The 144,179-nt window shown below is 40.4% G+C and overlaps 2 protein-coding genes across 5 annotated transcripts; one reads left to right on the forward strand and one right to left on the reverse strand.

The window, feature by feature from the left end:
• The first annotated feature begins 790 nt into the window (after window positions 1-790).
• Window positions 791-44,713, forward strand: USP50 (ubiquitin specific peptidase 50). The gene is made up of 7 exons (XM_066344739.1): window positions 791-843; window positions 2,563-2,757; window positions 3,030-3,225; window positions 4,268-4,477; window positions 5,708-5,850; window positions 18,251-18,383; window positions 43,081-44,713. The coding sequence occupies exons 1-7, from the start codon at window positions 791-793 to the stop codon at window positions 43,270-43,272; spliced, it is 1,122 nt and encodes a 373-aa protein (XP_066200836.1). The 3' UTR covers window positions 43,273-44,713.
• On the reverse strand, window positions 44,288-112,335 carry USP8 (ubiquitin specific peptidase 8). Of its 4 annotated transcripts, XM_066344734.1 has the most exons (21): window positions 112,192-112,335; window positions 103,026-103,148; window positions 99,321-99,486; window positions 96,425-96,569; window positions 89,852-89,937; window positions 88,446-88,608; window positions 86,211-86,253; window positions 83,604-83,748; window positions 75,818-75,980; window positions 73,319-73,463; window positions 72,805-73,028; window positions 62,743-63,327; window positions 61,585-61,671; window positions 59,113-59,190; window positions 58,441-58,703; window positions 55,076-55,288; window positions 54,450-54,660; window positions 52,209-52,445; window positions 50,334-50,476; window positions 45,313-45,445; window positions 44,288-45,148 (listed from the first exon to the last, which is right to left on the reverse strand). In XM_066344734.1, the coding sequence occupies exons 3-21, from the start codon at window positions 99,422-99,424 to the stop codon at window positions 44,963-44,965; spliced, it is 3,354 nt and encodes a 1,117-aa protein (XP_066200831.1). In that variant the 5' UTR covers window positions 99,425-99,486; window positions 103,026-103,148; window positions 112,192-112,335; the 3' UTR covers window positions 44,288-44,962. The 4 variants fall into 4 exon arrangements, with proteins under 4 accessions (XP_066200831.1, XP_066200832.1, XP_066200835.1 ...); XM_066344735.1 differs by lacking the exon at window positions 103,026-103,148; XM_066344738.1 differs by lacking the exon at window positions 61,585-61,671.
• Window positions 112,336-144,179: the final 31,844 nt, after the last annotated feature.

A 144,179-nucleotide genomic window follows, 5' to 3' on the forward strand; every position in this document is an offset into this window, starting at 1 on the left:
GAAATTATGTGATAGAAGAGATGTTATATATTTAGTACATTCTTAGAAACCTAATCTGTTAAAAGTTTTTTGTGTGTTTTTTGTGTGTGTGTCTGTGTGTGTGTGACAGAGACAGAGAGAGGGACAGACAGACAGGAAGGGAGAGAGATGAGAAGCATCAATTCTTCATTGTGGCTTCTTAGTCTCCTTAGTTGTTCATTGATTGCTTTCTCATATGTGCCTTGACCAGGGGCTACAGCAGAGCGAGTGACCCCTTGCTCAAGCCAATGACCTTGGGCTTCAAGCCGGCAAACTTTGGGCTCAAGCAAGCAACCTTGGGGTCGTGTCTAAGATCCCATGCTTAAACCAGCGACACCACGCTCAAGCTGGTGAGCCCACACTCAAGCTGATGATCCCGCGCTCAAGCTGGTGAGCCCGCGCTCAAGCTGGTGAGCCCATGCTCAAGCTGGTGAGCCCGTGCTCAAGCTGGCAACATTGGGGTTTTAAACTTGTGTCCTCTGCATCCCAGTCTGACATAATATTTACTGTGCCACCGCCCAGCCAGGCTTCTAAAAGTTTTTAAGCAACCAAGTAACAGTATCTCATGGCAACATACTAGAATATTGAGAATGAATGGAAAAGATTATGATGCATAGAAAATCCAAGTTGGAATGTAGCTTAAGTACAGATAAAAATCAGTTTACAGCTACTGAAAGGGGGAGAGCCAAGTAACAGGCTCAGAGAAATGAAGTTAAAAGGATCAGATGTAGCTCCTGAAAAGAAGTGAAAAGTCCAACATCATTTCACTACAATGAATTCGCAGCGGCCTTGCCCCGCAGATGACTTCGATATCTACTATGACCTGTGAGCCTCTATCTACTACAGCTTTCTAGATCAGCTCAATTTGGAGGGTGAGGAGGTGTGGCAGGGTGGCCATGCTAAAGCAGTCAGGGGTACATGCCACATTTGGAAGGGTTCCCCCAGACTTGACCCATTGGCAGTCCCCAAAAGAAAGGGAAGATGTTATTTAATATGTAGGCAATAGATATTCCTAAGGAGGGACTATCCAGGACCTCCCATAACATTGGTAAGTGAAAGTGACTCTCCATGTAACTGTGAGCACTTTGCAAACTGGCAGAATTGTAAGAGGTACTGAGGTCAGGTAGCCATTCCATGGAGACCCAATTTTAAATACTATAGTATAGATGGACAGACAACTCACAAAGGACAATGATGCTGGGCTGCCTGGTGCAACAGCCGATTTCCACAGGGTGGCTGTGTGTGGAGAGAGGAGGACTCCTTGGGAGCCGTGTTCCCTCCTCCTGCTGGGCTGGCTGACTCACATGAATGCTCTAATTCCAGAGCTTACTGTCAAGGACATCCTAGATCAGTCACTTCTTTAAAAATATTTTAGGTTACCACTTATTAACTGTGTAATCTGTGCCACATGCCTGCATCCCTTAGTCTAATCCTCACAACAAACCTATAAGGCAAGTAGCAGTACTCCTGTTTTATAGATGAGAAACCAGCAAGAGAGCCCCAGGTCATACAACAAGTGTCAGGGTCAGGATTTATACCAAAATCTATTTATTTTTACAAAGTCTATGTTCTTTCCCTCTATGTATATGTGTGTTTATATGTATATATTACATATTTAGTATGCACATATGTATGTGCTCTTAATATATGTATATAACGTGTATATATATTATGGTCTCAGTGAGTTTATATGCCATATATAAGTATGTATATACACACACCCACTCAATATATGATATATAAATCCAAATAACTCTTGACAGATGTTAGGTAAGTAGGTATACCACTGCACATTCCTTAATATATATGTTGCCATGGGCAAATGACTAAAACTATTTAAACATGATATCTCATCTACAACACAAGATTTAAAAACAATTGTACCTACTCCATAGAATTGTTGAAAGAATTAAATAGAAAATACATGTTAACCTGACCAGGCAGTGGCGCAGTAGATAGAGCGTCAGCTTGGGATGGTGAGGACCCAGGCTCGAAACCCCAAAGTCACTGACTTGAGTGAGGGGTTGCTGGCTTGAGCATGGGATCATAGACATGACTCCATGGTCACTGGCTTGAGCTCAAAGGTCACTGGCTCAGCTGGAGCCCCCCAGTCAAGGCACATATGAGAGAGCAATCAATGAACAACTAAGGTGCTGTAACTGTGAGTTGATGCTTCTGATTTCTCATTTTTAGCTTTGCAATTCTACAATTCTAGGATTCTGAAAGGCAGATATTTTGCATTTTTAGCTAAGCAATTCTACAATTCTAGGATTCTGAAAGGCAGATATTTTCTGTCCTCTTGCTTTGGTTTTAGAAAGAAACTTTATCTCTGCTTATGTGGCTGCAGACACTGTTCAAAGAGTTCTGCACTAAGTAGGCAATACAGTTTAGACCACCAGTTCGAATACTTCTGTTCTTGTGAGGGTATTTGATAGAGGCCTCACTAAGAACCCTTTGTGTCATGAAGTTGAAAGAAAGGTATTGTCATTTGTACATATTTTGTCCCCTCAAAATGCTTTCCTTCTTTCCACGTAGCACCAACAGGGCACAGTGCACAGACCACTATGACACCTTCCCAGTTAACAAGGCTGACGAGAACCAGCACTATCTCCAGGGCGTGACGGGCCTGCGGAACTTGGGCAACACCTGCTACATGAATGCCGTTTTACAGAGTCTCTGCAGCATCTCACCGCTGGTGGAGTACTTCCTCTCTGGAAAGTACATTACTGCTCTTCAAAAGTAAGACCTTTCGTGTCTTCCACAGTCCAGCCCCTTCTCCCTGCTTCCCCAATGTGAGGTTAGAGAAGGAACCTTCCAGAATCCCTCTTAAGGGCTAAACAATTCAGTTGAGGCTGCAGTGCCCCAGAAACCATTTCTAGGGTGAGTAAAGCAGGAAGGTCAACCACAAAATGAATGAAGCTTTATTTTTGGTCTGATGCCCCACAGGCTTGAGTGTTTAGGTGCTTTCTTTCATTAAATCAGCCAGAAACATTCCCCTTCCTTCTTCCAAGGGATTGCAGTAAGGTTGCCACTGCTTTTGCCTATGTGATGACAGACATGTGGCTTGGAGACTCAGACTGTGTCTCACCAGAAATATTTCGGTCAGCTCTTGGCAGCCTCCACCCAGCATTTATGAAAAAGACACAGCAAGATGCACAGGAATTCTTAATTTATGTCCTGAATGAACTTCATCAATCTCTGAAAAAGGTAAGTAGAATGAATGGCCTTAAAATAGGCTAGGCCTTTAGCTCTATCAGCAACTTTCATTTTTCATTTGTTTGGTCATTATTGCCTACTCTGTCAAGCACAGGTGCTAGGGGGACATTCAAGTTAGTGTTTGCATAGGTCTGTATTTACCAAACTTAGCTGGTTGTCATATTCACCTAGGAAGGTTTTTTTTTGTTGTTGTTGTTTTTTTACAGGGACAGAGAGAGAGTCAGATAGAGGGATAGACAGGGACAGACAAACAGGAACGGAGAGAGATGAGAAGCATCAATTATCAGTTTTTCGTTGCGACACCATAGTTGTTCATTGATTGATTTCTCATATGTACCTTGACTGGGGGGCTACAGCAGACCAAGTGACCCCCTGCTCGAGCTAGTGACCTTGGGTCCAAGCTGGTGAGCTTTTTTGCTCAAGCCAGATGAGCCCATGCTCAAGCTGGCTATCCTGGGGTCTCGAACCTGGGTCCTTCCGCATCCTAGTCCAACGCTCTATCCACTGCGCCACCACCTGGTCAGGCCCTAGGAAGGTTTTTATAACACAGATCCTAAGGCCCTTGTACCAGGGTTATTGAGTTAGAATGTCTGGGGCCATCTTCCGGGAAAGTTCACTTGGTATTTCCAGTGGTCAGAAGGCATGGGAGACGCTGACCTAGTTCCCTTTGCAAATTAAATCTGCATAGACTATTTTTAAAAAGAGAACATCCCATTTTAAATAAAATATATTTCTCATGAAATATAAATGGAGAACTTCACAACTTCAGATAAATGTTCTTGGTCACTACAAACCCAATAAACTATTCTGGGTATCATCACTCCTCAGCTTCACGTAAGGAGGGAAATATTCGAATTATCAGCGGTCCCACATAATATATGCTTTTCAGAAGATCTTACTCTATCATCTGAATCTACAGCATGGTTTTTGGTAGGAATGTATCGTTCTGATAGAAAAAAAAAATCTAGTCGTTCTATTAAAAATGTTTTTATAACCAGTAGTTGATTTGGGTCAAATGTGTTCCTTAATTTAGTACCACCAAAGAAGATCATATGAGAACGGGTCTGTTCCTAGATGCTGCAGAAAGATGATTACCAGTGAGTTCTCCATCATCACCCGGCTGTTTGAAGGGCAGCTCAGTTACAGCAGCATGTGTTTGAAGTGTGAGAACTGCACCTACAGAAATGAAGTCTTCACAGTCCTCTCCCTCCCCATTCCATCAGAATACCAGTGCTCTCTTCAGGTAGGGACTCTTACTCCTAGATACCTTTTCGTCTAGGCTCTATCCCGGCCCTCGCTTTTCTTAGGGACCTTTTCTATACTTTCTAGTATGAAAGGAGCTGCTTTATAACTTTAAAAAAAGTGGGAAGTCCTAATGATTTTATAGAAAAGCGACATACAGACAAAAGCTACTGTGAATTCAGTTGTATTTTTAGGTACTCAATAAATCAGCCTTTATTGTAAAATTGAAAAGATAAATGGGGTTGATTTGATCTCGTCATGGCTTGGCGCACAGAAGAAATTTATACTTTCTTGCAGAACTTTTATGGCCGTTCCTTACCTCAGAGAGGCCTGTATGTCTATTTTGGGAAGTAGAAAAGGTTCTGGCTCTGCCTTGAGCTCTTATATTTCAGACAAAAGCTATGAAATGAGTTGGGAAAATAGAATGGATCTAGTGCCTTAGTTTTACCTCTTGAACTTTCTTCATCATGATATCAAAAGTTAATCTGTAGACAGGGATGGTGGCGGCAGAATGCAGGAGACAGTTTGGGGCAGGGAGCAATGTGTTTCCTTGCAGAGTGATACACATCTACCAGAAGTAAAGGATAGAATCCTACTACTTATTCAGAACCAGACTTGTTCTTAAATCAAACTGCTGAACAATTGCTAGAAACAAATTCCAAAGACTCAAAATGAGGAGCTGGCATGCCTACTGAAAAGAGTCGGTGCCCCTCTTCCCCTTCAGGGTAATGGTCGGCAGAGCTGGGGGTACCTGGCCACAGCGAGGATGTCTCCTGTGGTCTTGGGGTCTAATCCTCTCAGCTCTACTGGCTTTATTCTGGGCCACCTCAGAGCACTGAGATGTGGTCATTGCTCAATTACCAGTTCACTTTTGTAATGAGATGAATAATGTAAAACAGCTGCCCAACTTGTTAGTGGAAACGTCATGGTCAATATTATTCTAACGTAAACCAGAAACGCTGAAGTGCCGATTAAGAGACTAGAAGTGAGAAGGGCACTTGGACCCACTGCAGTAACTACAGTGAGAAGGCAGCACCTCCTTTGCCAGGTAGATGTCACGCCTCTCCAGGCTGCGGCTTGTCACATGGTCTTTCTGGGGCCTTTTGACACTGAGAAAAGCACCAAGGGTTACATTTATGGAGCTCTTACAGAATTCTAACATAAACAGAAATAAATAGAGTCGGGGTCACAGTTAATCCAGTTTGGTCACCAAAGCTTTTTACCTCAACAGGACTGTCTCCAGTGTTTCTTCCAACAAGACACACTGACCTGGAACAACCAGCTCCACTGCTCCTTCTGTGAAACAAATCAAGAAACAGCTGTGAGGGCCAGTATTTCCAAAGCACCAAAAATAATGATCTTTCACTTAAAAAGGTATGGGTTTTTGAAATTTTGTGAGATTTTTTTTTTAACAGCTCTGTTAAGAGATAACCTAATGCCGTGCAACACTCTTACTTAAAGTGTCTAATTCAATGGTGTCCAATATGATATATTAATTTTTAAAAATTTGTGGTAAAATTTATGTCACATAAAATTTGCAACTTTAACCATTTTAAGTGTGTACTTCATTGGCATCAATTACATTCACAATGTTGTGCAACAATCAACTATTTCCAAAACTTTTTCATCACTCCAAACAGAAACTCTGTACCCCTCAAGCAGTAACTCCCCATTCTTCATCCCCCTAACTCCAGGTAACCTCTACTCTACTTTTCTATATCTATAAATTTGCCTGTTTTAGGTACTTCAAATAAGTGGAATCATACAGCGTTTATCCTTTTTGCTGGCCTGTTTCACTTAGCATAATAGTTTCCAGGTTCACCCATGTGGACCAGAAGTCCAGTCCTTTCTATGGCTGAATAATATTCCACTGTGTGTATACCATATTTGTTGATGGACATTTGGTATTCACTTTGAGTGCTTTTCTTTTTAGAGACAGGAAGGGAGAGAAATGAGAAGCATGAACTTATAATGGCGTCATTTTAGTTTTTCAGTAGGTTGCTTCTCACACATGCCTTGACTGGGGTGGGGTGGGATGGTGCTCAAGCCAAGTCAGTGACCTTAGGATCATGTGATGACCTTGTGCTCAAGCTGGCGACCCCGTGCTCATGCCGGTGAGCCTATGCTCAAGTTGCTGATGTCGGGGTTTCAAACCTGGGTCCTGAGCATCTCAGGTAAGTGCTCTATCCACTGCACCACCACCAGTCAGGTCACTTTGAGTGCTTTTAAAAAATAAATTCCCTGACCCCACCATTGCAGATTCTGATTGCAGAAGTCTGAGGCAGAGTCTAAGCATCACTATTTGAATTTTTATGTCCCCCTGCCGCCAAGTTTTATTTTATTTTTCAAATTATAAGATAAAGATAATGATAAATGAAAGTCACAGAGGTAGAAGAAGTGAGCCATAGAAGAAATGGGCTCAGGAAACAAGTTACAGAAAAATAAGGGCCCTTGGAGATAGAGAGAGAGAGAGAGAAAGAGAGAGAGAGAGCATGTCAGTCAGCCCTGGGGAAAGAAGAGGGTGGGGAAAGGCATGGCTGAACTCCATAGAGAGAGCTGCCTAATTTTTATTTTAAAAAACTTTCAAATCTACAAAGAAATTGAAATCTATATAATGAACACCCATATACCCTAAAATCTTCATTAGCTGGTGACAGTTTGCCACATTTCCCTTCTCTCTTCTGTCTCTTTCTTCTCTCTCTCTCTCCTTCCCTTCCTTCCATTCTATTAACTGAACCATCTGAAGTAAGATGCAAACACCATGGCATACTTAGCTACTTCACTATGTATCACCTGAGAACAAGGACATTCTCCTCCATAATCACACTGTTATCGCGCCTAAGAAAATTGACAATAATTTTATATCACCACAGATACAGTCCATATCCAAATTTTCCCATCTCAAAAATGTCTTTCATAACTTTTTTCTAATCTAGAACAATCTTTTCCCCTTTTATATGTTTGACCATTTTCCCCCTCATACTGAGCCTTTGAAGAGTCCATTGTTTAGACCAGTGGTAGTCATCCTGGTCCCTACCACCCACTAGTGGGCATTCCAGCTTTCATGGTGGGCAGTAGTGGAGCAACCAAAGTATAAATAAAAAGATAGATTTAACAATAGTAAGTTGTTTTATAAAGATTTATTCTGCCAAACTTAGTGAAAATCCAACATAAAGTACTGGTAGGTAATTATTATTATATCCTTTAACTTGCTGTAACTCTGCTTTATAAATTTTATGAAGTAAAGTTACTTCCCTACTTTATAAATCACCATTACTGTGGAACTGGTGGGCGGTTAGAAAATTTTACTACTAACAGAGATACAAAAGTGGGCAGTAGGTATAAAAAGGTTGACTACCCCTGGTTTAGACTGTATTTCTGTTCTGGATTTATCTAATTGTTTCCCCATGGTTAGATTCAGGCTAAACTTTATTTATTTATTTATTTATTTGTTTGTTTGTTTGTTTATTTTAGCAGGAATCTGGCATAGGCACTGTTGTGTACTTGTGATCACATTACATTAGGAGGCACATCATGACAGTTTATCCCACTATTGTTGATATTAAGTTTGATCCATTAGGTAAGGTAATGACTGCAAGATTTTACCATTTAAAGGTGTAGTTTTCCTCTATAATTAGTATCACTCTGGACCTATGGACACTTAAACCTTGTGTGTTTAATATTCATTACTATCATCATTCTTCTCCACTTTCAAATTGTTTGAAATTAGCCAGCGAGAGCCGCTTTCAGCCAGCTCCTGTTACGTCATAGTTGGCATAGGTTTAATAGAGTATAATTACATGTACAGATATACAGTTCTATGAATTTTTTTAAATGCATACAGCCTGACCAGGTGGTGGCATAATGGCTAGAGCGCTGTACTGGGATGTGGAGGACCCAGGTTCTAGGCCCCAATGTTGCTAGCTTGAGCATGGGCTCATCTGGTTTGAGCAAGGCTCACCAGCTTGAGCCCAAGGTCACTGGCTCAAGCAAGGGGTAACTCAGTCTGCTGTAGCCCCTGGTCAGGACACATATGTGAAAGCATTCAATGAACAGTTAAGGTGTCACAACAAAGAATTGATGCTTCTCATCTCTCTTCCTTCCTGTCTGTCTGTTCCTATCTGTCCCTCTTTCTGACTCTCTCTGTCTCTGTCGCCAAAAAATAAATAACAATAATAAAAATAAGAGACAAGATGGCCACAGAGTAGGCAGACGTTCCAACTCCCACATCCCAGAACCAAAGTGGATTACAACTTAATTTTGAGTCATCTTGAAAGACCAACTTTGTACTAAACTAAGAGAATTCTACAGCCAAGGACCACCAAAGAACCCACACTAAGACTGGTAGGAAAGGCAGAGACATGGAAAGGGTTGCCCTGCTTCCAGGAGTGAGCGGCAGCCTGGAAGGACTTTCGCGGTAGGGAGGATTGCCTGGCGAGTTGTGGGTTGTGGGTCCTCAGCCCCAGAACTGGAGTCCCAGCCTAGAGCCCTGGAGCCTAGAAGGGGCAAATCGACTGTATTTGGCTGAGAAAGGAGCCTAGATACTGTTTGAGAGGAGACAGAACTCTCAGACCCAAGCTTCGTATTAAAGAGATCACATGGAGAACCTCTCTCACAGCCACCTGCCTGGGGCTCCAGGAGCGGGGAGCACTGAGAGGACTGGAGTTGCCAGGGGAGAGTGTGGTCTCAGAGGCACAGAGGGAAACACTTTGTGGGATGGACACCTTAACCCCTGGGCTGAGTCATGCCCTAAATCTAAAGTGAACATTTTTCCTCAGAGCAGCAACACCAGCAAAGGGAAGTAATTACCCCGCCCACCAGAGGCTCTCCTACTCCAGTCAAAACCAAGAGGCACCTAGAGGCAGGCAGCATGTTAGGGACACAGGTAGTGCTGGGGTCTGAGCTACTCCTGCCCACCACACTGCTGAATGCTCACTGGGGGCGGGGCCGGGCCGACGGTGGTGGGGCATGACTTCAGGAGCCAGGGCAGTCTGAGCAAGTACATGTGGCCCACCCATGAAGGTGGAAGCTACGGTGGCCACTGTGGAGGTCAGAGCAAGTGCTCAGGCCTGCCTGGGGAACGAGCCCAGGCGACTGCGGAGGTGGTCCAAACAGGCACGCGCGGGCCCGACCACGGAGGCAAGAGTGGAGTCAGGAGTCAGGGCTGCTGCTGTGAAGGTCTGAGCTCACATGCAATCCAGCCCACCCTTGGAGGTGGAGGGGGCTGGGATGACAGTGGAGGTGGTTTGAGTGGTGGCATGCGGGCCTGCCTGCAGAGGCAGAGGCTGTGGCAGCTGCTGCAGAAGTCCAAGCTCAAATGCAATCCAGCTGCTACAGAGTTCCAAGCTCACACACAATCCAGCCCATGGCGTAGGCCCACCATTGGCAGTGGCTGGGGCCTGGGCAACCATGGAGGCAGTCTGAGTGGGCGCACCAGGCTCACCAGGGGCGGTAGAAACTGCAGTGGCTGCAGAGGCAGGCTGGCACCAGCAGTGCCCTAGCCCGAATGCCTGAGTTGGCAACAGTAATGGCGGGGCCAGTGAACCAACCACACATCAAGAGCACTGAGGTTACACTCACTGGACCCCTGAGACCACACTCTTCTGAGTGCTGAAAAAGAAGAAAAAAACAAAATAAAATAAATAAAAGGTATGGTTAGAAAGACATCTGAGGCTAAGGGGCAAGCTATATCCAATACCATACCTAATCACTGAATTATAGTACTGAGCCCAAAAGATAGCCAGCAATAAGAGGCAGCAGAAAGTGGATCTCAGGGGAACTTGAATTTTTAAAGGAACTTTCCCTAGGCCAAGAGTAGAAAAAAGATAGCCTAGGAGTGCAGCTGATATTTACAACAGCACCTGGACCCAGCAGAGGAAGCCACAAGATCTGGATCATCTGTAGCTCCAAAAAGGTTGATAAGAGCCAGTCATAGGCAGTGACCCCATGGATCTGCGCTAGGCCCCGGCCAGGGAGGTCTAGGGCAGGCACATCCAGTGCCCAGATATGGAGAGCATCAGTTCAGGACCTAACAACCCTTGTTAGAGTGGTAGCTTAAGGAAGGGCTCCTCACACCTGACCCATCTAAGACATAGAAAACGGTGACACAAATAGCAAAAAGAATAGTAATAACAGAGAAGTACTCCACTGCAGATTACAAACAACAGCTGTTGCCAACCCAAGAAGACCTAGAAACAACACAACTGAAAATTGGAGGCAGACAATACCAAACCTAGACTCAGCTAGCTACACAAACAACACACCCAAAGGAAAAGTGTATACACAGACAAAATGGGTAGACAAAGAAATGCAATCCAAATGAATCAAAAAGATAAATTCCCAGAAAAAGAACTGAGTGAGATGGAAATAACCAAATTACCAGATGCAGAGTTTAAAATAATGATTATTAGGATGCTCAAAGATCTTAGAGCAACAATGGATGGACATAATGAACACCTAAATAAAGAGATAACAAACATCAAAAAGGACATTGAAATCATAAAAAAGATCAAGACAGAAATGACAAACACAATATCAGAAATGAAGACTACACTAGAAGGAATAAAGCAGGCTGGATGAAGCACAGGATCGAATCAGCGACTTAAGGACAAGATAAGTGAAAGCACAGAAGCAGAACAGCAAAAAGAAAGGATCAAAAAGCCTAAGGGAACTCTAAGAGAGTTCTGTGGCAACATGAAGAGAAACAATATCTACATAATAGGGGTTTCTGAAGGAGAAGAGAAAGAAGAAGGGACAGAGAAGCTGACTGAAGAAACTATAGCTAAAAATTTCCCTAAATTGATGCAGGAAAGAGTCACACAGGTTTAAGAAGCAAAAAGAACCCCATAAAGAAAGAATACTAAAAGCTGCAAGAGAAAAACAGTCAATCACCTATAAAGGAACCCCCACAAGGATGACATCTGACTTTTCAACAGAAAAACTTGAGGCCAGAAGGGAATAGCAAGAAATATTCAAAGTAATGCAGAACAAGAACCTATAATCAAGACTTCTTTATCCAGCAAGGCTATCATGTATGATTGAAGGAGAAATAAAAAGCTTTCCAGACCAAAAAGAAACTCAAGGAATTCATCACAACCAAACCAATGCTGCAAAAAATGTTAATAGGCCTGCTGTAGACAGAACAAAGGGGGGGGGGAATCTAGTAAAAGAAGAATGTAGATTTAAAGAAAAAAATGGCAATAAACAACTACATATCAATAATAACCTTAAATGTAAATGGATTAAGCGCTCTAATCAAAAGACATAGGGTAGCTGAATAGATAAGAAAACAGGACCCATACATATGCTGTCTACAAGAGACCCACCTCAAAACAAAAATATATATATAGACTGAAAGTGAAAGAATGGAAAAAATATTTAATGCAAATGGAAATTTTAAAAAGCTGGGGTAGCAATACTTACATCTGACAAAATAGACTTCAAAACAAAGATTAGGCCTGACCTGTGGTGGCGCAGTGGCTAAAGCATCAGCCTGGAAATGCTGAGGTCGCCGGTTCAAAACCCTGGGCTTGCCTGGTCAAGGCACATATGGGAGTTGATGCTTCCAGCTCCTCCCCCTTGTCTCTCTCTCCTCTCTGTCTCTCTCTATCTCTCTCCTCTAAAATGAATAAATAAAATAAAATAAAATTTAAAACAAAAAAACAACTACAAAAAAACAAAAAAACCCCAAAGATTATAGTAAGGGATAAAGAAGGTCACTACAGAATGATAAAGGGAGCAATCCAACAGGAAGAGATAACCATTATAAATATCTATTCACCCAATATAGGAGCACCTACATATATAAAACAGACTTTGATGGGCATAAAGGATGAGATAAACAGCAATACTATAATAGTAGGGGATTTCAATACCCCACTAACATCACTAGATAGATCCTCAAGAAAAAATTTTACAAAGAAACAGAAGAATTAAGAGATACACTAGATCAACTGAATTTAATAGATATCTTCATAACCTTTTACCCTAAAACAGCAGAATATACATTATTTTCAAGTGCTCATGGTACATACTCTAGGATAGATCACATATTAGGACATAAAACAAGTCTCAACAATTTTTTTTAATTACAGAGACAGAGAGTCAGAGAGAGGGATAGATAGGGACAGACAGACAGGAACAGAGAGAGATGAGAAGCATCAATCATCAGTTTTTCACTGTGACATCTTAGTTGTTCATTGATTGCTTTCTCATATGTGCCTTGACTGTGGGGCAACAGCAGACTGAGTAACCCCTTGCTTGAGCCAGCTACCTTGGCTCCAAGCTGGTGAGATTTACTCAAACCAGATGAGCCCAGGCTCAAGCTGGCAAACTCAGGGTCTTGAACCCAGGTCCTCTGCATCCCAGTCCAACACTCTGTCCACTGCGTCACCATCTGGTCAGGCTCAACAAATTTAAGAAGATTGAAATCAAGCATCTTCTCTGACCACAATGGCATGAAACTAGAAATCAACTACAATAGAAAAACTGAAAAACACTCAAACACTTGGGAACTATACAGCATGTTATTAAATAACAAATAGGTCAACAATGAGATCAAGGAAGAAATAAAAAATTTCCCTGAAACAAATGAAAATGAGCATACAACAACTCAAAATCTATGTGACACAGCAAAAGCAGTCCTGAGAGGGAAGTTCATAGCATTACAGGCATACCTTAAGACGCAAGAAAAAGCTCAAAGAAACAACTTAATCCTGCAACTAAAAGAATTAGAAAAAGAACAGCAAGTAAAGCCAGAGGAAGTAGAAGGCAGGAAATAATAAAGATCAGAGTGGAAATAAATGGCATAGAGACTAAAAAAACAATACAGAAGATCAATGAAACCAAGAGCTGCTTCTTTGAAAAGGAAAACAAGATTGATGAACCTTTAGCCAGACTCACCAAGAAAAAAAGAGAGAGGACTCAAATAAATAAAATTAGAAATGATAGTGGAGAAGTAACAAGTGACACAGCAGAAATACAAAGGACTGTAAGAAAATACTATGAACTGTATGCCAAAAATTTAGACAACCTAGGTGAAATGGACAAATTCCTTGAAAAACATAATCTTTCAAAAATCAATCTGGAAGAATCAGAAAACCTAAATAGACTGATTACAACAAATGAGATTGAAACAGTTATCAAAAAACTCAGACAAACAAAAGCTCTGGATCAGATGGCTTCACAGGCAAATTCTACGAAATATTCAAAGAAGAACTAACTCTTATTCTTCTCAAGCTACTTCCAAAAATTCAAGAGTAGGGAGAACTTCCAAGGTCCTTTTATGAGGCGAGCATAATTCTGACTCCAAAACCAGGCAGAGACAACACAAAGAAAGAAAACTATAGGCCAATATCCCTGATGAATTTAGATGCTAAAACTCTCAACAAAATATTAGCAAACCGGATACAGCAGTGCATGAAAAAAAAAAATCATACATCACGATCAAGTGGGATTTATTTTGGGGAGGCAAGGCTGGTACAATATTTTCAAATCAATTAATGTGATTCATCACATAAACAAAAGGAAGGAGAAAAACCACATGATAATATCAATAGATGCAAAAAAAGCATTTGATAAAATCCAGCACCCATTTATGATCAAAACACTCAGCAAAGTGGGAATACAGGGAACATACTTCAACATGATAAAAGCCATCTATGACAGACCCACAGGTAACATCATACCTAATGGGCAAAAATTAAAAGCAATCCCCTTAGCCCTGGCCAGTTGGCTCAGTGGTAGAGCATTGGCCTGGCGTGCAGGAGTCTTAGGTTCAATTCCTGGCCAGGGCACACAGGAGAAGCACCCAGCTTCTTCTCCACCCCTCCCCCTCTCTTTTCTCTCTGTCTCTGTCTTCCCCTTCTGCAGCCAAGGCTCCATTGGAGCAAAGTTGGCCCAGGCACTGAGGATGGCTCTGTGGCCTCTGCCTCAGGTGCTAGAATGGCTCTGGTTGCAACAGAGCAATGCTCCAGATGGGCAGAGCATCACCCCTGGTGGGCGTGCCGGGTGGATCCCGGTTGGGCGTATGCAGGAATCTGTCTGACTGCCTCCCCATTTCCATCTTCAGAAAAATACAAAAAAAAAAAAAAAGAAAAGAAAAAAGCAATCCCCTTAAGATCAGGAACAAGGCAGGGGTGCCTCCTTTCACCACTCTTATTCAACATAGTTCTGGAAGTCCTATCCACAGCAATCAGACAAGAAGAAGAAATAAAAGGTATCCAAATTAAAAAAGAAGTAAAACTGTCGTTATTTGCTGATGATATAATACTGTACATAGAAAACCCTAAAATTGCAGTAAAAAAAACTACTGTACCTGATAAATGAATTCAGCAAGGTGGCAGGATATAAAATTAATAGTCAGAAATTAGAGGCATTTTTATACACCAACAATGATCTGTCTGAAAGAGAAATTAAGAAAACAATCCCCTTCATTATTGCAACAACAAAAAAATAAAGTACCTAGGAATAAATTTGACCAAGGAGATTAAAGACTTGTACGTAGAGAATTATAAAACATTGATAAAAGAAATCAAGGAAGATACAAACAAGTGGAAGCATATACCATGTTCATGGTTAGGAAGACTAAACATCATTGAAATGTCCATATTACCCAAAGCAATTTATAAATTCAATGCAATTCCTATTAAAATACCAATGACATACTTCAAAGATATAGAACAAATATTCCAAAAATTTATATGGAACCAAAAAAGAACGCAAATAGCCTCAGCAATCTTGAAAAAGAAGAATAAAGTGGGTGGTATCACACTTCCTGATATCAAATTATACTACAAGGCCATTGTACTCAAAACAGCTTGGTACTGGCATAAGAACAGGCATTTAGATCAATGGAACAGAAAAGAGAACCCAGAAATAAATCCGTATCTTTATGAACAATTGATATTTGACAAGGGTGGTAATAGCATACAATGGAGTAAAGACAGTCTCTTTAACAAATGGTGTGGGAAAATTGGATTGGTACTTGCAAAAAAAAAAGGAAACTAGACCACCAACTTACACCATTCACAAAAATAAACTCAAAATGGATAAAAGACTTAAATGTAAGTCATGAAACCGTAAGCATCCTAGAGGAAAACATAGGCAGTAAGCTCTCTGACATCACTCTCAGCAATATATTTGCTGACTTATTTCCATGCAGAAGGGAAATAAAGTACAGGATAAACAAATGGGACTGTATCGAACTAAAAAGCTTTTGCACAGCTAAAGACACTATGAACAAAATAAAAAGGCAAACCACACAATGGGAGAACATTTTTGACAATATGTCTGAGAAGGGGTTAATAACCAAAATTTATAAAGAATTTGTAAAAATCAACACCAGGAAGATAAACAATCCCATAAAAAAAATGAGCAAAAAAAATGAATAAACACTTCTCTGAAGAGGACCTACAGATGGCATATGAAATAGGCATATGAAAAAATGCTCAACATCACTAATCATTAGAGAAATGCAAATTAAAATCACAATGAGATATCATCTCACACCAGTCAGAATGGCGGTTATCAACAATACAACACAGAATAAGTGCTGGTGAGGATGTGGAGAAAAGGGAACCCTCCTGCACTGCTGTTTGGGAATGCAGACTGATGCAGCCACAGTGGAAAACAGTATGGAGATTCCTCAAAAAATTAAAAATCGAACTGCCTTTTGACACAACCATCCCACTCTTAAGGATATATCCCAAGAACACCACATCGATTCAAAAGAAGAAATGCACCCCCATGTTTATGGCAGCATTGTTTACAATAGCCAAGATCTGGAAATAGCTCAAGTGTCCGTCAGTAGACGAGTGGATTGGGAAGCTGTGGTACATATACACAATGGAATACTATGAGGCCACGAAAAAGAAGGAAATCTTACTTTTTGCGACAACCTGGATGGACCTGGAAACTATTAGGTTAAGTGAAATAAGCCAGTCAGAGAAAGAAAAATACCATATGACCTCACTCATTCGAGGAATCCAATGAACAATGTGAACTGAGGAACAGAATGGAGATAGAGGCAGGATCAAAGGGACCAGAGGGAAAGCGGACAGAGGGAAAGGGGATGATAGGATGGGATGAGAGCAGAAGAGAAAAACGAGGGGGAGGGCGTTGCGGGGAGGAGGGCAAAGGGGATGTGGTGGGGAATACGGGGGAGGAGGGAGTTATTTGGGGGGATACTATAATCTATGTACACCCAATAAATTAAAATAAAATTTAAAAATAATAATAAAAATAAAAATGCATACATTCATGTAACCATCACAGCCAACAGAGAGGCTATTTCTGTCATCACCAAAACTTATCTCTTGCTCCTTTGTAATCAGTCACCCTTCTCCCATTCTCAGCCACTGCAAACTTCTGATCTGATTTTCATTCTTACAGTTTTGCCTTTTCCAGAATGTCCTATGGTACACCATATGTATGTAGCCTTTTGAGTTTGGCTTCTTTTACCCAGCATGTTTCTGAGATTAGCCTATGTTGTGGCATGTTGTAGTGGTTCCTTTCTTTTTATTGCTGTGAGTATTCATTTTTACGAATATACCACAGTATTGTATTTATCCATTCACCGGTCGATGAACATTCAGATTGTTTCCAGTTTGAGGCAGATGTGAACACAGCTACTATAAACTTTAGCATATAGATTTTTATGTGGATATAAGTTTTCATTTCTTTTCAGATGACACCTAGGCATAGAACTGCTGGGTCATATGGTGGACCATAAGTTTTTGCAAATAAGGTTTCTTGCTTTCTGACACAAGAAGATCTCAGACTCACCCAGGCAGTTCCCTGCCATGGACCGTCAACTGTTTTTCCAAAATGAACGTAATTTTTATTTTAAAATGCTCTAGGGCAGGGGTCTCAAACTTGCAGCCCGCGGGCCGCATGCGGCCCGCCGAACAATTTTGTGCAGCCCACAGACTAATCCACAAAGTTCAAAATATTTTGGATAAAATTAAGTAAACCTAGGGGCCTACTTGTATTTTTCATTTCTCTAGCATCCTAGCTAGATATTAGCTTAGTTAACAGCAGTTGTGATGCGAACTACAGTTTCTGGTCGTTTTGTGACACTGAGTAAACTGCATGTACAATTGTGCTTGTTGTACTGATTTTTTTTTTGTTTTCAACTGCAGTGAGAAAAGTGTTGCGTAACAGTTTTGTAGACCTAGTGCGGCCCGCCGAACGGCTGTGATCTTGCTCTGCAGCCCACATGCTGAGTTGAGTTTGAGACCCCTGCTCTAGGGTGATTTTGATACGGCCTCAGCTCTGGGAACTGCTAATCTATATAGCAAATAGAGAACATGATGAGAGTTTTACAAAATTTTATCTTATTAAAAATATATTAAAACCTCAGAGCTGGAAAACGGGACCCAGCCAAGACAACACGTGCTGAAATCAAGAGTCAACATGGTTAGAGTGAACGGTACCAGCTGAAGCGAGGTCTCCAGGAGGTGACCAATGTGATTGCCACTTGTTCGATGCCAGTCTGTCTCTAGCCCCTGCTCTCTCTCCCCCGGGACTCACTGCACTGTCTCACGCCCTGACTTGAGCTCCTGGCCCTTTCCAGTCTCAGTTTTGGCAAAGCCTGTGGATGTGGAGATTCTGAATATGTATTGATAAGAAAAAAGTTTGTGTGCAGCTCTGAACTAGATAATCTTTCCAAAAAATTACTTTACACTGTCCTTAGAATTTTTCAAGGTGTGTGGACTTCATTCATGAATGGTTCACAAGCTTACTTTATATTTCACACATTTTATTATCTCTCCAGATTTGACATTCTGGGTACAATGAAAAGGAAACTGAGAACAGATATTCATTACCCACTCAGTAATTTGGACCTTTCTCCTTATGTTTGTCCAATTTTTCGGAAACATCCTAAATATAACCTCTTTGCAGTCGTGGTGAGTAAAAATACTACAACTAGTTAAAATAACACAAATTTAAAGAAAATTGTAGAATTATCTGCTTAAATGTCTACTCCTATCTTTTCCTGACTCTCCTGTATGTTTCTTTTTAAAATAAAATATAGAGCCTGGAAACTGTCTGTTTTGATGTTGAACAGTAGAGCAGTGAAAGAATAAAATATCCTGGGCACTTCCTCCTGGCTTTCCCTCTGCTTAGTGACTATTTCAGATCTAGAGACATTTACAGATTGTACTCTGGGGGCAACAGAAGTTGATTCCAATAAATAGCTTTATGTTGAACAATCTATGGCCAAAGCCCAGAGGCAGATTAAGTTCGGTTGAGGCCCCGGGCACAGAAGAAAATATTGGACCCGTTACGTTAGAAAAAAGTGTAAAGTTGGGGTTTTGTGAGGCCCTTTAGATCAGGGCCCAGGGCACGCACCCGGTGCGCCTGCCGTTAAATCTGCCTCTGCCAAAAGCTGCCAAACACTAGGAACATAATAGTCGCAGACTCATTGCCTCTATACATCCAGTCCTATGTATACAACCCCCAGAGTTCATTTTGACTGTATGTCAACTGTCATCATGGAGGATTCCCAAAAGGAAAGAAAGCATGGGGTGTAATTTAGACCAAATCATCTACTATATAGATAGTAGTTCATAATTGGAATAGCTATCATGTATTAAGCATGGTATTATATTAAGCACTTAACATGTATTTTCCTATTTAATTATTTCATCAATTCTATGGAGTAGGTAAAATTATTTTTAAACCTGTGTTATAGATGAACTAACATGTGATTTAGTCATTTACCTATGGCAGTATATTAAGAGATGTGCAGTGGTATGTAGAGAAAAGATTTATCTACCTACCTACTTACCACCTGTCTGTCAAGAATTTTTGGACTTATATGTCATATATTAAGAGTGGGTATGTGTATATACATACATATAGTATATATGGCATATGTACACATTTATACCATAATATATACATATATTATATATATTAAGAGCACATATATATGTGCATGTTATATATGTACATATACATATAAAACACACACACTCATACATAAAGGGAAAGAAAAAGAGTAAGGGCACATAGGTCTCTTAAAAAGTAGATTTTAGTTTAAGTCCTGACTCTGCAGCCGCTTACTAGTTACATGACCTGGGACTCTTGTGCCTGTTTCTCATCTATAAAACAGGAGTATCGCTACTCGCTTTATAGGATTATAAAAAATCCTTTGTGAGGATTAGATAAATGATGCTGGCTTGTGGCACAAGTTACCCTCCCAAAAACTATGAAGATGTTTACCTATATTATCATGTAAAAGCTTTGTTTTACCTAAACACAGTTTTCAAAATTGTCCATTATTTACATTTTTAAATTTATTGGCGAATGTCAGCTTTTTTTTTCTCCAATTTTTACATCTCTTAATTTTTTTTCTTGTCTTACTGATCTGGCAAGGACTCCCAGTATATGCAGAATGATAGTTTTACCTCTTCTTTTGGATGTCTTTTATTGATATTTCTTCTTCTTGTCTGATTGCTGTGGCTAGGATTTCCAGAACTATGTTGAATATGAGTGGTGAAAGGGGGCACCCCTGCCTTGTTCCTGATCTTAAGGGGATTGCTTTTAACTTTTGTCCATTGAGTATGATGTTGGCTGTGAGCCTGTCATAGATGGCCTTTATCATGTTGAGGTATGTTCCCTGTATTCCCACTTTGCTGAGAGTTTTGATAATAAATGGTGCTAGATTTTATCAAATGCTTTTTCTGCATCTACTGATATAACCATGTGATTTTTCTCCTTCCTTTTGTTTATATGAGGAGTCACATTTATTGATTTGCAAATATTATACCAGCCTTGTCTCCCTGAAATAAATCCCACTTGATCATGATGTGTGATCTTTTTGATGTATTGCTGGATCTGGTTTGCTAATATTTTGTTGAGAATTTTAGCATCTGTGTTCATCAGGGATATTGGCCTAGGTTTTCTTTCTTTGTAGTGTCTACCTGGTTTTGGAATGAGGATAATGCTTGCCTCATAAAATAAGATTGGAAGTCTTCCCTCCTCTTGAATTTTTTGGAATAGCTTGAGAAGAATAGGTGTTAATTCTTCTTTGAATGTTTGGTAAAATTTACCTGTGAAGCCATCTGGTCCAGGACTTTTGTTTCCTGGGGGTTCTTTGATAACTGTTTCTATTTCATTTGTTGTAATCAGTCTATTTGGGTTTTCTGATCCTTCTCGATTGAGTTTCTAGGAAGTTTGTATGTTTCTAGGAATTTATCCATTTCGCCTAGGTTATCCAATTTTTTGGCATATAGATCTTTATAGTATTTTTTATAATCCTTTGTATTTCTGTAGTGTCAGTTGTTATTTCTCCACTTTCATTCCTAATTTTATTTGAGTTTTTTTTCTTTTTTTCTTGATGAGTCTGGGTAAAGGTTCATCAATCTTGTTTACTTTTTCAAAGAACCAGCTCTTCGTTTCATTGATCCTCTATATTGGTTTTTTTTTTTTTAGCCTCTATGTCATTTATTTCCACTCTGATCTTTATTATTTTCCTCCTCTACTTCTTCTGGGCTTTATATATTGTTGTTTTTTTCTAGTTCTTTTAGGTGAAAGGTCAAATTGTTTATTTGAGCTTTTTCTTGCTTCTTAAGGTATGCCTGTAATGCTATGAATTTCCCTCTCAAGACTGCTTTTGCTGTGTCCCATAGATTTTGAGTTGTATGTTTATTTTCATTTGTTTCAAGGAAATTTTTTTATTTCTTCCTTGATCTCATTGTTAACCCATTCGTTATTTAATAACATGCTGTTTAGCCTCCAGGTGTTTGAATGTTTTTCAGTTTTTTATTGTAGTTGATTTCTAGTTTTGTGCCATTGTGATCAGAGGAGATGCTTGGTATGATTTCAGTCTTCTTAAGTTTATTGAGACTTGTTAGGTGTCCTAACATGTGGTCTATCCTAGAGAATGTACCACGAGCACTTGAAAATAATGTATATTCTGCTGCTTTGGGGTGAAAGTTTCTGAAGATACCAATTAAATGTAGTTGATTGTGTCATTTAAGGCCACTGTTTCTTTGTTAATTTTCTGTCTGGAGGATCTATCCATTGATGTTAGTGGGGTATTAAAAATCCCCTACTATTATAGTATTGCTGTCAATATCACCTTTATGTCCATCAAAGTCTGCTTTATATATTTAGGTGCTCCTATATTAGGTGCATAAATATTTACAATGGTTATATTTTCCTGTTGTATTGCTCCCTTTATCATTATGTAGTGACCTTCTTTATCCCTTACTATAGCCTTTGTTTTAAGGCTATTTTGTCAGATATACCCCAGCTTTTTTTTTCATTTCCATTTGCATGAAATACTTTATTCCATCCTTACACTTCAGTCTATGTGTATCATTTGTTCTGGGTCTCTTGTAGACAGCATACATATAGATCCTGTTTTCTTATGTATGCAGCTATCCTATGTCTTTTGATTGGAGCATTTAATCTATTTACATTTAAAGTTATTATTGATATATAATTACTTATTGCCATTTTATTCTTTAAATCTACAATACTTTTTCTATTTCTTTTTTTCTTTGCTGTTTTTACAGCAGGCCCCTTAACATTTCTTGCAGTACTGGTTTGGCTGTAATGAATTATTGAGTCTTTTCTTGTCTGGGAAGCTTTTAATTTCCCCTTCAATTTTAAATGATAGCCTTGCTGGATAAAATAGTCTTGGTTGTAGGTTCTTGTTTTACATCACTTTGAATATTTCTTGCCAATCCCCTCTGGCCTCAAGTGTTTCTGTTGAGAAGTTAGATGTGATCCTTATGGGGGCTCCTCTGTAGGTAATTAACTGCTTTTCTCTTGTAGTTTTTAGTATTCTTTCTTTGTCTCTTAACTTTGGCATTTTAATTATGATGTGTCTTAGTGTAGGCCTCCTTGGGTTCCTCTTTAATGGGACTCTCTGTGCTTCTTGAACTTGTATGACTTTTTTCTTCATCAATTTAGGAAAATTTTCAGCTACAATTTATTCAAACAGGTTTTCTATCCCCTGTTCATTCTCTTCTGCAGGAACCTCTATCATATGGATATTGTTTCTCTTCATGTTTTCACTGAAGTCTCTTAGAGTTTCCTCAGTCTTTTTGAGCCTCTTTTCATTGTGCTGCTCTACTTCGGTTCTTTCATTTATGGTTTTTTGTCCTCTAAATCGCTAATTTGATCCTCTGCTTCATCCAGCTTGCTGTTGATTCCTTCTAGTGGTTTCATTTCTAATATTGTATTTGTCATATCTGACTGGTTCTTTTTTATAATCTCAATGTCCTTTTTGATGCTTACTATCTCTTTATTTTGGCACTCATTATGACCATCCATTGTTGCTCTAAGATCCTTGAGCATCCTAACAATCATTATTTTAAACCCTGCATCTGGTAGTTTGTTTACTTCCATTTCATTTAGTTCTTTTCTTTTTTTTAAAATTCATTTTAGAAAGGAGAGAGAGAGGGAGAGAGAGAGAAGGGGGGAGGAGCAGGAAGCATCAACTCCCATATGTGCCTTGACCAGGCAAGCCCAGGGTTTCAAACCGGCGACCTCAGCATTTCCAGATCGATGCTTTATCCACTGCGCCACCACAGGTCAGGCCTTCATTTAGTTCTTTTTCTGGAGATTTCTCTTGTTGATTCATTTGGGTCATATATCTTTGCCCATTTTGTCTGTGTATTAGGTAGTGCTATCTGACTTTGAAATTTTCTGTGGTGTCTTTATGAGGAAGATGGACTTGGTGGTACTGACTTCCAGGCCACCTGCTTTCCTTGTTCTAGGAAATGCTTCTTGAGGGTAGTATTTTCCTTCCTGTTGTGAGTATTGATGCAGTTGGTCATTTCGAGGGTGTGGTTATCCCTTCAGGATGGCTGGCTATAAGTGTCAACATTGATCATGTGTATTAGACACTGTTCAGTGTCTGTCCTGTTGGGTGTATTTATTCTCCACAGTGTGTAGTACTGCTGGACTCCTTTATGCATGCTGCTTGTGTAGTTAGCTGAGTCTAGGCTTGGTGCTGTCTGCCACCCACTACTGGTTATGTTGGGTCTAGGTTTTTTTGGGTTGGCATCAGCCATTGTTTGTAAACTGCCTTGGGCTACCTGTCTGGAGCTACTGCTCTGTTCGTGGTTTGTGTCTGAATTTCCTGTGCCTAGGTAGTGTGGGAAGGGGCCAACCTGTATATAAGGATCAGCTTCCTCCTGCTTAGAGATGACAACAGCTCTGTAAAAGCCCTGGGCTGCATAAGATTTGCCTCTACTTTTCAACTACTCCACCTCTTCTTGTAGCTGCCTGGTATTCCCACAGAGTTTTCTGTAGAAAGACTATAGTGTGGGCTCAGACTGTCCTTGCCCAACCAACCCCTGTACAGGTTGCAAGCTTGGTGGGTTAGGGCAGCTGAAGTTGGGAATACAATGTTAGTGGGACCCTCTACTTTAGGGGTCTCTTGGTCAGGAGCTCAGTATGGGGAGAGTGGCCCCTACTCCAAAGCCTAATCTCTCAGCCACTGCTGGATACTTAAATTTTATTTCTTTCCATCAAAGTGAGCAGCAGGTTCAGATAGAGTGGGGCTGACAGTCCCCTCTGCATTAGTTCTTACAGTTGGTGAGACCCTGGTCTCAGGGAGGAAGACTGAGAGAGTCCTCTCCTGGGGCTGACTGTGCCCCTCCTCAGAAAGTGGCTAAGCCCCTTGACTAGACTCACACTTTAATGTCCATGCTCCAAGCCTCTCTCCCTTTTTCCTCTGGAATCTAGCCCAGTGGGGCAGTATATCCAGCAGCCAGGCCAGCTGACTGTGAAGCTCCACCCTATCCTATCCAATGTACATGAGCCTCTGTACAGATGCTGATCACAGAAAGCGGATTTTGCCTCAGTTGGGCCAGGTGTGAGGAGCCCTTCCTTACGATACCCCCACTAACAAGTGTTATTATGTCCTGAACCAATGCTCTCCACAGCTGGCCACTGGATGTGCCATCCCTGGCCCTCCCTGGCTGGAACCCAGCACAGACCAATGGGAGACACTGTCCGTGACTGGCCCTAAGCAACCTTCTTGGAGCTACAAGCAATCCAGAGTTTGTGACTGTCTCTGCTGGTCCCAGGTGCACATGGAAATTTCAAGCTGCACACCTAGGTTGGCTTTTACCCAACTCGGCCTGGGGGAAGGTCTGCTTAAGAGGCCAAGGTTCCCTGAGTCCTTCCTCCTGCAGCCTCTGTCTGCTGGCTGCTTGTTGGGCTCAGCCACTGTAAAAACCTCTGGTAGAGTTTAGATCCTGAGGCAATTCAGAGATTAGAAAGGGTTTGGGGTGTGTTTCCTTCCCCTCAACCCCAGGTGTCAGCCTGTCCAGACTTTTTTTCACAGACCTCAGTAGGTTGTGGCTCCGGAGTTGGTGGATGTGGCCTCTGACACCCAGAGGTGTGGTCTGCCTGCAGGCTGGACAGTTTCTACTGAGTCTCCCGTGAGGCCGAAACACCAGTCACAAACTCTGGAGGATGTGGGGGAAAAGCTCTGGCCTCAATGCCGGAAAACTGAGTCACTGACGTGCCCCTGCTTCCTGGCTTCTCAGAAAGACCCAGTCTCCATGGGGTGGGGCTGGAGAGTTTCCCGAGGGTGGGGCAGTTGTTTTCTCCCAGGTTGCTGCCACACAGAGGGGACTGCTCCAACCAAAATATAGGGTGACTGCAATATTGGAGAAAGACTCAGCACAGGGGTTCCGGTGGCCATCCCCCACAATGTGTCTCCCTGGGCCACCAACTTCACATTCTTCTCATGCAACTCTAATCCTCTCAGCCCTCCCCAACTGGAGCCACCCGTAAATGGCTATGAACAAGATTTTCTGCACTGGCCCTTTAAGATGGAGCCTGCATCTCTGAGAACTCCATCTCTTTCTCACAGAGAGAAATCTCAGCTCTTTCCACAGCCAAATGTTGTGTGGGTGCCTTTTCTAGGCTCTGGTGTCCTAGGCTGGGGTGCAGGGCCTGAGGCTGAGGACGCTCCATTGTCAGGTTGACTGTCCCCGCATTGAGAGTCCCTCCAAACCCTCAGCCACCGCTCGCTCCTGGGATCAGGGCAGCCCTTTCCGCATCTCTGCCCTTCCTACCAGACTTGGTGTGGCTTCTTCTGTGATCCTTGGTTATAGACTTCTCTTTGTTTAGTCCCATGTTGATTTTTCAAGATAATTGTTCTGAAATTAAGTTGTAATTCAATTTGATCCTGGGCAATGGCAGTTGGAATGTCAGCGTACTTCGTTGCCATCTTGAAATCCCCTGCAGGCTATTATTTTTAATGGTGCCCAGTACCTGAGCAGTGTGCCAAAGGGGAGCATCTCAATTAGCACCTAGATTCAAGCTGATTGGAAGGTAGACCCTCAGGAAGCAGCTTTTAATGTATGTAAATATATATATATTCATGTGATTCTGCAAGTGTAAGCCCTGCTGGTTGGTAACCATAGCCAGACGATCTGAAGGTGTCCCCTGGCAGGAAGTCACAAAAATTGAGACTCCAGATGAGCGTATAAGCTCCCTTCTGGGAAATACCAGCAAGTTGTATAAGGCAGAGGGAAAGTGCAAAGATGGTGTTCACCAAACTATGTTCCTTGAGAGCATTTTTGTTAGTCCCTTGTTGTGTGACAAACCAGAGCCTGCCCCTAAGGCTGAAGCTCCACGATGAGCAAAGAACCCTCCTTCACAGCAAAATGGGGTGTTTTTCACTGTGCTGTCTGTGCTGTGCTCTGAGCATGTGGCCTGTCAAGAACTCTCTCTCCAACTGTTACAGTCCCTTGAGACCCAAGAACACAAGCTTCCCTGGCCACCACTGCCAGATAATCAAGGAGAATCCGCTGGGCAGAAGCCACAAAACTCAGGGTACCAAATACATGTAAATTCCCCCCCCCCCACCTTGGGGCAATACTGGTTCTAGAGCATGGCTGGGGAGAGTGAAAAGATGGTGCCTACTTCCAAGGTCTCTGGAAAGGATTACAGTCAGTCCATGGATGTGACTTTAATGAGAAACCTGTCCCTCCAGCAGTTATGATGATGTGGGGCAGCTGTGTTAGGCTTGCTCGCAGGATTACCAGGTGTAAGCACTTTGCCTGATTAGTGCGTGAGCATGTGGCAGCGCCATGTGTGTATGGCCTATATAAAGCTATGGGCACTTGCGCTCAGGGGGGTTGTGGATGGCGGATTGCCTTCCCATCACTGTGAGGGGCCATTTTGCTGTTTGTTTGCCTGAGAGGTGGTTTTTCCTGCCTGTGTGCTTGTCCGCCATTGTGAGACTTTTTTTTTTTTTTTTTGTATTTTTCTGAAGCTGGAAACGGGGAGAGACAGACAGACTCCCGCATACGCCCGACCAGGATCCACCCGGCACGCCCACCAGGGGCGACGCTCTGCTCACCAGGGGGCGATGCTCTGCCCCTCCGGGGCATCGCTCTGCCGCAACCAGAGCCACTCTAGCGCCTGGGGCAGAGGCCAAGGAGCCATCCCCAGCGCCCGGGCCATCTTTGCTCCAATGGAGCCTTGGCTGCGGGAGGGGAAGAGAGAGACAGAGAGGAAGGAGGGGGGGTGGGGGTGGAGAAGCAGATGGGCGCTTCTCCTGTGTGCCCTGGCCGGGAATCGAACCCAGGTCCCCCGCACGCCAGGCTGACGCTTCACCGCTGAGCCAACCGGCCAGGGCCCATTGTGAGACTTTATTGAACAAAATAGTCCAACCCTTTCGGGCTCTGCAGTTTCTCTACCATCTGCCCGAATCCAATGTGAACCTGACTGGCCTTGGCCATCGGCATTACAGATGATAAGTTAATAGGGCAATTGCACAGAGAGAGCTCCTGGGTCTATTGCCCCTTGCTGTGCTTTAGGGGTGGTGGCAGTTTAAGAACTCTTTCTCTATTGGTTAAAGTTCTGTGGGACCCACAGGCGTAAGATGCCTGGGCCACCAGAACCAGGCAATGTAGAGGTGTATCCTGGCAGCAGCTGTAAAAATTGGGGCATGAAAGGAGAGTATGAGCTCCTTTCCAGGAGGTACTGGTGAGCTGGAGAAAGGTGGAAGGTGAGTACAGAGATGGTTTCCACCAGCACATGCTACCGGAAGCACCTCCACTGGCCTCTAGCTGTGTGCCAAGCCTGAAGCCTCCCCTCAGGCTGAGGCTCCTGGAAGCAAACTGGCCTGTCTTATTGAAAGACCAATTTACAGCCAGCGAGCCAGGTACATACAATGCAGAAAGGAAAGTCTCCTCAATCAGTGGTGCAGGGAAAAATAGACAGCTATAGGCAAAAGACTGAAATAGACCTCTATCTTACACCATGCACAAAATTAACTCAAAATGGATTATAGATTTGAACATAAGACGTAAAACCATAAAACACATAGAAGAAAATATAGGCAGTAAGTAATGTGCTTGACATCAGTCTTAGTGATGTTTTTGTGGATTTGACTCTAACAGCAAGGGAATCAAAAGCAAAATTAAACCAATGGGACCACATCAAACTAAAAAGCTTCTGCACAGCAAAGAAAAGCATCAGCAAAAGGAAAAGGCACCCTCTTGAATGGAAGAAGATATTATCAAATTATACATCTGATAGGGGTTAATATACAGAATACATACAGAACTCATACACTCAACAGCAAAAGAACAAGCAACCTGATTTTTTTTTTTTTTTTTTTTTTACAGAGACAGAGAGTGAGTCAGAGAGAGGGATAGACAGACAGGAACAGAGAGAGATGAGAAGCATCAATCATTAGTTTTTCATTGCGCATTGCAACACCTTAGTTGTTCATTGATTGCTTTCTCAGATGTGCCTTGACCACAGGCCTTCAGCAGACCGAGTAACCCCTTGCTGGAGCCAGCGATTTTGGGTTCAAGCTGGTGGACTTTTTGCTCAAACCAGATGAGCCCGCGCTCAAGCCGGTGACCTCAGGGTCTCGAACCCAGATCCTCTGCATCCCAGTTCGACGCTCTATCCACTGCGCCACCGCCTGGTCAGGCGCAATCTGATTTTAAAGTGGGCAGGAGCCTGGCCTATGGTGGTGCAGTGGATAGTGTCCACCTGGAATGCTGAGGTTGTCGGTTTGAGACCCCGGGAATGCCCAGTTGAGAAGCAACCTGCGAGTTGATGGTTCCTACTCCTCCCCCACCCCCCACACCAGTCTTTCTCTCTTGTTTTCTCCTCTTTCTCAAGTCAATAAATAACATCTTTAAAAATAAGTAAATAAATAAATAAATAAATAAATAAATAACTTAAAAGTCTATCTGAATAGACTTTTTTCCAAAGAAGATATAAATATGGCCAACTGGCACATAAAAATGTCTTCAACATCACTAATTATTAGGGAAATGCAAATTAACACCACATTGAGATGCTGCCACACATCTATTAAAATGGCTGCCATCAAAAAGACAAGAAATGGCCTGACCTGTGGTGGCGCAGTGGATAAAGCGTCGACCTGGAAATGCTGAGGTCGCCGGATCGAAACCCTGGGCTTGCCTGGTCAAGGCACCTATGGGAGTTGATGCTTCCAGCTCCTCCCCCCTTCTCTCTTTCTCTCTCTCTCTCTCATCTCTATCCCTCTCTGTCTCTCTCTCCTCTCTAAAAATGAATAAATAAAATTAAAAATTAAAAAAAAAAAGACAAGAAATAACCAGCATGAATAAGATGCAGAGAAAAGGGAACCCTTGTGCTCTGTTGGTGGGAATGTAATATAGCCACTATGGAAAGCAGTGTGGATATTCCTTTAAAAATTAAGAATAGAACTACCATGTGATTGTATTATTCTATTTCTGGTATTTATCCGAAGACTATAAAACACTAATACAAGAAGATGTATGCACCCGTGTTCACTGAAGCATTATTTGCAATGGCCAAGGTAGGAAAACAATCTAAGTGTCCACTGATGGATGGATTAATAAGAAATGTGAATATATACACACACACATATACACACAGGAATACAACTCAGCCATATGAAGGATAAAATCTTGCCATTTCTAACAACATGAATGGATGTTGAGAGTATGATGCTAAGTGAAATAAGTCAGACAGAGAAAAACAAACACAATATGATCTCACTTATATGTAGAATAAAAAAAAAGGTTAGCGAAATGACTCTGCTGCGTCTCTCATCCCCCCCCCCAGTCCTTCCCCCACTTCCAAGCCAGGCACATCCGCACCTCTCCAGCCTGTGCCTGCCCTCAACCCCCAAGCCAAACAAAAATACAATCACAGAGGAAGACAACAGATGTGGGTAGATTTGATCACAGTCGGGGCAGATAGAAATTAGATGGGAAGTCTAATAAAGTACTTTGAGAACTTTGGTGGCAGCTTGAGCCAGAACAGAAATTCTAGCTGCTAAAAAAGCAGGGAAAGCAGGTGGCCCCAGAAGTTGTCAAGAGGATGGCTAGTGTTTGTGTTGCACAACTGCAAAATTATATGATGGAGACAACTGAGAGAAAGGAGGATCCCCAAGACCCACTGAGCCAGTCTGAATAGAAGGAAGGCCTAGGAACCCATCTAATGGTGACAGGCAGGGGCCAGAGGCCCCATGTGAAATTGGCAATCCACTAGTCCCCGTCTAATGTGCAGTAGGTGTTGGCCTTAGAAGATAATAGGTGTTTTGTGGTTTTTTGTTTGTTTGTTTTTGCAGCAGCTAAGAGAACTGTCAAGGAAGCATAGGCCTTCAGTGTGTTTGACCCTTCCAAGCCCTAGAAGCTTGCTGAGGGGTTTAGATGGGGCTTGTGGCAAGACAGAGCCCTTATGGAAAGGCACTGAGGTGTGTTAATAAAGAGCTGTATGGCTACTTGCTTGTAATGGACTTTTACCTTAGTGATTTACACAGACAGCTGGGCTATGTGTCGTGGACAGATCATTGAGCAGTACAATGGACTCTTGGACTGTGACCAAAGGGGGGTACCAGTTCCCTTCCTGGATGGAAATGCCACTGTGGACAGTAATGAGAGACCCTGACAGGGCGGCCTAGCACCCGTGGGGGCCCTTCTGCACCGCACAGCTGCTCCCATCCGGCTACAGAGATGCACCAAAGACACTTTCTTCAATGGACATAGCCCTGGACTGTACAGGTCCCCCTCTTACAATGGGTGGCCTTGTTGGCACCATGGGGTAGGGGGAAAGAGGTGGGCCTCCAGTTAACTAACTCCCTGGGCAACCAGCACCTGGATGCCTGTGATAGAAGTGTACAGGGTCTCTCATCTATCGCAGGGGCTAGGTTCCAGAACCCCCCCCCCCCAGGCAAAAATCCCTGAAGTAGAGACATATTTATTTTATTTTTAAGGTTTTATTTCCATTTAATATTCCTTTAATATGTTTTAATTAATATTTTTATATTTTTTGCAATTATTTTGGCTAGAAAATGCTTTTACCACAAAAAGTTAAAATAAATATATAAAAATACCTATAGACCACAAAATCCTGCGATATAGCAAAAAACCCATAATACAAAATTAGATATATACAATTTAAAAATCTGTGATAGGCCCTGGCCGGTTGGCTCAGTGGTAAAGCGTCGGCCTGGCGTGCAGAAGTCCTGGGTTCGATTCCCGGCCAGGGCACACAGGAGAAGCGCCCATCTGCTTCTCCACCCCTCCCCCTCTCCTTCCTCTCTGTCTCTCTCTTCCCCTCCCGCAGCCGAGGATCCATTGGAGAAAAAAGATGACCCAGGCGCTGGGGATGGCTCCATGGCCTCTGCCTCAGGCACTAGAATGGCTCTGGTTGCAACAGAGCAACGCCCCAGATGGGCAGAGCATTGCCCCCCTGGTGGGCATGCCGGGTGGATCCTGGTTGGGCGCATGCGGGAGTCTGACTGCCTCCCTGTTTTCAACTTCAGAAAAAATAAAATAAAATAAAAATAAAAGTCTGTGATAGTGAGACCACGAAAACTGAACCACGATATGGTGAGGGATGGTTGTATTATCCCTTGAGTGTTCAAGAAGACAGCATTATAAAGGACACCTTTGTAATTTCTTTATGGCCCATAATGAGTTCTCCCATTTTGTTGCACATAGAACCAGAATTCCTAGTGTACAGGCCAATAAGGTTTGGTACACCCACCTGAGGCAGCCTCTGGTACCTGCTACTGTGTTGTCTGCAGACAAAACTCTGGCCTGTATTCTACCAGATAGAAAAGATTTGCCTCTCCAGGTACCTCTGACAGCTTTCTTTTCACACACAGCTTACTGGATGTTGTAAGCCAGGCCTTGAACACACTATTGGAGGAGACCCAGGAGGCAGAATGGCAAATGGGGGACCCCTCCAAGAATGGTGGGCGTCTCCAGCAGCATGCTGGTGCACCATCTTTGTTGTCATATAGCTTGTGCTTTTGTAATTCTGTTACTGTAGTCTGTACTATTTCTGTTTATGTACTGTACCTCACTCCTCACTCCTTATTCAGGGACCATTGCGGAAGATACCTGTTGTGCAGATTATGAGGTGAGCAACCCTAAAGGGGTGAAATGTGGGGAAAACAGCTGTATTAGGCTCTCTGGTTTCCCAGCTGCAAGCACTTTGTACGATTAGTGTGTGAGCACGTGGCAGAAAGCCACGGTGTGTCTATAAAAAGCAAGGTGTGATTTCCCTCAGGGACAGTTCTCCCAGATTGCTCTCCTGCCACTATGGGGTGTGGTTCCTTGGTTCCTGATTCTCTCAGCTGCCACTGTGAGGGGCGGTTTTCCTGATCCCTTGCCCTCCACTGTGAAAAGTGATTTTCCTTTGTTTATTCACTCACCTGTCTCTGCGAGCCTCCGATAAACGGGTATGGCCTGGGGCTTTCCGGCTCCACAGTTCCTCTACCATCTGCCCGAATCTAATGTGAACCTGCCTGGCCTCGGCCACTGGCATTACATTATGTTTTACTATAGTATTTTCATTACTGTGTATTTCTAAATTGAACAATTTACACTGTGATTTCTTTTTTAAACTTTTTTATTGAATTTATTTGGGTGACATCAGTCAATAAAATGATACAGGTTTAGTTATACAGTTCTACAATACATTATCTGTATATTGCACTGTGTGTTCACCAGCCCCAAGTCAGGCTCCCTCCATCACCCCCTATCCCCCTTCACCCTCCAACTCCTCACCACCATTCCCTCCTGCAGTCCCCACACTGTTGCCTGTGTTTGTAAGTTTTCCTTTGCTTAATCTCTTCACCTTTTTCACCTAGCCCCCCAACCACTATCCCCTCTGACAGCTGTCAGTCTGTTCTTTGTATCTATGAGTTTGTTTCTATTTTGTTTCTTAGTTTACTTTGATTAGATTCCACATATAAATGAAATCATATGGTGCTTGTCTTTCTCTGACTGGCTTATTTCACTCAGCATAATACTCTCCAGGCCCATGTATGCTGTCACAAAAGGTAAGGTTTTCCTTTTTTATGACTGAGTAATATTTCATTGTGTAAATGTACCATTGCTTTTATTATCCATTGATCTACTGATTGGTATTTTGGCTGCTTCTAACTCTTTTTTTTCCCCATTTTTTTTTTTAAACAGAGACAGAGAGAGAGTCAGAGAGAGGGATAGATAGGGACAGACAGAAAGGAGAGAGATGAGAAGCATCAATCATCAGTTTTTCGTTGGGACACCTTAGTTGTTCATTGATTGCTTTCTCATATGTGCCTTGACCATGGGGCTACAGCAGACCGAGTAACCCCTTGCTCAAGCCAGCGACCTTGGGTCCAAGCTGGTGAGCCTTGCTCAAACCAGATGAGCCGGTGCTCAAGCTGGAGACCTCGGGGTCTCAAACCTGGGTCCTCTGCATCCCAGTTCGACATTCTATCCATTGCGCCACCGCCTGGTCAGGCTGCTTCTAAATCTTGACTATTGCAAATAACGCTGCAGTGGACATAGGGGTGCATATAGTCTTCTGAATTGGTGTTTCAGGTTTCTTTGGATATATTCCCAGAAGTGGAATCACTTGGTCATAGGCAGTTTCATTTTTAATTTCTTGAGGTAACTCCATACTGCTTTCCACAGTGGCTGCACCAGTCTGCATTCCCACCAGCAGTGCACAAGGGTCCCCTTTTCTTACATCCACACCAGCACTTGATGTTTGTTGATTTATTGATAATAGCCATTCTGACAGGTGTGAGGTAATATCTCTTTGTGGTTTTAATTTGCATTTCCCCAATGATTAATGTTATTGAACATCTTTTTTTTTTTCTGAAGCTGGAAACAGGGAGAGACAGTCAGACAGACTCCCGCATGCGCCCTTCCGGGATCCACCCGGCACGCCCACCAGGGGTGACACTCTGCCGCGACCAGAGCCACTCTAGCACCTGGGGCAGAGGCCAAGGAGCCATCCCCAGCGCCCGGGCCATCTTTGCTCCAATGGAGCCTTGGCTGCGGGAGGGGAAGAGAGAGACAGAGAGGAAGGAGTGGGGGGTGGAGAAGCAAATGGGCGCTTCTCCTATGTGCCCTGGCCGGGAATCGAACCCGGGTCCCCCGCACGCCAGGCCGACGCTCTACAGCTGAGCCAACCGGCCAGGGCTGAACATCTTTTCATATGTCTGTGGGCCATCTGTATGTCCTCTTTGGAGAAGTGTCTATTCAGGTCCTTTGCCCATTTCTTAATTGGATTCTTTGTTTCTTCTGGTGTTGAGTTCTATAAGTTTCTTGTAAAATTTGAATATTAAGACCTTATTAGATGTATTGCAAATATGTTCTTCCATTTAGTGGGTTGTCTTTGCATTTTGTTGATGGTCTCCTTTGCTGTGCAAAAACTTTTTAGTTATTTGCTATACAAGTTACTTAGAAGTGTTTTTGTTTTTAATTTCCAAAACTATAAAAATTTAAAAGCAGGATATCTTTTTGTATTGACTGTTAATTTTATTGTGCTGTGTTCAAAGATTATGATCTATATAAAATTAATTCTTTTTCATTTATTGAGACTTGTGTATTTCTATTTATTAGGATCCAGGTTGAAGTTAAGCTTCTGTTGTTCAAAGCTATCGCTATACTATTTTTCTATCTGATAGCTGAAAGAAATATGTTAAAATATTTTTCTTGATTTTAAGGGGAATAATCAAGAATGATGCTTGCTGTAAATTTTTAGTAGCTACACTTTATTAGATTATGGATACTTCCTTCTGTTCTAGTTGTGCTAACAGTTTTTGTGCATGTTTGTATAGGTGTTTAATTTTATTAGATTTTTTAAAGATGCTATGGTTCCCCTGAATTCTTTTTAATATGTTAATATGGTCAATTAAATTTATAGATTTTCTAATTCTACTACTCTTGCATTGCTGGGATGAATACATTTGGTCATTTATTATCATATAAAAATTACTTATTATTATATAAAAATATATGATAATGTATAACTATATATATAACAACTTAGAAAAAGTGTATACCATTATGATGGTAGACTTGTCAAAATTTCCCTAAAGTTGTCATTTAAAAAATTTTTTTAAATGTATTCATTTTAGAGAAGAGAGATAGAAAGAGAGAGACGGAGCAGGAAGCATCTACTCCCATATGTGCCTTAACCAGGCAAAGCCAGGGTTTTGAACTGGCGACCTCAGTGTTCCAGGTCAACGCTTTATCCACTGCGCCACCACAGGTCAGGCTAAAATTGTCATTAAAAAAAAAAGTTTAAACAAACCTATTTTTTAAAACTGCACAGCAGTTTAGAATTATAAGCTTTTTGGTGTATTAAACCCCTTTTTATACTAAAAAGACTAGTTGATCCCCTTTAGCCTTTTCTGTCCCCCTCCCCTTCCCTCTGGTAACCGCTATACTGTTGTCTGTGTCTATAAGGTTTTGTGTGCTTTTCTTGTTTGTTCATTTGTTGCTTTCAGTTTTATATCTCATGTGAGTGACGTCACATTGTTCTTAGATTTTTCTGACTTATTTCACTTAGCATAATATTCTCAAGGTCCATCCATGTTGTCACAAATGGTAGTATTTCATCTTTCCTATGGCTAAGTAGTATTCCACTGTATGGACAAAGGTGGGCAAAAGTAGATTTACAGTTCTGAGTACATAAATGCAGAATTTATTCTCGTCTTATTATTTATTATTGTATTATTTATTTGTATTATTTGTCTTCTTATTTTGTATTCATATTTATGATTTATCTTTTAGATAATAATGGCTGGCAATTTAAGCTACTTTTGCCTACCCTTATATGTTTTATATGTTCTTTATCCAATCCATCTATTGAGGGACACTTTGGTTATTTCCATGTCTTGGCCACTGTGAATACGCTGCAATGAACATAGGTGTGCATGTCTCTTTACAAATAAATGTTTTCAAATTTCTCAGGTAGATACCCAGAAGAATGGTAGCTGGGTCATATGGTAACTCTTAATTTTTCTTAATTTTTTGAGGAGCCTTCATACTGTTTCTGATAGTGGCTGTACCAGTTTACATTACCACTAGCAGTAAATAGGGCTCTTTTTTCTCCACAAACTCTCTGACACTTGACTTATTAATAATAGTCATTCTAGCCTGGTTCGTGGTGGCACAGTGAATAGAGTGTTGACCTGGGATGCTGAAGTCCCAGATTCAAAACCTCGAGGTCACTGGCTTGAGTTTGGGCTCATCAGCTTGAGTGTGGGGTTGCCATCTTGAGTGTGGAATCATAGATATCCCATAATCGCTGGCTTGAGCCCAAAGGTTGCTGGCTTGAATGTTTGGTAAAATTCTTTGAATGTTTGGTAAAATTCCTCATGAGGCTATCTGGCCCAGGGCTTTTGTTTGTTGGGAGTTTTTGGATTATTGATTCAATTTCATTAGCAGTTATTGGTCTGTTCAGATTTTCTGGGGGTTTTTTTGTTTTTTTTTCCCCCTTTTTCAGCCTTGGACAATTACATGTTTTTTTGTAATTTATCCATTTCTTCCAGGTTGTCCAATTTGTTGGCATATAATTGTTTGTAGTATTTCCTTAAAATCCTTTGTATTTTTATGGTGATTTCTTGATCTCTTTCCTCTTGATTTGCTGGTTTTCTTTAGCATTTGGTTCGGGTTTATTTTTATTTTTTGTGTATTTTTTGTAGGTTTTTGGTTTGTAGTAACAATGAGGTTCATATGTTTATCCATCTATAACTATAGCAGTCTACTCTAAGTTGACAGGCATTTAAGTTCAAATGCTTTCTTAAATCACTGTATCTTTATTTACCCTTGCTTCACTTTGTTTTTGACATTATGCTTTATATCTTTGTTTTGTGTATTTCCTACCTATTGTAGTTATAACTTTACTATTTTGTCTTTTAACTTTCATGATAGTTTTTTAAGTGGTTGATTTAATGTATTCATTATGTATTTAACAGTGAGGGTTTTTTTTTCTTTCCTGTACTTTCTAATTTATGGCTGTGACTATTTATTAGAGACATAAAGCCTGACCAAGCAGTGGCGCAGTGGATAGAGCATCGGACTGGGATGTGGAAGACCCAGGTTCGAGACCCCAAGGTTGCCAGCTTGAGTGCGGGCTCATTTGGTTTGAGCAAAGCTCACCAGCTTGAGCCCAAGGTCGCTGGCTCGAGCAAGGGGTTACTCGGTCTGCTGAAGGCCCACAGTCAAGGCACATATGAGAAAGCAATCAATGAACAACTAAGGTGTCGCAATGCACAATGAAAAACTAATGATTGATGCTTCTCATCTCTCTCCATGTTCCTGTCTGTCTGTCCCTATCTATCCCTCTCTCTGACTCTCTCTCTGTCTCTGAAAAAAAAAAAATTAATTAAAAAAAAAGACACTTGAACATTTCTTGTAAAGTGAATTTAGTTGTGGTGCACTCCTTTAATTTTTGTCTGGGGAAATTGGGTCTCCTTCAATTCTGAATAACTTTGCTGGGTATAGCTTGTACATTCCTTTCTTTCAGCACTTAAAATATTTCTGCCACTAACTTCCGGCCTGTAACGTAGCTGCTGAGAATCTGACCAGGCATTGGCACAGAGAATAGAGTGTTGGCCTGTGACACTAAGGAACCAGGTTCGAAACCCTGAGTTCACTGGCTTGAATGCAGGCTCATCCAGCTTGAGTGCTGGCTCATCTGGCTTGAGCGCAGTGACACCAGCTTGAGCCTGAGATCATAGACATGAACCCATGGTCACTGGCTTGAGCCCAAAGGTCACTGGCTCAGCTGGAACCCCCTGGTCAAGGCACTTATGAGAAAGCAATCAATGAACAACTAAAGTACCATAACTATGTGTTGATGCTTCTCATCTCTCTCTCTCTCTTGCTGTTAAAAAAGAAAATTGCTGCTGAGAAATCAGCTGATAAGACTTATGGGGCTTCTTTTGTACATGATTCATTTCTACCTTGTTGCCTTCAAGATGTGTCTTTATTCTATTTTTTTTTTTTTTTAAGATGTGTCTTTATTCTTAACCTTTGCCATTTTAATTACTGTGGTTCCTCTGGGCTCATCTTGTTTCGAACTCTCTGTGCTTCCTCAACCTGGATGTCTGTTTCCTTCTCCACATTAGAGAAGTTTTCACCCATTATTTCTTCAGATATACTCTTTGCTCCTTTCTTTCCTCTTTCTGAAATCCCTATAATACAAATGTCATAGTGCTTGATGTTGTAGCATTCGTCCCTTATGCTATTTTCAACTTTTAAAATTCTTTTCATTTTGCTGTCCCTATTGAGTGATTTCCACATTTTTTCTTACAGGTTGTTAATCTATCTCATATCTCATATTAATTAATCTGCTGTTGATTCCTTCTAAAGTTTTTTTCATTTTGGTTATTGTGCTATTCATTTCTGATTGGTTCTTTATTATATTTTCTAATTCTTGAGGTTCTGAGTACCTCTATTCTACTCAAGTGTTTTGAGCATCCTTATGACTATTTGTTTGAATTCTTTATTTTTATAATTTAAGTGAGAGGAGGCTGGGGAGATAGAGAGACTCCCATATGTGCCCCGATTGGGAACCACCCAGCAACCCGTCAGGGGCCAATGCTCGAATCAACTGAGTTATCCCCAGCGCCTGAGGCTGAAGTTTGGACCAACCAAGTCACTGGCTGCGAGAGGGGTAGACAGAGAGAAGGGGGAGAGGGACAGGAGAAGCAGATGGTCACTTCTCATGTGTGCCCTGACCACTGATCAAACCCAGGACTTTCGCATGCCAGGCAGATGCTCTATCCACTGAGCTAACCAGCCAGGGCCTTTGAATTCTTTTTCAGGCACATTATTTATCTCCATATCATTAACTTTTTTCTAAGGTTTTTTCTTGTTTCTTCATTTGGGGCATATTCTTTTGTCTCCCATTTTGTTTGACTTTGTTTCTTCCTGAGTTAGATGAAGTAGCTCTCTCAATCTTGGAAAAGTGGGCTTCGTGTTGACTGTATGCTGGATGACTTTGGTAGGCCAGTTGTAACTGGGGTGAGCATGTGCAGTGTCCAGTGTGCCTCTTGACCAGAAGGAACGGGTTCCAGGTGTGGCTGTCTGGTGTGCACACGTGTGGTAGCTCATTGTTCTGGTTGTCCGCAGCCAGAATAGAGTCAAGGCGGGACAGCTATATGTGTGCCTTTCTGAGCTGGGTGGGGCTGCCTGCTGTGCATGTTCTGCACTGTTGCTTTGTTGCCCAAGCCAGGTTTGAGGAGGGCTTCCAAGTGCAACGTGGCAGCACGCTCCTGCTTCCATTTTCTCTGGAAGGGCTGCTGTGTGCGTGCACTGTAGCTTGCTACTTCTGCACTCTCTGGGCATGTTAGTCCTGTGTGTGCTCGCAGCAGCGCCCCACTGGTTCCACACTTTGTTTGGGGCAGCCGTGTGTGCACTGCAGTGCTCCGCTAGCTCCACATCCATTCTCTCCGGCCAGGGGATCCCTGTGATCATGCAGCAGTGCCGCCCTATCTCTGCAGTGTCCTGAGGGGGCCGCATGCTGCAGGACTTTGCTGGTTCTACACTCTTTCTGGTAGGTGAGCTGTCCCTGTGCACCTCACTATACCCGGGGGATTGAGCTCCAGGTGGAGGAGTCCTATTCACACACTCTGGCACCTTGCTTTTCCTGCTGGAGTGGCTGGGGATATGCTATAGCAGCCCTCCAGTCAACCAGGTCATCTGGCTAGAAGCCCCACCCTCTCTCCCAGCGCAGAGGCAACGTCAACAGTGGTAGGCACTGGTTTCTCTGGTTCTGTAGTTCCCTCAGCTGCAGAGCTCTCGTGGTTCCCCACCTTCGTTCTGTGTTCTCTCTCTTGTTCACCCTGCAGAAGCACTTTCAGTCAGCCCTCAGCTCTCTCAGGAACGGCTCTAGACGCAGGTATACACTGTGTTCTTGGGAGGTGGCAGGTTTAGCACCCTCTCCTGCCACCATCTTGGACCTGACTCTCTATACCAAATGTTTTATTTAAAGGCGTGCATTTTTCACTAATGGAAGTTTTTTTTTTTTTTTTTTTGTATTTTTCTGAAGCTGGAAACGGGGAGAGACAGACACTCCCGCATGCGCCTGACCGGGATCCACCCGGCACGCCCACCAGGGGGCGATGCTCTGCCCCTCCGGGGCGTCGCTCTGCCACGACCAGAGCCACTCTAGCGCCTGGGGCAGAGGCCAGGGAGCCATCCCCAGCGCCTGGGCCATCTTTGCTCCAATGGAGCCTTGGCTGCGGGAGGGGAAGAGAGAGACAGAGAGGAGGGGGGGGGGGGGTGAAGCAAATGGGCGCTTCTCCTGTGTGCCCTGGCCGGGAATCGAACCCGGGTCCCCTGCACGCCAGGCCGACACTCTACCGCTGAGCCAACCGGCCAGGGCCACTTCTGGAAGTTTTATTTAGCTTCCCTCCCCCTTTTAAGTTAGCTTCCTTCTGTCATATGTCTAAATTTTAAATGTACTCTGTAGTCTCTATTTGATAATTCCATTATCTGAAGTCCTTGGGGGTTTAATCTTGGTATTTACTGCCTTCTAACTCTTATTCATGGACAATTGTTTCCTTGTGTGTTCTGTAATTTTTAACAGTAAAGTCAACATTGCTAGGGTTTTATATGGGGTATCTTGTGCAGCCTGAATTATGGTTCATCAATCCAGAAAGTAATTCTCTTTTCTTCTACCTAGCTTCCCTAAAATACTTCACATTAGATTCACGGGATCCTGAAACCACACAGGGTCTATGGTAACAAATTCCTAGAAGTGACTTTTATTCTCTGCACTCATAGCCTAAACTAAGACAAGCACTAAAGGATGAGATTTTCCTCCCTAGTTTACCTTTTTACTCAGGGTGAGTCTCTTTAAGAGTCCCGGTTATGTGTGTGAACTTGACCTCCTCACTTTGCTGGGACCTAAGACTGTACAGCCACCCCTTCCCATACTGCGGTTCACCTTTCGCGGTCTCACTGTATCGCGGATTTTTAAATTGTACATATCTAATTTTGTATTGTGGATTTTTCACTATATAGCGGGATTTTGTGGTATATAGGTATGTTTATATATTTATTATTTTAATTATTTTTGTGGTATAAGCATTTTCTAGCCTAAAAAACATATAAAATACAAAAAATATTAATTAAAACATATTAAAAGAATATTAAATTGAAATAAAATACTACTGGTGAGTATCCATCTAGAATTTTATGTTGTTAAAATTATGTAGGTTTTTTTTTAATTTTGAAGGGTTTTATTAAAGCAGATTTATTAAATATGCAGTCCACATGACTGACACGGGGCATTGCAGACCCAAATTGTGCAGCCAAATTTATGTAGGTTTTAAGAGTGTAGAAAGTGTTTAAGAGCATAGGACGTGTTTATAAGAGTGTGGGAAAGGTTAATAACAGTGTGGGAAAGGTTTATAAGTGTGAGAGGAGGGTTTATAAAGCCTTAAAATATACATAAATAATAAAATAAATATAAGGTCGCTACTTTGTGGATTTTCGCCTATCATGTGTGGGGGGTATTCTGGAACCTAGCCCTGGTTATAGACAAGGGACCACTACACCTCCTGTCCTTGTGTGACCTTTAACACTGAAGCACCTTCATTACACAGCCCAGGAATCATCTTTACTCCAAGGCAGTCACAGCATCCACCACACATCATGCTACTTTTTTGTTTCCTGTGGTTCTGGCCCCTGGTCACTCTTACTAAACAATCTTTAAAGTCAGCCATACAGTTGTTCAGGGCACATACTGGAACAGACTGATGTTGCTGTCTTTATCTCTCTTTCCCTCCTCTCCTCTCTCTCAAATCAATAAAGAAAAGTCAGTGATACAGTTCAAAGGGTATTCATCATGTTTTACCCAGCATTTATAACCAAGGTTTTCATACTAGCTAATTATCTCCCATAATGGCTGGAAATGAAAGTCTAGGAAAATACTTGACCGTCTCCTATGTCATTTTTTAAAATATATTTAGTCATCAAAATTGAACATAATATTCCAGTTCTGTTCTAATCACTTGAGAACATTACTTCATCATCTGAGCACTACTTATCTACTGGATGGATGTTTTCTTTATCAAATCACATCACACTATTATGGACACCATTTAAAAAACAAGGAAACAGAAGCATGTCAGCTTATGGTCACATGGCAAGGCCCAGGACTAGATCTTTTAACTGCTAGCTTTGGAGTATTCTCCAGCATGTCAGGGGAGAGAAGATAAAAGGTCCAAGGGAACATTTAATGAGTACCTCCTATGTGCTAGTTCTATAATATGAAATACCAGACAGCAGCTCTGTAAGACAGGACAGCTTACTACCCATTTTGATAGATGGGGGAATTAAAGCTCAGAAAGGTTAAATAATTTCCTTTAGGTCCTTTGTATTAGAACTGAATTCACAGTCAGAACTGATTATAAAAAAAAAATGTTCTTCCTTCAACCCAGGATCAGCAAGCCAGACAGCAAAGATTTTAGGCTTTGCAGGCCCCGTGGTCCCTTGCAACTATATTACTGTTGTAGTGTAAAAGCAGCCCGTGAGAACATGAAAGAATGAGCATGGCTGTTTTCCCAGGAAACTTTATTTAAGGACACTGAAATCTGAATTTCATATAATTTCACATGTCACAGAGTATTTTTCTTTTTTATTCCAACCATATAAAAATATAAAATGCTTCCTTAGCTCACAGGCCATACAAACCAGGCAGCAGACTGGACGTGCTGCGCGTGGACAAATGGTTTGTCAGCCCTGCTCTACACCTTCTGAGACGTGAAGGTCTCAATGTCTTTGTTCCAAACATCCTTTACTGGGTTAGTAAAGACAGGGGAAAAGAGAATGAAACAGGTTCTTTTTGGACCCTTGGTGACTGAGAGAATGGTGGTACAACCCTCTCAAGTTGTACGGTGGCAATATGCAGGTGTGGAAATGTCTTGTTCCAACGTTAAATATCTTTTTTCATGTCTATTTTAGCCTATTTTCAAAATTAAACTAAGTTCATTTAGGAAAGATAACTATCTTCTTATTTTTAAATGGCCTTTAATGTTTAATAGTCTATGTACAGTGAGTGCTCAATAAGTACTAACTGAAAATATCAGTCAAGTACTATTCTATTTCATTCACAGACTCTGTTAAGTAGTCAGTGAGTACAATATAGAAGTAATTCAGTGAAACGAAAAGCCATATAGAAGTCAGGCTATATGTATGATTCAATTTAACAGTTATAATTTCCTTTTAATTTAGTATAAGGGACAATGATGAAAAATACCAGTTGGCACTACCTTTCTGTCCCAGTAGAGTGTGTGCATGTGCATACTAAGTCTGACAATCCTTCTTCCTCCCCTAGAACCACTTTGGTGATTTGGATGGTGGCCACTACACTGCTTTCTGCAAGAACTCAGGGACCCAAGCCTGGTTTAGCTTTGATGACTCACGAGTCAGTGAGATTCCAGATACTTCAGTTCAAACTGCGACAGCGTATCTCCTGTTCTACAGCTGCCAGCCCTTTTCTATACCTACTGAAAAGCGCAAGAGCTAGGAAAAGGGTATTTCCTGAAAGTTGCAAAACAAGCAATCAGAAACTGGTACTCAAGGTTTGCTTTGTTATTAAATTCTTGCAACTTACTTTTGAATCACTGACATTTTTCTTTCTGGCATCATGCAACCTTAAATGAGATAGTCTAGAGCCAAGGATGGGTCCTGACACGCTGAGAAAGGCAGCATGACAGCACTGCAGTGAGAGTGGACGGGAGACTTCCAAGCACTGCAGATTATGTAGTGAATTCAGGCTTCAAAACAATGTTTATTACGGTGGATTTTTATCATAAAATATCTCATAATTATATATATATGTACATATCTAACATTATTTTCCAAAGATACCTAATGGAATGGAACAAAATTAACTTTTGTTCAAATGGCTCTGTGAGCTTAAGAATGTGACTGGGAAACAATTGATCAGATACTTTAGCCAAGAAACTACATCTCTTAGACTAACTGCTGAACATGAAAAGCTGTCAGCTTCACAATTCAAAATTTACCCTTTCATTTTCTCCGTGAGAATCTACTAATGGTGACGTCTTCTAGAAACATTTTTCGAATCTTTTTATATGGAGTGCTTTAACTGACTTCATGTATAGCAACTGAGTCCCTGAGGTAAATAATAAATTCTAAGCTCCTCTATTCCTTTTAACACATCACTTTGTAAAGATGTGGTTCATAATGCAATTTGCTTTGCAACCATGTTGGAAGCCTCCTCCTTTTTATCTTAATCTTAAGAATTCTGCTCTTGATAGAATGAGTCTGGATATTATATCTTACAATGACCCCCAACTCTGAGAATTGTAAGTACTATATGTAGCTCTGGGTCAGGCTGAAGAGTGCAACTGAGCCTTGATGCTAACAGGATAAGTGAACTAAATTTTAAGTTCATGTCATCAGATAAAGAGTGTGCATGTGTATAAAATCTATAGTTCTACTGTCCTGTGTTTGATAATATTAAATTAAAGACAAAACACTTACAGGGTTTTAAATTCTTTTTCTCATTAAGATTTTAATGTAGGTGTAAATGAAAATTCTCATTTTAAAAAATTAAAGAAAAGTTTCCACTTACTTTGTTAGAATAAAGATTTAGTGCACAAATACAGCCCAAAGCCAAAAGAAAAACAGCTTTGCCCTGTCATTTCCCTAAGAGAGTACTGCAGTTCCTCAGGACAGGCCAAAAGAGAAAGAAAAGCAACCCTCTGGGCCCCAGGTTTTCACAAGAGGCCCACCTATACTATATACATTGATCTGATGTGCAAGTGTGCAATAAATATATACACATACATTCCTATCTGCTTTAGATCATTCTAGAATATTCATAGGTCAAGCTGAGATTTAGAAATATGAAAAGGCCATAAGAGTGAAAATAAAAATAAAAAATATGATGGTTTTTTAGATCAGTAGAATAATAATGCCTACCTAGTTCATTATTTTAACTTTGGAGCAAAATAAAAAAGTTGTTATGAAATAAATGGTACCTCTAAGTACTGCAATACTTGTTAAATGTTATTAGTCAGTTGCTTTACAATAGCACTGACCTGAAATATATGGAAATAGTAACACAGCTCTCACTGTCTTAAATTCCTCTAAATGGCCAGCTACAGCTACCCAGTATCTTTATAAGCATTTCAAGAGTTGTGTTGTTCAGCCTTTTAAAAGATAACTAGCTTATAACCTACTTCTTCTTATGTCGCTACATCAGTTGCTCGTGGTACCAAGGAAGTATAAAAGAGGATATAAGCAGCTGAAGATTTCACAGAAGAAACGGAGATATCAGACACTTCGTGATCATCAAATTTAAACCACCGCTGTCTTGATGCATTTTTACAATAGGCGGTGTAGTGGCCTCCGTCCAGCCCACCGTAGTGATTCTGTGCCAAACAAAGTAGAAAATCAATTCAAACTGAACTATTTAAAATGTCAATAGTTTCAAAGCTTTACGTTGTTCTTACCTTTGTATGAGGTAAGAAACCATATGAAACTTATTTTTAGTTTGCTTTGAAGGAAAAAGTATTTAGTTCAATGACATACTTACTGAAACAGAAAACAAGTTGTATTTCTTCAAACTGTTCTTTGGACCAATAACATACTGCGACAAGTCAAGATTTTCTAAGGGAAAATCCACAGATGTCTGTAATTTTTGCTTCCACCGGCCATCATATGAAAAACTGCAAAGCGAAACGTGACAGCAATTACATGCTAGATCCAAGTTATCAATCAGAATGAACCTAATTCTTAGAAACAATTTAGATTTTTAGCCAGGATCACAAAATCCATTTCAATCACACACTCAGAATTTTAGAAGTGGACGGGCTTCTTTTCCACTGTGTGAGGAAACAGGTGCGTAGATACTGAATGGCTTGCCCAAGGTCAAACAGCCAGAGTACAAGAAGTAGGACCACACTTTGGTCCCCGATCCCTAGGCTAGCTAGAATTGTAAGATGTGTCCTCCATAAATGTAAAGTTTTGAAAACCCACATTTATAGTGCTAATCACTATAGAAATACGGACGAGAGAGCTGCTCTAGATTTAAGCATGCACTTTTGGGGAAACTAGAGCTGGAAACTGCAAGCGTGTAGACTAGGAATTGAAATAATGTCCTTCCATTACCCTGGCATACTCTGCTCCTTTAAATACACAAATACTGGTATTTCAGTAGGTGTGATATAGTTCTTTTAGAATTATTTTTAAAAACTGGATTCTAAACCACTTATATTTTTAGATACTCTCCAAGAGTAATATGCAGCATTAAAAATTCTAACAGAACAAATGTGTAATGATGAAACAAAAATTACAGTAAAAATGCTTTCTTTGGAATAAAATTACAGCTCTCAATAAAAAGATGAAATTTACTTTAAAAAAGTTTAAAAAAAAAAGTTTTTCAATAAAAGGACTCAAAGTTCTGTAATCCATCCACAGATGTACATAAAGACAAAAGAATCAGATTTGAGGCAGATTTTACAACTCTCTCCCATTATTGCTTTCACTACTATAGGCCAGATCTTTTTCACTAGCTGAAAAAGTGTGGACAAAACTAAGTCTACACTCAATAATGTCATCCTTAAAATATTACCTTTAAAAAATACATATTTAATTTTCAGTACCAGATTAAAATTTTTTTATTGCTTAAATAAATTTTAACTAATACATTAGTGTCACTATATGATATTTTAATAATTTTCACTTGATGCTTGGTAATGACTAAAAATTTTTATATTTGAAACTCAATAATTTAGTTTCACTGATTTTTAAAGACAGAATCACATGCAAGAGTTGTGCGGCCTGGATATGATAGACATCTACAGGACATTTCATCCCAAAGTGACTGAGTATACATTTTTCTCCAGTGTACATGGATCATTCTCAAGAATTGACCATATGTTGGGCCACAAAAACAACATCAGCAAATTCAGAAAAATTGAAGTTGTACCAAGCATATTTTCTGATCATAAAGCCTTGAAACTAGAATTCAACTGCAAAAAAGAGGAAAAAAATCCCACAAAAATGTGGAAACTAAACAACATACTTTTAAAAAATGAATGGGTCAAAGAAGAAATAAGTGCGGAGATCAAAAGTTATATACAGACTAATGAAAATGACAATACGACATATCAGAATCTATGGGATGCAGCAAAAGCAGTGATAAGAGGGAAGTTCATATCACTTCAGGCATATATGAACAAACAAGAGAGAGCCCAAGTGAACCACTTAACTTCCCACCTTAAGGAACTAGAAAAAGAAGAACAAAGACAACCCAAAACCAGCCGAAGAAAGGAGATAATAAAAATCAGAGCAGAAATAAATGAATTAGAGAACAGAAAAACTATAGAAAAAATTAATAGAACAAGGAGCTGGTTCTTTGAAAAGATCAACAAAATTGACAAACCCTTGGCAAGACTTACCAAGGAAAAAAGAGAAAGAACTCATATAAACAAAATCCAAAATGAAAGAGGAGAAATCACCACGGACACCGTAGATATACAAAGAATTATTGTAGAATACTATGAAAAACTTTATGCCACTAAATTCAACAACCTAGAAGAAATGGATAAATTCCTAGAAAAATACAACCTTCCTAGACTGAGTCAAGAAGAAGCAGAAAGCCTAAACAGACCTATCAGTAGAGAAGAAATAGAAAAAAACATTAAAAACCTCCCCAAAAATAAAAGTCCAGGCCCTGACGGCTATACCAGCGAATTTTATCAAACATTCAAAGAAGACTTGGTTCCTATTCTACTCAAAGTCTTCCAAAAAATTGAAGAAGAAGCAATACTTCCAAACACATTTTACGAAGCCAACATAACCCTCATACCAAAACCAGGCAAGGATGGCACAAAAAAAGAAAACTACAGACCAATATCTCTAATGAATACAGATGCTAAAATACTAAACAAAATACTAGCAAATCGAATACAACAACATATTAAAAAAATAATACATCATGATCAAGTGGGATTCATCCCAGAATCTCAAGGATGGTTCAACATACGTAAAACGGTTAATGTAATACACCATATCAACAAAACAAAGAACAAAAACCACATGATCTTATCAATAGACGCAGAAAAGGCTTTCGATAAAATACAACACAATTTTATGTTTAAGACTCTCAACAAAATGGGTATAGAAGGAAAATATCTCAACATGATAAAGGCCATATATGATAAACCATCAGCTAACATCATATTAAATGGCACTAAACTGAAGGCTTTCCCCCTTAAATCAGGAACAAGACAGGGTTGTCCACTCTCTCCACTCTTATTTAATGTGGTACTAGAGGTTCTAGCCAGAGAAATCAGACAAGACAAAGAAATAAAAGGCATCCATATCGGAAAAGAAGAAGTAAAGGTATCACTTTTTGCAGATGATATGATACTATACATCGAAAACCCCAAAGAATCCACAAAAAGACTACTAGAAACAATAAGCCAATACAGTAAGGTCGCAGGATACAAAATTAACATACAGAAGTCAATAGCCTTTCTATATGCCAACAATGAAACAACTGAGAAGGAACTCAAAAGAACAATCCCCTTCACGATTGCAACAAAAAAAATAAAATACTTAGGAATAAACATAACAAAGAATGTAAAGGACTTATATAATGAAAACTATAAACCATTGTTAAGGGAAATCGAAAAAGATATAATGAGATGGAAGAATATACCTTGTTCTTGGCTAGGAAGAATAAATATAATCAAGATGGCTATATTACCCAAAGCAATATACAAATTTAATGCAATTCCCATCAAACTTCCAATGACATTTTTTAAAGAAATAGAGCAAAAAATCATCAGATTTATATGGAACTATAAAAAACCCCGAATAGCCAAAGCAATCCTAAAGAAAAAGAATGAAGCTGGGGGCATTTCAATACCTGACTTCAAACTCTATTATAGGGCCACGACAATCAAAACAGCATGGTATTGGCAGAAAAATAGACACTCAGACCAATGGAACAGAATAGAAAACCCAGAAATAAAACCACATATATATAGTCAAATAATTTTTGATAAAGGGGCCAACAACACACAATGGAGAAAAGAAAGCCTCTTCAATAAATGGTGCTGGGAAAACTGGAAAGCCACATGCAAAAGAATGAAACTGGACTATAGTCTCTCCCCCTGTACAAAAATTAACTCAAAATGGATCAAAGATCTAAACATAAGACCTGAAACAATTAAGTACATAGAAGAAGACATAGGTACTCAACTCAGGGACCTGGGTTTTAAAGAGCATTTTATGAATTTGACTCCAATGGCAAGAGAAGTGAAGGCAAAAATTAATGAATGGGACTACATCCGACTAAGAAGTTTTTGCTCAGCAAGAGAAACTGATAACAAAATAAACAGAAAGCCAACTAAATGGGAAATGATTTTTTCAAACGACAGCTCAGATAAGGGCCTAATATCCAAAATATACAAAGAACTCATAAAACTCAACAACAAACAAACAAACAATCCAATAAAAAAATGGGAAGAGGATATGAATAGACACTTCTCCCAGGAAGAAATACAAATGGCCAACAGATATATGAAAAGATGCTCATCTTCTTTAGCTATTAGAGAAATGCAAATCAAAACGGCAATGAGATACCACCTCACACCTGTTCGATTAGCTGTTATTAGCAAGTCAGGTAACAGCAAATGTTGGAGAGGCTGTGGAGAAAAAGGAACCCTCATACACTGTTGGTGGGAATGTAAAGTAGTACAACCATTATGGAAGAAAGTATGGTGGTTCCTCAAAAAACTGAAAATAGAACTACCTTATGACCCAGCAATCCCTCTACTGGGTATATATCCCAAAAACTCAGAAACATTGATACGTAAAGACACATGCAGCCCCATGTTTATTGCAGCATTGTTCACAGTGGCCAGGACATGGAAACAACCAAAAAGCCCATCAATAGATGACTGGATAAAGAAGATGTGGCACATATACACTATGGAATACTACTCAGCCATAAGAAATGATGACATCGGAACATTTACAGCAAAATGGTGGGATCTTGATAACATGATACGAAGCAAAATAAGTAAATCAGAAAAAAACAGGAACTGTATTATTCCATACGTAGGTGGGACATAATAGTGAAACTAAGAGACATTTACAAGAGTGTGGTGGTTACGGGGGGGGAGGGGGGAATGGGAGAGGGATAGGGGGTGGGGAGGGGCACAAAGAAAACAAGATAGAAGGTGACAGAGGACAATCTGACTTTGGGTGGTGGGTATGCAACATAATTGAACGACAAGATAACCTGGACTTGTTATCTTTGAATATATGTATCCTGATTTATTGATGTCACCCCATTAAAAAAATAAAATTATATAAAAAAAAAAAAAAAAAAAAAAGAGTTGTGCGGTCACTGCTGTTACTGCAAACACTAAGGTGAACTCGAGTCTCATTTCTGCCTTATTCCCTGGAGACGTCCTAACCAGCTATCTTCCTTGATTATGCATCCTTAGCAGGCAGTTCAACAAAGTGACTTAGAATACAGGACTCTGAATTCCTTCATCTGAACTGTACTAAACATGTAGAAAAATTTGTGCCCTTTACCGTTTCAGATGCACTAAAAGCACAGGTGGCAACTTCCAGATTTCTATCTTTTTCAGAGAATCCCTTCGAGCTCTGCAATGACTGCAGTAAAACCTGTTATTATCTGTGAGTTTTTCTTCTTTGGAAAATAACCTAAGGCAATCCTAGAGGACAAAAAGAAGCAGTAGATATTCATTAATTCATTTCTTCAACAGTGTCACTGAGCATCTATTCAGTAGCTTACTCTGCCTGGCACGGAGGACACTAGACCGGTGGTTTTCAACCAGCGCCCACAGGAGACATACTGGTGGACCCCAAGAATTTTTAAAACATGCTGTACCTGATTAGTCAGGGAACTGACCTCCTTTCCCTTAGACTGTCACATAAGAAATGACAACAGCCAAAACAACAATAGCTGTCTAGTGTGAATGAATTAAAATTATACCTTTTTTTGTCAGATCGGAAAAAATTTTTTTTGGTGTGCTGCAACATTTTAGTAATTAGTTTATGTGAGCCATGAGATGAAAAAGGTTGGCAATTGCTGAGCTAGAACAAAACAGTTCCTGCCCTCACAAAGTTTATGATCTAGTGGGGGATGCAGACAAAAACTAAGTAGACAGCTGAGGGCCACCTGTGCTGACAGGAAGACGGGCCAATCCCAAGAGCACATTTTGACCTGGGCCCAGAAAGTCTTATTGCAATTTATGACATCCTCAATGAAGCCAGCACTAAAGAGATCAACAAGTGGTTTACACCACACTGCCACTGTGTGGAAATCAGGGTATTTATTTGCTATCCCCATGTAAAGCAAACTCTTTTTTTTTTCTTCTTTTTTCTTTTTCTGAAGTTGGAAATAGGGAGGCAGTCATACAGACTCCCGCATGCGCCCGACCGGGATCCACCCGGCATGCCCACCAGGGGGTGATGCTCTGCCCATCTGGGGCGTTGCTGTGTTGCAACCAGAGCCATTCCAGCACTGAGGCAGAGGCCATAGAGCCATCCTCAGCGCCCGGGCCAACTTTGCTCCAATGGAGCCTTGGCCGTGGGAGGGGAAGAGAGACAGAGAGGAAGGAGAGGGGGAGGGTGGAGAAGCAGATGGGCGCTTCTCCTGTGTGCCCTGGCCAGAAATAGAACCCGGGACTCCTGCACGCCAGGCCGACGCTCCACCACCGAGCCAACCGGCCAGGGCCTAAAGCAAATTCTTATAAAAAGCAGACCTAAAGTCAGCAAATAATTTTTTCCAAATTAACATAAACTTCTTCAAAATACAAACTTTAAAAAACTTATTATTGGCCCTGGCCAGTTGGCTCAGTGGTAGAGCATCAGTCTGGTTTGAAGAAGTCCACAGTTTGATTCCCGGTCAGGGCACACAGGAAAAGCGACCATCTGCTTCTCCACCCTTTCGCCCCCCCCCCCCTTCTCTTCTCCTGCAGCCATGGCTGAATTGGTTTGAGTAAGGTGGCCCCGCAACCTGAGGATGGCTCCATGGCCTCACCTCAGGTGCTAAAATAGCTTGGTTGCCAAACTATGGAAACAGTGGCCCCAGATGGGCAGAGCATCACCCAGTAGGAGGCTTGCAGGGTAGATCCCGGTTGGGGTGCATGCAGGAGTCTGTCTCTGCCTCTCTCTTAATAATAATAATAAACTTATTATTTATCAAATCTGAAAGAGTCTTTAGTAAGAAAATACCTATAGAAAAGAAACAGTTCTTTTTGAAAAGGGAAATATTTTTCTAATGTACATAGGCCTAATCAAAATAATTTATGTGTGAGTTTGACCTACAAAATGTTTATAGGGGTAAAGAATAGACATAAATTGTTGAATAAAGTACATCTCTATATACATATTAACAGTGTTTTTATTCAGCAAATCATTTTCTCTCAATCACAAACTTACCTGTAATGTACATTTACTTGTGGATGCTAGTGGGAGAGACAAGTACATGAAGGCCTCAAAGGTCCTTGACTTTTTGTGACAGGTGAGGCACTGTACTGTGGATTTGAATTGACCCTGAAAGAGGGCAACAATAATAGATTCATTGAGCTGCTTGTGTTTCTGCCAAGCATGTTCTGCCGCTTTAAAGTCATCAAGATGATCATTATTTTCTTCTTTATATCGCTTCCGATTATCAGCCTGGAAATAAGATTATTTAAAGTCTATATTAATATCTCAAGGTCAGCATATAAACAGAAAGTTGAAAAAATATATTTATTAAATACAAGCACTCTGCACATTTAGAAACACTTCTGATTCTTTTCATAAAGGAGTTCTAATCTCATTAAGTTCTATAAAAAAAACCATTCTAGACAAAAAAACCCTCCTGGGAAACCAAAAACTTTATCAAAAGGGTGCGACTTGTTGGAATTGCTTAATAAATTTTAATTTAAAAATCTGAAAAAAAGATAATCAAAAAATAATAAAAATTTAAAAAGCTGAAAAGTCTGGTTTTAAAAAAAGAGGACAAGCCCTGGCCGGTTGGCTCAGCGGTAGAGCGTCGGCCTAGCGTGCGGAGGACCCGGGTTCGATTCCCGGCCAGGGCACACAGGAGAAGCGCCCATTTGCTTCTCCACCCCTCCGCCGCACTTTCCTCTCTGTCTCTCTCTTCCCCTCCCGCAGCCAAGGCTCCATTGGAGCAAAGATGGCCCGGGCGCTGGGGATGGCTCTGTGGCCTCTGCCCCAGGCGTTAGAGTGGCTCTGGTCGCAATATGGTGACGCCCAGGATGGGCAGAGCATCGCCCCCTGGTGGGCAGAGCATCGCCCCATGGTGGGCGTGCCGGGTGGATCCCGGTCGGGCGCATGCGGGAGTCTGTCTGACTGTCTCTCCCCGTTTCCAGCTTCAGAAAAATGAAAAAGAAAAAAAAAAAAAAAAGAGGACAGCCCTGGCCGGTTGGCTCAGCGGTAGAGCTTCGGCCTAGCGTGCGGAGGACCCGGGTTCGATTCCCGGCCAGGGCACACAGGAGAAGCGCCCATTTGCTTCTCCACCCCTCCGCCGCGCTTTCCTCTCTGTCTCTCTCTTCCCCTCCCGCAGCCAAGGCTCCATTGGAGCAAACATGGCCCGGGCGCTGGGCATGGCTCTGTGGCCTCTGCCCCAGGCGCTAGAGTGGCTCTGGTCACAACATGGCGACGCCCAGGATGGGCAGAGCGTCGCCCCCTGGTGGGCGTGCCGGGTGGATCCCGGTCGGGCGCATGCGGGAGTCTGTCTGACTGTCTCTCCCTGTTTCCAGCTTCAGAAAAATGAAAAAAAAAAAAAAAAAAAAAAAAAGAGGACAAGCCCTGGCCGGGTAGCTTGGTTGGTTAGCATCATCCTGAAGCACTTAAGTTGCTGGTTTGATTCCCTATCAGGTACATACCAGAACAGATATTCCTGTCTCTCTCCCTTCCTCTCTCTAAAAATCAATAAACTAAATATTAAAAAAATAAAAATACAAGACATTTACATGTAGATGAGAGATGGGGCTGCAACTAGACAGATGGACACAGACACACATATATATTCATATTCTCACACACATACATAATATACATATACACACACTATGCATATATTCACATGCATGTGTATGTGTATATATATTCTACGGGAGATCTCAAAGGATTCTGAGAGGACAGTTTGGTGCTAAAAAGAAGCCATCATATTTAAACAGATTGGTCTTTTATGCAGAGACACATGCCTCAATAACAACTTTCCACGAGTCATCTGTGGTTACATGGAGTAATTCTTATTTTAGGGAAAAAAATAAGAATATAACATAATATATACAGAATATAATAAATATATATAATATCCAATAATATATATAACTACAATAAAGACATTCAGGCTGTCTGCAGCTAATCTTTTATAAAATCATATGCTTATAATTTTCCTTTTACATACAGGTGAGTTACAAACACACTCTTTCCAAAAATAATACAACCTGGTAACATTTTATTGAGTAAATACAAATTGTGTGTACTTTTCAAATACCAGACTCATCAGATATGTATTACAGTTCCATGCCTTAGTACAAAGTCACTAGACATGAATAAACGAGTACTGAACAATCAATTATAATTTTAAATTGCTATAAAAATGATTACAGTGCTGAACAACCCTAAAGAGACTTTGCAAAATAAATCAAAAATCAAATTTCTTACTTTATTTAGATCTTCGTGGAGACCATCCATTAGAAACAGAAGCAGTTCTTGTGAATCTTGCTGGCTGTATCCTGCAAACTGTTCATTGATCTTCCCAATGGTGATTTTAAAGTCTTTCGGACTGATATACCTGTACTGTCCTGTCCACAGTGCTTTCATGATTATGCCAAATTCTTCCGCCACTTCACCTTTATGCCCCAACAAATTTGACCTTGGCAAACAAAATTTTACAAAAAATAATAGAGGAAACTGTAAAAAGTCAAGTATAGTGGGGTTCTTGATGTTAACATTACAGTATTAACATACTATAACCCTACACTAAAATACTCAATTCACAGGTTTCTTACCAAAGACTCTGAACACACCCCTCCCACCCGTCTCTCCGGCCGCCAGCCCCGCTCTGCCTCCTCTTCCCCATCAGCGGCTCCATTCTGGGCAGTGAGATCCTTGCCTTCTTGCCCTGCTCTTTTCCTGTCTGTCCTTTACCAACTTAGAGGAGGCTTTTCTCTACACTTTTCTTAAGAATAAAGGTATCTTCCCCTTCCCTAATTTGATTTCTCTTGAAGAAGCTGGGTGTTACATCCCTATTTTAACATTATATTGCAAAAAGTAAGAAATTTATTTACCTGTTAATATCTTCCTGGTAACAGTTTCGGTTAAAATAATCAGCCAAATGTGGAGCATTACAGAGGCACTGCAGTATCGAGTTCATGTAACAAGTGTTTCCTAAGTTCCGAAGTCCAGTAAGAGCTGGTCCAGATCCTCCAAACACAGGATTGAGGTTCCGAATCTGAGAAGCAGAAAGTCTTGTGATCTCAGCTTTCGGGTAGCACGTTGGCCTGAGAAAGGATAAGCGTACAAGATGTCTTAGAATGTACAGCATTTGAAAATAAGGTTCAAATTATAAATGGCAGCAAACTCCAGCATGTGTACCATAGTACACAGTAATCTTGTAAAGTGTTAACAAGTTAACTCATAAGGTACTAAGTCTTAATATCTAGGTAACACATATTCTATGACCCTCACATATTATTTAACCTCTTATGTGGGTCCATGGTTCTTACTGACAACCAGAAGCTTCTCTGGCTTCTCATAAACAGGTAGAGTCTTCCAGTAAAGAAGGCTCTTTCAAACTACTTTACACGATCCTGGGAAGTTCAGTATTACCAAATGTTGAACTTAACAGAATGCCAAGAAAAGAAATATAAACACAAGCGCGCGAGCGCACACGCACATGCACACACACACACGCACGAGCAAATGCAGGTTTACAGTTGCTCCTATGGAAAATCACACATTAATAAATAATAATACATGAATAAACTATGTTCCTCATACAACTATAAACCTAACTTTTGCCCACTCCTATATATTACTGTGGGGTAATCAAAAGAGGGAGAGGTTATTTGGGTATTATTCCTTAAAAGTTGAGAGCTGTGCTGACAAATATAGTAGCTACTATGCAGAGGTGGCTAAATTTAAAATTTTAAAAACAAACAAACAAATAAATAAATAGCAAGCCCTGGTTGGATAATTTGGTTGGTTGACACATCATCCTAAAGCATAGAGGTTGCCAGTTTAATCCCTCATCAGGGGACATACAGGAACAGGTCAATGATCCTGTCTCTTTCTCTTTCCCTTTCTTTCTCTATCTCTAAAATTAATGAACATTAAAAAAAAAATTCAGCCTGACCCGGTGGTGGTGCAGTGGATAGAGCATTGGACTGGGACCTGGAAGACCCAAGTTCGAAACTCGGAGGTCGCCAGCTTGAGCGCGGGCTCATCTGGTTTGAGCAGAGATCACCAGCTTGGACCCAAGGTTGCTGGCTTGAGCAAGGGGTCACTTGGTCTGCTGTAGCCCCTCAGTCAAGGCACATATGAGAAAGCAATCAGTGAACAACTAAGGTGCCGCAATGAAAAATTGATGATTCTCATCTCTCTCCCTTCTTGTCTGTTCCTATCTATTTCTCTCTCTCACTCTCTGTCTCTGTCAAAAAAAAAAAAAAAAAAATCATGCTCCTCAGTTACACTAGCCACAATCCAGAGTAGCCACTACCATACTGGACAGCACAGGTACAGAACATTTCTATCACCACGTCTACTGGACAGCAATGAACTAGGGAATGCCTCAAAGACTTTGTTAGTTAGGATATTTGGTTTCTAGGTGGAACTTCTAGAACTACTATACAATTAAGTAAAATCTTAACTGGTAAGTCTTTCTTTTATTATTGATTCAATCATTAATATTTCCACCCCTGAAAGGAACACTGGGAACATACTGTACTGTATGTCAGTCAGCTTTTCTTTACCTGTGCTCAGGTGTCTCCACTCCTGTACTCTTTCTCTAACCAACAAGATATATAAATACTTAAAAGCGCATATGTGATGTTCTTTAAAACTGTCAAATTAACAAACTTAATTAAGAATGATGATGCAATGGATAGACCTGGAGAGTATTATGCTAAGTGAAATAAGCCAGTCACAACACACAGAGGTATGGACACATGGAACAGACAGCTAGCTGAGAGGGATAAAACACATACACATAACACACCGACACTAACAGTGTGGTGATCAAGAGGGAAGGAGGGTGGAGGTGGCTGGAGGTGGGCACGGGCCAAAGGGAACGAGGATGGAAAGAGACTTGCTGGGGCAGAGGGCGTTTTATTGAGCTGTACACTTGAAAACGGTATGGTTTTGTGAACCAGTATCATCCTAATAAATTCAATTCATTAAAAAAAATACAGTGATGTAAGAAGGAATCAAATCTCACCACTTTTAACAGTGATCCCAAAAATCTGTAACTGGATTTACTGACTAAAAAGAAATCTCCAAGTAAACCCCCATGGGCAAGGTAAGTTCTCAGGAGGAAAATGTATCAACTACATGCTGGGGAAGCATCAAAAGGGCCAAAAAGAGAGCCAAGCGGGAATTCCTTAGCAATTAAGCAGGCCTATATTATAAAAAGGAAAACAAAGCTATTTAATTTACACTTTCATCTATTCCCCTCTCCAAAATGGTAAAGATTAGAAGTGGTAAATGGATTTAGAATTACCAACTCATAACCTTATCAGTCATAAGCCAGAAACAGAGTATTCAAAACGGGATAAAGCCAGGAACATATCTAAACAAGCTCCTGTTCTGGGAAACTTACATGAACCTACAGATCACTAGTTGTGAACAGAGGAGCAGAAATGCAATGAAGGAAGAAGGACCAGAATAAGGATTAGGAGCTGACACACAGTACAATGCTTGTTATTTCAGTACTATGTAAGGTCACTTCCACATTACTGACTCACTTAAAAGTTTAGAATCTGAGAGCTGCAGCAAGGCAAACTCAACAAACCTATAAATAATGGTTTTCAAAGGGATATTTAGGAAGTTTAGGAAAAATTCTAGGTGAGAGTCTATGGCATGGTGACTTAAAATACAATAATGTATATACCTTTCTATCTACCTTAATACTCATGACAGTGTTCTCTGACATAGAGTGGTCCCTCGTCTATCACGAGGGATAGGTTCCAGAACCCCCCCAACCCTGTGATAGGTGACCTTATATTTATTTTATTACTTATATATATTTTAAGTCTTCATAACCCCTCCTCACACTCTTATAAACCTTTTCAATTTTTTAGGCTAGAAAATGCTTATTTTACTGCAAAAATAATAATATATAAAAATACCTATACATCACAAAATCCCATGATATAGTGAAAAATCCACGATACAAAATTATATACAATTTAAAAATCCATAATACAGTGAAACTCCGAAAAGTGAACCGTGATATGGCAAGGGACGACTATTTATTTAGCACTTGGGGGAAGGGCATTTTAGTCCAGTCATTTCTTTTTTTCTCTATGGTAATAACAATGGCTGAGACAGCCATCCACAGGAATTTGTGGCTCTCTGACATAAATAAACTGGTATGTTTAGAGTAGTTTTCAAACACAGAAGATTACTGTGGTTTTAGGAACTAGAATAAACTTACTTGTTTTCCCGATTAACTGCTGGAGTTAGCGCTGGCTTCCTCTTCTCTTCCTCTTGAATGACCTGGGTTATATCTGGGGAGGAGTAGGAGCGCTTCAGTTTGGACGGCTCCCTGTCCCGCTCCGCAGGAATCTGTGGCTTGGCTTTATGAGTTGGAGGGGTGGAAGGAGGTACAGATGAAGGAGCCATTTCCGGTGGATACATATGAACAGTGTTGGTAGGTGAATGATAATAACGAAAAGTTCCAGTGATTGGGTCAAGAAACTTAGTTGATAGAAAAAAACAAACAAAAAACCCATGTCAAAAACATTATTACATGAATAAAAAAATCACTCAAAAGTGTTCCACTACTAAATTTGTTTTTGGATTAAAAGAATTTGAATAAAATAAAATGGTGATAATCACTTCTGTAATTAAACTTCTAAAGAATTTTAGGTTTTAAAGTAATGCATTGTTTCTAAATGACAAATGTCAGGAATGCCCATACATTATAGCCAGCATCCCAGATCGGATATTCAGAAAGCTAACCCTGCTGTAATTAGGGACTAGCTAGGTTCTCTGTAATGAAGAAATAGAATTGAGTACATTAGAGAAGATACAGAATAAACAAACAGCATTTTTTAAAAAGAACACAATGACCATATTATTTATTTGTGTGAATTTAGAGTCTTACCTTGGCCCAGCCTAAAGGCAGTCCTGGTACGATCCTTCCCATTTCTTCACTTCGTGCTCTTGTCAAAGGCTCCCGAGACTAGATTATTAAAAAAAAAAAAAATCTGATTTTTAAAATTAAATTTTGTCATATACAAATTTAAGCTACTAGTACCAGTGAACCAATAGCCTTGTGTTGGCTACTATAAATATATTTTTTAAAAGTTTGAAGACAAAGAATTATATACAATTTCTCAAAGTCTAAATATCACAGGAAGAGGAGTGTGTGTACACACAAGCCTAAGATAGTGGTCCTTAAAAGAACAAAACACAAAGACAATTCCATTTCTAGTTATTAACCCAAAAGAAATAAAAACATATTTCTACCCCAAAACTTGAATACAAATATTCATAGCAGCACTATTTATAATAGCCCCAAAGTTGAAGCAATCCAAATGTCCATCAGATGATAAATGAATAAAAATTGGGAATAAACTATAGATACATGCTGTAAGATAGATGAGTCTCAAAAAATTAAGCTAGGTGAAAGACACTCAAAAGACTATAAATCACATATATAAAATATAAAATGATTCCATTTATATGAAATGTTCAGGAGACCAATCTACGGAGAGAGCAGATGGTGGCCTGGAGCCTGAGGGTAGGAAGGAGTGACAAAAGTTGGGCACAGAGATCTTTTTGGTGTAATGGAAAAATTCTAAAATTTCTGAGTGAATAACTTTCACAACTCTGAACTAAAATCACCAAACTAGGTGAGTTTTATGGTATGCATATTATACTTAAATAAAGCTCTTAAAAACAGAGGCAAAGATGACTCATAAAAGTCCTAAATATTTCAAAAATTGTGATGAAATATATAAAATTTACCATCTTAACCATTTTTAATCAGTTCATTGGCATAAGTATATTCCCATTGTTGCGCAAACAATCTCCAGAACTCTTTTCATCTTGCAACGCTGAAACTCTACGCATTTAAACAACTGCTTAATTCCCCCTGTACTCTTGGTAATCACCACTCTAGCTCCTGTCTCCACAAATTTCACTTCCCTAGGTACCCTAGGTAAATGAAATTATGCAGTATCTGTCCTTCAGTGACTGACTTATTTCACTTAGCATAACATATTCAAAATTGATCCATGTTGTAGCATGTATCAGAATTTCCTTCCTTTTTAAGGCCGAGTAATATTCCATTGTTTGTACATACCACATTTGTTTATACATTCATCTATTGATGGATACTTAGGTTGCTTTCATCTTTTAACTACTGTGAATAATACTGCTATAAAAATGGATGTATAGCCTGACCTGTGGTAGTGCAATGGATCAATTGTGTTGACCTGAAATGCTGAGGTTGCTGGTTCAAATCCCTGGGCTTGCCCAGTCAAAGCACATATGTCAAGCAAGCAATGAACAACTGAAATGAAGCAACTATGAGTTGATACTTCTCACTATATCCCCTCCCTGTAAAATCAATAAATAAAATCTTTTTCCCCCCTTTTACTTAGAGGCAGGGAGGCAGAGTGACAGACTCCCACATGTATCCCCAACCAGGATCCACCCAGCAAGCTCCCTACAGGGCGATGCTCTGCCAATCTGGGGCCACTGCTCTGTTGCTCAGCAACCAAGCTATTTCAGCACCTGAGGTGAGGCCATGGAGCCATCCTCAGTGTCAATGGCCAACTTGATCAAATTGAGCCATGGCTGTGGGAAGGGGGATGGGGGGTGGGTTGGTATGGAGAAGCAGATGGTCACCTCTCCTGTGGTGTGCCCTGACCAGGAATTGAATCTGGGACTTCCACACACTGGGCTGATGCTCTATCACTGAGCCAATTGTCCAGGGCCAATAAATAAAATCTTTAAAAAAAAAATAGATGTATAAATATCTCTTTGAGGCCCCACTTTCAGTTCTTGTGGGCATATATCCAGAAGTAGAATTGCTGGGTCAAATAGTAAGGCCTAAGTATTTTTTACTTTCATAAAATGAATATACTGTATATGTTTTTTATTAAATTTATTGATTGATTTTAGAGAGAGAAACATTGACCTGTTTCTGTATGTGCCCTGAGCAGGGATCTAACCATCAACCTTTGCATATTGGGCTGATGCTCTAACCAACTGAGCTCTCCAGTCAAGGCTATACTGTTGTATTTTAAATAGGAAGACAAAAAGCATACAAGCATATAAAAACAAACACAAATCAGCTAACAAAGGTAGCGAAGATTCCTTCAGAGAGTAGATCTTTTTTTTTATTTATTGAGGTGACACTGGTTAATAGGATCATATAGGTTTCAAGTGTACATTTCTATGATACATTATTTGTATACTGCATTATGCTCCCACCACCCAAAGTCAAACTATCTTCCATCACCACATATTGGCAGAGACTAGATCTTAAAATGGAGAATGAATGATATGGTAACAATTAACCACAGGTTATAAGCCACATTTTTCTCCCACCCAAGGAACTACTTACTTTATTTCTTTCACTGTCTTCTGTATTCTCTCTAAAAGTTCCAGTTCTTAAAATTCCACTTTCTGGCTGTCCTTTAATCTTAACAGGCTGTAAAATTATTAACATTTCAGAAGTGGAAAAAAACCTTTAATTTTCTCGCAATACCCTAGAATCTATGTAAACACAATTAAATAAATTAAAAATAATTTTCCCCTGCAATATATACCTACCTATCACTAGCTAATACAAGCAAATTCATTAGACTGAAAAGGAGAAAAAAATTGAAACCTCTGAAAAGTTTATGTAACTTTTATTATCAAAGTAGATTCTTTTAAATTAAAGGTGGTAGTGCCCATGTGGGACTTCCTAATACTAAAGATAAAGAACTAAAAAATTTGGATGAATCAGTAGGACAAAAAAATAACTGAAGCAAATCACAATGGGTTGTGAAGCACTGGTTCATAGTACACGGCAAACTACAAGATCCTGGTCATTAGTATAACTCACCATAGCCTCTTTTGAACATATGCTTTTATTTAAATTTCATATGACTTTGGTTACCTTGAAAGTGGTCATGTTCCCAAAAAGAATAATATATTAAAGAGAATGAAAGCATTGTTAATTACATAAGAGAGGGGGGAAAATCGACTAAAAATGTTCCCAATAGTTATAGAAATCAATTTTGAGGGATAGCTCAGGGCAGATAAAGGCAACATTAATGGGGTTATTGCCAATATTTTTGATTACATGAAGCAACAAATGAAATGACCTAATCAAAACAATCATCGTATATAAAAAACAAATGTTAGCTATTCTGATGTCACTGATTTTAGACATATTCTAAACAGATACAAACTTTGTCATATAAATATTTTTCCATACTCAAAGAAAGAATATATTTTACTCTAGTCTTTTGATGATGAGACATCAAAAATAAAAAGAATGTAGCTATTCCTTTCAATTATTAAAAATATGTTGCAGTTCACAGACACAAAGAGCAATACCATTCCCAACCCATCAAGGAGAGTGGTGAGCAAATATAGATGGAGCAGTACTAATCTATCACCCTCTAGAAAACTCCTTAAAATGCCTGCTGTATGCATGGACCGCTACTGGTGTCATCCTTTTATGTACAATTTACTTCACTCAGGTGGCAATCGATACTGCGTTTCTGCTTACCTTGCCCGAGCCCGCATCTCCTGTCCCGGAGGAGTAGGGCACATCTCCCACTGACTTTTTCTGTACCTCAGGGGTTGGACACCTCTTCCCCCTTTCTTCCATAGATTTCTTGGCATCAGTAGTTTCATGTTCACTTTTACTTTGTCTTTTTACTCCTGTCATTTCTCTACCCCTCTTTGCTGAGGTTTCTTTATCATCTTTCTTGATCTGTTCACTTTCTCTCTTTTCCATTTCTTCTTTTGCATTCTGTTGCTTCTCTGTCATTTCATTTTCTTCAGCTTCTTGTTTCTTCCTGGCTTTTTGGTCCTGTTCTTCTCTTCTCAGTTTCTCTTTCTGTTCCTCTTGCTGTCTTTCTCGAAATTCTTTTTCTTGTTTGTTTTTCTCCATCAAAAAAACAGTTTCTGCATGAACACGAGCTTTCTCTTCATCTGTTAACATGGCCATTGGAGGGGGAATTACTGGTTTTGTGGAACGATCAGGAACAACTTTTCCATTCTGAGGAAACTGTTGCTCATGATCTGTACTTTCAGATTTTATTCTATGATCTTCAGGCAATTTGACTGCTGGTTTTTTAGTACGATCAATCTATAGCAACAAAAACAGAACAAAACATACTTTGTCAAATCCAGGAACTCAGTTCATGCAATCAAGTTGTGATAAAAGAACCATTACACTGTGGAAACAACATCTGCCAGAATATCTATTCATAAACTACCCAGTGTCAAGATTGGCACCTACTTCCTCTTAATTCCACACACTCAGTACACTAACGTATCATTCTACAACATAAAACCTAGGTCTGGGCATACCTAGACTTCAGTTCCATTTTCACATATTCAACTGCCTACTCAATAACTCCATATGAGTGTCTCATATATACACAACAAACCTAACATGACCAAAACAGAATTCCATGATTTCTACCCAGAAACATGATTATCTCATGAATATTACTATTGAAACAATAACTCTAATGAGAAAACTCTCATATGCCCTGCTGCAGTCTGATGATTTCCTCCTATATCTTTCCTCCATCTACATTAGCACCAACCAATCTTTCCTCCATCTACATTAGCACCAACCAAGTCCATGCCAACATTCTTTCTACACAGCTTCCAACTTGTTGCCCCATCTCTTCTCTTGCCTTCCTCTTCTCATCTATTTCTTCACATTCTGGCCAGAGTAATCATTTTAAAACACAAATCTATGTTCCTCACTCATTTAAAATCCTATTTTAAATAGCCATTCACTGTACTCAGATTACATCTAAAATCCTTACCATGCTGATTTCACCTCTGCCTATATCTCTAATTTTATTTTATACTATTCTATAAACCAGCCATACTTTTTTTTTTAAAGTAAGAGAGAGAGACAGAGACAGAGACAGATAGAGACACAGAGGAAGGGAAAGAGATGATGAGAAGCATCAATTCGTAGTGTGGCATTTTAGTTGTTCTCTGATTGCTTCTCATGTGTCATGACCGGGGAGGTCCAGCTGAGCCAGTGATTCTTTGCTCAAGCCAGCAAACTTTGGCTCAAGCCAGTGAGCATGGGGTCATGTCTATGATCAGTGGTTCACACTGGTTTGGTAGAACCAATATCTAATTTTTGTTGAGTTTGGCAAACTGGTTGTTAAAATGGCACTTGTAATCAGGGTTCTAAGGTGGGATTTTTCAAAGATGAACATAATACAGTGTGTCCATAAAGTCATAGTGCACTTTTGACCCGTCACAGGAAAGCAACAAAAGACAATAGAAATGTGAAATCTGCACCAAATAAAAGGAAAACTCTCCCAGTTTCATACCTATTCAGTGCAGTTCGACATGGGCTCATGCACAGATTTTTTAGGGCTCCTTAGGTAGCTATCCCGTATAGCAGAGGTCCCCAAACTACGGCCCGCGGGCCACATGCGGCCCCCTGAGGCCATTTATCCGGCCCCGCCGCACTTCCGGAAGGGGCACCTCTTTCATTGGTGGTCAGTGAGAGGAGCCTAGTTCCCATGGAAATACTGGTCAGTTTGTTGATTTAAATTTACTTGTTCTTTATTTTAAATATTGTATTTGTTTCCGTTTTGGTTTTTTACTTTAAAATAAGATATGTGCAGTGTGCATAGGGATTTGTTCATAGTTTTTTTTTATAGTCCGGCCCTCCAACGGTCTGAGGGACAGTGAACTGGCCCCCTGTGTAAAAAGTTTGGGGACCCCTGCCGTATAGCCTCTACAGACTTGTCACTGACTGATGGCCTACCAGAACAGGGTTTCTCCACCAAACTGCTGGTTTCCTTCAACTGCTTATCCCACCGAGTAATGTTATTCCTATGTGGCGGCGCTTCATTATAAACGCACCAATATTCACGCTGCACTTTGGTCACGGATTCGAATTTAGCAAGCCACAGAACACACTGAACTTTCCTCTGTACCGTCCACATCTTGACTGGCATGGCCGTGGGCTGCTCCGCTGTATACACGGTGTTCCGTCATCATCTGCACATGCTGCCACATCATCCTACAGAAACTGGGAGGGTTTTCCTTTTACTTGGTGCAGATTTCACATTTCTATCATCTTTTGTTGCTTTCCTGTGACCGGTCAAAAGTGCACCGTGACTTTACGGACACACTGCATGTTCAGAGAAGAGAAGTCACCTGTTTCTAATATGTCAAACACAGTGACTATTAGTCTAATCGGCCTACCTCTAAAGGAATGGGATCCTACTCCCACAGTGAAAAGATGGTTAAGGATAAATTACACAGCTGATGATGCTTGGATAAAAGTGAAGAAAACTGCAAGTGAGGATGCCAATTAAGAAGCAATATAGAAGTCTTAATAGTTTTATTGTTTTTTGTCACATATTATTTAACATATTTTCATTAATATTTTAAAACTCTTTCTTATAACAATCTAGTTTTGTATACCTCTTTTATTGTTCTTATTTAAGTATTAAATGCATGAAATAATAAACTACTTTCACTCTATCATTTTTTTATACTTAAAACAGTCATTAGGGCAGAGAACAGGTAGTTAAATTATTTGAATCCTACCAGTCTATGACCCCACGCTCAAGCTGACAACCCTGAGCTCAAGCTGGTAAGCCCGCACTCAAGCTAGATGAGACTGCGCTCATACCGGCAACCTCGGGGTTTTGAACCTAGATCCTCAGTGTCCGAGTCAATGCTCTACCCACTGAGTAACCACCTGGTCAGGCATACTTTCCTTTTAAAAAAAGTTTTATTGAATGTATTGGGGTGACATTAATAAAATTATATAGGTTTCAGGTGTATAATTCTATAATATATCAATTGTATATTGTATTGTGTGTTCACCACCCAAAGTCAAGACTTCTTCCATCACCATTATCCCCACCTTTACCCTCTTCTACCTCCTCCATCCCCCTTGCCCTCTGGTAATCCCCATACCGGTGTGTCTATGAGGTCTTTTTCCTTTGCTTAATCTCTTCACCCTTTTCACCCAGTCCCTCAACACCTCTCCCCTCTGACAGCTGTTCTCTGTATCTATAAGTCTGTTTCTATTTCATTAGTTTATTTTGGTCATTAGATTCCACACAAAAGTGAAATCACATGGTACTTGTCTTTCTCTGACTGGCTTTTTTCACTTAGCATAATCCTCTCCAGATCTATTCGTACTTCTCTTTTGTTTCCCTTAAATTTTCCCACTGAGAGACAGATAGAGACAGAGAGAAAGAGAGAGAGGAGAGAGAAGCATCAACTTACTGTTCCATTCATTGCATACTCACTGGTTGCTTCTCATATGTGCCATGACCAAGATTGAACCTGTGACCTCAGTGCCCTGAGACAACACTTGATCCACTCAGCCACCTGGCCAGGGCCCATACTTCCCTTTAAAAAAAATTTCCTCAAAGATGCTATGCTCCTCCCAATTCAGGCCTTTCTATCAGCTGTTCATCTTGATAATTCCCACCACAACATTAAATCTTGGTGTAAATATCTCTCCCTTAGAAAAGAGCAGATCCCTAAAACTAGCCAAGTCCTCTCATATATACCCTCCTAATAGCCTCCCCCCCTATAGTATGTATTGGGATTCTGATCAAATAACTGTAATTATTTAAAATCTCCTTTCTTCCTAAGAATATAAGTTCAAGAAGGTAGAGACTGTGCTTGGCATATAATAAATAAATATACTGCTGTGAGAATGAATAAAATATTCCTAAGAGATAAGCTCCTAAATACAACTTGAGTAGTCAACGACCTAAATTCATGATTAAATGAGTTAAATGTTTATTATCTCAACTTAACTGCATACTAACCATATAAAATTGTTAGAAGTAATGTTGGCATAATTTTTTGAGAACAGTTTACTGAAACAAAAATGTGAATTTATAAGAATATCTTCCAGTAACAACCTGCACAGTGTTCTTATAAAATAAATCGTATGTTTTTCCACTAGAAAACACTACCATAGGAAAAAGTGAAGAAAAAAACATTCCTTTGTTCCTCACTTCTCTTTTTGCCCCTTCACTTAATAAGAAAAATAAAAAATCACCTGACGGGTGGTGGCGCAGTGGAGAGAGCATCCATCTGAAAAGCTCAGGTCCCAGGTCTGAAACCCGAGGTTGCCAGCTTGAGCATGGATGGCTGATATGATCTCAAGGTTGCTGGTTTTAAGCTCAAGGTCGCCAGCTTGAGCTAGGGGTCACTGGTTCAGCTTGAGCCCCCCCCCCCCCCCACCGTCAAGACACACATGAGAGGCAATCAATGAACTAAAGTGATGCAACTACGAATAGATGCTTCTCATCTCTCCCTTCCTGTCTCTTTCTGAGGGAAAAAAAATCTATTCTGTCTTGTTTTGTGCATTTGAGAATGCAGCGGAAAGAACCACTATGAAGATGAGGTTAACTATAAAAGGTTGGATAGAAACCAAAATAAATGTTTCAATCCACATTTTGGTGACTCAATTCATTTTTCCTTAATCTTAAAAGCTTATCTATGATCATGTTACCTTCAAGTTTAAAATTCTTTAAATGGTTTCCTTGTGCCTACAGGATAAAATTCCAATCTGATCCAAGTCTCTCTTGATGACTCGTGTCCATCTTTCCTGTCTTATCTACTATCAGTAGCCCTTTTCCAATAGAGAGCTGTGTCCAAGCATGCAAAAACTATGCACTCATCCCAGAGCATGCTCTGAGCCTTTAGTCATACAATTTTCTATTTTTTCCATCCTCAAGTCTTAGTAAACTCTTAAAGCCCAAATAAAAAATCCATAAAGACATCCCTGATACTGTCAGAATTTCTCTCCTTGTTCTGCTCCAGTGACTATTATAGCATTGAGATATTCTGCCTTATGCTATGGCTGATTTTGTACAAGTCTCTCCTTCTTAAACATCAGACAGAATCCATGGCTTAACTGTATTTGTAAACCTTCATGTTGTGTTTCATATCAAAAATCTTCAAAATGTCTGACAAATTGCACAAATCTAAGTTACAAAGGGAATAGGGTTTAAATAATGTATTGAAAAAAAGTGCACTAACATAAGCTTTAAATTTTTTTCTTAAATTTACACTTTAAGAAAAGTTGTTTAATCAAATACTAATCTTAAATTTTAACCTGAAATATTAAAAGAACTTTAAAAACACAAATACATGAACCACATCATTTTATAATTTACAGAAAGACTAAATTTTCTGTTCATAACCTGTTCCATAAATTAAATGTAATCCACTTCATTTTTTTTGTATTTTTCTGAAGCTGGAAATGGGGAGAGACAGACAGACTCCCGCATGCGCCCGACCGGGATCCACCTGGCACGCCCACCAGGGGGCGATGCTCTGCCCATCCAGGGTGTCACTCTGTTGCGACCACAGCCAGTCTAGCGCCTGAGGCAGAGGCCATGGAGCCAACCCAGTGCCCGGGCCATCTTTGCTCCAATGGAGCCTTGGCTGCAGGAGGGGAAGAGAGAGACAGAGAGGAAGGAGAGGGGGAGGGGTGGAGAAGCAGATGGGCGCTTCTCCTGTGTGCCCTGGCCGGGAATCGAACCCGGGACCCCTGCACACCAGGCCAACGCTCTACCACTGAGCCAACTGGCCAGGGCCTGTAATCCACTTCAAATGTGAAATACTGTTTTAAATATATCTGAGGGAAAAAATTTAAAAATGAATGCTGAAAAGTCTTGCTGTAAAAAGAATAGGGAAAAATTAGTTAACCTTCCCTTACATAAAATCTAATGAGAAAAATGCTGTAAATTTTTATTATAACATCTTGGTTATTTAAATTTTGTAGATAATTGTTAAAACATGCCTGTTGTTTATGTATCACATTCTAAGGAAATAGAACTAAAGTACTGTTTCAAAACCAAAATGCCGATGTTATATATTTATTATTGGTGAGCCAAACTTTTTGGGAAAATACTATGGGTTAAATAATAAAACCCCTCCCCCAAACTTAAAAGCGTTATTCAAGCTCACTGTGGTGATAATATAATCTTTAAAAAACATACTGGGGTGACATTGCTTAATAGGATCATATAGGTTTGTGGGTATTTGTGTGATACATAATCTGTATGTTGTTTTGTGTGCTCACCATCCAAAGTCAAACCGTCTTCCGTCACCATATATTTGGCTTCCTGTACCCCCCACCCCAATCTCCTACCTCTTTCCTTCTGGTAATTACCATACTGTTGTCTGTATCTATGAGTTTTCAGTTTTATATCCCACATGAGTGAATTCATACAGCTCTTAGCTTTTTCTGACTTATTTTGCTTAGCATACTGTTACATATATGTATATTTTTAATTTTTTGAGAGCAAGTGAGAAGGAGACAGGAAATGAGAAAGAGGGTGAGAATCATCAACTCATAGTTGCTTTCACTTTGGTTTTACACCAAGCTTCTTGTATACGCCTTAAGCACGGTTGTACCAGTGTCCCCTTGCTCAAACCAGCAGCCTTGTGCTTTTGATGCCAGCAACGTTTGGACTCAAGATGGTGAGCTCTCGGATCACGTGGATGATTCCCCGCTGAAGCCAGCGACCTCAGGGTTCCAGGTCAATGCTTTACCCACGGTACCACTGCCAGTCAGGCTAGCATAACATTCTTAGGGTCCATCCATGTTGTTGCAAATGGCAGAATTTAAACTTTTCTTATGGCTCAGTATTTCACTGGATATATGTACCAAATCTTCTTTATCCAGTCCTCTATTGAAGGGTACCGTGCTTGTCTCCATGTCTTGGTCACTTTGAATAATGCTGGTGCACGTGTCTTTGCAAATACATGTTTCCATGGTTTTCAGGTAAATAAGATACCAAACAGAGGAACTGCTGGGTCATATGGTAACTCTATTCTTTATTTTTTGAGGAAATGTAACACTTTTTCATAGTGGTTGTGCCAGTCTACTTTCCCACCAACAGTAAATGAGTGTTCCTTTCTCTCCACAAACTCTCCAGTGCTTGTTATTATTTGTCTTATTGAAAATAGCCAGTTTAACAGGTATGAACTGATATCTTATTGTTTTGATTTTCATTTCCCTAATAGCTAGTAAAGTTGAACATCTTTTCATATATCTGTTCACTCTGTGTGTCTTCCAGGGAGAGGAGTCTATTCAAGTCCTTTGCTTTGCTTTTTTCCCCTTTCTGCTTCAGTTTTCTTTTTGTTTTGTTTTGTTTTTAGTGATAGAGACAGAGAGGGGCAAATAGGGACAGATAAACAGGAAAGGAGAGAGATGAGAACCATCAATTTTTCATTGTGGCACCTGAATTGTTCACTGATTGCTTTTCTCTTATGTGCCTTGATGGGGGGGGGGGGGGCGCAGACTACAGCAGAATGAGTGACACATCTTGCTCAAGCCAGTGACCTTGGGCTCAAGCCAGGGACCTTGGGCTTCAAGTCAGCATCTTTGGGCTCAAGCCAGCAACCATGGGGTCATGTCTATGATCCCAGAGTCAAGCCAGTGACCCTGCACTCAAGCCAGCAACCTTGGGGTTTTGAACCTGGGTCCTCTGCATCCCAGTGTGACGCTCTATCCACTGCGCCATCATGTGGTCAGGCAGTTTTTTTAAAGATTTTTATTTATTCATTTTTTAGAGAGAGGGAGAGAAAAAGAGAGAGAGGAGGGGAGGGTCAGGAAACATCAACTCCCATGTGCTTTGACCAGGCTAGCGCAGGGTTTTGAACCAGCAACCTTAGCATTCCAGGTCAACACTTTTTCCACCATGCCACCACAGGTCAGGGCCTGCTTCATTTTTAAACTGGAGCATTTGCTTGGCGTTGAGTTTTTTATATACTTAGGATATTAACTCCTTGCTGAGCTATCATTTGCAAATGTCATCTCCCATTTGGTTGGTGGCCTTTTTGTCATCAGTTGCTTTTGCTGTGCAAAAGCTTTTTAGTTTGATATAATCCCATTCATCTATTTTGGCTTTTACTTCCCTTGCCTTTGGGGTCAAATTCATAAAATCTTCTCTACAACCAAGGTCCATAAATTTAGTACCTATGCTTCCTTCTATGTAATTTGTTTCAGATCTTATATTTATCTTCGATCCATTTTGAATTAACTTTTGTACATGGGAACAAACTGTAATCTAGTTTCACTCTTTTCTATGTGCTTTTCCAAATTTTCCTACACCATTTACTGAAGAGGCTTTCTTTTCTCCATTGTGTGTTTCCAGCTACTTTGTCAAAAATTATTTGCCCACATGCACGTTTCCCACCCCCCACCCTGGGCTCTCAATTCTGTTCCACTGGTCTATATGCCTGTATTTCTGCCAATACTAGGCTGATTTGATGATCGTAGTTCTGTAGTATAATTTGAAGTCAGGGAATGTGATACTTCCAGCTTCACTCTTTTTTCTCAGCTTTGCTTCTGCTATTTGGGGTTCCACAAAAGGTGGAACCACAAAAGGTGGTTCCATACAAATCTGATCATTTTATGCCCTATTTCTTTACTTTTTCTTCAATTTTCTTTCTTTTTTTTTTTTAGATTTTATTCATTTTTAGAGAGACAGGAGATAGAGAAAGGGGGAGGAGCAGGAAGCGTTAACTCTCATATGTGCCTTGACAAGGGATGCCCAGGGTTTTGAATTGGCTGCTATAGGTGACCTCAGCATTCTAGGCCAACACTTTATGCACTGCACCACCACAGGTCAGGCTAAAGTCTGTAACTCCTGATTTAGGCATTTCAATTTTTTTTATTCACTTTAGAGAGGAGAGACAGAGGAAAGAGAAGGGGAAGAGAAGCAAGAAGCCTCAACTCCCATATGTGCCTTGACCAGGAAAGCCCAGGATTTCAAACTGGCAACCTCTCAGCATTCCAGGTTGATGCTTTATCCACTGCACCACCACTGGCCAGGGGACTCCATTAAGTTTGTAAATTGCTTTGGGTAATATGGCTATTTTAACTATGTTATTCTTCCAATCCATGAACATGAAATATCTTTCACTGTATCTTTTTCAATCTCTTTAAATAATGCTTTGTAGTTCACATCCTTTAATTTTATTCTTAAGTATTTTATTATTTTGATTGTAATTGCAAAAGGAATTTTTTTTCTACTTCTCTTCTGAAGTTTCATTGCTAGTATATAGGAAGCAATGAATTTTTATAACTGATTTTGTATCCTACAATTTTATAATTTTGTATCCTACAATTTTGTTTATTGTTTCTAATAGTTTTTTGATGGAGTCTGTAGGGTTTTCTATGTAAAGAATCATGTTATCTGCAAAAAGTGACACTTTTACTTCTTTCCCAATTTGAATGCCTTTTATTTCTTTCTCTTGCCTGATTGTTCTGGCTTCCAGAACTATGTTGAATAAGAGTGGAGAGAGATTGAGCATCCTTGACTTGTTCCTGATTATATAAAAGCTTTTATCGGTATTGCCTGTAGCAAATGGATCACCAGCTGGATTAATAATTTATGAATTACCTATTCTAATATTGCTGTGGCAACAGAACTGAATTATAATGGAAATACTTTATAGCAAAAAAGGTATCAAAACATACAGATTCTTCTTATTGATATTTTTCTTTCTAAAATATTAAAGGTTATATATTTAATGTAATGTTAAAAGAGACAAAAACATTAAAAGAAAATCAAGAACATACCTGTGGCAAATTCTTTACAATAGGCACTGGCTGGATTATAGGTGAAACATCAGACTTAGAAGTAACAATTAGTTCAGCTGGAGTTGATGTAGTCAATGGTCTCATTCTTTCATCTTGATGATTTACCAATTGTATATTTTCACCAACTTCTATAGGAAGAGGTGGCATCTGTGCAGTAGGTTTAGAAGAAACTGATTCTTCCAGTGAGGGATAAGTAAAATCCACTAAAATCCACAAAAGAGTAATAATAAATTGAAAGAACACAAACCACATAAACAGTACTGACATATCTCATGCATATTACATGTGATAGTTAACAGTAAACTAAATGAGGTGACAACAGTCTTAAAGAATTAAACATCAGCTTCCAGGCTATGGACATCCTGTATGTTTTATGCTTGAAAACAAATTGCTATCTAATAGGACAAATGCACACACCACCAAGAACATTACCCTGAGAACATAAAGTTTATTTTACTGAAGCAATTGTACACAAGAATTTTCACATACATACATGAGATACACATCTCTTCATTCTGGCCTCGTGGGGGTGGAGTGACTTTAGCATTTGTTGTGTACTGGGGATAACAAAGGAGCCAGTTTTCATAGCCTCCTTCTAAAACCAAAGGCTCATTGCGCAGGACAGTTTTACTTTCCCACTACAAAATAAGGAAATAGTGTTTTTAATATGGCAGCTAAAAACACAACAACCTGCATTTTATAACTGCTCTTGAAGATTCATCTTCTAAATAATAAAAATTATACAATCCATGATCTTAGAAAAAAATAAGTTTATATGCAATAAAAATCAACCATAATCTCACAACCCAGAGATACTAAATTTAACATTTCAGAGTTTATTCTTAGTTTTCTATGAAGATACACACGTTTTATTTTTAAGATTTTACAGTGTGTGTAGGGGGAGAAGCGAGAAGTATCAACTCATAGCTGCTTCACTTTAGTTGTCCACTGGTTGCTTGTCATATGTGCCCTGACCAGGCACTAGGGTTTTGAACCAGTGACCTCAGTGTTTCAAGTTGGTGCTCTATCCACTTCGCCACCACAGGCCAGGTGATACACACTTTTTAAACTTTATTTTTACAAAACAATGAAACTTTTATAATGCTACTTTTCTCTTATATGACTATCTTTTATTAATCCTTTGAATAATATGAATGTTCATGTACATCCTCAAAGGGTTAACAAAACACTCACTACTCAAAAGGTTAATAAAGAGCTATATATCATTTGTAATGACCAGCTGATACTCTATTTCACACACAGGTACACACAAATACACATATATCAAAACTGAATCCATCATCTGAACACTAACTTATTTTTCCCTTTTAATTATAAACAAGGAAGATCCTTCCTTATATATGCATACACCCAATCAACTCCATTAGAGAAAATACCAGAAGTGGAGATGCTGAGCCAAGGCCCACGAGCATTTTAAGGCTCAATATATACTGCTAATCTTTGAAATGATCTTAAAAAAATATCTGTGTATTTCTGTAGGATAATTTCCTAGGAATAGAACTATTGGTTTATCAGTTTTATAGATGCTGCCAAGTTGTCCTTCAAAAAGACAAAATCAATTTATATCCTTACCAAAAGTATATATCTTTATAATTTTTCCAAACCGGTGGACATATAATGGTATCGTTTTAATTAGCACATATTAGTGAAGCCAAACACCTTTTAATGTGTTTATTATCCATTTATATTCTATGAGTCAATCACATCCTTTGCCCATTTTTCTAGAGTCTGCTACTTTCTTAGAAAATAATAAAGATATTCTAAATATTTAGGGAAAAAGGTCTTTGTCATCTATGTTACAAAATCTGTCTTGATTGCTTTTTACCTCATTTAATGGTGTTTTTAACAGTTATGCTGACCTTCCTTAATGGTGTCCTGATTTAAGATCAAGATAATAAAAATACCCACCGATGCTTTTTCCTAGTAGTTCACTGTTTCAATCAACATACTTAAATCTTTGGCTGATTTGGAGTCTAGTATGGTCTAAGAAATAAGGTAGGGAGCCACTTTCTTCACTTACTGGCTAGACTGCTGTCCCTAAACCACTGATTTCAACCCATCTTTTCTTCACTGATTTGTTATGTCACCTTTATCATACACTAAACTTTCAAGTATCTTAGGCTGAACTTTATGAAACTGCTCCTTTTATAGGTCAAAACTAGTTAAATATTTGCAGTTTCATATGTTGACATATCCTTGGGTATATTTCTCGATTCCCTATTTTAAAGCATGAACTGTGTTAAGGCTTTCAAGACTGCCATTCTAGAAGGCAATATTCTATCACTGACCCTCCTACCAGCAGGCTGAGTTTTGTCCTTACCACATTCTCACCAGCATTCAGTGCCATCATTGTTTAATAATTTAACAAATTAAACTGCATATTTTTATGTTGGTTCATCTGAGCAGTGAAGATGGCATTCATTGCTTCATTTTGCATTTCTTACTAGTAAAGCTGACCATTTTTATGTTATCACTTGCATTTCCTCTTCTATGTCTGTGTCCACTACTTATTTTACCATTTTAACTTAAGTAATTTTCTTATTCATTTGTGAAAACTCTTTGGATTTTAGGTAATCTAAGTCACTGCCATTTTTGTTGCAAATGTTTGTCTTCTGCCTTTTAATTTTATAGTATTTTTTCATACCTAAGTTTTCATTTTATGAAATCAAATCTACCAATCTTTTTTCCTTAGTGACACCTCCCTTTTTCTTGATGTTTTAGAAGCTAATTTTTAAAATAAAAACCACTTTTTCGAACATTTCCTATTTCTGAAATTTCTAATATTCTATTTTATACCAAAAGTTTACTGTTAATTGGTAATTAAAAATTAGTCTTTAAATCTAAATTTAAGAAAAATCTGGAACCAAAGTATAATGGATCTTCTTGTCCGTAAGGTAAACGAGTCAACATACCTTTCTAACAACCAGAGAAGGCTTTCAATAATAGTAAACTAACAAGGAAACTTGCTAACCTTGAAAAGTGCATCTTTCAGACTCCGTAGAGTTGTTCCAAGTTGTAAATCTTTTGTAGAACTAAACCAGTCAAGAAGTACCACATAATCCACACTCCCCCTCTTCTTCCATGTATCTTTAGAGTCATCTGGGAGGTTTGCTTCAATCCAACTAGTAGTGACTCTGAAATGTATTAACATTTGTATTGGGGCAAAAGAGGATGAGAGGTCCTAATATATTAATATAAGACACTGAGTTTTGTTCTAAAGTCGGTATCATACCATAGCAGAACTTTAAGGGAGATCAGTCCTTTCTAATAGACTGTGTTTTAAGATACTAACTACCCTAAAATGTTTAACATCACAACTGCATAATATTGGAATATATTATATTTTAGTATTAAAGACTAAAAAGGCTCGATTTTGAGCCTTTACAAAAAAAAGGGACCAAAACTAAAAACAGAGAAACTCATTCAAGCACCTTTTCAGCCCCATATAAAGAACTGTGGGGGGTCACCTTGGTAACAATTTATATTTCAATTCTTATACCTATACAGATAATTAATAGTTGAACAAATACCCAAATATATTTCTTTCACAAACATACACAGCATTTACTATGTGCCAGGCACTATTCTAAATGCTTGATTCTGTCTCCTCATACCAATGCTACGTATAAAGTAGGCATTGTTATCCCCATTTTATAAGTGGGGAAAGTGAGGCACAAAGAGACTAAGTAACCCGCCCACGGTTAGGGCTGCCAAGTGAAGCCAGAATTCAAACTCAGGCAATCTGGTCCATGTCCATGCTCTTAGCTGTTGCTTTGCTGTGTTGCCTCTTACATCATCAGCTGTGAGTACTATCAATTCTACCTTAAAGCATGCTGTTACTTCCTCTTTTGCTCACAGAAAACCTGAAATTCTTCCTAGAGTCCTTACAATGGGCCTGCCAAGCCCTCTACCCAATCCTATTACCTGTGTCCTCATCACCCATACTTGCCCCCTCACTACACTCCAGGCACCGGCTTCCTTGTAATTCTGGTTTATCCAGGTATGCTCCTGCCTCTGGGCCTCTGCTCCTGCTGTCCCCGCCTTCTAAAAACCCTCAGCGCTCAGATAACTGCATCAGTTGTTCTCCTAATCTCAAGATTTGTTCATTAGTAACTTCTTCCTGAAACCTTTCTGGATTAAATTTTAATACCCAACCCAACATACAAGCTTGACACACCCATTTCCATAGCACTAATCAACAGCAGACATACATTTTAAGTTTCACTGTCTGTCTCACCTACCTCGGTCTCTCTGTTAATAAAATATCAGCTCCATGAGGCAAAATATTCTGTCTGTTCAATACCTTACTCCCAGCACTTAGAACCACAGTAACCCAGCCCACAGTAAGTGCTCAGTAAATACCTGCTGAATAATTGAATGAGAAATATAGATTTGCTCCCCCAGGTAAGAAACCCCATATTATTCCTAACAAAGCACTTAAACATTTCAATAGTTAACTGACAATACTGGCAAGCCAGGAAGACTGGTGAAACTTTTATGCATAAATAAAACTCAGATTTATTTATTTATTTATTTATTTATTTATTTATTTATATTTTACAGAGACAGAGTCAGAGAGAAGCATAGATAGGAACAGAGAGACATGAGAAGCATCAATCACCAGTTTTTCGTTGCAACACCTTAGTTGTTCACTGATTACTTTCTCATATGTGCCTTGACCGTGGGCCTACAGCAGACCAAGTGACCCCTTGCTCAAGCCAGTGACCTTGGGTCCAAGCTGGTGAGCTTTGCTCAAACCAGATGAGCCCGTGCTCAAGCTGGTGACCTCGGGGTCTCGAACCTGGGTCCTCAGCATCCCAGTCCGATGCTCTATCCACTGCGCCACCACTTGGTCAGGCAAACTCATAATTTTTTTTAAAATCCTGTATATAATAATTTTGGATACTATACCTATTAGAATACAAAAAGGATACAAAATATTGCCTCGTAATAATTCTCACCCAATATATTGAGATCAGAAGGATGTTTAGTCAACAAAGAATGAGAAAAACTGAAATGTGGTATTCTTAAGGACTATTTCTTTTTTTAAATTTTTATTTATTGATTTTAGAGAGAGAGAGGAAGGGGGAAGAAGAGAGGGAGGGTGATAGAGAAACACTAACATGTTCTTCCACATATTTATGTATTTATTGGTTGATTCTTGTTTATGTGCCTTGACTAGGGACTGAACCTACAGACCTGATGGATCTGGACAATGCTCTATCCAACTAAGGTACCCAGCCAGGGCCTTAAGGACTATTTCTGACTACAGGGATATATTTGCCTAAATACTTTTTATCTAAAAACTCAAGATTAATATTCCACAGAAAACACTTTGGAAACAATAGTATCAACCAGTATTTCCCAAACTTCACTCTTTCATGTCATTTTCACACATTGCTGTAACTTTGCTGCTCTACCTTGTCTATTATTTAAGATTGCCATGGCTTGACTGGTTTGAGTGTGTTGGACCTGGGTGCTGAGGATTGCTCCATGGAGCCTCTGCCTTAGACACTAAGAATAGCTCGATTGTGAGCATGGCCCCAGATGGGCAGAGCATCAGCTCCAGAGGGGGGCTGCCGGGTAAATCCCGGTTGGGGCGCATGCGGGAGTCTATCTCCCTTCCTCTCACTTGGAAAAAGATAACTATAGATGAATATAAATGTATACAGTGATTCTATACACATGAATAGCATTGTTTCCAATAAATAAATGATAATCCTAAAAATAAAATATATCAATAAACTATGCTATATTCACCCAACAGATCACCATATAGCAATAGTAAAAAACAAACTACAACTGCATACAATAATTTAGGTCAGTGGTCCCCAACCTTTTTTGGGCCATGGACCGGTTTAATGTCAGAAAATATTTTCACGGACCGGCCTTTAGAGTGGGATGGATAAATGTATCACGTGACCAAGACAAGTGTCAAGGGTGAGTCTTAGACGGATGTAACAGAGGGAATCTGGTCATTTTTTAAAAATAAGACATCGTTCAGACTTAAATATAAATAAAACAGAAATAATATGTTATTTATTCTTTCTCTGCAGATCGGTACCAAATGGCCCACAGACCAGTACCGGTCCGCTGCTTGGGGGTTGGGGACCACTGATATAGGTGACTCTCATATACATTAGGTTGAGTACAAAAAGCCAGATACAAAAGACTATAGATTGTTTGGTTCTACTACAAAAGCAGAGACAAATGAATCTATTCTATTAAAAGTCAGTAGTTCCCTGGGTGTGTGGGGATATGGGGAGTAACTGACAGGTGGTATATTAGGGGATTCTGCACTGATAATTGTCATTTCTTGGTCCAGATACTAAATGCGTGCATTCAGTTTTTAAAAATTTACTGAGCTAAATACTTACATAAACATTCTTATTGTATGAATACTACAGTTTCAAAACTTAAAAATAGACAATGAAAAAATATAGTAATCAATATCAGCTAGCTGTAGACACTGTTGCCTACAGAAACATGAGGCCTGCTCTCTGGAAAGAGAGATTAGCAAATATTAAAAAGGAATGCTAGTACCAAACTGCGACTTCTTTTAACTAATTCAGAAGGACTGTAACAGAAATTAAAGGGGAATCGTTTTCTTGGTATGTAATTCATTGTTCTTTAATCTTTAACCTAAACTCATCCTGAGTTTCACAGTTGTCCAAATCTCCTATTTTGGAGAACAATAAACTAAAAAAAAAAAGCATCAGTTTTTTGTTACTACAGATTAGACTACTCAAAGATTAATTATAACTTTCTCTTCTTTTCAAATCCTGGGAATATATTCAACCTACTTGATTATTTATTTACTTATTGTGGCAGAGACAGAGAAAGTCAGAGAGAGAGACAGATAGGGACAGACAGACAGGAAGGGAGAGAGATGAGAAACAATTCTTTTGTTGCGGTTTCCTTAGTTGTTCATTGATTGCTTTCTCATATGTGCCTTGACGGGGGGGGGGGGGGGGAGGGGGTTCAGCAGACCGAGTGACCCCTTGCTCGAGCCAGCGACTTGGGCTCAAGCTGGTGAACTTTGCTCAAACCCGATGAGCCTGCACTCAAGCTGGCGACCTTGAGGTCTCAAACCTGGGTCCTCCACATCCCAGTCCGACGCTCTATCCACTGAGCCACCGTCTGGTCAGGCTTAATCTTATATATTTAAATAGTATATTTACTAATCTGTTCAGTGGTTCAGGATAGATAAATAATAGTGGAGATGGCAGAGGCCACCTTGCTTTGTACAAAAGTAAATCATCAAGGCCCTGGCCAGTTGGCTCAGTGGTAGAGTGTGTGGAAATCCAGGGTTCAATTCCCAGTCAGGCCACACAGAAGAAGCGTCCATTTGTTTCTCCACCCCTCTCCCTCTCTCTCTCTCTTCTCTTCTCTCCCCCCTCCCCCCACCCCCCCACCCCCCGCCCGTCTTGCAGCATGGCTACATTATAGTAAGTTGGCCCTGAGGTGCTGAGGATGGCTCCATGGCCTCCGCCTCAGGTGCTAAAAAAAGGCTGTGGTTACAACAGAGCAAGGGCCCCTGATGGGCAGAGCATCTTGCCTAGTGGGCTTGCTGGTGGATCCCGTTTGGAGCGCATGCAGTAGTCTGTCTCTGCCTCCCCCTTCTCTTACTAAAAATAAAAATCATCATGCTAAACTATTCTATTAAAATAAATCAGATTAATAGCTAGACTGATACATAAATCACAGACAGACACATACAATGCATGCTATTTTTCAGATCAAACATTTAGCAAACATCTAAAATATACCAAATACTATGTAAATTTTATTACCTAATTCAAAAAATATATAACAAGATATATTGTTATATATTGTTATATCTTGTTATATAACCCTCAAAATAATGAAAACAGCCCTGGATCTGGAGTTTTAACTCTGTTACTGTTGTGATAGTTTCTAATATATAATATACCTAAGCATGTAACTTTAATTTTATAGGTTAAAAGCCTTATCAAAAAAGAAAAACAATTTTTTTTAATTTAAATTGATTTGAGAGCAAGAGTGAGACAGAAAGGGAGAAAGAGAGGGAGGAGAGAGATGAGAAGCATCAACTTGTAGTTGCTTCACTTTAGTTCAGTGGTTCTGAAAGTGTGCGCCCTAAGATTTCCAGGTGCGCCCTGTGGTATTCCAGAGAAATATGTGCCTGTTGGGGACCAAAAACCAACAGGGTGTTTTTGGTGTTTTTTTTTCCCCAGAGACAGAAAGAGTCAGAGAGAGGGATAGATAGGGACAGAGAGGAACGGAGAGAGATGAGAAGCATCAATTATCAGTTTTTCATTGTGACACCGTAGTTGTTCATTGATTGCTTTCTCATATATGCCTTCAGACTGTGGGCCTTCAGCTGACCAAGTAACCTCTTGCTCAAGCCAACGACCTTGGGTCCAAGCTGGTGAGCTTTTGCTCAAACCAGATGAGCCTACGCTCAAGCTGGTGACCTCGGGGTCTCGAACCTGGGTCCTCCACATCCCAGTCCAATGATCTATCCACTGCGCCACCGCCTGGTCAGGCCCAACAGGGTTTTTGGAGTTTAGATTTTTGGGGGACAGAGGTATGGGGAATTGGCTGTAAGCTGGACAGTCTGCCCAACTCCCCACCTCACTTGCCTGATTACGTTGTAAAAGGCTGTTAAGCTGTGGTGCTGGATTGTTTACACTACCCACCATGTCCCCCAGAAAGGCTGAAGGCAAGTTTCTTCTATCCTTTGTTTGGTGTAAAGTTCAGATGATATGTATGGTGGGGGTTTTCAGCACTCAACACAATTAAGAGTAAAAAGAGGAATTCTTCAATGTCTTGAGGAGGAAATGAGAGTTTGCCTTTCAAATATATGCCCAAACATTCAAGAAACCACTAGGACACATCAGGCTCATGTTTCTCATAAACATAAGAATGAAAAAACTTAATGCATTTGCGCCAGGACCTGCCAAATTTACTAAATCTTACTAAGAATGTATCTCTATATCTTATCTATATATATCTATATATATATATATATACATACACACACATATATATAAAGATAATTGTTTTGTAGTTTTTTTATTTTTAACCCTTTTTTATGAATTCTAAAAAGCATAACAAAAAATGTAACATAAAAATGTTTTTTAATGTCAAAATAAATTTAATTTTGTCATATTTATTTTGTTTACCATAAAAGCATGCTTGGACTTTATAGTTTTTCTTTAATATTTGACTTTATTATAACATTTCTCAGAAATTTGTCTATAGTGCGCCTACAATTATTTGTAGGATTTTAAATGTGCCCAACTTCAAAAAGTTTTGAGAACCACTGCTTTAGTTGTTCACTGATTGCTTGATGGGGGGGGGGGGGGTGCTCAAGCCGAGCCAGTGACCGCTTGCTCAATCCAGTGACTTTGGGATCATGTAGATGATCCTACACTCAAGCCAGCAACCTTGAGGTTTCAAATTGGAAACCTCAGTGTTCCAAGTTGATGCTCTATCCACCACTGATCAGGCAGAAAAAAATTTTTTTGTTAAGTCCTTACAAATGCCAGGCACTATGCTAAGTATCAATGTATAGAATTTCTCATTTAACTTTCTCAAAACCTCTGAGATAAGTACTATTATTATCTCCATTTTACAGATGAAAACATGGGCTTAGAGAAGTTAGGTCACTAGCTAGAAGTAATGTAGTTAATAAAAGGTATTTATAATCTGACTACAGTCTGACTTTAGGGTCTATAGTCTCTCTTAATCACTTAGCTATATTGCTTCTTTTTCAAAAAAGTATTTGTGACCTGACCAGGCAGTGGAGCAGTAGATAAAGCATTGGCCTGGGATGCAGAGGACCCAGGTTCAAAACTCCGAGGTCGCCAGCTTGGGCACAGGCTCATCTGGCTTGAGTGTAGGCTCACCAGCTTGAGCACAAAGGTCACTCACTGGCTTGAAGCCCAAGGTCACTGGTTTGAGCAATGGGTCACTCACTCTGCTGGAACCCCCTGGTCAAGGCACATATGAGAAAGCAATCAATGAACAACTAAGGTGCTGCAGCAAAGAACTGATGCTTCTCATCTCTCCCTCTCTTCCTGTCTGTCTGTCCCTCTCTCTCACTAAAAAAATAAAGTATGTATACACTCAGTTAACACAGACAATAGTAGGAGAATTCTCAAATTAATGAAGAATTAAATTATCCCTGGCCAGTTAGCTCAGTTGGTTGTTGTCCCAATCCAACGTTGTGGGTTCAACCTCCGGGCAGGGCACATCCAAGAATCACCAATGAATGCACAAATGGGTGAAATGAAAATCAACATTTGTTTCTCTCTCTCTTTCTCTCTTCCCCACCCCCATCCTCTCTCTCTCAAATCAATTTTTAAAATATGAACTCAGCCATTAAGTACATATAAAACAGACAGACAAAAAAACCCCAATTCAATTAGCCTATGATTTTAGTCAATCTGGTGCATATGCTTCAAAAGCTAATACATAAAAAATAGTATGAGAAATAAGTCAACAAACAACTGGGGAGAGACAGCACACAAAGACAGCAGCTTCATTTCTCTTCTAAAAAGACCCAAATGCTACAGATAGAAGAAAACAGCCAGACTGGAATATCTTTTCCATTCCTCTTCAGAAAGGGTCAAGTGTGTCATTAGGAGCAAAAAATGAAAAGGTCAATAGGAAAAGAAAACAGTTTTATCACAGTTAGACTGGATGCTAATTAGTAATATTTACTATCATCCACAGTTTACCATTTTACTTATTAAATACACATGACCTACCCTGGACTAATGGATTCTTCAGGAACACTCAGAGAATTTAAAATATGGGAATCCTGAAAATCCAGCATTCTTCGAGTGTCCATTATCATCAAGCTGATGTTGACATCTGTCATCATTTTGTATAGTTCCTTTGCTGTGACTGAGCCTTTGAATCAAGAGGATAACATTAGTGACAAGGAGCACCCAGGTCTGTGATATATCACTAAACACAGGACAAGCATAGCTTCTTCTAGAAGAGGAAGTATATTGAGTGTCACATACTCACATACTTGCTATTCCATCTTAGTATTTATTACCTATTTTTTTTCTGAAGTGAAAAGTGGGGAGGCAGAGACACAGACTCCCGCATGCGCCCAAATGGGATCCACCCAGCATGCCCACTACGGGGCGTTGCTCCACTGCAACTGGAGCCATTCTAACATCTGAGGCGGAGGCCATGGAGCCATCCTCAGCGCCTGGGCCAACTCTGCTCCAATAGAGCCTTGGCTGTGGGAGAGGAAGAGAGAGAGAGAGAGAGAGAGAGAGAGAGAGAGAGAGAGAGAGAGAGAAAGGAGAGGGGGAAGGGTGGAGAAGCAGATGGGAGCTTTTCCCGTGTGCCCTGGCTGGGAATCAAACCCAGAACTTCCACACACTGGGCCGATGCTCTACTGCTGAGCCAACTGGCCAGGGCTATTATCTTTTAAACTAACATTAAATATAATGTGTTTTTGACATTTATCTAGAAACGAATTCAACACTCTGTTTATAAAGACTTAAATAGCAAAACTTGCTGTTGAGCTTATAATTACTTCTAGCATTACCTTTATTACTGGTATAAAATAAAAGAAATTAAGCCCTAGCCAGCTGGCTCAGTGGACAGAGCGTTGGCCTGGCATGAAGAAGTCTGGGGTTCAATCCTCAGTCCTGGCATACATGAGAAGCGACCATCTGCTTCTCTCCCTCTTCCCCTATTGCAGCCAGGGGCTCAACTGGTTCAAGCATCAGCTCCAGGTACTGAGGATAGCTCAGTTGGTCTGAGCGTCGGCCTCAGGTGCTGAGGATAGCTCGGTTGATTTGATTTGAGCATCACCCCCAGATAAGGGTGGCCAGGTGGACCCCGGTTGGGGCGCATGCAGGAGTCTATCTTCCCACCTCTCACTTAAAAGAAAAAAAAATTAGTATGTGTAACTTGTGAAAACAATCTATTTTTAAAAATTATGCCATTTTTAAATGTCAGACAGAAGAAACACCTATGGCTCAAAAAATTCTTAAAAGGGTCTAAATTCTTTTTAAAAAGCCTTTAATTTGGGTTTTATGGGGACTACTTTAGGTTTTCAAGTATTCCTGGAGTAACAAACCCATGAGAAGGGTTGCCAAACTATGGCCTCCTGTTTTTACTGAAGGAAAGCTATCCTCACTTGTTTACATACTGCTATGGCTGCTCGCTGCTTTCATGCTGCAACAGCAAAGATGACATGGTCCCCTAAGCCCAAAATACTAACTATCTAGCCCTTTATTTTTCTGTCAAAATAAATATTCCCTATGTTGCTATTTTCCTCTTCCAGCTTCTACTACCTAAAGTAAAAGATCAAAAAACACTACAACAGAGCTTAATATGTAAAGAACTATTTCTTCAGCTGTGAGCTGTGAGAAGAATATTGTCACAGTATCTATTAAGCTAAAATACCCAGCTGCGAATAACCATTCTACCTCCCTTTCTAATCATCAAGATCATTTTGACAAGGACACAGTCTAAACAGGTTGAGAACAAACCACTGAGAAGGGTACTATCAAAGCAGGATGAGATACAAAGAAACATACAGATAAAAACAGATCTTAGAATGAACTGATAACTGCTTTCAGGAAGGTACCTTAGGAAGTTTATTTTTATTGTTGTATGGCAATATTTTAAGTAAACAATTTATTTTTGTGTTATATACAATTAATATTTAAGTTAACCCTTTTCTGAGAGGAAAACTTAGGCAACTGCCTGTCTTACTCTATAGGTCATATATTTCTGACTAAGAGCATCCACACCACCTGCGGATAATATAAAAATTACTGGTTTAGATATTTTAAGGGAGTAAAGAAGACTTTTAAATAACTAAGTGTTCAACTTAGAGTCATAAGTAGTAACAGCTAATACTTACATAAAGTTTACTATGTGTTTTATGAGTTTCACATATATTACTCATTTAATCCTCACAATAAGCCTATGAAATAGATACTGTTATTATCCCCACTTTAAAAAGGGGAAATTAAGTTAGAGGTTAAGCAGCATAATCAAGATCACATGGAAATTCAGGAGCCAATGTTCAAAGCCAGGCAGTCTCACTTCTGAGAGTCTATGCTCTTAACCACCATGCTAAACTATCTTGAAAAGAAAACAATGACAAATAAACATTGTGATTTTGATTTTTCCAATTGCATATTATAAAAAATATAACCCATAACATATAAATGCAGAATATAATACGTTTAGTATATTTGTACAGGCTAGGAAAAATGACTTAGCTTCTATACAGATTAGACACAATGTTAGAATCTCACTGTATAAAATCTGAAGCTAATTCTGATTAAAAGATCTAAGTGAAAACCTAAAAGTAATCCCTCTTTCTGTACACTTACCTTTCTCTGTGGTCTCATCTTTTTCACTCTTTTCACCATTTATCTATTTCATAGAAATAAAAGTTTCAACTTTAATATAAACAAAAATTTTCATAGATATAAGATGTTTAACTTTAATACTTCATTGAAACTGAAAGCCCAGGAAATGAAGAGCTCTGAGTATTGGCATTTTATAAAAATACCGATGAATAGTAATGGCATTATCTATCAGTAGTTAACAGCTAAAAAACCTGGTAGTGTATCTGAATCAAATGACATTTCTTCAGAATTTCCTTTAGTTATTGGCTAAATATAATTAAAAACATAGATTTTTACAAAAAATTATTTCATTTAAAGAGAGTACTTACAATGAAATAAAAATTGTGATATTCCTTGGCACAAACTATTCAAAGTGATTAAAGGGAAAACAATCAAAACGTAGGAATACTCTACCCAGTAAGGCTATCATTCAGAATTGAAAGAGAGGCCCTGGACGGTTTGCTCAGTGGATAGAGCATCAGCCTGGAGTGTGGACGTCCCAGGTTCAAACCCCGATCAGGGAACACATGAGAAGCAACCATTAGCTTCTCTTCTCCTCCCTCACCCCCTCTGCAGCCAGTGGTATGACTGGTTCATGTCAGCCCCAGGCACTGAGGGTAGGTTGGTTGGTCTGAGCATCAACCCCAAATGAGGGTTGCAAGGTGGATCCCAGCCTGGGCACATGAGGCAGTCTATCTCCCATCCTCTCACTTAAAAAAGAAAAAAGAATTGAAGGAGAGACAGATTCTAAGATAAGCAAAAACTAAAGGAGTTCAGTATCATTAAACCAACAATATAAGAAATGTTATGGGGACTTCTTTAAGCAGAAAGAAATGGCAAATAGTAGAAATAAAAATAAAACACTGGAAAGAAAACCAACTCACTGATTAAGGCAAACATTTAGTAAAAGTAGTGGATCAAAGCTAGTATGAAGGTTAAAAAATAAAGTAGTAACATCATGTGTTAATTATAATAATGAAGGATACACGCACACACACACAAAAGGTGTATAATATGACAAAAACATAAACACGGGGTTTCAGTAAAAATGTAGGGCTTTCCAAACAGTATATGATTCCACTTAAATGAGGTACCTAGAGTAGTCAAACGCATAGTGACAGAAAATAGAGAGGTGGTCACCAGGAGCTGGGGGGAGAGGGCATTAAGGAATTATTGTTTACTAAATATAGTTTGTTTTGCAAGATAAAAGGAGTTCTAGAGATGGAGAATGGTAACAGTTGCACAACAATATAAATGTACTCAACACCACAGAACTGTGTACCTAAAAAATAGTTAAGGTGTTAATTTTTTTTTTTGTATTTTTCTGAAGTGAGAAGCGGGGAGGCAGAGACATTCCCGCATGTGCCCGACTGGGATCTACCCAGCATGCCCATCAGGGGGCGATGCTCTGCCTGTCTGGGGCACTGCTCTGGTTGCAACTGGAGCCATTCTAGTGCTTAAGGTGGAAGTCATGGAGCCATCCTCAGCACCGAGGCCAACTTTGCTCCAACAGAGCCTTGGCTGCGGGAGGGAAAGAGAGAGATAGAGAGAAAGGAGAGGGGGAAGGGTGGAGAAGCAGATGGGTGCTTCTTCTGTATGCCCTGGCCAGGAATTGAACCCAGGACTTCCACACACCAGGCTGACGCTCTACCACTGAGCAAACCAGCCAGGGCCAAGGTGTTAAATTTTGTTATGTGTATTTAACTACATAAAAAGATTTTTAAAACATGGGGCCCCAACTGATCTCTGGGAGAGTAGAAGCCTAATTTCCATAACTCACAATTAGCAAACACAGATGATCTCTCTCACACTGACCAACATCTCACACTAACATACTCCAATACTTAACCATTAGCTAGCCAGCATTTAAAAATCCTTCGAAATTTTAAGCATTGTTGAATTCAACCTCTCTCCCATATTACACTAGACTTAAATAGTCTTCATTAACAGTAAAAAAAAAGAACTTTTAAAATACAATTGTAAGTGACCATCAACTTAAACTTGACTGCAAGAAACACAGCTTATTATATATGAATCTCATGGTAACCACAAACCAAAAACTTGTAACAAACCAACTGAAGCTCAAATATTCAATTCAGTTTCTAGTAAAAACACATCAAATAAATTTTACTCTTGTTGACAAAAAAAATATATTAGTGATATCTCAACTCTTCTTACACAAATCATCTAAGAGTCTTTTTATCTAATTTGAAATACCTTTTGGGTTTTGTCTTTGGAATCCAATATATTTTCCAGAGAACTTTTAGCTGATGTGCCACCATCCTCTCTTCCTGCTTCCTGTCTTTTCTGTTTCTGCAATTGCTCTTCCTCCTGTCTGTCCTTTTCTTCAAGTTTTTTTCGAACTTCAGCTTCTTCATATCTAGTTGAAAGAAGTCATCAAGATGTGTTTTATTGCAATGATCATGAAAATAAATGAGTTACAGATGCATACACTAGTCTCCTGCCTTGGGCATATACTTTCTCCCAAAAGTCAGTGCTGCCACTGTTCACCACAAGCCACAGTTCGTAAATCCGCCCTCTGGGGATTTCAAATTGCCCAAAATTTTGAAAAGAAACTCTATGTTTTCAAGCTGAAGTTGTTTAGTGCTCTTGTTGCTCTTTCCCTCCCACTAATTTCAACCTTTAAATGATTCAAGTCTGCAGAAATTTTCTTCTTAAGGGACTTACAATCCTAAAATTAACTATAAGCCTTATCCACTTGTTGTTAAAAAGTGATTCAAAATATTAAAAAACTTCAGTAAAGAATATTAATGCTAAAATTAACTATAAGCCTTATCCACTTGTTAAAAAGTGATTCAAAATATTAAAAAACTTCAGTAAAGAATATTAATGGTAACACATGAACATAATTTAAGTGATATAGCAAAAGAATTTAACTTTTATGTTCCATTAACACAGGACTTACTTTTAGGTATTAAGATATATATGCATAATTGCTTGGCCTGTGGTGGCAAAGTGGGTAGAGTGTTGACCTGGAATGCTGAGGTCACCGGTTCAAAACCCTGGGCTCACCAGTCAAGGCACATACAATAAGCCAGAAGCAAGCAATGAACTAAAGTGAAGCAACTATGAACTGATACTTCTTGTTCCCCTTCCTCCTTTCTCTGTAAAATAAATAAATAAATCTTTTTTTTTTTAATTGAGAGACAGGGAGGCACAGAGACAGACTCCTGTATGTGTCCAGACCAGGATCTACCCAGCAAGCTACCTACAGGGCGATGCTCTGCCCATCTGGGGCTGCTGCTCCTTTGCTCAGGAACGAACCCATTTTAGCACCTAAGGCGAGGCTATGAAACCATCCTCAGCACTTGGGGCCAACTCGCTCCAATTGAGCCATAGTTGTGGGAAAGGAAGGGGGGGAGAGAAAAGGGGGAAATGTGGAAAAGCAGATGGTCACTTCTCCTGTGTGTCCTGACTGGGAATCGAAACCAGAACTTCCACAGGCTGGACCGACACTCTACTGCTGAGCCAACTGGCCAGGGCCATAAATAAATCTTTTAAAAAAAAATTTATATGCATGATCAATATAGAAAAACTCTCAATATTATTTTTATCTCTAAATTTACATTCCTTCAACAATTTGAAGATAATAATGTCTGTACCTGAGTTTAAGGCTTTCAGAAAGTCTTTCAGCTTCTTCAATAGCTTTTTTGATGTTTGCAGGTCCAAGCATCGAATGATAATAGTCCTAAAATTATAGAAAACCATCCTATGCTGTTAGTACTGGCTACTGTACACAGCTCTAATGCTGAAGAGATTAAAATCATGGTACTTAAAACAGGAAAGTTTAGATAAAAACATTATTATGACTGAATAAAGTATTTTGTAAAGCTTTTAACCTACATAAATGCAAAATTTATTTTCTAAATGTTTCAAAAGTATCTTGCCATACCATTAATATGATAAAACAATTCCAATAGGTAAAGTTTTACTTATTTGTAAGGCACCTTTTAAGAAGGGTAAATATTATTCTTTCTGTTTACAAATAAATGCCAAAAAGCAAACCTTTCAATAGCAAAATATATTTTGCTATTGTAAATATGTTAACCTAGTTTTATTTTTCTCTAGTCTCAGAAGCAAAAAAACAAACTGTGTATCAATCTATGGAATTTGTTTTACTTTATTTTAAACTGGGATATTTTTGCTTGTACCTGTATTTTAAAAGAGCTACCCATCTTCCAACACTTTAGACGTAAAACAAGTTTTACATTTGAGGAAACCCTGAATAACAAAAAACAAATGACAGAAAATAAACCATCAATGACATAACCTACCTTTAAAAAAAACATAAAATTTTGGCACATAATTTTTTTTGTGTTTTTCCAAAGTGAGAAGCAGGGGGGAGGCAGACAGACAGACACCCTCATGCGCCCGAGCGGGATCCACCCGGCATGCCCATCAGGGGGCAACGCTTGACCCCTCTGGGGCATTGCTTCACTGTAATCGGAGCCATTCTAGCACCTGAGGTGGAGGCCATAGAGCCATCCTCAGCACCTGGACCAACTTTGCTCCAATGGAGCCTTGGCTGCGGGAGGAGGAGAGATGGAGAGAAAGGAGAAGGGAAGGGGTGGAGAAGCAGATGGGTGCTTCTTCCATGTGCCCTGGCTGGGAATCGAACCTGGGACTTCCACACACCGGGCTGATGCTCTACCACTGAGCTAACCAGCCAGGGCAGCACATAATTTATTAATAAGCATAATGAAAGTGTATTTTTTTTAAATCATTTCTCTAAGAGGTCACATTAGCTCCTGCAATCAGAGATATTTTCAAATCAAGGTTAGTTTGACATAATTGTAGTGTGGTGAGACTCATCTAACTGATTTTTAGATCTAATTTGCCACATTTTGTCAGTACGACTGCAAATACAGCCTACTAGCACAGTTCATCACAAATGATATAGTAATCAAAATTTTAAATAGAAAGACCAAAGGTCAAAAATATCCATCCTGATTCACAGAGAGAATCATCCAGAGCTTTGGGTGGGATAAATCTGTCGGTAACAGCTATAGTATATTTATCTAGCCTAAAAGTAGACCATGTTTTGGTTGAGTTTATTCTTCTAGATTAAAGCCTAAATAAATAAAATGGGTCATTCACACCTGACCTGACAGCTCAGTTGGTAAAAGTATTGTCTCAATATGTAAAGGTTGCCTGCTTGATCCCCCAATCAGGACAACACAGAAACAGATAGTTGTTTCTATCTCTCTCTCTCTCCCTTCCTCACTCTCTAAAATCAATAAAATAAAATTTAAAAATAAATTAAAAGGGCCATTCACTATGTAATTTCATTAAAAAGTTTATTTAATATTGTGTCAACTGAAAATTACACTGGAAACTATTACTTCAGTTACCATGATGTCCTGACTCTTTTTTTTAATAGAAAATAAAATTTAATTATTACTGTAAGATTTCTCTGATAAAAACAAAATGCAAAGTAAAACCAAAAAAATATTGTAAGTCAGCCCATAAACTCAGCTTAACCCTGTTTAAATGCTGGAAAAAATTGTGTTTGGCTATGCCTATTACAAACTCTCAAGAAATTCTTAATATTAATAAGGTTTCTTGTCAATAATTATCTCTTTCTGTACTCTTAAGGGAGCACAGTTAAGGTAAGGATAAATACTTTCAACTTTTCAATGATACTGACAATTGGCATAATTTATAAAACAACATCCATTCTTTTTTTTTAATACTTTATTTATTGATTTTACAGAGACAGGAGAGAAAGGGGAGCATGGAATGGGAAGTATCAACTCATAGTTGCTTCATGTCCGTTGTTCATTGTATGTGACTTCACCAGGGCAGCCCAGGGTTTCAAACCAGCAACCCCGGCATTCCAGGCCGAAGGTTTATCCACTGCACTACCACAGGCAAGGCACATCCATTCTTATATAACTAAAATCATTTGCTTCTTATGTTTACCAAGCAGAACTCTCATATTCCTGAACATACAGATTCAAGCAACTCTTCTGATTTCCCAAAGAGGTTTATCAGTAATATTTGGATTAATTATCAAGAATGTCATGGAGATTTAAAGATATTCTAATATTATCTAAACTTTGCTAATAAAATAAATATGCTAATAAACTCAGTATTAGTATACTAATATTTTCGATATATACACCTTCCTCCCTGTTCAGATAACCCTGAAACAATTATTCATAAACTCATTTTTTTTTCAGTAAGTAATAAATAGAAAGACTGCTAATAGTGAGGTCTTTCTCTACTAGTGAGCTTGCTAAATTAATAAGTTTTAGCTAAATCTTAAATATTCCCTAGTGTAAAATAAAAGTGAAAGAGAGTTTATGAAGCCTGATGACATTACACTCTGTCTACTTGCTTTAAAAGATAAAAACTAAAAATATTTAGTTAGTAAATTTAACACTTCACATACTTGGAAGTACACTGGAGAGGCTGGGCTAAATAAAACAAATGCAGTGTAAGACAAACAGATGTGGTAACCTGAGCACAGCAAATGAAAACAGTCCTGTCTGACCAGGAGGTAGCACAATGGATAGTGTCACCCTGGGACATAGAGGATCCAGGTTCAAAATCCTGAGATCGCTGGCTTGAAGCCCAAAGTCGCTGGCTTGAGCAAGGGGTCACTGGCTTGGCTGAAGCCCCTCGATCAAGGCACATATAAGAAAGCAATCAAGCCTGACCAGCCAGTGGCGCAGTGGAAAGAGCGTAGAGCCGGGACGCAGAGGACCCAGGTTCGAAACCCGAGGTCACCAGCTTGAGCGTGGGCTCATCTAGTTTGAGCAAAGCTCACCAGCTTGAGCCCAAGGTTGCTAGCTTGAGCAAGGGGTCCCTCAGTCTGCTGTAGCCCCTCACTCAGGGCACATATGAGAAAGCAATCAATGAACAACTAAGGTGCCACAATGAAGAATTGATGCTTCTCATCTCTCTCCCTTCCTGTCTGTCCCTCTCTCTCTCTCATAAAATAAATAAATCAAGTAAATAGTCCTTTTACTGAAAACCAGGACTGAACAACTGCAGCTCTGACATTTAATATTGAGATTGAAGTAACTGAGAGCTTTCTTACCTGAACAATTCCTGCCACTTTCAACTAGAAATGCAACAGATAGTCTATGGAAATGGAAATATGTCTTATCGATTATAATTTACTCCAAACCTTCTCAGGTAAAAAAAAAAAGGGGGGTATCTACAATACCACTCCCAATCTTGTCAAAGTAAAAAAGTGACTACCAACTTAGAAAAAGCAAAAATTAAAAAAAAAAAAAGGCAGAGGGTGGAGGAGGGGGGGGGGGGGAAGAATGAGCAAAAATTAAAAAGTACATAAAAAATTGGTCCAAGAATAGAAAAAACAGCGAACACCAGAAACTACCGGTTATCCAGATCTGCAAATTTTCCAAAAATACTTTAACAAACACTTTTACAATTTTTTTAAGGAAATTCCACTTTAAAAGATATTATAAAAATCATCAAAGAGTATACAAAAATTTCTTTCAGTTTGGGTAGGCCTCTGTCTCTTATCTGCAGATAAATATGCCCAAGAATGTCCCAAAGACAGGACCAATGCAGCTATGTGTGGACAGGAGTATAAACCTCTATATTCAAGAGGCCACCTTTCCAAAGCTAGATCTAAAACTCCACAACTATTATCAGCAAAACCTTACTGATAAAAATAACACCAGCAATGATTTATCACCACTAAATAAAACCCTTATCAACATCCAAAGAAACTGTATCAATCCCACCACCATGGAGAATAAGTCTATTTCAAAGAAGAGAACTTTCTTTAAACTTCTATATGTCAATTTAAATGAGGCAAGAAAATTCTACCACCAGTGAACAAAAGAACAATCTCAATATTAAATCAAGAATAGCTTCTCAGCCCTGGTGGGCTGGCTCAGTGGTATAGTGCAGTAGTTTCCAACCTTTTTTGGGCCACGGGCCGGTTTAATGTCAGAAAATATTTTCACGGACCGGCCTTTTGGTTGGGACAGATAAATGCACAAAATAAAATTATGCAACCGACATAAAAACTGTGGTATTTTTAAATATAATTGTTGAACTTACAAGACAAGCATCAAGAGTGAGTCTTAGACGGATGTAACAAAGGGAATCTGGTCATTTTTTAAAAAATAAAACATCGTTCAGACTTAAATATAAATAAAACAGAAATAATGTAAATTATTTATTTTTTCTCTGTGGACCGGTACCAAATGGCCCACGGACCGGTACCAGTCTGCGGCCCGGAGGTTGGGGACCACTGGTATAGAGTGTTGAGCTGGTGTGTGGAAGTCCCAGGTTTGATTCCCCGTCTGGGCACAAAGGAGAAGCGACCATCTTCTTCTCCCCCTCCCCCTTTTCTCCCTCTCTCTTCTCCTCCCACAGCCATGGCTTGATTGATTTGAGTGTGTTGGCCCCAAACACTGAGAATGGCTCCTCAGAGCCTCCGCCTCAGGAGCTAAAAATAGCTTGTTTGCAAGCATGGGCCCCAGATGGTCAGAACATAGGCCTCAGACAGGGGTCACTAGTTGGATTCCAGTCGGGGCATATGTGGGAGTCTATTTCCCCTCCCTTCACTAGATAAAAAGGAAAGAAAGGAAAGAGGAAAGGAAAGGAAAGGAAAAAGAACAAAGAAAAGAAAAGAATGGCATAAAAAATTTGCACCTGACCTCTGGTGGCGCAGTGGATAAAGCATTGACCTGGAATGCTGAGGTCACTGGTTCAAAACCCTGTGCTTGCCTGGTCACAGCACATATGGGAGTTGATGCTTCCTACTCCTCCCCCACCCTTCTCTCTCTCACCCTCTCTCCCTCATGCCTCTCTAAAATGAATAAATTTTTTTTTTAAATTAAAAAAAAAAAAAAAAAAAAGGCTTCTTGCCTTACTGGTGGTAGTACAGTGGACAGAGCTTTGACCTGGGGTGCTGAGGACCCAGGTTTGAAACCCCAATGTCATCATCTTGAGCATGGGCTCATCTGGCTTTGGTGCAAGGTCACCAGCTTAAGTGTGGGATCATCAACATGATCTCATGATCACTGGCTTGAGCCCAAAGGTCGCTGGCTTGATGCCCAAAGTCACTGGCTTGAACAAGGGGTCACTGGTTGGCTGGAGCCCGCTGGTCAAGGCACATATGAGAAGCAATCAATAAACAACTAAAGTGACACAACTATGAGTTGGTACTTCTCATCTCTCTCCCTTTCTGTCCATCTGTCCCTTACTTTCTCTCTCTCTCACACAAAAGAAAAAAAATTTATAGGCAGGGGCCCTGCCTGAGTAGCTCAGTTGGTTAGCATTGTCCTGATATGCCAAGGTGCGGGTTTGAACCCTGGTCAGGACACATACAAGAAACAAACAGTGAAAGCATAAATAAGTGGGTCAACAAATTGATGGTTTGGTCTCTGTAAAAATCAGTAATAATAATAATAAAAGAGAAATCGGTAGGCAACATTTTGCTATTTATTGTGTGGTAGCAAGACTGCCCCTAAGTGAAGGTGGAACCACCAGTGCAAACTTCTTCCCATCTCTTTAACCTAGTCTCCATGTTCTTCTTATGCCTGTTTGTGGTACAGCCAAAATGCAACCATTTCCCTAGCAACAGTTATCCCAGTCATTAGTTCTCTTTTTTCATTTACACTTCCCCTCCCTACCCATGGCTTCTGCAAAGTAGAAGAAAGGCACTTACTTGCTCAAAGCATTATTTTGCTTTTAGCAAAATAAAATAATATATAAAAAAGTAATCAGCATTAATTTTGCAAACTGAGACCTTTAATATGGGTACAATGTCAATGACATATTAAAAACTGTCACATAAACACAAGTGACCAAACCCTGAATCCTGAGAAAGTACAATCATTGTCATATTTTTCTTATTTAATGCATGAGTAAACTGAATAGTTCTATTTGACTTGGCAATGATTTATCATAACAGAAAACTGATGATGAGTTTGTATGTTGTTATAAACTTATACGACTCCAAAGCAAATTAAGAATGTATCTCTAGTGTGTGTGTATTCACATATGAACACGTTTGCAAATAATGAAATTAAATCTTCAGTTTGCTTTTTCTATCTGTGTAGGAGTTTGAATTTAATGGTACATAATGCTATTTAAATTTTGGTATAATTAAAACTTTTAGAGTTAGTGCCATTGGCAAAAAGGTAACTCCATTTAGCAAATAAAAACGCAAAAAGAAAAGGTACCTGCTGTTGCTTGAAATCAGGCCTGTTTTTGATAAGATTATAAACAGTCACGTATTTCATATATAGTACGTAGGCCCGTTCCTCATCACGATCTAATCTGCTTTCTTCTGCTGTCTTGAAGATCTTCTGGGCACTCTGTACATAACTTAAAATTAGGGAAAAAAATAAAACACTTGGCATCTGGGGAAAAAATTGTGTGTAAAGTCCAGAGAACCTTGATAAAATAAATTTCATAATTTAGGCAGCACTACTTCAGAACTGATACAAAGTTAGATATAAGTTTGGATGCAACCTGAAACTTCCCTATACAAGTAAATACTTCTATTTCATAATAGTTGTTCATATACCATAAACTGTTCAAAATGCATTGAGTCCAGTTTTAGATTTGTTACAAAAGATAATCCTGAGGCAAGTGGTCCTTGGGCAGCCACATACTAGCCATAGTCTATAATTAAAGAATACAGTATTTGTATCAAAGTGGGGGAGCTATAATCTTCATTATTTTAATGTTAAGTATATTTTCAATTCTCCTCACTCCTTTTTAACCATTACAAAAACTTCTCCCCACCTGAAAATCCAAGAAATTAGGGGAAAGAAAGGGAACACGAGTTCAATCTTTTATTTGGTTAAGGTTTTCTACAAAAAGGCTGAATTGTATTCTGATTCACTGGTCCTGGAAGAAAAGGGAGACTTAAAGTCCAAAATTATGAAATCTTAAAATTCCACTTTAGTAAAATAATTTATGGATTCTGTAGCATTCATTCTAAGGACATTTTCCTGGTTTGGCAGTCTTTAGAAAGCAAATTAATAAAACAGGCATATCTGCAAGAGGAATTTATTCACTTAGGACTCAAGTTTCGGTAACCAAATTATAGTGCCAATGCCTACATACGGTATGCTTTATCAATAACTTACACAAAGTAGTGCATTTTATTTTCTATATTTTTCAAACTGTGCTCCAAGATTGAGACACAGATTAATAATGAAGTTGGTCAGTCTGAGGAATTAGAACACCATACAAGAAACAGGAACAAAGGGGTATTAAGGATCAAAGATGGTCCTATACAAGGACCATTATAATCAGTGTACATGCCCTGCCTCACATGGAATCACAGTTCTAGGGCAGAGATATTAATAAATCAAATCAAAGATGTAAGGAGATTGATTCTCTAGAAAAACTCAGGAGTACATTCATTTGGGATCATACAGATCGTTTTTTAGAGCCTCCCATTTAGTTCTTGCCACGGAACACATATTTTCCCAATTTCAAAAATCTGTTTGCCTCAAGTCTGAGGTGTATGGCTGGTTAGGCCCATCTTTTCTTCTGAAATTCCCTTTTCCAACTCTCTTTTTAATAAAATAGACCATTAGATTAAAAATTGATGTCAATACTTTGCTGAATACTGGATAAAAAATAAATCTCTTTCCTCTTTTTATCAAAGGCAGACTATGCTAAGACCATTTCTTATATGTGAAATACACAATAACAAAAATCTTTAATTAAGCCTGACCGATAGGAGCACAGTGGATTGAGTATTGGCCCAGGATGCTAAGGGCCCTGGTTCAAACCCCCAAAGTCACCATCTTGAGCGCAGGCTTGTCAGCTTGAGTGTGGGGTTGCCAGCTGGAGCGTAGGATCATTGATATGATCCCAAGGTCACTGGCTTGAAGCTCAAAGTTGAGGACTTGAGCAAGGGGTCAATGGCTTGGCTTGAGCCCCTCTCCCTGTCAAGGCACGTATAAGAAGCAATTATAAAAACAACTAAAGTAAAGCACTATGATTAATGCTTCTCATCTCTCTCCCCACCCCCTTCGTGTCTCTCTTAAAAAAAAATCTTTAATTAAGAAGTATTTGTATACTGTATTATGAAAAGATATTAACTGACTGAATGAGTTTTGTAGAACTCTTAGAGACTTTACTCCTTAAACGTATGATCTGGTATATTGTTCAGAAAACATAATATGCATATTAAAAGACTATAGAGGCCCTGGCCAGTGGCTCTGTGGATAGAGCATCAGCAGGGAATATGGATGTCCTGGGTTCAATTCCCAGTCAGAGACACAGGAGAAGTGACCATTTGCTTCTCCCCTCTCTTTCTCCCCTTTCTCACCCTCTTCTCCTCCCGCAGCGAGCAGCTCAACTTGTTTGAGCACAATAGCCTCAGGCACTAAAAATAGCTTGGTACTTGAGCACTGGCGTCAGACTGGGTTGCCAGATAAATCCTGGTTGGGGTACATGCAGGAGTCTGCCTCACTATCTACCCTCCTCTCACCTAAAAAAAAAAAAAAATATATATATATATATATATATATAAATATACACATACACAAACACATACTACGCCAAGATAAAGTTAAAAACTTCTCTCAGAAGATCTTACATTATTTTTTAATTTATTTTTTTAGTGAGAGAAAGAGACAGGGATAGAGAGACAGGAAGAGAAAGAGATGAGAAGCATCAACTCATAATTGCAGCACCTTAGTTGTTCATTGACTGCTTCTCATATGTGCCTTGACTGGGGGATCAAGCCTAACCAGTGACCCCTTGCTCAAGCCAGCGACCTTGGGCTTCAAACCAGCAACCTTTGGGCTCAGGCCAGCGACCATGGGGTAATATCTATGATCTCAAGCTCAAGCTGCGGAGCCACCCTCAAGGCAGATGAGTCCACGCTCAAGCTAGTGACCTCGGGATTTCAAACTTGGGTCTTCAGTGTCCCAGGTTGATGCTCTATCCACTGTGCTACTACCTGCTCAGGCAGAAGGTCTTACATTATTTATGAGATGATACCATTTTTCAAATAAACTTTAAATTTACTATTCACCAAACTCATTTAAGAACATGGAAATAAACTAAAAATTAATATATGACTCAGTCAAACTAGCAATGGATACATACTTCTTAGTGCTTATTTTTTCCGGTTTCACTTCTGTCTTCTTATTGAGGTCTTTTAGTGAAGAACTGAGGTAGAGTTCTTTAGGAACTGAAGCCACAGCAGGCATGATGAATAATCTTTACTTTTCCACTTTCACAATGAATAGTGTACTTCATTAAAAGTTCTTTTCTGAAACAAAATCAACACAAATAAACTACTAGTTATCCTCATTAATAATAAAATAAGTGTGCAGTTAAAAAAAATAAAACTTCTAACTTGTATCCTTTGTTAACAGTTAATTTTAATTTTTTTTTTTTTTTTTTTTTTAGAGATAGAGAGAGAGTCAGAGAGAGGGATAGACAGGGACAGACAGACAGGAACAGAGATGAGAAGCATCAATCATCAGTTTTTCATTGTGCTTTGCGACACCTTGGTTGTTCATCGATTGCACTCCCATATGTGCCTTGATCACGGGCCTTCAGTAGACCAAGTAACCCCTTGCTCAAGCCAGCAACCCTGGGTCCAAGCTGGTGAACTTTTTGCTCAAACCAGATGAGCCCGCCCTCAAGCCAGCGACCTCGGGGTCTCGAACCCAGGTCCTCGGCATCCCAGTCCGATGCTCCATCCACTGCGCCACCGCCTGGTCAGGCTGTTAACAGTTAATTTTAAATTATCTTGGGAATTCAAAATATAGAGTATCAATAAACAATTTAATTTGTTTTTCAAATTTTCATTAACTAAATGAATTACTCTTTGTATCATTTTACCTTAAGTATTAGGAATCTTGCTTGTTAAAGGAACTAACAGAAAAGAGCTTTTGTATTTTTCTTGTTAAATCTGCATTAATGTGTAGACCACAAATAAAGGGAAGTTTCATTTTAAAATATTTCTCTTTCTCACTGATATCAATTTATAAAAGGAAACAAGTGGAGGGGGGGCGGTGATAGATAGGCGGCCACTTCAGATGGAGCTGAGGATATGTGAACATATTTCTGGCAGGTGCGCCCAAGTACTCTGGTGTCCTCTGTAAAGGTCTTTGATGTTTCATGACATTCTTTGTTACCTCTTCTGCTTGGGTAAACTCTGACTAGGAAGCTGGAGCAAGTAGTGAACATAATGAAAATAAGAGGCTAGGCAGGTACCAATGAGGCTGTGTGTGCATGTGGAGGGATGCATGTAGGGGCAGATCAGGGGAGCACACTGAATGGGGAGTCTTGTCAAAATACTAAGTGCCTCAAATGAAAACCTCAGGAATCCAACAAAATTTACATAAGGTCTTTAGCTGTGAAGTACTAATTACAATTTGAATAAAGAACCACTTTAGTGCATTTAAAGATTTCGACTTTCTGAACTATTCAACATGGAGGAGGAGGCCGATAAGCTGAAACTGATGTGTCCCCCCCAACTGCAGAAGAGAAAACTAACTGTGGCACAGCCAGGAAAACCTCGCAGGTCAGACTTAAGATGAAATGCACCTGCAAAGAGAACTCTAATGGAGAAGTGATCAACTCCAGAGAGATTTAGGAAGATGTCTTGTTAGCACTTAGAAACGAGAGGGTAGGGTATGGTGAAGGAGAAGATTAACCTGTGTGCTTGGACGGTGATGTCTTCCACAGAAGGGAATATAAGGACAGACTGAAGAAATTTCAGTCAAAAGGATGGTATGGGAACAAAATGACTTAAACAATATGTGCACACACACTTAGTTTTTAAAAAATTTCAGGCAAGAAAGTCTTACTCTTTTGAATCTGTTTTTGTACAAGTAGGATAACACAGATGTCTTGGCCTATCATAAAAGAATGGTTATGCACTATTAGTTAATGTAAATGAGTATGCTTTGGAAGTTAAAAAAAATATTTGTATTATATCATACATTATATATATATGTATAGATTTTTCTATTTTTGAAAATTTTGATTGAAGATGTAGTCATACCGGTGAGATTGCTCTGTGACCTACAGTGTCCCATAAAACCTAACTTTTGTTAAAAAAAAAAAAAAAATTACAACTTTTTTTTATCACTTATTTCCACTGTCTTTATGCTCTTCATTCTATCAGTTCACTACTATTAGATGAACAGACATCAATGAATATCTCATTCTGTTCGTATTTTATTTTTTTTATTTATTAATTTTGAAAGAGAGGAACGAGGAGAGAGAGAGAAGAGAAAGAAAAGAGGAGGGAGAAGCAGGAAGCATCAACTCATAGTATTGTAATTGCTTCCTGTCTGTGCCTTGACCAGGCAAGCCCAGGGTTTCGAATCGGCAACATCAGTGTTCCAGGTCAAAGCTTTATTTACTGCGCCACCCTAGGTCAAACATCTATCTAATTCTAAACAGCTGAGTATGTATAACTTTAGGGGGAAAAGTCTTCTGTTCAGTTATGTGAAACTCCAAAAGCACCCTAATCTGCTTTTCTAGCCACATTTTACATTAAATAGTTATACTTTCTGATTTCTTCCTACTCATCCCTTCTAACCTTGTGTCATCAATCCATTGAATTAGTAAACAAACCTAGAGCATCTAGCTGTTTTTTCTACTAAAGTCACATTTTTATAATTCTCAATTTTTTCCATTTATATTTGCTCTATGTATTTATAAACACGTTTAACCATATACTTTAATTAGTAGTATCATATCTATGCATTTAAAAACCAATGAGCTCATATATAAACATTTTCTACACTTTTTCCTCCATTCTGTGTTGTGTCTAAGGCTATAATGAAAGGGGAGAAAGCCTTTGGACTGCACCAACACTGCCAAAGAGATTAATTAATGTTAAATATATCCTTCTAGTTAGGAATCTAGTTAATCAACAATTTACTGCCAAAACAGCTGAGAGCATCTATTCAGGAAAGAATATGTTAGCGATACTTGTATTTCCTTATACTTTTAGAGACAATAGCATCATTTGAGTATCTTACCTGGCAAAAAAACTCACTATACTAAATGTTATAGATTCAAAGGGTTTATACATTGTCCTGACTTCCCAGGATAAATAGTTTATCCAGAGAACATATCCTACCCTCCCACACCTACTCCTCCTGCACAGCCTGCCAATGCCACATGAAAAAGGAATACATATTACATGACACCATTTGTATTAAAAACAAACTGCACTGAACAATTTATTGCTTAAGGATACAAATGAGGTAGGCCTATAAAGAAAAACAGGAAATGATAAACATAATAAAATTCTATTTCTGGGGCCTGACCTGTAGTAGTGCAGTGGATAAACCACTGAGCTGGAATGCTGAGGTCACCTGTTCAAAACCCCGGGCTTGCCTGGCCAAAGAATATACAAGAAGCAACAACTACAAGATGATACTTCCTGCTCTTCCCCCCTTTCCCTTTCTCTAAAATAAAATTTAAAAAAAAAATAAATTAAAATTCTATTTCTGGGGAGGCAGAGGATGTAATCAGAGGTATATACAAGGAGTGTCAGCAGTATCAGGAAGGTTTTATTTCTCAAGTTAGGTGGTATATTGACAGGTGACCACAGAGGATCATTTTAATATGCTTTATAGCATATAAAAGAATGATATAATGTAATTAACATATATTTTGTTAAAAAATTTTTTTAGTTTAACAATGCATTTATAAATAAAAATATAAAGTTGTATATGAATATAAAAATAGTACCCACACAGATGTAAAAAGTAGAAAGTTATAGGTGAAACAAGCAAACACAAATTATGATTTTTAAATACTGATTTAAAAAATACATACGTGAGCCCTGGCCAGATAGCTCAGTTGGTTAGAGCATCATCCTGAAGTACAGAGGCTGCTGGTTCTATCCCCGGTCAGGGCACATACAGGAAAGGATCGATGTTCCTGTCTCTCTCTCTTCCTCTAAAATCAATAAATACAATTTTAAATAAATAAATAAATAGATAAAAATAAAAAATACATATGTGGACTATCAGAAGAGCCTGATCTATATGTAACCTTGTGGATTAATACAGCTTCCACACTATGGTGTGAGTTGTAGCAAGAGCATTAGCATTAAGGAATAAAGAAACAGAAGTATCTAGATTGTAGATAAGTTTTAAAAATAGGCAATAAAAGAGAGACCAATGGTACTGAATGGAATGGTATTCCAGAAACATGATTTTTATTGAAACATAAGCAGCAGCAGCTGAGGAATAATAGTTTTGACCAAGAGAAGGTAAGGTCAGTAAACTAACTTTTCAGGAGGGTGCATATGGAAATCTGAGGCCTTAGTGATACCACAACAGACACCACTGTGGCTGAGGGCAGGGGCGGTGGAGCATGGACTATTAATGAGGGTCAGAAGACAGTAAGGAGATAACAGTAACAAGAGTTATTCCTGACTTTTCTGCTCCCAACTAGCTCAGCTAGGATCTTAAGCTTACTCAACTACAGAAAGACAGTATTTGCTCCTCTGACACAGGCCAGCTCTTGAAAAGTAATTCCCAAAAAGTTAAATCATTTTTCATTGGTGGCACTAAGTGTACTAAGATAAGGACTAAAGCCAGAGTTAAGCAGAGTAACCAAGTACCAGTCTGATAGTATCTTTTTTCCAATTCTATTCTCTATCTGGGTCATAAGTACTAATGGTCTAACCATGGAATGTAAGCTCAAAAAGTCACACAAAGTCTATTTTGTTGATTCGTGACAATTAGGTTTCTTGGCTGGGAAAAGAAAGCTATTGATTTGAACCTTATTAATAAAGGTCTAGAATATATTCTCAGTTGAATGTTTCTCGTGATTACCTGGATCTCTAAAATACAAAGAATATAAACACTGTAGTATGTTACTAAGGTAATTTAAACTCATAAGTCATTAGCTCTTTTAAATTCAATCATTCACAGATGTGTTTCTAGGAACTTTTCAAAGCTCAGATATGATCAGCTTCCTCACAACGTTTAAAACACTAATGTGAAAGAGAAAATTGTAAGCAGTGGTAATGACACAACATAATATAATATCAAACATAAAGATTTACAAATAATCTACAACAGAAAATATTACGAAGGAAGATTAAGTATGACTGACTAGAGGGATCGTGGGAGAAATCATGGAAAGAAATAGCATTTATGTGAGTCTTGGTGGGAGAAGGCTTTTTTTTTTTTAGAGAGAGAGAGAGAAAGGGACAGACAGGAAGAGAGATATAAGAAGCAACAATTCTTTGTTACAGCACCTTAGTTGTTCATTGATTGCTTTCTCATATGTGCCTTGACCAGGGGGCTCCAGCAGAGCGAGTAACCCCTTGCTCAAGCTAGCGACCTTGGACTCAAATCAGTGACCTTGTGCTTCAAGCCAGAAACTTTGGGGTCATGTCTATGATCCCATGCTCAACCCGGCAACCCCGCGCTCAAGCTGGTAAGCCCTCAATCAAGCTGGTGAGACCACATTCAAGCCAAGGACCTCAGATTTTTTTTTTTTTTTTTTTTTTTCATTTTTCTGAAGCTGGAAACGGGGAGAGACAGTCAGACAGACTCCCGCATGCGCCCGACCGGGATCCACCCGGCACGCCCACCATGGGGCGATGCTCTGCCCACCAGGGGGCGATGCTCTGCCCATCCTGGGCGTCGCCATATTGCGACCAGAGCCACTCTAGCGCCTGGGGCAGAGGCCACAGAGCCATCCCCAGCGACCGGGCCATCTTTGCTCCAATGGAGCCTTGGCTGCGGGAGGGGAAGAGAGAGACAGAGAGTAAAGTGCGGCAGAGGGGTGGAGAAGCAAATGGGCGCTTCTCCTGTGTGCCCTGGCCGGGGATCGAACCCGGGAAAGGACCTCAGATTTTGAACCTGGGTCCTCTGCCTCACAATCCAACACTCTATCCACTGGGCCACCATAGCTTGGTCAGGTAGAAAAAGGATTTTGATAGAGATGAAAAACAGTACTATCAGGAAAAAGTAAAAAAAGTAAAGAATATCTTGGCTCAGTGGTAGAGCGTCGGCCTGGTGTGTGGATGTCTGGGTTCAATTCCTGGCCAGGGCACACAGAAGTGCCCATCTGCTTCTCCATTCTTCCCCCTCTCACTTCTATCTCTTTCTTTCCCTCCTGCAGCCAAGACTACATTGGAACAAAGTTGGCCCAGGCACTGAGGAAGGTTCCATGGCCTCTGCCTCAGGTGTTAGAATGGCTCCAGTTGCAATGGAGGAAAGAGCATCGCCCCCTAGTGGGCATGCCGGGTGGATCCTAGTTGGGCACATGCGGGAGTCTATCTCTCTGCCTTCCCACTTCTCACTTCTGAAAAATACAAAAAATAAAATAAAAAGTAAAGAACATCTTTAGGTACTAGTCAGTACAGAGAATGAACAAGGACCGACTAGACACTAAAGCCTGAAAAAAATAATCTAGGAACAGATAATGGAAGACCCTAAATATCACAGTTAAGTGTTTATTATTTTTGCCTGACCAGGCAGTGGCACAGTGGATAGAGTATCAGACTGGGATGACGAGGACCCAGGTTCGAGACCCCGAGGTCGCCAGCTTGAGCGCGGGCTCATCTGGCTTGAGCAAAAAGCTCACCAGCTTGGACCCAAGGTTGCTGGCTCGAGCAAGGGGTTACTCGGTCTGCTGAAGGCCCACGGTCAAGGGACATATGAAAAAGCAACCAATAAAAAACTAAGGTGTCCCAACAAAAAACTGATAATTGATGCTTCTCATCTCTCTCCGTTCCTGTCTGTCTGTCCCTATCTATCCCTCTCTCTGACTCTCTCTCTGTCTCTTGTAAAAAAAAAAAAAAAAAAAAAAAAATCAATGTACTGTCACTACTGGCATTAAAATAAAAAAAAAGTGTTTATTATTTTATTTTCTAAAAGTAACAGAACCATAGCAGGGTTCTAAGAAGAGAGTTATGTGATCCAAACTGACAACAGTACAAAGGCTTTAAACAACAGTAGAAGAAGATACTAGTTACCTATCAGAACGATCCAAAGGAAAGATGATAAAGGTCAGAACTAGGGTAACAGAGATGGAATAAAGGACAGATACAACAGACACTGCTAAGGTAGAATGACAGGACTTGGCAAATGATTAGACACATGGAGGGAAAGTACAGGGATAAGATTATGACGACATCAGAGTTTTAGTGAGGGTTTCTAGGAGAAAGACTGTGCTTTTTTAAAGTTATCTTTTCTGTCCTTATTTGATTCTTAAGAATAGCTGAAATAAGTAACAAGTTTCTCTGATAATGTCACCAAAAGATCACAGTTGTTTCCATTTTCATTCACAAAATTGTATAAGTAATACTGTCAAATAAGATGCCTGGTGTTAAAAATACACATAGCAATACCTGAACTGCTATTTCAGCCTCTACAATCACACATTTCTGTAGAAGTCAAAGAACAAAAGCTTTTGCAATAGCATGAACTGACCTGGGTAGCATGATGTTAAGTAAAATAAGCCAATCAGAGAAAGACAAATACTGTATTATTTCACTTATATGTGGAATCTAATAAACAAAATAAACAAACAAAATAGAAAAAACAGACTCACAGATACAGAGAACAGACTGACAGCTGTCAGGGGTGATGAGGGTTGGTGGGCAGGGTGAAAAAGGTGAAAGGGTTAAGCAAATTTGTAAAAAACCTCATAGACACAGACAACAGTATGGTGATTACCAGAGGGAGGGGGGAGGGGAGCAGTAGAAGAGGGAAAAGGGTAAAAGGAATAAATGGTGATGGAAGGAGGGAGACTTGACTTTGGGTGGTGAACACACAATACAATATACAGATGATTACAGAATTGTACACCTGAAACCTATATAATTTTATTAACCAATGTCACCCCCATAAATTCATTAGAAAAAAAATGAACAAGGTAAAGGGTATTTTTTCGTAATCAAATGACAAAGCAAAGAAATATACAGCTAGTGCTCGACTTACGACCACGATTGGTTCCGACAGACCGGTCGTAACACAATTTGGTCGTAGGTTGAGTAGGCTATATGTACAGTACTGTGAAATGATGTTATAAAAATCTTTAAGTCATATTTTATCATAATTTTCTTTCATTATTGTTATATATCATTATTCTTTCATTATTGTTATATATCATAATTTTCTTCGTTCATTTTATGCCATTTGTATCATCTCTACACCATTTTGTTTCTTATTTTTACATTCGTCAGGTTTAAGCAAAACACTGCATTACCAGTACAACTGCTTTAATATTTGCAAAGACAATTTCCTCTTGGTAGACATCTTAGGAGGGGTTTGATGAAAAATATCTAAGACACAAAACACAAATTGTTGTACCAAGTCTGGGATAACAGTTGAAATGATGCATGCGGAAGTGGTAGTGCTGCCGGAAGCTGGTCCGCACTGTCGTACACCCAGCTGGGCAACGCTTGCGCTGCCAGACGCGGAGTCAGCGGAGTCAGTCGTGGCTAGTGATTGTGGTCGTAAAGTCGAACGGTCGTAAGTTGTATAGGTCATAAGTCGATCAATATTTGTATAGCCAACTTAAAACTATGTCAAATTTAATGTGTTAAATTTTTGATGTCATTCTGCTGCATTATGCCATTAAAAGAAATTTCAATATAGATTGACAGAAAATAAATCAAAACCAGAATTACTGAGGGAATTCACAAAGACCTGTTTTGGTTGCAATAGTGAAAACAAGGAAAAGAGCAGCAGCAGTTTGTTGTTATAACAAACTAAATATAACATAACCAATTAAAACTATGTTATGCTTCAAAAAGGATTGTAAGTAAAAACAAAACTAAGTACATGTAAGAAAAATTAGTTATTTTAAAACAAAAAATAAAATTTTCTTAATATATGTAACCTGATAAAAATTAAGAACTCAAGTTTTTGTCAAATAGCAATGCTTTGCCTGACCGGTGGTGCAGTGGATAAAATGTCCATTTGGAATGCTGAGGTTGCTGGTTTGAAACCCTGGGCTTGCTTGGTCAAGGCACATATGAGAGTTGATGCTTCCTGTTCCTCCCCCCTTCTCTCTCTCTCTCTCTCAAATGAATAAATCAAGTCTTGAAAAATTAAAAATAACAGCAATGGTTCAAGTGAAATCCAGGCAGTGTTGAAAATGAGTTAACAAATGAGGAAAAAAATGGAAGGCACATACAGCCATCTCTTTTTGGCATCTTTCTGATCCTTCCAAAGAGAAAGAGAGTGAAGACTAAAAAGTAAAAAAGTGAAGACTGAGGGTTGTGCCCATTCAAACTGGTCCTGATATCTTCACTAAGGTTTAACATCAGCCATTGCGGAGAGCCTCGACAACACTCAAAGAAAAGCAAGTTTGTCTTTGCTGGCCAGCCACTACCTCGCTTCACCTTTGCCCCTTCAGACAGCAATAGTATTCATATTTTTGAACTGTCTTAAATTTCATATAACCCATTCTATATTCATTCTAGTTAAAATGGCACAGACAAGAATATATTGATGAAATACTCTGTTTTAAAGCAATTCTAAAGTATAAAGAAGGCTCAACCCTCTCAAGAAATAACCAGTGCTAAAACTTCTGGCATTTTTAATTTTATTTATTTATTTATTTATTTTCCCCCTGAAGTTGGAAACAGGGAGGCAGTCAGACAGACTCCCGCATGTGCCCAACCAGGATCCACCCAGCATGCCCACCAGGGGGTGATGCTCTGCTCATCTGGGACATCACTGTTACACCCAGAGCCACTCTAGCGCCTGAGGCAGAGGCCATAGAGCCATCCTCAGCGCCCAGGCCAACTTTGCTCCAATGGAGCCTTGGCTGCGGGAGGGGAAGAGAAAGACAGAGAGGAAGGACAGGGGGAGGGGTGGAGAAGCAGATGGGCGCTTCTCCTGTGTGCCCTGGCCGGGAATTGAACCTGGGACTCCTGCACGCCAGGCCAACACTCTATCACTGAGCCACCTGGCCAGGGCCAAAACTTCTGGTATTTTCTGAGCACCTACTATGTGTACTAAATGCTTGAGAGCAGTGTTTTTTAAAATTCATTTAGAAGGTGACCATCATCTTTTAAAAATATAAAATTGAAGAGAAAATATGAGAGCATGTTACACACAGTAAAGTTAAATACTATTTCATGAAACTTTAATTTTGGTCATGTGCATGTATGTATGCTTATATTACACACTGGGTTGAAAAGTGAAACATATTTCTTACTACAACAGATTACAACTGATAAAGTGGCCAAGTCCTGCAAAGCAAGGCTCTCTAAGTGTGGTCCATAGGCCAGTGCAGGCTGGGAAATTTTTTGTTACTAGTATGTGATAAAACACAAAGCTTATGACAGAATGTAAATTAACTACATGCTGAACTTTCGATAGTAGCGACTTTCTCTATGAAGAAAGCAGTACACTAACAATATAGAGCACAAGCTGCAAGCCTCTACCAGAGACTGGCTACTTTGAGTGACACTGCTCTAGGGGATAAAGAGAGTACTATAGGGCTTCTGATCACAATATCTTAGGTCTAGCTACCAAAACCAAACCAATACTCATTAAATAATAAACCAACAATTAATTGTTACACTCTATATTAATATGTGACTCCAGTACCTAGGAAGTCAAAAGGAGAGGGAAATTCTATGTAAATTGGTGGTGGGGGGGTAGCTTTTTCCAACCTAGAGTGTACTGTCTGTCCTCTCTTTTGTGCTGGTCCTTCATCCTTCAAGAACCAACATTAGTTCCACCTCCTCCTTCCTTGATGGTCCCAGTTCTTGGGGTTCATTTCTTATACCTTTAGTACAGTATTTGGACCAAATGATAATTATGACTATGCTTTAAGACATTCATACCTCCTAAGCATGCAGTGCTCATGATGATGTGATGAGGTACAGAAACTGGCTCTAAGGAAATGATATGAATAGAATGAGAAAGAAGGGTACACTAACCCTAGCGGATTACCTGAGTACAAGTGCATGAAGCCCCAAGTGAGAACCAACCAGCTGAGTCTAGTCATCCCAGAGAAACAACAACAAAAAAATAAACTGTAGTTTTTAGTCATTCTGCATTGAAATGATTTGTTATATAGCAACTGGTAACTGAAACAATAACCAAGATTATAAAAAAAAAATACTTATTTCTAATATTAGCAATTCATATTTAATGAACACTTTTTTCCTTTCTTCTCCACAAAAATAAGTATATTTTCATGTAGAATAGCTCATAATAAAATATAATGCTAGAGCCTGACCAGGTGGTGGCGCAGTGGATAGAGCGTCGGACTGGGATGCGGAAGGGCCCAGGTTCGAGACCCCGAGGTTGCCAGCTTGAGCGCGGGCTCATCTGGCTTGAGCAAAGAGCTCACCAGCTTAGACCCAAGGTCGCTGGCTCCAGCAGGGGGTTACTCGGTCTGCTGAAGGCCCGCGGTCAAGGCACATGTGAGAAAGCAATCAATGAACAACTGAGAAGTCGCAACGCGCAACAAGAAACTGATGATTGATGCTTCTCATCTCTCTCCGTTCCTGTCTGTCTGTCCCTGTCTATCTCTGCCTCTTTAAAAAAAAAAAAAAAAAAAAAAAAATTAAAAAAAAATATAATGCTAGAAATTTTATAGAAAAAATCTGATGTGCTGGATCCAACTGTCTTACTTTACAGAAGCCTTCTGGTTCTTCCCCATTATGTTCACATTAAGAAACAAATGGCCATAATGATTAATAAAGTTGAATATACAAAAATTAAGGCTAGAAAGAGAATTTTGAAATATTTTTGTGAGTTTTTCTCATGCATTGTTTTCTCAAAGACTACAATTCATACCTAAGTGCAATCAATGCATATTTGAGTCATTAATGACAGGTTGTGTTGTTTACTATTATAAGGTCCTTACTATCTAATTTTATTTTTTTTCTGACTGATTTTAAGATGTACCTAATGTGTCACAAGAAAAGGAATACACATTTCAAAGCAATCATATCAATTTAGTCAAGACACAGCACAACCTATAATCACCTTTCTCATAAACTGGTCCAGTACTGTGGAATCATAAGAAACTATCTAAATTCATCATGAAAGGCATTCAATAAAAAATCTTAAACAGAATCTGTTGAAATGCAGTATCTGCTTACAGATTACAGCAAAGCCACAAGCCTAGAAGAGGAACACATCCCTAACAAATATCACTTGACATTTTTAACGGCTACAGCAGAAAATATACAAAACTAAGGAAGCCTGCAGATTCAGAAAGCGTAATATCCTTTAATGAGCCCTCCCTTTTATTTCAAACTTTCAGCGCTTTTAACAAATATTAAATTCCTTTGGCTCTGTAACACCTCTGTCCTCAGGTAAATATTTTGTTAGTGATTAAGTGACTTGTTTCAAGGTCACCGAGTGAACAGGCGGCACGAAATAAACCCAGAAATGTGGTCTGCAGTTTTATGCATAAGTGAACATCATTGCGATTCAGGGTTCTGATAATTTCCAAGGTGCAGTAGAGGTGAAATTCACTAGTCCCACACAACTCCAGCAGAAAGGCCAAATTTAAAGAAAGAAATGCTTTCATTTGGGGGAAGCCATAGTTTTAACTCTGAAGAGCTTATAGATTCTTTAAACTCATACTTGGATTTTACTAAAAGCAAGTTTGGGACAGGGGAGGGACTGGGAAACACTGAGGAATTGTAGTAAGGCCTGGGATTATAGCTTGTTAGCAAAAAAAAATGAGAAAACGGAAGCAAGAAGTAGTAGGTCAAAGTCGGGTCTGAGTGAACAAGAAAGAAAAGGAATGAACAACGCCATCTTCTAAAACCTGAAGACCTGAATCCACAGGAAACTTGCTGGGCAACCCTAAGTGGGCAGCAGGAAAGACTCGAGATTCTGCCCCTGCTCCAAAACCGATCTATGTTCGGGATGGTCCCACCCCCCTCAGTGACCAGGACTTGTCTCCCGGTTGACCAGTAGCTGGTGGAAGGAAAGAGGGCTCACTGTGGACGGCTTTCCGGAGGACAAAGGCCAGGACCCAGACCTGCACTCACCTGGGCGGAGGACGCGCTTCACTAACACGGGCCTGCTCCCCAGAGGCCCATTTCCCATCTACTCCAGGAAGAAACAGCCTTCGCTGTTCCGACGGAAGCCAGCCCAGTTCATCCCTCTTTCCCAATTTGCACTGCGTTGCTACGCGTCGCGCCTCTGACGTCAGGGAGCGCGAGGCTGCGGGCGCGCACCCGTGACTGCTCGTTCCGCCCCACCCCTTTTCCAGGCTGTGGATGCTGCGCAGAGCGGCGCGGGCGGCTGTAGAGGTGTTTTGGGTGAGCGGCGACGACGCGGCCGAAGCTCCGCCGAATTGCGGCGAGCTCTCGTCTGGTCCCTTCCCTTATCCTCGGAGCCCAGTTTCACCGCGGTGTAGCTGGGTCTACTAGCATCCTGGGCCTCGCTGCGTAGAAAGCCAGGCTGCTTTTGCGTCTCTTAGTTACTAATCTTCCTGCTCAGCTCGGAGAATTACGGCTGACTGTAAAAAGAGTTTGAATCCTCCCAAATTTTGGTGGAAAATTTAACATTCCCCGAAGCCAAACCTCTAGTCAAAAAAGAACGGACATGATCCTAAAGCACATTATATAGATACGCTTATTGCCAGTTCAAGCTCCAGACTTACAAAAACAAAACGAGGAGTCTGAACTTTTCTCAAGAGGTGATCTTTGTACTCTTGTAAAGGAAGGTGATTGGATGCTCCAATTACCTGTAAACATAAAGTTGCGTGGGTGGAATTACTGTCCATGGTCACTAAGTCACCAGGGACAGCCGAGGTGCCTCAGGATGGGAAAGCTGGGAGGTAAGGTCTAGTAAATGCCTTCCGTGAAAATATGTGCCAGATAGGTGTTCAATAAAGTTGTAAGGAATAAATGAAAGCACCTATTCCAACAGTGCTTCACGTATAGTTGTCTTTCAATAAATGTTAATTTTCTTTCCATCACAATGAAATATGTGCAAAACTACAGTAGTTCTTTTTATACCTAAGCTATACAATGTTTTCCAAAAAGTTTTAATACCAATATGCAAAATACACTGTACTGCCTAGAACTACAAACTAGGAAGCCTTAGGAAAGTTTTCATAATTAAGGGGGGAAATGCGTCTATCTTTTGAGGGTGCATCTTAGAGAAGGAAGTTGGGGGATTTGGAGGCTTTGTTTTGTTTCTGCTGAGCACCTTGATGAATTTGATTATGCAAAGAAAGCCCCAGAGATGAGTTTAGGAATAAGAATCAAACAAAAACGGAGAATTTGGAGTTCTTTGAAGACAATCTCAGGCATTGGATGCACAGAATGTGAGGTGATAAACAGAGAAGCCATAACAATGAATGAACCAATGAAAAGGATCTCCTGTGGTGGGGTGGCAGAAAGGTTTAGTCCAGAGGTCCCCAAACTTTTTACACAGGGGGCCAGTTCACTGTCCCTCAGACCATTGGAGGGCCGGACTATAAAAAAAACTATGGCCCTGGCCGGTTGGCTCAGCGGTAGAGCGTCGGCCTAGCGTGCGGAGGACCCGGGTTCGATTCCCGGCCAGGGCACACAGGAGAAGCGCCCATTTGCTTCTCCACCCCTCCACCGCGCTTTCCTGCTTTCCCTCTCTGTCTCTCTCTTCCCCTCCCGCGGTCGCAACATGGCGACGCCCAGGATGGGCAGAGCATCGCCCCCTGGTGGGCAGAGCGTCGCCCCTGGTGGGCGTGCTGGGTGGATCCTGGTCGGGCGCATGCGGGAGTCTGTCTGACTGTCTCTCCCTGTTTCCAGCTTCAGAAAAATGAAAAAAAAAAAACAAAACAAAACTATGAACAAATCCCTATGCACACTGTACATATCTTAAAGTAAAAAAACAAAACAAGAACAAATACAATATTTAAAATAAAGAACAAGTAAATTTAAATCAACAAACTGACCAGTATTTCAATGGGAACTATGGGCCTGCTTTTGGCTAATGAGATGGTCAATGTGCTCCTCTCACTGACCACCAATGAAAGAGGTGCCCCTTCCGGAAGTGCGGCGGGGGGCGGATAAATGGCCTCAGGGGGCCGCATGTGGCCCGCGGGCCGTAGTTTGGGGACCCCTGGTTTAGTCAATAGCACTCTTTAACATTTACCAATGTTATTTTTGTTGCCCATATGTAATTACCACTATCCCCCCCAATAAGTGAAATTCCCCCACTTCCTAAAGTATCAGTCAGCTTTGCTAAAACAAATCGCTTGCTTAAAGGTTTTTGTTTTGTTTATATTTTAAGTTGAAGTTCCACATGTGGGTCAACAGGTGCAGAAGAGAAACCAAGCACAGATGACAAGATGATTCCAAGACTGAACTAAGATAGTGAAAGCAGAAATAAAACTTTGTAGGAAATTTAAAGAAACCTGAAGATGGGCTTCAGATGTTTCAAAATTAGTGCATAAGAGGTTGGGTTTTTTTAGATTTTATTTATTCATTTTTTTAGAGAGAGGAGACAGAGAAGGGGAGAGGAGTAGAAAGCATCAACTCCCATATGTGCCTTGACCAGGCAAGCCCAGGGATTTGAACTGGTGACCTCAGCATTCCAGGTCGACACTTTTACCCACAGCGCCACCACAGGTCAGGCCACATAAAAGTTTTTTAAGGCACAGGGTTACCTACATGAATCTACACTTACTGAATTGCATCATAAATCCTAGTTCTTTTTCAAATCTGCGTTGTAACAAACCAGAAAGCAGTATCTATGGTGCCTATAATCGAATGGTCACTAGCTGTGTAGAAGGCATAGCCCATATTTTATCATAACTTTAATTTCTGTACCATCCAGCATAAGCAGCAGTCCAAAACTTATTGAACCTGGTTCATCCTCCAGCTGTTCAAAGACTATGCACTGAATGTGTGTTCTATGCCAGGCATTGTTTTCGACTTGGAATATAAAGTCCCTCCTTAACTCAGAGCTAACTTACATTCTAGTGGGGGAGACATATAATAAGCAAATACATATATATTATGTCAGGTGTTGTTAAGTGCTAAGAAAAAAACAGTACAAAGGGCCGGCAAAGACAGAGGTATTTTTGATGGAATAGTCAGGGAAGAGCTCTCTGACAAAGTGACATTTCCACAGAGCCTTTGGTAAAGAGGGAGCAAGCTACAGATATGTGGGGAGAAGAGCATCCATGCCATGGGAACGGCACAGGTAAACGCAGTGGGACAGGAAAAGGTGAGTGTACAGGAGGAACAGCAAGAAGGACTCGATGGCTGGCATAGAGGAGTGAGTAAGCTCGTGCTAGATGATCTCAGAAGGGTGGGGAGGGAATGAAGCACAGACTGTGTAGGCCTTGTAGCTCTATAAAACATGTTTATCCCAGAATAATGCAGGAAATGAGTCACATGCTAACATTTTATTTTAAAATGTAGCTTTCATATGTGTGACAGAATTTACAATGTTATGTACAAATGCTTATCCCATTGTTTTTTAGCCAAAACACAAGTATCCTGTGGTTCTTTTACTAATCACGTATTCTTTTCTATTCATCTGGTTCTTATTTCTTAAAATCATAATGATTACCAGATTGGGCTAGGTGCTTGGTCTAGCAAACATTTTATCTTGGGGATATATCACCAGACAAAGGATGGCAAATCTTGGCTCTTCACCTGGATATCAACTTCAAAGTTTAGTCATTAACCCCTCTTCCCACTTCACAGAGACTATCAGCTACTGGTTTATCTTAAGTTGAAAAAAATCTACCATATCATCAATTAGGGTGATTCAAGTTCTATTTTTTTTTATTTATTTTTTATTTTTAATTTATTTTTAACTTATTCATTTTAGAGAAGAGAGACAGAGAAAGAGAGAGAGAGAGAGAAGGGGGGAGGAGCAGGAAGCATCAACTCCCATATGTGCCTTGACCAGGCAAGGCCAGAGTTGTGTTTTTTTTTTAATATTTTATTTATTTATTTATTTATTTATTTTTACAGAGAGAGGGATAGATAAGGACAGACAGACAAGATTGGAGAGAGATGAAAAGCATTAATCATCAGTTTTTCGTTGGGACTCCTTAGTTGTTCATTGATTGCTTTCTCATATGTGCCTTGACAAGGGGCCTTCAGCAGACCGAGTAACCCCTTGCTTGAGCCAGATGAGCCCACGCTCAAGCTGGCGACCTCGGGGTCTCAAACCTGGGTCCTTCCGCAGCCCAGTCGGATGCTCCATCCACTGCGCCACCAACTGGTCAGGCAAGCCCAGAGTTTTGAACCGTCAACCTCTGCGTTCCAAGTCGACACTTGATCCACTGCACCACCACAGGTCAGGCAAGTACTATATTTTTTATGTAAATTTACACTTCTATCTAATTAGCCTAAACTTACCTCAATAAAGTTTTAGATGTGCCTTCATTCTATGATTTTGAAATTTAGTGAACAGCTATGCTCACCTCTTTCATCCCTTTATGATTTTACAGATTTAGGTCTTCCCTCTTTTCTACCTTTGTTTTTCTAGCTAAACGGAAGAATTTTAATCTGGTTATGTTCTTTAGTGGCTCCCCATTCCAGCTGTTACTTTGTATTCTGGATTTTTCTTGCTTCTAGTAGATTATCCTCACAGATACTACTCAAATGATACCCAGCATACAATATTATAAGCGGTGAGGCACATACTTTTATCTTAACAAGAGAAAGTCTTCAGTTTGTTGACACTATCCCAAAATTTTCACCTACTTGACTGAAGTCATCAAAGGGTTACTAAACTTCGTAAGTATTGTCTCTGCAGTTTTGTCATACTAACATTAACTGGCCAAAAAGAGAATCCTATCCAATAGCCATAGGAACTGTTTAGCTGTGAAACTATTACATTGAGATCATGGAATCAACAGATAAGCTTAAGCTATTTCTACATATTTACACACACACACAAAGGAAACTTAAGTTTTAGCGATAATGACATTTTAAGGAAGCATCTAATTTTAAAAAGATACTTTTTTAAGTCAAAATTCCAAACTATTTCTGCAATTTATTCCCATTTATATGACTCCTGACTATAAAGAAATATAATCTATGGGAGTAAGTGTAATTTTTGATGGAGTCTTTATTCTTCCAAATCATAGGTAAATATATTAAATAATATATGCCCAGTGGTTTTCAGACTTAGATATTATCAAGCAATATGTGGCTTGAGTAAACAAAACAATACCCAATGCAGGCTCAAAACAAAACTTTACAGATTCAGGGCTAGTCACATGCACAGGGGGTCCCCCAGCTGTTCACCCACTCATGAAGACTTGTGCCTGGGCCTGATTCCACCTTGGGAAATGTTCCCGAAAAGGAATCCTGACTCCCTGCCACCTTACATATTTATGGAAGACTAGAGAGGGAGCAGGAATCACCCTGCAGATTTGAAAAACCTTGAGCTTTTCTATTGGGCTTACAATCTTTTTTTTTTTTTTTTAAGATTTTATTTATTTGGCCTGACCTGTGGTGGCGCAGTGGATAAAGCGTCGACCTGGAATGCTGAGGTCGCTGGTTCAAAACCCTGGGCTTGCCTGGTCAAGGCACATATGGGAGTTGATGCTTCCAGCTCCTCCCCCCTTCTCTCTCTCTGTCTCTCTCTCCTCTCTCTCCCTCTCTCTCTCTCCTCTCTAAAAATGAATAAATAAAATAAAAATAATTAAAAAAAAGATTTTATTTATTCATTTGAGAGAGGAGAGAGAGAAAGAGAGAGAGAGAAGAGAAACACAAGGGGAGAGGAGCAGGAAGTATCACTCCCATATGTGCCTTGACCGGTTAAGCCCAGAGTTTTGAACCAGCAACCTCAGCATTCCAGGTCAATGCTTTATCCACTGTGCCACCGCAGGTCAGGCCAAAAACAAGCTTTTGAAACCAGTTGCCTGGGAAGTTTTCCTTATCAACTCTTGTTTCTGCCTAAAAGCTTTCAGCCTCCCTGTGGAGCCAGCTTGTTCCTAGGCTGCAGGAAGAGAACAAAAACACTGGGTTATCCAGCAGACAGACTAGTGTGTCTTTCCTCAAGTATGCTTAAGAATCAACGTCAGTCTGACCAGGTGGTGGCGCAGTGGATAGAGCGTTGGACTGGGATGCGGAGGACCCAGGTTCAAGACTCCAAGGTCGCCAGCTTGAGCGCAGGCTTATCTGGTTTGAGCAAAGCTCACCAGTTTAGACCCAAGGTCGCTGGCTTGAGCAGGGGGTTACTCGGTCTGCTGTAGCCCCATGGTCAAGGCACATATGAGAAAGCAATCAACGAACAACTAAGGTGTTGCAACATGCAACGAAAAACTGATGATTGATGCTTCTCATCTCTCTCCGTTCCTGTCTCTGTCCCTGTCTATCCCTCTCTCTCACACTCTCTCTCTGTCTCTGTAAAAAAAATAATAATAATAATAAATAAATAAAACTCTTATTAAAAAAAAAGAATCAAGTTTACATTCAGTAGGTAAGGGGAGAGCCACCAATTTGCAATTTAAGATGCCCATGGTAACTCTGATGCTGGTGGCCATGGACTCCACCTGAAGAAACGTTGCTTCACTCAGTTATGAGTAAACAGTCTCTTCAATCTGAGTTTATTTTTAAATAACTGTCTGTGAGAAATCTTGTGAAAGATTTAAAAATTTCAATATTATTTTTGAGAAAGAGAGACAGGAAGGGAGAGAGATGAGAAGCATCAATTCATATGTATGGCACCTTAGTTATTCAGTGATTGTTTCTCATACGTGCCTTGACCGGGGAGCTTCAGTTGAGCCGCTGACCCCTTGCTCAAGCCAGAAACCTTGGACTCAAGACAGAGACCTTGGACTTCAAGACAGAGAACTTTGGGCTCAAGACAGTGACCATGGGGTCATGTCTATGATCTCATGCTCAAGCCACCAACCCTGTGCACAAGCTGGTGAGCCTGTGCTTAGACGGGCAACCTTGGGGTTTTTGTTTTTGTTTTTGTTTTTTTGTATTTTTCTGAAGCTGGAAACGGGGAGGCAGTCAGACAGACTCCCGCATGCGCCCAGCCGGGATCCACCTGGCACGCCCACCAGGGGACAATGCTCTTCCCATCCGGGGCGTCACTCTGTTGCGACTAGAGCCACTCTAGCGCCTGGGGCAGAGGCCAAGGAGCCATCCCCAGCGCCCGGGCCATCTTTGCTCCAGTGGAGCCTTGGCTGCGGGAGGGGAAGAGAGAGACAGAGAGGAAGGAGAGGGGGAGGGGTGGAAAAGCAGATGGGCGCTTCTCCTGTGTGCCCTGGCCGGGAATCGAACCCGGGACCTCCGCACACCAGGCCGACGCTCTACCACCGAGCCAACCGGCCAGGGCCAACCTTGGGGTTTTGAACTTGGGTCTTCAGTGTCCCAGGTTGATGCTCTATGCACTGTGCCACCACCTGGTCAGGCAGATGAGGTCATTTTTAATTCCTACGTCTCCAAATCTCTCCCTCCGACTTATCATGATATCTGAAATGCCGCCATTAAAGATTCATTCCTTCATATGAAAATGTAGCATCTCTGAGAAAACCTTTTATCCCAGCATTAAACTATTCTCCCAGATCATAGTCAGCCTTCTGCTAATGAGAGAAAATTAAACACAGGACAGGTACACTTGTATAGATTTTGGAAAGTGAAAATTAGGAAGATAGAAGTGTTGTGGGAAGCAAAGTTTCCTGAGGGGCTGTGGACAGCTGAGAGCCAGCACAAAGGGATTTGAATGTGAACTCGTCTCCTTCAAAGGAAAACACAGGGGTGCATGAGGGAAGGGGCATATGCTAGAGCTTCCCCATTTTTATTTTATTTTATTTTATTTTTTTGTATTTTTCTGAAGCTGGAAACGGGGAGAGACAGACAGACTCCCGCATGCGCCCGACCGGGATCCACCCGGCACACCCACCAGGGGCGACGCTCTGCCCACCAGGGAGCGATGCTCTGCCCCTCCGGGGCGTCGCTTTGCCACGACCAGAGCCACTCTAGCACCTGGGGCAGAGGCCAAGGAGCCATCCCCAGCGCCCGGGCCATCCTTGCTCCAATGGAGCCTCGGCTGCGGGAGGGGAAGAGAGAGACAGAGAGGAAGGAGGGGGAGGGGGTGGAGAAGCAAATGGGCGCTTCTCCTATGTGCCCTGGCCAGAATCGAACCCGGGTCCCCCGCACACCAGGCCGACGCTCTACCGCTGAGCCAACTGGCCAGGGCCCCCATTTTTTTTTTTTTAATAAACAATTTATTCAGTTCATCATAATGGGAAAGTTCCCAGCTAAATGCACAGATTCAAGTGAGGTGAATGCAGAAGCCAGCGGTTACAGGAAACTGAGCGCTGATGCCGAGGAGAGAGCATCACGGTTTCAGAGTCAGGCCCAGCCAGAGACCCTGAGCCAAAGGTGGGCTAATGTCTCAACACTGACAGCTCTTTTCTTCTCATGGCTGGGCATACTGCAAGGCATGTATTCAACATTACATCACTGCAGTGATGTCAGGGGAACAGATATTAAAGAAATGAAACACAGGTCCCTGTGCACTGCAGCTGTTGTTGCTTTGTAAGCCACACGCTTGCATGCAAATAAGAGTTTTATAACATTCTAGCAACACTGGGCCATGGAGCAATAAGACCTCAGGTTTCTCCTCCAGTGCCTCCTTGCCTGTTTTCATTCCTACCTGAATTCCCATCCTTCAGCCACATATCCTGATGTTGGAAGTCTCATGTATACCACAAAAGCTCTCCAATAACAACAGCTATCTCCAAAGCAGCATCTTGTGCTTGTGCAGAAAAATTTATGGCATCAAAGGTAATGTCTCTGGTTAGTTATTTTCTGGGAAGTCATCCACCCCTGATCAACGCCTAATTGAAAGCATAATTTAGAAGGCAGATTTCAGAAGTGGAATATGGAGAAAAATAGGAAACAAACTCCAAAAAGCTATAGAAGATTGGGTCAGATAATGACCAGTTTACACATGGTCTCATTGGAAGGCTACAGAATTGTTGCTCACACAATTTTAGGAACACATTAGCGTTCACAGCTAATAATCTACAAACTTTTGGGTAAAACTCGTGGTCTGTAAATATGAGATGAGCAGAGTCTAGTTCAAACTTTCTAACCTCCATGACAAATGCTGAATTAGAAGGGGAGTTGCACCACCTACAACATTTCAAAGCAAGAAAAGCCTATCAGGGTGTAGAAGGTATATATACAATATTACAATTTTAATATTGAAGGGCATATTGAGTTCTGTTTGTCACTTTGATAAATTTATCTGTCAGAAACAGACTTCAGGACATTCTACTAGGATTTAACTTTTTGGCAAAATAAAAACATTGGTCATAACTATTTTATAAAGGTGTTTTAAAGGGGTTATTTCTGATAAAAATATTTTTATCGAGTAATAAATAAAGTAAACATCTTCATATCTAATATAAGAGCAAAACCTCTTTACTAGCATCTTATTTTAAATGCAGCAGCAACAGTCAGTAGTGTTTACAAACAGCAGTGGGTCCTCTTACAGGGAATCAGGGTAATAGTAAAATAAGCCATAAGCTATTATTGCTACATATTTGTGTTAGACAGTAGTGTTATTACTGGAAGGCACAAGTTGGAAATCTTATTACCCAAAGTTTTAGAAAGTGGTTCTGAAGATAATAGCATATGAATAGGTAAATTATGAACTACTCTGGGCCACTTATTTATAAAATAGAGACATCAATTACCTGACTGAAGCTAGAAACATTTTGAAGTTCATTCCAACTCTAGGATTTACGATTCTACTATTCTCATACAACTGTCTTCCTCTGAGAATTATCTATCAATTCCCATCTCTCTTCTAGTCCTAAGCTACTTGTGTTCTAGATTTTATCCCCTCATGCCTCCTCAGGGACTGGCTTGGTCAGCCCCCATTTTTTGGTGTAACTTCTATTTCTTTCTTTCTCATTGCCCTTTCCTCTCTGAATATGAACATGTTCTTTTATCTTAAAAACCACACACACACACACACACACACACACACACACACACACACACTCATTCACTCACACTTTCATTTATAGCCAAATTTCTTTTAAAAATGTCTAAGTTTGGAGTCTTTCTTTGTCTCTTTCAGGAGTAACTCTTGTTGCTGAGGTCACCAGGGAACTCCTAAATGCAAAATCCAGTGGAGACATTTCAGTGCTTTATCCTCTTAGCCTTTCTCTAGCATCTGCTGTGACTCTCCTTGTTTGCTTTCTGCAAGTTCACACTCTCTTGGTACCTCTCCCACTACATGGACAGTTCCTTCTCAGTGTACGACAAAGACACACTTTCTTCATCCACCCCATCCCTAAGACGAACCACACCGTTACCACCTTGCTACTGTTCACTGCTGCGTAATTCTAGATGACTAACGGAAATTCATTAGGCGTGCTGTGTAGTATGGGGAGAAAGAGCTTTCTAGATTGGGGAAACATTGTATTCGAAGTCCCTGAGGTGGGAAAAAGCTGTAGGGTGTTTGTGGGGAACTGGCAGGAGCTGAAAGTTGCTGGAGTGGTGGCTGGGAGCCAGATTATTTGGGACCTTGTAGACCTTATATAAGACTTTGGGTTTTGTTTTTATCCCAAAAGCTATGAAAAGCCTCTCAAGGATTTTTAGCAAAGAGATGGCAGGATTCTATTTGTTTTTATAAAGATAACTCTCCTGCTGTGAGAGAGAACAGTTTAAGGCAGGTAAGAGAAAATGTGGACAGTTAAAGGAGGAGGGAAAACAAGGTGATCCCAAGGACTCTAACTTGAGCCATTGGGTGGATGATGCAGTCATTCATCAACATGGAGACACTAGAAGAGAATCAGGTTGGGGGAGGAGAGGAGAGGACTCAGTATTGAACATGTGAATTTAAACTGGTTAGGACCCACTCGACCAGGTAGTGACACAGTGGATAGTGTCAGACTAGGATATGGAAGACCCAGGTTTGAGACCCTGAGGTGGCCAGCTTGAGTGTGGGCTCATCTTGTTTGAGCAAGGCTCACCAGCTTGAGCCCAAGGTCGCTGGCTCAAGCAAGGGGTTACTCTGTCTGCTGTAGCCCCCCAGTCAAAGCACATATGAGAAAGCAATCAATGAACAACTAAGGTGGTGCAACTATGAGTTGATGCTTCTCATCTCTCTCCCTTCCTGTCTGTCCCTCTTTCTGATTTTCTGTCTCTGTAAAAATATAAATAAATAAAGTGGTTAGGACCCTCTAAAGGAAGATAAATATTTTAAAAAATTAAATATATGGGTCCAAGGCTTAGAAATGAAATGTGACTTGGTTTCTCTTACATTCAGAGTCAAGGTGAAAAAGGAAATTCTCATTCAAGTCAAAGTAGACAACTTCAGTTAGTGATAGAACAGTCATCAGCAAATAAATACACTGAGTAAGAGAAAAAAAAACTATTGATTTAAACACAAGGGGGTGCCTGACCTGTGGTGGCACAGTGGATAATGCAGCAACCTGGAATGAGGTTGCATGTTCAAAACCCTGGGCTTGTCCAGTCAAGGCACATACTGCAGAAGCAACTGCTGTGTGTTGATGCTTCCTGCTCCTCCCACTTTCTCTCTCTCAAATCTATAAATTTTTGAAAAGAGAAAAGGAGCCTGACTTGTGGTGAAGTGGATAAAAGCGTCACCTGGAACGCTGAGGTTGCTGATTTGAAACCCTGAGCTTGCCTGGTCAAGACTCATATGGGAGCTGATGCTTCCTGCTTCTCCCCTCCCCCTTGTCTCGCTCTCTCTCGAAAATGAATGAATAAACTCTAAATATATATATATATATATACTTAAAAAAAACACAGGCACAAACAAAAGCTTAGAAAGACTATGTTTCAAGCAAGCATTTCAGAAAGTAAACAATTTAACCTTAGAGAACTATCAAACAGCTCATCAATTTAAAGAATATCTTTATTACTTAAAGAAGGAAATAACGGGGGCAAATGGAGAGTTTCTGTTCAAGTGTTTGAAACACTTTTCTGCTACAGGTCAGAACTATCAACCAAGAATTTCCAATCTTTAGAAAACTGAAAACTCCCAGAGGCTTAGATTTTAAGTGGGTACTTGGGGCAAATATAGTGCTTTCTGGAGTCCGAAAGATCTCTATTATTCTTGCTTAAACATTCCCCATTAAATCAGCAGGGGCTTGCATTTGCTACATAGCTTTAAAGTCAATCTTTTAGAGACTCCAAGAATTGAAATAAGTCTTTTAGAGATTTTGAGAATGAAGCTCCAGTTATGATTCATACTTTAACAAAGAACAGGCTATATAAAATATTGTGTCCATGAGGGAATCACAAAAGATACTTTCTCAAACACTTAAAACAGTTGAGAGTATAGCACGATGAAAACCCGTGTACTCATCCCCCAGCTTCAACTACTATCAATTGTCTGCTTGAAAAAAAGATATATTTTAAAATTAATTTTTAATGTACAATATTCTTTTATAATCCATTTATTTAACTGTAGATTGGCCATTTCAATTTCTCATTTAACAGTATTATAAAGAGCACTGAGTATAAAAATATATACTCTATACATTTATAACATAAATATTACTACATGTCTATAATAAGCTCCTTAGAATCAATTTTCAAAGTGACATTTCTAGAACTGGTAAAGGCATGATAAATCCCAAGCCTTTTTATACCTGTGATTAAACTGCCTTTTAGTGAGGCTGAACTAGCTTATACTCCCACCAGCTGTGTATGAGTTTAGTTGCTCCAAATCCTTGCCAACATGATATTTTGTTCTTTTCATTTCAGTCATTTTGATAGCTAAAATGATGTCTTTTTGTGGTTTTAACGTACCTTTCTTTGCAGACTAAAGAATCTGAATACCCTTTAAGGTGTTTATTGGATAATGTTCTTTGGCTAGTCTCTTTCATGAAATGCCTGTTCAAATTATTTGCCCATGTTAAGATTGGGCTATCTTTTTTTTTTTTAACTGATTCATAGAAATTTTTTATATATTCTGGTATGCATCTTTTTTATTTAATATCAAGAATATCTTCTGCCTGACCAGGCAGTGGCGCAGTGGATAGAGCGTTGGACTGGGATGCAGAGGACCCAGGTTCAAGACTCCGAGGTCGGCCCTGGCCGGTTGGCTCAGTGGTAGAGCGTCGGCCTGGCGTGTGGGGGACCCGGGTTCGATTCCTGGCCAGGGCACATAGGAGAAGCGCCCATTTGCTTCTCCACCCCCCCTCCTTCCTCTCTGTCTCTCTCTTCCCCTCCCGCAGCCAAGGCTCCATTGGAGCAAAGATGGCCCGGGCGCTGGGGATGGCTCCTTGGCCTCTGCCCCAGGCGCTAGAGTGGCTCTGGTCGTGGCAGAGCAACGCCCCGGAGGGGCAGAGCATCGCCCCCTGGTGGGCAGAGCGTCGCCCCTGGTGGGCGTGCCAGGTGGATCCCGGTTGGGCGTATGCGGGAGTCTGTCTGACTGTCTCTCCCCGTTTCCAGCTTCAGAAAAATACAAAAAGAAAAAAGAAAAAAAAAATTAAAAAAAAAAAAAAAAGACCCCGAGGTCACCAGCTTGAGCGCAGGCTCATCTGGTTTGAGCAAAGAGCTCACCAGCTTTGACCCAAGGTTGCTGGCTTGAGCAAGGGGTTACTGGGTCTGCTGAAGGCCCATGGTCAAGGCACATATGAGAAAGCAATCAATGAACAACTAGCAGTGGTAGTCAACCTGGTCCCTACCGCCCCCTAGTGGGCATTCCAGCTTTCATGGTGGGCGGTAGCAGAGCAACCAAAGTATAAATAAAAAGATAGATTTAACTATAGTAAGTTGTTTTATAAAGATTTATTCTGCCAAACTTAGCAAAAATCCAACATAAAGTACTTGGTAAGTAATTATTATTATATGCTTTAACTTGCTGTAACTCTGCTTTATAAATTCTATAAAGTAGTTACTTTCCTACTTTATAAATCACCATTACTGTGGAACCAGTGGGCGGTTAGAAAATTTTACTACTAACAGAGATACAAAAGTGGGCGGTAGGTATAAAAAGGTTGACTACCCCTGAACTAAGGTGTTGCAATGAAAAACTGATGATTGATGCTTCTCATCTCTCTCTGTTTCTGTCTGTCTGTCCCTATTTATTCCTCTTTCTGACTCTCTCTCTCTGTCTCTGTAAAAAAAAATAATTTTTTTTTCCATCTGCTTATGTTACCAAACTAAAGGGGTTTGTTTGCATGCACACATCAAAACCCAGTCAAACCTAAACAGGAGTTTGCAGCCAAATAAATAAAGCTTTATTTTTAAGGAAATGTTGTCAAAGCCAGAGTCACAGGTAAGGCTGTGCTCAAAGAGCTGGCTCCTCTTCTAGAGGCTTTATTTTTATTTCTGACTTTTAAAATATCTGAGTTGGGAAAGTTCTGAAAATCAACATCTATCCAAACTGAAGAGCTATTTTAAAGAGCCAGTCACAGAATACTGTGATATCAAATCTGAAGCAGATGAACAAGCAGCTCTCTGCAGCAGAACACTAGAGGAAAGCAATTACACAACTCATACTTAACTTCAGTGAAGTGTCTCTTTCACTAAGTAGGCCATGTGGCAAGCCAGTCAGAATATGGTTTAATTGCAAAGGGACTGAAAAAAAAAATTGAGATCATCTGAAGTAGAATCAGAGATCAGAGATTCTTTTTTTTTTTTTTTTTTTTTACAGAGACAGCGAGAGAGTCAGAGAGAGGGATAGATAGGGACAGACAGACAGGAATGGAGAGAGATGAGAAGCATCAATCATTAGTTTTTCATTGCGACACCTTGTTGTTCATTGATTGCTTTCTCATATGTGCCTTGACCGTGGGCCTTCAGCAGACCAAGTGACCCCTTGCTCGAGCCAGTGACCTTGGGTCCAAGCTGGTGAGCTTTGGTCAAACCAGATGAGTCCGCACTCAAGCTGGGGACCTTGGGGTCTCGAACCTGGGTCCTCTGCATCCCAGTCCAATGCTCTATCCACTGTGCTGCCTGGTCAGGCAGAACCAGAGATTCTTTATTGCTTATCCCTGGACGTTTTGTATCATATCTGGGAGTATTTTATTTTTCCCTCCACTAATATTGTGATACTATGACCTTGCGCCATCATTTACCCCTTCTTCTTTCACCTTCAGTTTTTGGTCTGCTCTTCATTTTTTCCTTTCAGCTTACAAACAAGCTTAGTCTCTCCAGTCCACCGTATAGTAAACCCCTCAGCCTCTTCCCCCATTCTCTTTTCCTTCATTGCCAAAGTTCACAAAAAGTAGTCACATTTGCTGTCTGTACTCTCTCACTTCCCATTTCTCCTTATCCACGTGTCCCATATGATCTATTGTTTCTACCAGTCTGTGGAAATTACTCTACTCTCTTGAAGAATCTCAAAATTAGTGTACCCAAACTGAATTTTTTCACTTCCTCCAAGCTTTGTCTTTTACGTTTATTTCTGTTAAGGGTATACCATTCTCTTAGACACTCAGATGGTTGTAACTGTACACCCATGTCTATACAACTTCTACCTGGCTCTCCCTTCCATTCCTCCCACCATTTTCTACATGATCTCGTAACCTCTTAGCTAGCTATTTTAATGGTCTCCTAATTGCCCTCCTTGCTCCTCATCCCATCTATCCTGTAAAAAACTAGATTAATCCTCTTAATTCAAAATTCTAGTTTGAAGATTTTTTAATAGTTTTCCCCATTGTCTTTAATCCCACCACAAACTATATAGATCAAATTCATTTGTTGTTTTTACTCACCCATACTACAGTAAGAACTATTTCACTTCTTGCTTTCTTCTGATTTCTCTACTTTTGTTGATGCAGTTCTAGATTCCCTTCATTTCTGAATGTCTAAATTCTTCTCATTTTTCAAGATAAAAGGTCAACCTCTTAATGAATACCCTTTCCCATCTTCTCTATGTGGTAAACTTTTCTCCAACCTTCAAGAATCAGCTCAGCCTGACCTGTGGTGGCGCAGTGGATAAAGTGTCAACCTGGAAATGCTGAGGTTGCCGGTTCAAAACCCTGGGCTTGCTTGGTCAAGGCACATATGGGAGTTGATGCTTTCTGCTCCTCCCCCCTTCTCTCTCTCTCTCTCTCTCTCTCTCTCTCCCCCCTCTCTATAATGAATAAATAAAATCTTAAAAAAAAATCAGCTCAAACATCATTTCTTTTTTTTTGTATTTTTCTGAAGTGAGAAACGGGGAGGCAGAGAGACAGACTCCCAAATGTGCCCGACAGGGTTCTACCGAGCATACCCACTAGTGAGCGATGCCCTGCTCATCTGGGGCATCACTCCGTTGCAACCAGAGCCATCCTAGTGCCTGAGGTGGAGGTCAAGGAGCCATCCTCAGCACCCAGGCCAACTTTGCACCAATGGAGCCTTGGCTGCGGGAGGGGAAGAGAGAGATAGAAAGGAGAGAGGGAAGGGTGGAGAAGCAGATGGGCGCTTCTCTTGTGTGCCCTGGCTGGGAATCGAACCCGGGACATCTACATGCCCGACCAATGCTATACCACTGAGCTAGCTGGCTAGGGCCCATCATTTCTTTTTTATACTGTCTATAAACTGAGTTAATTACTGTACTCTTGATCTCTGTTTCCAATGCACATTGAAAATAAACACTATAAAACAGTCCCTACCACATAGTACTGTAATTATACTTTTTCTGTGACTTTTTCCTTAGTTACTAAGTTTCCTCAAGCATAATTTTCATCTTTCCATCTGCAGTGTCTAGCCTAATGCCTTACACAAATACATCTATGATAAATATCTATGAACTGAATGAGGGAACCCATTTTTAATCTTCTTTAGCTAGAAGTAGTTTTTCATTATTAAATTGCTATAGCAGCCTTGACCAGTTGGCTCAGTGGTAGAGCATTGGCCCGGCATGTGGAAGTCCTGGGTTCGATTCCTGGTCAGTGCACACAGGAGAAGTGCCCATCTGCTTCTCCACCCCTCCCTCTCCCTTCCTCTCTGTCTCTCTCTTCCCCTCCTGAAGCCAAGGCTCCATTGGAGCAAAGCTGGCCCAACCACTGAGGATGGCTCCATGGCCTCTGCCTCAGGTGCTAGAATGGCTCCGGCTGCAACAGAGTGATGCCCCAGATGGGCAGAGCATCGCCCCCTGGTGGGCATGCCTGGTGGATCCTGGTAGGGCACATGTGGGAGTCTAACTGCCTCCCTGCTTCTAACTTTGGAAAAAATACAAAAAAAAGCCCAAAAACAAAATTTAAAAAAGAATTTCTATAGTACCCTCTTAAATTTAATTTTCTAAAGAAAACTAAAAAGAATTGCTATAGCATTTTCTCTGTAAACCTCTTATGTCATATCACTTTCTACCATGTGTAATTGTTATTTATGTAAATACCTTATCTTCTCTGATAGATGGCTATTACCTAAAACCCAGAGACTCCTCTTGTCTATATGAGGACCTCATGGAGCCTGGTAAGAGAGACCTTTACACATCAACATCATTGGCACACCTGGATTTGGCCCTTCATCAGGACCTACCATGACCCAGCTCAAGAGCACAATGTTCCAAAGCTAAAATGCTAGAGACAGGCCAAGGCAAGCTACTGAGAGACCTGGTTTGTCCTTGTCTTCAGAAAGCGTAGTACAGGTTTCCATAAATAAGTACGGTTAGTTGGGAAAGCTGTTCATTTGTTTATTCATTAATTTGCAAACCACTTTGTAGGAAATAAGAGGGATGTGTTTAGAGCAGTTACTACATGCCATGGATTTTCATATGCCTTATCTCTAAATCACCATAATATTATGAGATGAACATTACTATTGTAAATTTACAAACAAGGAAAACAAGGCTCAGAATGCTTTAGTGACATTCAGTATCATGGAGCTGGTGAGTGACAGAACCAGGATTTGAAAGCAGGTATGTGAGACTCTTAAGCACAGCTCTTTTCCACCTCATCATGCAATATAAATATACTCAGATTTCTTGAGAGATGACTGGAAAAACCCTTGAACCTAGAGAAAGCACAACCTGCCAGGATCAGGGGTCAGGCTTTCATCAAACTCTGTATTGAGGAAGTCCTTGAAGAACACAAACTTGCCAAATTTTATCTTTTTTTAATGAGAGAGGGATAAGAAGCATCAACTCGTGGTTTTGTCACTTTAGTTCATTGATTGCTTTTCATAGCTGCATTGATTGGGGAGGGGGGTTGGCTCAAATGAAGCCAGTGACCCCCTTGCTCAAGCCAGTGACATTGGGCTTCAAGCCAGCAAGCTTTGGGCTCAGGCCAACAATCATGAGATTATGTTGATGAGCCCACGCTCAGGCTGGCAACCTCAGGGTTTCAAACCTGGAACCTCAGTGTCCCAGGTTGATGCCCTATCCATTGCGCCACCACTGGTCAGGCTGCCAAGTTTTATCTTGAGCACCAGGGGAACACTGGCTTCCTAGTAGGCTTAGGGGTTTGGGAATGTTTCCAGAAAAAAAGAAGAAAGATGATAGAAATGGTTGTGGGAAAAGGAAATGGAGGCTACAGAATTTATAGCTGGGAATCAGAAACAGTAGAACTTGCTAGAAATCAAGTGAAACTCACTCTAGTTGGAAACACACTGGAGGGGACACTTTCGGATCTTAAGTATAGTGTGTGCATGGCCCTAGACATGTTTGGTTTAGTTCAATTGACATTTTCTTTCTTCTTTTCCAGGTGAGAGTAGGGGACATAGACAGATTCCTGCACGCACCCTGACTAGGATCCACCTGGTAACCTCCATCTAGGGCCAATGCTCTGCCCAGTTGAGCTATTTTTAGCATCTGAGATAGAGGCTCCACAGAGCCATCCTCAGCGCCCAGGGCTGATGCACAGCTATGAGCCATGCATCATCAAGCCATGGCTACAGGAGGGAAAAAGAGAGAGAAGGGGGAGGCCTGGGAAGCAGATGGTCACTTCTCCTGTGTTCCCTGACCAGGAATCAAATCCAGGACATCTACACACCAGGCTGATGCTTTATTACTGAGCCAACAGGTCAGGGTTCTAGTTCAATTAACATTTATTTATTTATTTTTTATTTTTTTAAAGATTTTATTTATTAATTTTAGAGAGGGAGGAGGGGGGAGAGAGAGAGAGGGAGGGAGGGAGGGAGGGAGGGAGGGAGGGAGGGAGAGAGAGAGAGAGAAGGGGAGGGGGAGGAGCAGAAAGCATGAACTCCCATATGTGCCTTGACCGGGCAAGCCCAGGGTTTCGAACCAGCAACCTCAGGGTTCCAGGTTGACACTTTATCCACTGCGCCATCACAGGTCAGGCCTAGTTTAATTAACATTTAAAGTGTGCTGGGCACTGTAACAGGTGCTAAGAATACAAAGAAACAAATGGTGCCTGGCTTTGAGAACCCAACAATCTAGCATGAGATAAACTGTTCATAGAAACAGAAGATGGGGAGACAGGGAAAAAGAGTGTTTTCTCGAAGGTTACTGAAAACCAAGAGTGATCCCATCCAGAGAAGTAGGATAGAAGGGAATCTATGGGTTATCAACAGCAGGCAGGACAAAGGCTCTCTGTTTAGGCAACACTGAGCTTGACCAGTAAGTAGTTTTGTTCACCTACAACCTATATGTGAGCAGTAGGATGCATGTCACCCACTGCTAGGCCCAACCCCAAGAAGAATAATTAAGAAAGTAAATTTAAATATGGCTTCACATAGGTAGGTGTATGAATCAGAGGCTTTATTGCCTTTATTTCAATGCTTAGAATAAGGATTAAAACTTCTACCTTCACTTCCAGTACTCCAATCGACAGCCTAGAGACCGAGCAGTGTGCCTGGCATTTAGTGAACATTCAATAAATTGTTGAATAAATGAACAAAGCAGTTATCGGCCAAATGCTGTGTGAAGTGCTATAGAATATACAGAGGAATACCTTTTTTATTCTTGAGAGAGAGGGAAGAGAGAGATAGGGTGGGGGGTAGAGAGAGAGAAGGATCAACTTGTTCTACTTAGTTGTGCACCCATTGATTGCTTCTCATACATGCCCTCACTGGGGATCAAACCAGCTACCCCAGGGATCAAAGTGGCAACTCCGGTGCTCTGGGATGACGCTTCATACACTAAACTACCAGCCAGGGCCAGAGGAATACCTTTAAAGATGTAAACATTTATGAGGACAAACTAATCAGTAAACAAGGTGAGACATCAGTTAGTCAAAAGTGAGATCAGCATGGACCAGAGGAAACAGCACCTATCAAGACAGAAGAGGAGCATGCCAGAGCTATATTCTAGTTCTGTCACAACTCACTCATGCAGAACACTTCTCCCTTATATGTCATTTTTCCCTTTTAAAATGAGGAAACTGTTTTAGATGACCTCTGAGGGCCTTCCTAAGTTTTCTTTAAAAATCATTTTGTGGAACCTTACAGATGCCTCTTTTTTTAAAAATTTTAATTTTATTATTTATTTAGCAAGAGAGAAAGAGAGAGAGAGGGGAACATCAATCTGCTCCTGCATATGCCCTGACGGGATCAAACCAGCAACCTCCGCGCTTCCAGACGATGCTCCAACCAACTGAACCAACGAGCCAGGGCCTAACCTTTTTTTTTTTTTTTTTAAAGATTTTATTTATTGATTTTAGAAAGAGGTGAAAGAGAAAGTAGGGAGGAGCAGGAAGTATCAACTTGTTGTCTTCTCGTATGTGCCTTGACTGGGCTTGGGTTTTTTTTTTTTTTTAATTTTTTGCATTTTTCTGAAGCTGGAAACAGGGAGAGACAGTCAGACAGACTCCCGCATGCGCCCGACCGGGATCCACCCGGCACGCCCACCATGGGGCGACGCTCTGCTCACCAGGGGGCGATGCTCTGCCCATCCTGGGCATCACCATGTTGCGACCAGAGCCACTCTAGCGCCTGAGGCAGAGGCCACAGAGCCATCCCCAGCGCCCGGGCCATCTTTGCTCCAATGGAGCCTCGGCTGCGGGAGGGGAAGAGAGAGACAGAGAGGAAAGCGCGGCGGAGGGGTGGAGAAGCAAATGGGCGCTTCTCCTGTGTGCCCTGGCCGGGAATCGAACCCGGGTCCTCCGCACACTAGGCCGACGCTCTACCGCTGAGCCAACCGGCCAGGGCTGGGCTTGGGTTTTTTTTGTTTTTTTTTTTACAGAGACAGAGAGAGAGGGATAGATAGAGACAGACAGACAGGAACGGAGAGAGATGAGAAGCATCAATCATCAGTTTTTTGTTGCGACACCTTAGTTGTTCATTGATTGCTTTCTCATATGTGCCTTGATCGTGGGCCTTCAGCAGACCAAGTAACCCCTTGCTCGAACCAGCGACCTTGGGTCCAAGCTGGTAAGCTTTGCTCAAACTAGATGAGCCCATGCTCAAGCTGGTGACATTGAGGTCTCGAACCTTGGTCCTCCACATCCCAGTCCGACACTCTATCCACTGCGCCACCGCCTGGTCAGGCTGGGCTTTGGTTTTGAACCCATGACCTCAGCATTCCATGTGGATGCATTATCCACTGCACCACCACAAGCCAGACAGGCCTTCCCAACTCTTAATTTTTATATTCCTATTTATAGATTGAGAAAGCCTTTATATTAAATGTTATTTTTATGTTTTACTTATATATTTTAATGTTAAAATACATATGAAATATATTTAATTCATATTGTTTAAATAGCAAAGCAATATCAAAAGATGTACACTGAAAAGTCATGCTCCTATCACTGTCCCCATGGGCTTACCTTTATGGGTAAAATAACCAGTTTTATTAGGATCCTTCATGGGTTTCCTTATGCAAATATAAGTGAATATAAACATTATCTCTCCTCCTCTTGTTAAAATGTAGCACACTGTACACACTTTCTGCACCTTCCTAATAATGTTTATATTAAGCTGATGTTTCTCTATCGGTAATTACAGATCCCTTTTCCCCCCTATGGTGTGCTATACAGGTGGCTATTTTGTGCTGTAGATAGTGTTTGTGTTCTCCCAAAATTCATATGTTGAAACCTAATGCCCAGTGTTCTGGTCTTTGGAGATGTTTAGGTCATGAAGGCAGATTAGTGCCTTTACAATCTAGTATCTAGCATATGATAGACTCCTCTTATTACTCTTCTTTGCCAGGGTTTCCAGGCCATTTTTTGCTTTTTTATTTTTTCCATATGAACGTTAGAATCGGCTTGGCTAGCTCCTCTCTCTCATATCCTTTGTTCTCCAAAACACCTGGTCAGTATTTTTGACTTACGTTAAATAGACAGTATTTTTATGATGTTGAATTTCTTAGCCAAGAACAAGGTATGGCTTTTCATTTGTTCCTACTTTTTTAATAGAGAGGGAAGGGGAAGAAGAGGGGGCAAGGGAAAAAGGAGGGAAGGTAAAAGAATGGGCATACTCCTGGGAGGGAGAGTGCATTTGTTTCCACATTTATGACTTTCAAGATTGTTTTAAAATTTGAAGGCAGAATTTGAATTGGTTCATTTTTGATAGATTTGGAGAAACAGAAGAATATATATTTTGGAGGGAGAATAATCTGTGATGCAGATATAACCGTTGGTACTTTTTATTTATTTTTTTGAGAGAGAGAGGGGAAGGGAGATGAGAAGCATCAACTCATAGTTGCAGCACTTTAGTTGTTCATTGACTGTTTCTTGTACATGCCTTGTCGGGTGGGGGGAGGCTTAAGCTAAGCCAGTGACCCTGGGCTTCAAGTAAGTGACCTCTGGGCTCAAGCCAGTGACCAGGGGATCATGTTGATGATCCCAAGCTCAAGCCAGCGACCCTACGCTCAAGCCAGCAACCCCGTGATCAAGCTGGCAACCTTGGGGTTTTGAACCTGGGACCTCAGTGTCCCAGGTTGACACTCTATTCACTATGCCACTACTGGTCAGGCCCATTGATACTTTTTGGCAGTAAAGAAACTAACCTGATAAGAGTAAATGAAGCTACAGTGCCTTTTATATAAGGAACTATGCTAGATGTTTTCAAATACTATCATGTTTGACTCAGCTATGCCCAAACGCAGGGCTGGATAGGGCCAGATGACGGATAAGCCTAGATGTCCACCTAGATACTCTGTAGGGAATGCTCAAAAGAGTCTCAAGATGAAAGCAAGACTTGAGGAAGATCACAGTGGTAGGCAGGATAATCTGGGGGCAGGAAGGTTAAATTCAAAGAGGGCAACAAAACTCAGTAATCTGAAAGAAAAGTGATACTAGCTTTTTTAGGGGGGAGTCCTTGTTTGTGGAGTTAAAGGTATAAACACAATTTCTTTCTAGGGAGGACAAGTGATTTGGAATAAAGAATAAAGAAAATTAGGCCTGACTAGGTGGTGGCACAGTGGATAGAGTGTTGACCTGGGATGCCGAGGACCCAGGTTTGGACCCGACCCCTGAGGTCAACGGCTTGAGTGCAGGCTCATCCGGTTGAGTGCAAACTCACCAGCTTGAGTGCGGGGTCGCTGGCTTGAGCATGGGATCATAGATTTAACTCCATGGTCGCTGGCTTGAATCCAAAGGTTGCTGGCTTGAAGCCCAAGGTCGCTGGCTTGAGCAAGGGGTCACTGGCTCAGCTGGAGCCCCCAAGTCAAGGCATGTATGAGAAAACAATCAATGAAAACTAAAGTGCTGCAACTACGTGTTGATGCTTCTTCTCTCTCTCTTCCTGTCTGTCCGTTTCCTCCCTCCTTCCCTTCCACACTTCTCTCTCACTTAAAGAAGAAAAAAAAAAGAATGAGGCCCTGGCTGGTTGGCTCAGCGGTAGAGCATCAGCCTGGCATGTAGATGTCTTGGGTTCGATTCCTGACCAGGGCACACAGGAGAAGCGCCCATCTGCTTCTCCACCCTTCTTCCTCTCCTTTCTCTCTATCTCTCTTCCCCTCCTGCAGCCAAGGCTCCACTGGAGTAAAGTTGGCCCTGGCACTAATGATGACCCCATGGCCTCCACTTCAGGTGCTAGAATGGCTCAGATTGTAGAGGAGCAATGCCCCAGAGGGGCCGAGCATCGCCCCCTGGTAGGCATGCCAGGTGGATCCTGGTAGGGTGCATGTGAGAGTCTGTCTGCCTCCCCCCACCCCCCACCCCCACCACACACACACACACACACACACACACACACACACACACACACACACACACACACAATGAGGAAACTTAGGTTTGGCAGACTCCACCACTGCCACTATCCAGCCAAGGTCAACCCCTGTTCCTGACCACATTGTTCTCCATAGGAAGCCCTTGGGCCAGGTCTGCTTTGAGCTGTTAGCAAAGTTCTACAGACAGACAGAAAACTTTCATGCTCTAAACACTGGGAAAAAAAGATTTGGTTAGTAACGTTCCTATTTCAGTTATTCTGGGATTTATGTGTTAGGGTAGTAATAGCACTGGCAGCAAGTCCATCTGTGGGGAGAATTTGATGATGAGTTTTATCCTGAAGCATGCTGATGGGTCCAGGAATTTTGTCCATGGCAAATGCTGGACCCAACACAAGTAGTGCCATCACCTGACATAACGCACATGCTGCACTGCCAGGCCGGGGTGGGTGGATGACAAACGTGGTCTTTGGCAAGGTAGAAGAGTACATAAATGTGGAAGCCACGGAACACGTAGGTCCAGGAATGGCAGGACCATAAAGCTCACTACTGCTGACTGTAAACTCTAGTAAATTGGACTTGTTTTGTCTTACCCTCCAGACCACTCCTTCTGCTGCTCACTCTATCCTATAATCTTTGTACTCTCACTTCAGCCCTCCAAGTCTAGCTGGATTGCTGATTATGAAACAAAAACAGTAAAATGAAGAAAGTTTTGAGCCTGGACTTAGTGGAGAAGGGTGGTTCATTGAAGGGGAAAAGCAAAACAGGTTTCATTTGAAGGGTGAAGAGGGAGAAGGATATGGGGACACACTTGTGTGCAGACAGCAGAAAAATCAACTACCTTAAACTAAAACTCCAAATTCAAACCAAAACCTTGGGCTTAATGTTTTTCTAAGTAATACAGTACTTCCCTGTTTGCTTGCTGCTGGGGACAAGAGGGCTAGCTAGCCAGGGGGAAGTCAACTCTCAGCTTTCCATCCTACGGAAAGCCTTCTCCAGAGGTTGGGCAGGAGCATTTTCAAGTTTATTTCCTTAAATAATCTGTAGGTATTCTTATTCCAACTTGAAACTCTCAATTTCTAATTTTCTAGTTTTCCAATCTCTTTGGGCTCAAGTGTCAAATTTTTTTTAGAATCAAACACAGCATAGCTTGTCTAATGATTCATTGTTGCCTGGTCAAAGGACATCTCTGGATAAAACTGGAATTTGTGCTCTTACTAACTCCGTCATGTTAACTTTTTCTGGGCTGGGGACACAGAAATTCAGGAGCAGAGAAAGTGGACCAAGGAGCTGCAAGTCTCTCTCCATGGAGTAATCAGCAAGGGATTATTTTAAGCATGGTTGAGTCCAGATCTGCCTGAGTATGGTGATTTTTATTTGTGGGGGTGATGAATAGGAAAGGGGGAATAAAGGAGTGTAAATACTTAGATTCTACATAAGGCCTCAATAGGGGACTGCTTCTTGAATTCAAGTCTTGCTTTAATCCTAAGTGTTTATAAAACCTGGTCTCTTCCCTCCACACAATTCCAGGTGGGACTTTTGTTTAGCTCTGCCACACTATACATAAGTATTCTTAAAGTCCCATAGTTATAACTGGCTTAGAAGTAGGAGGTTGTCCCAAGCTCCCTCAAGGTGTAAAAGGGACATGTTCTTGGGAAGAGAAAGGTGAAAGCAATGACTGGCAGGGCCAGCTGGTCAGTGGTAGGTGGGGGATGTTTCTACTCTGCACTTACTCCATTTCCTGAGTTGCTTAGGCATAGCTTCAACTGTGGGATATAAATCGACAGGGTAGAGTGGGAATGCAAGAGGAAAAGAACAGAGAAAATTGTGTTAGGACTGAACTTATTTCCAGAAGCTTTATTGAGATATAATTGACATATAACATTGTATAAGTTTAAGGTGTACAACATGATGATTTGATACACACTTTGCAAAATGATTACTATAATAAAGTTAATTAAATCCATCACCTCACACAGTTACCCCCCTTTTTTTGAAGTGAGAATCCTTAAGATCTACTCTTAGAGAGTTTCAACTATATGATACAATATTGTTGACCACAGTCAGCATGCTGTACATTAGCTCACCAAAATTTATTCATCTCATAACTGGAAGTTGTGTGCTTTGTCACCTTTGCCCATTCCCCTCACCACTATCACACCCCCTCACTCCACCCCTGGCAACTAATCTACTCTGTTACTATGAGTTCAGTTTTTTTAAACTCTATATATGTGAGATCATGCAGTATTTGTCTTTCTCTGTCTGACTCATTTCACTTAGCATAATGCTCTGAAGGTTGAGCTCTTATGTTCTGAAAGTGAGATGAGAGTATCAGTTCGGTATCTTGAACAGTATGCCACACAAATATGTATAATAACAATCAAATAAATTCTAGGTGAAAAGGTTGGCAAGTTAGGTCTAGAATTTTATCAGTTCACTATTCTATGGTTTCCTTACCGCGCAGTATACCTTTAACTCCTTGCCGTGGGATTCTAACTGCCTTACAGGAAAGGAGGAAACAAAGACCTCAGAAATCTTTCACATTTCACATGTGAGTCTGTCCTACCTACCGTGCCAGGCTCACTCCTAAAAGAAAAACAGCATGGAAGAAAGGGTAGTCAGTCTTGTCTGAGAAGCCACATAATATAGTAGAAATAAAATATAAAATTTGGGAGGCAGGCCCGATGGGAAAAAAATTCTACTTTTGCTATTTTCTACCTGTGTAGAAAGGTCTGCATTTTCTCATTTATAAACTGGAGATAACACCTACTTCTGCAGAGATTAAATGAGAAAGTCTATGTGAAAGCATTTAGTAGCTGCTAAATAAATGCACGGTAAGTGAAATTCAATGTGCAGTAATGCCCAGCATTTTATTTTCATGGTTGGTAAGACATTTAAGTTGAATTCTTTATATTTTAATTTTAGTATGTACCAGAATAATGGAAGGTAAGACAAAGCAGCTGTAGTTATTAGTTCTACACAATCATAAATTATTTAAACAATTGTTTTAGTACACAAAATTTCACATATTCAGAAGCAGAGACTATAAAGAACTGCCATGTATCCACCCTCCAGCTTCTACAATTACCGTCCTTGACTACTCATTTCCTTGATACTGCCAAATCACACCATCACAACTTGATTTTGAAACAATCCTAGATATATTTCCTCATAAATATTTCAATGTCTAAAAGATTATTTTAAAAAAAATTAGGTATGACACCATAACAAAACATCATTAACACAACAAAAATATTAAAATTCTTGGGTATTATTAAATACCAGTCAATCACCACTGTGTAACACAGCCTATTAAGTAAACAAATTTTCACCTGACCAGACGGTGGCGCAGTGGATAGAGCGTTGGACTGTGATGCGGAGGACCCAGGTTCGAGACCCAGAGGTCGCCAGCTTGAGTGTGAGCTCATCTGGTTTGAGCAAAAGCTCACCAGCTTGGACCCAAGGTTGCTGGCTAGAGCAAGGGGTTACTTGGTCTGCTGTAGCCTCACGGTCAACGCACATATGAGAAAGCAATCAATGAACAACTAAGGCAGGGGTCGGGAAACTTTTTGGCTGAGAGAGCCATGAACGCCACATATTTTAAAATGTAATTCCGTGAGAGCCATAGAACGACCCGTGTACTTTATGCATTATCCAATAAAAATTTGGTGTTGTCCTGGAGGACGGCTGTGATTGGCTCCAGCCACCCGCAACCATGAACATGAGCGGTAGGAAATGAATGGATTGTAATACATGAGAATGTTTTATATTTTTAATGTTATTTTTTATTAAAGATTTGTCTGTGAGCCAGATGCAGCCATCAAAAGAGCCACATCTGGCTCGCGAGCCATAGGTTCCTGACCTCTGAACTAAGGTGTCACAATGCGCAACGAAAAACTAATGATTGATGCTTCTCATCTCTGTTCCTGTCTGTCTGTCCCTGTCTATCCCTGTCTCTGTAAAAAAAAAAAAAAAAGTAAATGAGTTTTTACCTACATTTATATACCACTTATTTCAACAGATCAAATTCCAAGCAGCTCCCGAGAGGCAAATTAAAGTACTAAACAAATGGAAGAATTACCATTTAGTCATCTGTCTTATCTAAAGAGGTCACTACTTCCAAATTGTGCAGGAACTACACAGTATGTCAGTTGCCATTAATCTGAAGAGAGAGAGGACATTTATTGATAGCTATGACAATACTTCTTTTGGCCAGAACTTTATGAATCTGTGAAAAACTAGAGGTACATGGCCTTAGTCAACTCAGGCTGCTATAACAACTTACCCCAGCCTGACTAGTGATGGCACAGTGGATAGAGCGTTGACCTGGGAGGTTGAGGATCCAGGTTCGAAACCCCGAGGTTGTTGGCTTGAGTGTAGGCTCACCAGCTTAAGTGTGGGATCAGACATGACCCCATGGTTGCTGGCTTGAGCAAGGGGTCACTGGCTTGGCTGGAGCCCCCAGGTCAAGGCACACAGGAGAAACAATCAATGAACAACTAAAGGACTGCAACTACGAGTTGATGCTTCTCATGGCTCTCCCTCCCTGTCTGTCTCTCCAAAAAAAGCCCTAAAACAACAAATTACCATAGAGTGGGTGGCTCAAACAGAAATGTATTCCTCACAGTTCTAGAAGCTGGGAAGTACAGATCAAGGTGCTTGCTGATTCGGTTCTTGGTGAGAGCTTTCCTCCTGGCTTGCAGATATTTTCCTCTGTGGGCGAGCTGGGATCTCTCTCTTCCTCTTCTTATAAAACCTGTTCTAATCCCATCATGAGCCCCCCCCTCATGACCTACTTTAATTACTCCCCAATTCCACATACCATCACATTAGGGGTTTTATGAGGACACAAAAATTCAGCCCATCGGCCCTGGCCAGTTGGCTCAGTGGTAGAGCATCGGCCTGGTGTGCAGGAATCCCAGGTTCGATTCCCGGCCAGGGCACACAGGAGAAGCGCCCATCTGCTTCTCCACCCCTCCCCCTCTCCTTCCTCTCTCTCTCTTCCCCTCCCGCAGCCGAGGCTCCATTGGAGTAAAGTTGGCGCAGGCGCTGAGGATGGCTCCATGGCCTCTGCCTCAGGTGCTAGAATGGCTCTGGTTGCAGCAGAGCATCACCCCCTGGTGGGCATGCCGGGTGGATCCCGGTCGGGCGCATGTGGGAGTCTGTCTGACTGCCTCCCCGTTTCCAGCTTCGGAAAAAATACAAAAAAAGAAAGAAAAAATTAAAAAAAAAATTCAGCCCATACAAAACTACAAATTTATAAAATGATTAAAAAGTTTGAAAAGCCAGTAAGCTTGCAAGTCACAACTAATTCTTTACCTTTCTCTAAGTGACTCTGGCTCCAAGTATCTGAGATCATGATTCTTGGACATTTTTCTTCATACCTTAATGTGGCCCTGGTGCAGGTGGAACTTATAACCCAACATCCCTACTTCTTCCTTCCCTCTGCCACCTCAGCACCAAAGCAAAATTACAGGAAAATAATTGTCAGCTCCTGTCATATTAGGGGAATTTTTCATGAAAGAAATTAATTTCCTCCCTCTTACTAGGTTGATTCTCTACAATTCAAACAAAGGCTGACAAATCCTTTTAGATCCTGCTAAGCTTGCAAATTTGCCAAAAGGAAAAAAAAAGTGTAGGTGGAATTGTTTGTAGTCACTCTTGGTCCCTGTCCAGGCTGGCTGCTTCCACTTCATAAGCAACCATGTTTCACTAGTTGTGGGTGTGTAGCTGCAGGAGCTGCAGCAAAGAATTTCTGTGCAATGAACAAATCCTATGAAAACAGAACCCCATTTCTCCCAATTTAATCAAATGATTTTGTTATTGGTCCTGAAAATATTAGGTAGGACTTGAAATAATTTGCCCTTCAAAAGCTGTGGGGAAAAAAAAAATTGGCAATACTATCAGCAATGCTCTGGAGAAATACTTGGTGCCTGGAGGGCTATATAGCAGTACTTATCAGAAGTAAAAAATACATGGCCCTGGCTGGGTAGCTCGGTGGCAGCTTTGTCAGGACCCGCAAAGGTTGTGGGTTGATTCCTAGTCGGGGAACATGTAGGAACAGATCAGTGTTTCTTTCTCTCTCTCCTTTCCTCTAAAATCAATGAAAATTAAAAAAAATTAAAAATACATACACACACACACACACACACACACCGTTTTGCAGAGCAAATCCACTCTGGAATCAAAGTAAGATATACTTAATAGATGTGTGTACAAAGATACCCATCTAAGCACGAATTAGAAAACAAAAAATTAGAAATTCAGTGTCTCTCAGTTGTATTATGACTGGTTAAATCATCTTTAGGGGTAAGAAAAAATGATGCCTTTTATACAATTAATATGGAAAAGTCCAAGATGACCTCAGTGCAAAGTACAGGAGTATATATGGCATCATCTCTGCTATATAAAAATGGGGAAAAATAAAAATATTTATTGTTGTGGACCGTTAATGGCAAAAAAGCCATTATAGATTAGAGGCTTGGCAGGGGGCTAAGTTCTACCCCCTCCATCTCCATATTTGGCTTTGATGCGGAGTGTTTGCACCCACTCCACTTCCTTCCTTGGGTTGCAGGAAGCAATATACATGCCCTTCCTCTGACTCTTTGTTTGTTTCAGATGTTTGTAAATTTCACTAATGTATCCTGTTTTTGCCTTGGGAGAGTTCCTGTCTTAGCCTTTGATGTGCAACTTTGTATCAGGGTCCTTGATTTGCATAGGTCCATATAATAAAGCGAACTGGGGCTGTGAGGCACTCAGATACTGCCAGGCAGTTTGAAGAGTCCTCCTGGTCCCATCGGTTTTGTTCTGACAAAGTGTGTTTCCTTAATTCCGCACCGTTATTTGGAGCTGCGCTGGTCTGCGGCAAGTGGTGCCTGAACAGAAGACTTGAGTATGAGTACAAGGAAACTAAAACTGAAGGAAGGTGACGGAACTCCCCAAAGTGAAGTGCGCACAGTGAGTAAAGAAAGTTTTTGGGAAAAGTGTAGTTGGGAGTAAAAGATTATGGGACACATAGGGTCAAAAGTAAGGGACCTTTATGTAGGAATGTTTCTGTATGAAGACAAATCATTGTCTGAAGAGTATCAGGGTGAGCTGGAAACAGAGGGATGTGAATACGAGGATAACTTGGAGTCTGAGGATGACAGGGGGGATGAAAAATTCGTGGCTATGGCTGCCTTAGCCACGGGGCCTCCGCTGCCCTCAGCTCCTTCCTACATTCAACCCTCTGCTCCTCCGTTCCCTTATCAGGCTGATTACCAGGCTCAAAATGTAGGGGAAACAATAAATGATGGCTTTACCTGTTTTCCTGTTGTAGAAATACAGGATGATATGGGGAGACTAGTGCGAGAACATAAACCTGTACCTTTTAGAGCTCTGAAAGAGTTTAAACTTGCTTGTGTTCAGTTTGGGCCTACTGCTCCCTTTTCACTTGGTTTATCAGATATTATTAGTACAAAGGCTCTTCCCCCAAATGACTGGAAGGTGATTGCTTGTGCTTGTCTCTCCGGGGGTGATTATTTACTGTGGAAGTTGGACTTTCATGAAGGGGCTGTTGAGGTAGGAGAAAAATCTCAGCATAGTCAACCTGAGCCGCCAGTTACAGCGAATAGAGTATTTGAGAATGGATAGGAGATTCAGGTATTAGGAAAGTTACAGCTTTTCCTGTCATGGTCTGATTTTCTTTAATGTTTTGACTGAAGTCTTCTGAACTATCATTTTGTTTCTTTCTTGTTCTTTGCCTGGAGGTTGAGGCAGGGGACCTGTGTTGGATCTGACTATAGGAAATATCCCAGCAGCTGCCGAGAGCAAATTTTCTCGGGGAGATTTTGTTTAGTCACATCCTTCAGTCCCTCTGTCAGAAAATGCCCTGACTAACAACAGGCAAGCATCTTTCTAATCTGGATGTGCTCTGAAATCCCGGGTTTCTCTCTGGTTTGTCTGGTTCGTCTAATTCTTGTTTCTGTTTAGTCTTTGTTTAATGTTGCCAAATGTGTCTGTTTTTAAGGCCTGAATTAAGGGTTTTTTGCATGCAAAAATTGGAAATGCTGGCTCTAATATTTTG

Source organism: Saccopteryx leptura, chromosome 6 (assembly GCF_036850995.1).
Source record: "Saccopteryx leptura isolate mSacLep1 chromosome 6, mSacLep1_pri_phased_curated, whole genome shotgun sequence".
Classification (NCBI taxonomy): Eukaryota; Metazoa; Chordata; class Mammalia; order Chiroptera; family Emballonuridae; genus Saccopteryx; species Saccopteryx leptura.

What these genes read in the sequence shown, in the direction of transcription:
- USP50 (XM_066344739.1), top strand. Translation starts at nt 791, where the DNA reads ATGAATTCGCAGCGGCCTTGCCCCGCAGATGACTTCGATATCTACTAT. An exon ending in TTCGATATCTACTATGACCT is followed by an intron (nt 844 to 2,562) that starts GTGAGCCTCTAT and finishes TAGCACCAACAG; the next exon opens with GGCACAGTGCACAGACCACT. An exon ending in AATACCAGTGCTCTCTTCAG is followed by an intron (nt 4,478 to 5,707) that starts GTAGGGACTCTT and finishes TTACCTCAACAG; the next exon opens with GACTGTCTCCAGTGTTTCTT.
- USP8 (XM_066344735.1), bottom strand. Translation starts at nt 99,424, where the DNA reads ATGCCTGCTGTGGCTTCAGTTCCTAAAGAACTCTACCTCAGTTCTTCA. An exon ending in TGAAAGATGCACTTTTCAAG is followed by an intron (nt 73,464 to 75,817) that starts GTTAGCAAGTTT and finishes CTTATTTTGTAG; the next exon opens with TGGGAAAGTAAAACTGTCCT. An exon ending in TCCACGAAGATCTAAATAAA is followed by an intron (nt 52,446 to 54,449) that starts GTAAGAAATTTG and finishes TCTTATTTCCAG; the next exon opens with GCTGATAATCGGAAGCGATA.